This window comes from Hevea brasiliensis, chromosome 17 (genome assembly GCF_030052815.1).
Source record: "Hevea brasiliensis isolate MT/VB/25A 57/8 chromosome 17, ASM3005281v1, whole genome shotgun sequence".
In the NCBI taxonomy this organism is placed as follows: domain Eukaryota; kingdom Viridiplantae; phylum Streptophyta; class Magnoliopsida; order Malpighiales; family Euphorbiaceae; genus Hevea; species Hevea brasiliensis.
Window position 1 is genome coordinate 1548962 of NC_079509.1, and position 138864 is coordinate 1687825.

General features: G+C 34.6%; 11 protein-coding genes and 1 long non-coding RNA gene across 16 annotated transcripts in view; 4 read left to right on the forward strand and 8 right to left on the reverse strand.

Annotated features, from left to right (window-relative positions):
* Positions 1–7855: 7855 nt before the first annotated feature.
* Positions 7856–12292, reverse strand: LOC110662712 (zinc finger CCCH domain-containing protein 55). The gene is given in 9 exon segments (XM_058139605.1): positions 7856–7905; positions 8035–8244; positions 8392–8545; positions 8632–8892; positions 9011–9099; positions 9206–9385; positions 10175–10357; positions 11090–11570; positions 11573–12292. Coding segments are annotated over 8 exon segments (1998 nt in total). The 5' UTR covers positions 12030–12292; the 3' UTR covers positions 7856–7905; positions 8035–8051.
* A 4021-nt stretch (positions 12293–16313) lies between these two features.
* LOC110662683 (zinc finger CCCH domain-containing protein 53) lies at positions 16314–20440 on the reverse strand. Its single transcript, XM_021821752.2, has 9 exons — positions 18960–20440; positions 18571–18756; positions 18294–18473; positions 18100–18206; positions 17752–18012; positions 17489–17654; positions 17101–17286; positions 16941–17022; positions 16314–16800 (listed from the first exon to the last, which is right to left on the reverse strand). Exons 1-8 carry the CDS (start codon positions 19925–19927, stop codon positions 16989–16991), a joined length of 2088 nt encoding a protein of 695 aa, XP_021677444.2. The 5' UTR covers positions 19928–20440; the 3' UTR covers positions 16314–16800; positions 16941–16988.
* A 34771-nt stretch (positions 20441–55211) lies between these two features.
* LOC131175556 (uncharacterized) lies at positions 55212–56124 on the reverse strand. Its single transcript, XR_009145739.1, has 3 exons — positions 55994–56124; positions 55497–55774; positions 55212–55405 (listed from the first exon to the last, which is right to left on the reverse strand). It is a non-coding gene; the product is annotated as an uncharacterized LOC131175556 (long non-coding RNA).
* Positions 56125–57179: 1055 nt separating this feature from the next.
* LOC110666671 (RNA-binding protein Y14) lies at positions 57180–61374 on the forward strand. Of its 2 annotated transcripts, XR_002497189.2 has the most exons (5): positions 57180–57566; positions 58440–58576; positions 60243–60382; positions 60943–61090; positions 61187–61374. XR_002497189.2 is itself a non-coding variant. In XM_021827245.2 (4 exons), the coding sequence occupies exons 1-4, from the start codon at positions 57296–57298 to the stop codon at positions 60986–60988; spliced, it is 594 nt and encodes a 197-aa protein (XP_021682937.1). In that variant the 5' UTR covers positions 57180–57295; the 3' UTR covers positions 60989–61374. The 2 variants fall into 2 exon arrangements, 1 of the variants encoding a protein (XP_021682937.1); XM_021827245.2 differs by having other exon boundaries at positions 60943–61374.
* A 1341-nt stretch (positions 61375–62715) lies between these two features.
* Positions 62716–68560, reverse strand: LOC110666672 (uncharacterized). Its single transcript, XM_058139947.1, has 10 exons — positions 67678–68560; positions 66992–67122; positions 66806–66868; positions 66575–66664; positions 66063–66228; positions 65637–65823; positions 64422–65254; positions 63700–64314; positions 63560–63625; positions 62716–63190 (listed from the first exon to the last, which is right to left on the reverse strand). Exons 1-10 carry the CDS (start codon positions 68284–68286, stop codon positions 63083–63085), a joined length of 2868 nt encoding a protein of 955 aa, XP_057995930.1. The 5' UTR covers positions 68287–68560; the 3' UTR covers positions 62716–63082.
* Positions 68561–74478: 5918 nt separating this feature from the next.
* Positions 74479–76419, reverse strand: LOC110666673 (transcription initiation factor IIB). The gene is made up of 7 exons (XM_021827247.2): positions 75990–76419; positions 75817–75841; positions 75580–75709; positions 75349–75479; positions 75176–75264; positions 74845–74921; positions 74479–74760 (listed from the first exon to the last, which is right to left on the reverse strand). The coding sequence occupies exons 1-7, from the start codon at positions 76340–76342 to the stop codon at positions 74627–74629; spliced, it is 939 nt and encodes a 312-aa protein (XP_021682939.2). The 5' UTR covers positions 76343–76419; the 3' UTR covers positions 74479–74626.
* A 1242-nt stretch (positions 76420–77661) lies between these two features.
* LOC131175343 (ABC transporter G family member 15-like) lies at positions 77662–83198 on the forward strand. 2 transcript variants are annotated; one of them, XM_058139183.1, is made up of 10 exons: positions 77662–78199; positions 79324–79400; positions 79835–80296; positions 80378–80500; positions 80588–80653; positions 80741–80872; positions 81224–81508; positions 81620–81892; positions 81991–82098; positions 82530–83198. In XM_058139183.1, exons 1-10 carry the CDS (start codon positions 77914–77916, stop codon positions 82884–82886), a joined length of 2169 nt encoding a protein of 722 aa, XP_057995166.1. In that variant the 5' UTR covers positions 77662–77913; the 3' UTR covers positions 82887–83198. The 2 variants fall into 2 exon arrangements, with proteins under 2 accessions (XP_057995166.1, XP_057995167.1); XM_058139184.1 differs by lacking the exon at positions 80588–80653 and having other exon boundaries at positions 77668–78199.
* A 158-nt stretch (positions 83199–83356) lies between these two features.
* LOC110666675 (protein TRAUCO) lies at positions 83357–86843 on the reverse strand. Of its 2 annotated transcripts, XM_021827251.2 has the most exons (3): positions 85605–86843; positions 84204–84495; positions 83357–83583 (listed from the first exon to the last, which is right to left on the reverse strand). In XM_021827251.2, exons 1-2 carry the CDS (start codon positions 86665–86667, stop codon positions 84230–84232), a joined length of 1329 nt encoding a protein of 442 aa, XP_021682943.1. In that variant the 5' UTR covers positions 86668–86843; the 3' UTR covers positions 83357–83583; positions 84204–84229. The 2 variants fall into 2 exon arrangements, with proteins under 2 accessions (XP_021682943.1, XP_021682942.1); XM_021827250.2 differs by lacking the exon at positions 83357–83583 and having other exon boundaries at positions 84018–84495.
* Positions 86844–89980: 3137 nt separating this feature from the next.
* LOC110666677 (NAD(H) kinase 1-like) lies at positions 89981–99588 on the forward strand. Of its 2 annotated transcripts, none has more exons than XM_021827252.2 (11): positions 89981–90164; positions 91156–91324; positions 91416–91535; positions 94992–95188; positions 95613–95726; positions 95910–96004; positions 97026–97132; positions 97589–97662; positions 97764–97842; positions 98005–98312; positions 99010–99588. In XM_021827252.2, the coding sequence occupies exons 1-11, from the start codon at positions 90138–90140 to the stop codon at positions 99316–99318; spliced, it is 1599 nt and encodes a 532-aa protein (XP_021682944.2). In that variant the 5' UTR covers positions 89981–90137; the 3' UTR covers positions 99319–99588. The 2 variants fall into 2 exon arrangements, with proteins under 2 accessions (XP_021682944.2, XP_057995296.1); XM_058139313.1 differs by having other exon boundaries at positions 98990–99225.
* An 892-nt stretch (positions 99589–100480) lies between these two features.
* On the reverse strand, positions 100481–105560 carry LOC110666678 (protein RETICULATA-RELATED 4, chloroplastic). Its single transcript, XM_058139876.1, has 9 exons — positions 105535–105560; positions 105337–105392; positions 103572–104224; positions 102900–102968; positions 102592–102723; positions 102307–102417; positions 101316–101455; positions 100860–100985; positions 100481–100777 (listed from the first exon to the last, which is right to left on the reverse strand). Exons 1-9 carry the CDS (start codon positions 105558–105560, stop codon positions 100711–100713), a joined length of 1380 nt encoding a protein of 459 aa, XP_057995859.1. The 3' UTR covers positions 100481–100710.
* Positions 105561–114151: 8591 nt separating this feature from the next.
* LOC110666703 (phospholipase A1-Igamma3, chloroplastic) lies at positions 114152–115998 on the reverse strand. Its single transcript, XM_021827292.2, has one exon. It carries the CDS (start codon positions 115778–115780, stop codon positions 114257–114259), a length of 1524 nt encoding a protein of 507 aa, XP_021682984.2. The 5' UTR covers positions 115781–115998; the 3' UTR covers positions 114152–114256.
* Positions 115999–138436: 22438 nt separating this feature from the next.
* LOC110666683 (phenylacetaldehyde reductase-like) overlaps positions 138437–138864 on the forward strand; it is a 4923-nt gene continuing 4495 nt past the window's right edge. Inside the window, exon 1 of the mRNA XM_021827261.2 lies at positions 138437–138789. Within this exon, the coding sequence (XP_021682953.2) occupies positions 138669–138789 (121 nt within the window). The 5' untranslated portion in view covers positions 138437–138668. The remainder of the gene's footprint in view (positions 138790–138864) is intronic.

The following is a 138864-nucleotide window of genomic DNA, read 5'->3' on the forward strand; positions in this document are numbered from 1 at the left end:
GACTTTGAAACATCCTGTTCAGCGGGGCCGGAAACAGGTCGAAACGGATTAAAACCGGGACAAGCAAAGGTGTCAGCTGGGGATTTGAAATTCTGGGAATTGGATTGCCTTCTCAATTTCATCAATCTCGGCCTCGAGAGAGGCTTTCCTGATGATCTCAAATTCTGGGCATTTCCGCTTGAATTTGAAAACCCAGAATTTAAATCAGCAAAATTTGATGGGTTCATAGAGCTTTGTAGCGGTGGTGATGGTGGTTGTTCTGATTGAGAATCCGAATATAAACAAGAGGGAATTAAAGATTGACAAAAGAGGAAGAGAAATCTGACCGTTAAGATTAGGGTTTTGAATCGGAGCTCCGGCGTCTAGCAACGCCGGCAACATGTCAATGCAGGAGTCATGAAATCAGAAATCAGAAATCAGCGGAGTAAGAAAGTGATGATCAAAGGGTTGTTAATGGGACTATGATTGGGATTGAATGATACGTGCTTTTGCTCTGATCCTTGATCCTTTCTTGCCCTCCTTTCCCTTAAACTTCTACATTTTCTTATTAAATTCCTTGCCCTTTTTTTTTTTTTTTTAAATTTCTGAGGAATATCAAAACATAAAGTTTTGTTTTTGTTTTTATTTCTCAAATTAATTATTTGATTTATAAATTTTTTTTTAATAACACTATAAATTTTAAGAATTTACTTAATACTTTAAATTAAATCATATTTAACACCTCAAATTTCTTATTTAAGAAAATGTATATATCCATTGATAGTAATATTATTATAGGAGCTAAAAAAAATAATAAAAAAATTAATATATAACAAATATTAATGTCCATTCTAATTTATCTTGAATTTAAAGGATGATAGTTTTGCATTGTTCCAACGTATTATATAATATTCAATAAAAACATTATGGCGCAAAAATTATTATTATTATAGATATTCTTAAAACTGTAATTACTCTGGTATAAATTCACAGTTATGCTCTAGAATCTAATGAAACTTCTGGTAGTAAGAAGACAGGTCGCCTAATCGAATATTACAATTTGGTAAAAAGATATTTTGTTTGTGGTAGGAAGTAGCCAAATTGCTAAAAGCAACTTGACATGGTAATCCTTAGATGGGTTGTGTAGTCTTGCAAGCCGCTTGACTTGTAGAGAGAAGCCGTAGCAGTCTTGCCTGCTGAATTCTTGTTCACGTAATCCTTGAATTTGGAATCATAGCGTCAGGTTAGGCAGGTCAACATGTTCCACGCTCCGCTATTCCATCCGTTAATGCAGAAATGGCATTGACTGTTGACGTCTTAAAGCCCTTCCAATTCATTTTATCTAGAACGGGAGATGGAAGATACAAGTGCAGAGAATTCCATATCAAACACCTTCAATGGCTCCAATATTACTGCTTCTAGCTCTTCTGATTTCTTCCCTTGGAATAACAGGTATTGCATATGCTTATTTCCTTGCGATGTCTTCATATATGTCAAGTCATATACAATTTTCTGTGGTGTCGAAGTGCCTTACTTATCATCACCTCTTGCCTTGGCTCAATTTTTTGCAGAAGCACAATCCACAGGTGTCTGCTATGGAAAGAATGGGAATAACTTACCTTCTGAGCAAGAAGTTGTAAGCCTCTGTGAGACAAACGGTATTGGAAGGATGAGAATTTATAACCCAGATCAACAAACACTCCATGCTATTAGAGGATCAAGCACAGAACTCATCCTTGGTGTTTCCAATGACAAATTTCAAGACCTTGCTGATGCCTCAGCTGCAACAACTTGGGTCCAAAACACGTTGTAGCCTATGCATCTGATGTCAAATTCCGCCACATTGCTGTAGGAAATGAAGTGCATCCTGGAGATGCAAATGCAAAGTATGTTTTACCAGCGATGCAGAATGTTCATAATGCAATAGTAGCAGCCAATTTACAAGACCAAATTAAGGTTTCCACAGCAATAGACACAACTTTGTTGGGCATATCATACCCTCCATCAAATGACTCATTTAGTGAAACTGCAAATCAACTTCATAGCCACAAATGGAGCACCACTTCTTGCAAATATATACCCTTATTTTAGCTATACTAATGACCCACAAAGTATCAGTCTTGAATATGCCTTGTTTACTGAAGCAGGAATTGTGGTTACGGATGGTCAATATGGATATCAAAATCTGTTTGATGCATTGTTGGATTCTCTTTATTCTGCTCTTGAGAAAGCAGGCAGCCCCAATTTGCAAATTGTTGTATCAGAGAGTGGTTGGCCATCTGAAGGTGGCGATGTAGCAACAGTTAATAATGCAGGCACCTACTATAGAAACTTGATCAATCATGTAAAGCAAGGGACTCCCAAGAAGTCAGGACAGGCCGTGGAGACATTCTTGTTCTCAATGTTCGATGAGAACCTAAAAGAAGCAGAAATTGAGCAACATTTTGGTCTCTTTCTCCCAAATAAACAGCCCAAATATCAAATTACTTTTGGCTGAAAGTACATAAATTAGCTAGATTTTATTATTATGGCTAAGGTTTATAATCAAATAAAAGTGTCTTATGTCCATATGGATTAATATCTATCATGTTACACAAGACTTACTCATACAATAAAACTTTATCTATAGAGATAAAAATTTCTCTCTTTTTCTTCCTTGTAGAACGGAACAAGCTTTCTTTTTTTATTAAACATGAATAGTTCTACTAGTAAGGGAAATTAATGCAGAATATAAAAATATCTAGATTTTACGAGAAAATCATAATATTACCAAGACTATTCTATTCCCTTGACTTTTCATCCAGCAAAGCACTGCATTCTTCTCTCAGGGTATTGTATTTCATGCTCAAGTTCTTGAAAGATTCTTTCATCTCCTCTGAAACTTCCTTCCTCCTCCTCTCCAAGTGAAGCTTCACAGATTCAATTTGGTCTTTCAGTTCTTGAATCTTTTTTGTCTTTTCCTCATGCAGTTTCTGTAGTGTTTCCAACTCTGATGCCTTCTTGCCTGTATTTCCAAACGGTCAAAATTTTAACTACCCTACTAAAATAAAGGGAATAATTAAGAAGACAATCCTTGTTGAAAATGTAAATTTATATAAAATGAAATTTGACTGCTAATTATTTTATACCATTAGAACAGTAGTTTTTCCTTGAAAGGAAAAGGTTACAGGAAGTGAAGAACAAGAACAAAAAAATTATATGGTACCTGATGAACTGTAAGAACTACCACAGCTATCTTCCATGCTCTACTTCCTGAAAGAACAGAAAATTGGAAGAGTTATAATAATAATACTAAATGTAAATTTTTTTTATTGAGTGATTTTCTGAAATTTTTTTCTGCATTTCCTACAATTTGATCATTATGTATTATTAACTGGTAATTAATGGTGTGTGATTTGTTTAATTAATTATCTATTACCTAATTCTACAACATATGTGAATTAACCAATAAATGTTTCCTTCTTCTGATACTAAAGATTTCAACAATTAATTGCTTTAGCATGGAAAAGTTGCTTCCTTTTTGTGATGGAAATGTACATAAATATATGCATGATCAAGAAACCAAGTAGAAAGAATTCCAAGAAGTGAAAGAGAAAGGTTGAGATGTCTCAGAATCAGACAAGGTACAAAACCTGATCCCCCTTTCCTACCTTCCAATATCTGTTTCTGATTTAGCTACTTGCTTGACATTATATATATCTTGTTCTTCATTTCTTGCATCCATCAATTAACTTCATATATAGATCATTTCAAGAAACTTTCAACTGTATTTCTTTAAATTACAACACAAGTTAAAATATAATTGATCTTTCTAATTAATTTAAGTATTTTAGTCATAAAAAGAAGGAAACAATGATAAGCACTGATAATTAAGAGATGGAAGTCATGAAATTACCTGTTAATAAATGAACTCGATGTGTTTGTGTTAATGAAAAAAAAATGACTGGAGATCTCATGGCTTTTAAGACTGGCATGATGCTATAGCCTATCTAGGGCATGTCCCCAACGTGTTGAAATGGGAACCCTTTAAAGGACACATAGCCTACATGTCAATCCAGAGGCCTCCATTTGGAAGTTGGAAACTATAGTACTAATACACAACAAATGAAGAATAAGACAACTAGCTACGGAATTAAGAAAATGCATCCATTAATTAACTTCATACAGCTTCAAGAAACTCACAACACAAAAACAGACTAACCTTGAAGGTGTGTTTATCCAAGCAAAAGTAACAACTCTCTTTCCTTGTGGTTGCCCCCTTCTTCCAATGTGAAAATGAAAAAGAGAGAGAGAGAACAGAACAGAACGACATTATATAAAAATAAAAAAATAAATAAATAAATAAATAAAAAACATGCAAGGAATATATAGAAGAACATAGAAAAAGCATGCAATTACCAAAGAAGCATGATAAGGGAGCATCTTCCTTTGATGGAAACAAAATCCCAAGATTCAGGTACAGAGATTTGCTGGGCCATTGATGTCAAAGCCTCTGCCCTTTTGGGCTTGTACTTCTGTCAAGAATCAGAATATTACAGTGCTTGTTTGGAAGGGACACAAGCATGCGTTTTGATGAGGCTCATGTTTAATCCATTATGGTTAACAGTCAAAAATAAAATCATATGTGTATTTAACCCAATTCTACCAGTTAGCGAAGAGTTGGCAGAGCAGCTCCAAGTGGTGAGATGGGGCCCAGATTGGTTTGGGTTGACAATTGTGAGGAATGGGCTTACTTTTCAGGGTGGCTCTTTCATTGGGCCGGACCTTGAAGAACAATGATGAGAAGTGGAACTGCTTTCTAAAATGGGACCATCAGGCATCAGCTAACAATCTGATTTTGGTGTCAAAGATTGACTGGAAATGGAAAGAAATCAATGTATAATAATGTATTATGCAGGGTGTCAGGTGGGCTAGAGCTTGGTTCCTGAATTCTTCAAGCTCATCATCACTGCCTAACTTGGATGGAACCAAAATTGAGCACCGCCCTGAAGCATTTGTCACCATTATTGATGAATTAATGCATGAAGCATGATTGATAAATTGGAGTATAGAATACAAATCCTATAGAAATCAATTCATGTAAGAACATGGTATGTTGCAAAATTATTTTTGTACGACCAACCAGGTTTGAATGCTGAAGAAGCATTCAAAGTCATGCATAAGGGATATTGGGCTGCTCTTTTATTTATTTAATTATGATTGAAATTTTAATTTGATGCTTCTAATAATGACTAAATAAACCTTCCCTGATTGCCAATGCCATGTCTCACATTGACTTAAAATTCTGAATTAAAGCTATTGACTGCTTAACAAAAATGTTTCATACTCTGATGCTAAAGGTTGGACTAAATGGGAGGTTAACTTCAACTTCGCTTTTCTCAGGTTTATTTGGCTTGGCAGTTGGATAAATTCTTATAGCTAATAGCAGATTTATACATTAATATTTTTAAGTTAAAAGCTGGCCGTAGTTTGATTTCGATTAGAATTAGAATTGGATTAACAATTTCAATTATGGGTTGATGTCGATTTGAGTGAAACTCAAATAGAAATACATTCCAACTGCTGAATTTTTGTTAATACTAACCTTTCTCCCAAATTACATATAAATAAGGATATTTATAGATATAAATCTCCTAAACTTAATAGGAATGTCAATATACTAAATAGGAATTTTAGATAAACTAAAATACAATAAGAAGATATAAACTAAATAGGAAAACTAAATCCTAGATAAAGTGAAAAAAATATTAATAAATCCTAAATAAAGTAGGAAACTTCTTAATTAATTTTAATATATAATTTTTACAGCTGCTTGAAATATATCTTCACAAGACTTCCTAGATAAATTAGGACTGTTAAAAATTAAAATTATGTTCAAGCCCCGCATCATTCCAATTTCAATTTCAATCTCAATTAAGATTTTGGTTTGATTTATTTCAAATCAATTTAATTTTTATCATATCTAAAGATTAAGCTAAGGAAAAATTTTAGTTTTAGTCCAAAATTGAATGGAACGGTTTTACTCCAATTAAAATTCAAATTTTATTAATTCAAGTGTAATTATACTAATCAATTTCAATTTGAATTGAATTAATCTGATTTCGGAACACTGTAGAAACCTCTATTTTGAGTATTTTTTATGCTGCGCCATTGCTCAGCGGGTTGGGTTTAGCCCTCAATTACATGGGCTAAAGCCTGATTTGCTTAAGTTTTGATTCTCTTGGATATACCAATTCATCCAATGAAAATCACTTTTTCAAAAAAGGGGTAAAATTACGATTACAACATTACTGAGGTCCCCGTCAGAGTTATGTTTGGAGTAAAAGCAAAACCAAATAAATTTTGACCGAAGATTTAACATGATGAAGTACATAATAAAAAAAGAAAATAAATTAGGATTGTACCAAATTGACCTTACACGTCAGCAGACATGTTAACGTCTCAAGCGCAGTAAGAGACAATGCATTATTAGAAGACAAGAAATCTGTGTAAAAAATATAACATAGACAAAGACCAGTCCATTGTCAACTATGGTGGTCCATGTGCTTCTCTAAAGCGGGAGAAATACTTGCAGACAAAATCCAAGAATGATCTTATCAGGAAAATGACTGGGATTAGTCGAGACAAATATGCAATCATGGAGAATTAATTAGCTTCATACTCTGATGCTACAGGGTGGACGAAATGAAGAAAACCCTAAATGAAACATTCCTTAAACAAATTCTAATAGAACTAAAACATGTCTTGAAAACAGTACATGATTATTTGCACCGACAAAGAAAGATAATCTCTCAGGTTTATTTATACCTTTCACGATTTAAATTTCCATGAACTCCCAAGTTATTGTTTACATATGGTGGAACTCAGAAACGTCAGAAGTTAAAAAGAATAGAAGTGTTCCCAGCAACAAATGCAGCACATGCAGAACTACCAGAAATTGAAAACCGTGCGTTTAGCATCAATATACCAAAGATTCAAAAAATACATTTCAATATGCTGAAAGAGAAAGCAGTGCCTGGTACCATCTTTATATGGTGTCAGCACCCATGTGACAAGAGTGGCCCTTCCTCACATGTCGACCTAAAAAAATAACATGAGACAAAAGAGTCCCCTAAAAGTATGCCCTGATCATATAAAAAAAATAGCCCATTTCACCCTCCCAACATTTTCTTATCTAACTTTTTACTCTACCTGTATGATGATTCATAGTGGATGATTAATCTTGCTAATGACAAGTATACAGAATTGATGTTCTTCTAATGAAAAGGAGAAAAAAACTGCTTTAGTGATCCACCCATTTTCTTTCATCTTTCATTCAGTATGGTAATACTTTTCATTTTGTTGGGGGGCGGGGGTGGGGCTCGAAACCGGGGCACTGCCCAAGGTGAGCGATGTCTTGGCCACTAGGCTAAGCCTGAGCCGACCAGTATGGTAATACTTGACTTCTACTAAAGTGTAATACGATATCTTATAAGAGAAGGATGGTAAATATTGCAAAGATGTACACTTGACATTGTAATAAGAGTCCTATTCTTTAGTTCCATTTCAGTCTGTGGTCCACAACACAACCTAAAAATGAGCAAAAAGTAACAAAGAGAAAACCCTACTCAAATTAGTTCATCTGTCCATCATGTATGTAATATGCTTTTGCTGTTAGTAGTATCGTATTGATGATCATGATGATGATGGCAATCTTGCTGAGATATTCTCTACAGATCTACCATTTGGTGCAGGTATAATTTTGCTATACATCTACAGGACCACCTTTGTATGTCCTCTATTTTTCTGCAACAGCCCAACACCATAACAAAATTATTTGATTTGACAATTGTAGGTCTACTCCAATTAAAGATCAAGAAGAGCAATGATCTCTTACCCCAGCAAAGCTGATCTGTTCATGCTAATCTTTATTACCGAAATGACTAGCTTCATGTCCAACAAAGAGAGAATAATATATCAGAAACAAAGTACTGTCGAATCAGAGTTAACAACCTAGCACTGGATGTGTAAGAGGATAGAACTATAGAAAAACAGCAAATTAAGGCAAGAATGCACCTTAGCATTTCACATTATCAATGAGAAGCCACATCACTAGTAGAAGTTGTGGGCACTGATGCAGTAATTTCGGAAGATGAAGTGCCAGTGAACTCGATGCTTTCTTTAACTTCTGTCAAAGGAGGGGAGAATTCATCTTGATTCCCCAATGATTTTGCAGTTGAAGCAAAGGGGCTATCAGGAAGACCATGCTCTATAACAGTCCCACAACTATAAATAATTAACCAGAAAAAGAGAAAAATTAAAAAGAGAAATAAATAGGGGAAAACATCCAGAAAGCCTACAGAATTTTACAACAGCAATAATGTAAGAATCAATCAAGGCATCTTATGTAGCACAGGAAATAAAAGTCCATACCATTCATTGGTATCACATCCTTCAGGATTGAGTCTCTCCTCACCATTGGCAGTATCTTTCTTCTGAACGCATGCTGTACTTACTTCATCCTGAAGGTGCTGTTCAGCAACAACAATAGTACAGCCAATGTCAGTGGCTGAGCTATCACCCTTGTCTGCCACAAAAGAAAGTGAATTAGCCAAAGTAAAGATTCTCTATACATGACATGCTCTAAATACTATCATAATATCAAGTGACTACCATTGATTAGCCCACCATCTAAGACGTCCTGATTTTTGACATCGGAAGTAAGATTATTAACAGACGCATGAGGGGGTAGAGTAATTAGTGCACCAGCAGACAGGCTTCTCTGTTGATGGTGAATATAATCCCCCCTCACGCCTGGAAGTTGCAGATTAATCAACCGTCTCTCTTGGAGTTCAATTGCTTGTTGAAGCTGAGCCTGCTGCTCCAGCTTTCTTCTCAGCTTCATCTCCTGTGTATTGTAGAGCATTCTCGCTCCTGCAGACAAAAAAAGGAGATTTAATAAATAAAATTGCATTGTTATATATGCTTTTGAAGAGAAAAATTCAAAACATTTTCCCAGTTTCTGGTAACAAATGTATGCTTCTTTACTTACCAAGGTGAAGATCACATAGCTCTCTAGAGTCAAGCCCAGAAGGGCTAGAACAGGGTGAAAAATCCCCCCTATCCATTAGCTGTTGCCTCCTGTTGTTTTTCCATTAACAAGTAAAATATCAATCCCAGAAAGGGTGAGGTAAGAAGTTAAAAAATAATAATAATAATAATAATAAATAAAGAAAAGATGCCATACTTGTTTGCAATTTTTCCTTTTTCCTTATATGGCTTAACAAGCACACGTGAATAACAAATAAAATGAGGGTTCCCCCTAGACAATATAAGCTTCACCGTCTCTGGATGGACAAATGTAACAAATCCAAACATTCGCTTCTGCTGATATGGAATCCTGACATCTTGAACTGTTCCAAATGCACTTCAAAACACATTGTAATTGTCTTAATTATATTACTCAAACAGTGAACTCTGTGCATAAGAATGATATAAGATATGACATCATATTTCTATGGCCCTTCCCAAAGTCAAGCTTTCAAGGATTCCTAAAGCAGAGAGCCCTTTAACAGATCAAACAATAATATTCTCACTATGTTCAGTCTTTTCTTTCTCAAAAACAGTTAAACTCACTGAATATCCCATTCCTCCATACTCCAAAGGCCCACAGCTTAGGTTAATATCTGCAATATTCATATAAAATTATTGCAATCGGCAGCATGAGATGTGGATTTAATTTTCTCTCTTCCATAAGATTAATAGTTTTGTTTTTCAGACAAACCAGCCACCAGAACACATCTAAAGTCCCCCGTGCCAATGCCCACCAGGTCAACTGACAGAAGTTCCTTGAAACCACTATTTTAAACTTTTGCGAGCAAAAACCTAATTTCAGTGGAAATGGCCAAAATTGCAGGTTAAAGTTCCATTGGCCTCCAGCCTTTCACTATCGGTAGTCAAAGGAATGCAGAGATGCCATGAAGGCAATGAAGGACATTCAAACCCTTCTTCAAGACAACTGGCAGCATACAAGCTGCCAATATTCTAAACTTCAATTGCACAAATTTTCACAACAGTCACACTATATTTGTACAGAAACCTATTTTAAACATTTTACTTCATTACATGTAGCCTAATCAGCATCTAACCTTAATCTCTCAGCACCAATTGTGCAGCCAAATAAATGAACCAAAAATTTAAAACTGCAGTAGTTTACCTAAAATAATTTGATACATCTTCATCTTTGAAAGTGCTGTCAGCTGGGAATGTCAAGTAGATCTGCCTAGAAGCCGAGTTTGCCTTTTCCTCCATTGCCATGGCCAAAAGGTCATTCCTTTCAGAACAGAACTGTCCAAACTTGTGAAATTCATCACCCATCATCACTGATGCTGCCTCCATTCTGGAATGGGCAAACCACCACAACGCCGCCACCCACCCCAAAAAAAAAAAAAAAAAAAAAATCAGCTGATCGAAAAAACAAAATTTCAATAGCAAGGCAAAACTAAGATGAAAGGCCTTTGAATATTATCTAGACAAACATATGTCGATTCATATATTGTATATCATTCCTTCAGAATGGAATGACTTCCAAATAACATCAACAAGCAGCCCAAAACAAAACGCCCTAAAAGCCAACAAAAAAAAGTATTTAATCATACATAAAAAAGATATACCCAGGCTAATTTTGTTTCCACAAGAGAGAATTTATGGTGGAAATCACCACTTTAAATTAATGTCATTAATACAACACCAACAGCTAACCCAGAACAAGCTAATATTAAGAGCCAGAGAGGGGAAAATATGCACTTCAAGCAACAAGAATGTAAAAGACAAACATGTACTATAAACTTTAATGCAACATTAAGACCTTAATAACATCTAAATAACAAGATTTACCATTCCACAACAAAAAACACAATACCAAAACAAATTCAAACTCAAATGAAAAAAATATATCAATTAACATAGAACAAATGCATGCCAAAATCAAAATGTGAAATACAATAATATATAGCATATAAGAGAGCATTGCAAGGGATGCTTCATCAAAATACAATGCTGACAACTTGACAAAAATGCTAAAAGTCTAAGCGGGTAAGGAAAAGGTAAAATGGGTAATCTCAAAAAATACCTATGGGGATCACTCTGTTGCTGCAACAGGAAATTCATGTACTTGCTGTAAGACAAACTTTGGTGTTGTTGTGCAGCCTTGATTCTCATCATTTCTTCATATTGTTGCAAATAAAGGCCATTCGTTTCCCCAAGTGAACTCCCAATGGCTCCGCCATCACTAAACTCAGAAATATTATCACCATCAAAGCTAGCATGAACAAACTTGCAATTATCCCCATTCTTACAGAACCCTTTAGCAAAATACATACATGGTCTATGGCCAATTCCAAAAACGCCATCTTCAATACCAAAGCACACATCACTCTCTGAGAATCTCCTCCTACGCAAATGGTTATCCACATTATTCATAGTTAAACCACACAACTGAAACCTTGGGTCCACAAATTCCTCATTTTGCGGAGAGAAATCATCAAGGAACGAAAAATATTCATCTGATTGATTCTCATTAAGTAAATTGGTACTGTTACTACTAGTGTCCCGCTCCCATTACCCACCAAATCAAAACCAGCACGTATACTATCGTAAGACAAAAAGGGGCTTGACTTTGGGCTAATAGAGGCGGCGGCACACTGGTTTGTCAAGCTTGAAGCATGCCATGCATGTGGAGATGGGTTTTTTGCAAAATCAATAAAAGAATTAGCTTTAGCAGAATATTGTGAAAATGGGTTATGGTTGTTGCTAGGCCTTGATATAGGATTGAGATGCAAAGGAGATGATGGCGCTGACAGTGTGGATAAGGCGTTCGTCGGAAGTCCCAAGTGAGTTTTGGCTTTGACAATAACATTTTGCAAAAGGGTTTGCGAGGCAAAAGCTAAAGATAACAAATCTTTGTCAGTAAGGTCTTGTAAGAGAATGTAACCCATGATTTTGGAAGCGTTTTCTGGGTCTATATTGTTGATCTTTGACAACAGTATGCTTGTTGCTTCATAGGTGTCCATGGGAGGGATTTGGTTCTTGTTTTTCAAAAAAGAAAGCAAGAAAGAAAGAGGAGAGACAGTGAACAGAGGTTCTGTTGTTTACGATTCTTTGTGTACAAATAAAGCCCAAGATGAAATTTTTGGAGTACGGTTTTGAAGAGAAACAAGCCGGGTTAGAGAGTGAAGTGGTTGCTCTCCCTGTCCTTGATTTATCGGTACTTTCTGTCTGGAGTCTATCATAAGTCCTGCTCCTCCTTTCTATTCATCACCAGTGGCGGTTGGTCCAAACTCTATAATCCCACGCTGCCTCTCCAGCTGATATATAAAATATATTTTTTTTAATTTAATAATTAAAAATATATCTGATGGATTTAAATTTGAGCTTCACTCTCTTCATCTTTTATCTATAAAAAACAATTTTTCATAATTAATTTTTTATATTTATTTATAAAAGTAGGTGTCAAACGGCTGAAATGATAATAATTTGGATTGAATTCATTTAAATGGTTAGTTACTGCGTCTCATTTTTCAATTTATTAATCAATTTCAATTTAATAGGTTATTTTTTAAGACAATAATATTTTTATTATATTTTAAATCAAATTATAATTGATTGAATTAATTTAAATTTTCAATTTTAGGTCGAATCATCATATCTACCTTTAATTAAAATTTTAATTTCACAAATTATTTAATTTCAATTATTATAAATTTTATTAGATTATAAAATATTTGTCAAAATTTTTAAAATTGTTTTGAACCACATGTTACTAATTTATTTAATTACTTGTTAAAAAATCTAAATGGCCGGTGAGAAGAGATGAGATAAAATAATAATTTCATTATTTTTTAATTTAAAAATTATTATAGTATTTTAAAAGAAATTTTGTCAAATAGAATCAAAATTTAAAAATTTTTTATTAATAAATTAAAATTAAGATAAAAAAATAAATTTAAGATAAAATTAGATAATGAATTATAAAAATTTCCCAAATGAGACTGCACGTTTTCTCTTGTAACTTAAAAAATAAAATAAAATAAAAAGAAAAAATTGTGTGCGCAATCTACACCGTTGGATTGGTATGAATCTGTAGGGGTTCAATGGATGAGATTTATCTTGGGTATGCACCTTAATTACAAGGTATCATTGAGCCTCATTCAATTTTCAATTTTGGGTCAAAGTCCATGCATCTCATCACCCATCAGCTTCATTGCAGTTGCCACAGAGGCTTTATATCAGTAATTTTAAATCATTAACTTTAACTTATAATTTACTAAAAATATATGATTGTAGGTAAGATTCTGAAAATTGTAAAAATAGATATTCAATCATTTTATTATTAACTCAAATTTTTTTTTTTTTTTATAAATAAGATCAGATAAAGAAAAAGACTTCCTTCTTCTTCCCCTAAATTAGATAAGATCAGATAAAGAAGAAATACTCCTTTTCTTTCTATTTTTTTTTAATTTCAATATCAAAAAGTCTTCACCAAAAATTTCAGACTCATTTATTTGCTTAGCTTAGAGTATGATCTATTTTAATGAAGCAACAGTTACAAGTAAATAAGTTTGATATATATATATATATATATATATATATTTTTTTTTTTTTTTTTTTTTTACGAATCCACCAAAGTAACCAAAACACAAAATAATGATTACCCAGATGATTCTATATAATCATTACACACACACATAAGAAATTCTCCAGCCAACAAAAACGCAAAAGCCCCTGTTGGCATTTAAGTTATTTGGATAAAAAAGAGTTTTTTTTTTTAAATATTATTTTTAATAATAAAATATAAATTTACATTAATTTTTAATATTTTTTTAAAAATATAATTATCTATCGAATATACCCATAAACAACACAAATCCTTTTCTCCGTGTTGAACTCCCTAGAGATGCAGTTCTACAGTAGCTCTAATCGTTGTGTAGATACGCAGGCAATTGTCTAGAGATAAATTAATAAAGCTTATTTTCAATCTTAAATAAGCATTAGATAAATTTTTTATAAGCATATTGATAGACAAATCATAATATTTTTATCTCTCTATTTTTAATCACAAATTTTATAAAAAAAAATTATTTTATTATCAGGATATCTCCAATAACTTTAAAAATATTAAGAACATATATATGTTATTAAATTTTTTTATTTAAATTTAATTTATTATAAATTAAAAATATATAATAAATTTATTTATTAAATATATAAATTTTATATAATTATATTTTAAATTTATAATAAATTAAATTAAATAATAATTTCTCTAACTATTAAAGCATAGATTCCATTGGCATGGAGTTTCCAACTTAATATAAAACATTCCATAATGATTAAAGGAGGGTCCTATCATAACAGAGAAAGAAAAATCATGGCTTAATTAAGAATCCTTTGTGTCATTATTATTGTTGTTGATGAAGCCAAATTCATTTGTATCTTTTTTTCTATCATTTTTCTTTATGATTTTTCTTTTCCATTTTAATGTTTAACAACTAACATGACCCATCATCATGCCTTTCATTAAGCTGCTACAATTATCTCTATCTCTCTCTCTCTCTCTAAAATAAACTCATAAATAATTGATGGGCTCACAAAAATTCTATCTGCACTTGTTATTTATTTATTTCAATTTAAACTCAAAATTTTATTATCATTAAATTTAAATTATTTTATATTATATAATTATAATTTTTTAATAAAAAAATAAGAAAATAAAATTTTAAATTTAAGTATTCTAAATTAGTGATTTATTTTAGCTATTAGTTTATTTTTAAATAAAATCGAATATTTAATTTTTATATAAAAAAAATTAAATAAAAACGCTTTACCTCCTATTAAGTTACACAAATAAATAAATAAATTTAATTTTAATCCATTGAAAAGATAGCCATGAAATATTCAAAATGTAAAAATTATACATAATTTATTTCTTGTTACGTGACAACTCCCGACAATAAAATATGGCACGTCTTGAAACTATAATATATCGCCTAAAGAAAGGGATTCTAATAAATTAATAAATTATTATTATTATATATATTAATTTTTTTTTACCATTCATTTCAAATAATATAATAAACAAGAGAAGAAGAGAGGGACTAAAAAGGACAAACTCACTTGTTTATAAAACTCCCCAGAGAATCCCAAGTGCTTGAAATTGATAGGGCGCTATTGGTACCTAGAACCCATCCACTAGCAACCCCATTAATCAATATTTCAGTAGAACCAACAATGAAACTGCCGGAAATTAGAGACAAAGTGTAATTGTCATTAATAGAAATGATTCTCTAATGCATCACTAATCCATCCTTAGAATGTCTATTTTATGCACACAGAGAGAGGGGGAATGCCCAAATACTGTGATTTGGACATCTTACTTGACATGATATAATAAATAATTGAGGAGGCTACTCAAACAAAGCAACCAAATTAGAGACAAAAAGAGAGCCTAAAACTTTGATTGAAGTAGCCAGCTATTTCCCATGAGGCATGGGATGCTAGATTTTGACATCTTAACCTCCCACAGGAGCTAAAGTGAATAGCATGAGAGAATAGACATTGGTTATCCACCACATAGAGAACTGCCATGGTGGTCCTGGTACAACTCTTGCTTGCTGGCCAAAACATGGGCAACAGTCATGTACCCTAAGTAGAACAAGCACCTAACAAGATGGACATTATGTAAAATTTTTTGGCATGCTAAATCTTCTGAATAATCCCCACAACCACCAACAGAAGCTAACAACGTCCCAATTTTCTTTTCTGTTTGAACCCCTAAGTTGTGCGGTGAGGGGCCAATTCTTCAGGCAGCAAGACTAGCAATCTATAGCAAATGTGGAACTGGCAAAATTTAAAGATTTGCAAAACAAAGGAAGAAATGTTTAAATCTTGACGAGGTTAAAGCGTGAAAGGGAGAGGAGTGAGTGGTACCCAGATACCATTCATACATGTTGTCAGAAACCATGTGACAGTGTGGACCTCACCCATTCATGTCCACCTAAAAGAAACAACAGAACGAGACAAAAAAGTCCCTAAAGTAACCTTTAATCACATGAAAGAACAATCTTTACTTTACCCTTCCTTTTATTTTTATTATTATTATTTTTTAAATGTAGTTTTCCTAAACACCTTTTCTGTTCTGCCTGTTTCTTAATCTAATGGATGACAGATACTGTGACAACAAGGGTAATAAAACTTGAAAAGTGGCAGTGAGACAGCTTTTACCCCCCACTTCACTCATTGCACTGCTTTACCCTTTTGGGCTCCATATCCATATGGTTGTTATACCCCTCCTACAGTTCTTTAAACTTCTGGGTCTATTCTGTACACATAATGACATAGAAGTATCCTTCTACTTGTCCATACAGATACAAGAACCTCATTTCTATATAGGGTTCAATCTTTTCTTTTCAATAACAACAAGAAATTAAGGATGGTAAAACAAAGTAAAAGAAAAAGACTAAATTACAGATGATAAGAGAGTGAGTTACTGCTAGCCTTTTGATTCTTCTGCTATTTGCTGTGTAGTCCAGCACACACACACACTCACCCACAGAGAAGAGGGTACACTACACAGTGAGGAAAAACAGAAAGACCCCACTCCCATATATCAGTTCATCTTTCCTTTTATGTATGCATTATCTATTCATTGTAAGTAGTATGTATTGATGATGATGGTGATCTTGCTGAGATCTTGTCCACAGATCTTTTTCTTTGTTGTATGGTTTTTGGCTATACAGCTAGAGGATTTCTTTTTCTTCCTTGTATAATGCTTTTCCAATATTTCTGCAAAGATGAACAAAACAGCCCAAAACATTATAAAGGAAATCCCATTTGACTAGAAAAGTAAACAAATTGTATGCATGTGCCTACAAGGTACAATCATTAAAAAAAAAAAAAATTGATATGTTCATAATCTCTCTTACCCTAGCAAAGTCAATCTCCCCATTGCTGGCCATGCTCACCTCTGCCAACTACATGCCAATGGTTCCATGCCCGGAAGAAATCCTGAATAAAACAAATAAAAATTTATTAACTTTCTTCCTCTATTTGGTGTTACACTACTAAAATATTTTTGTTTCTCACCTGGGCATTTGGAGAAAACACGAATCAAGTGAAGTCATGCTGAGAGTGGAATTGGTGGGCATTATGGGGTTGTTTGAAGATGTACTCGTTTCATCGACCTCCAAAGCAGCAGCGGAGAAGATTGTGTGGTCGCCAGCTGATTTCTTAGGAGAAGTAAAAAGGTTCTCTGGCAGGATATGCTCCAGACTGCTCACATGACAAAAGGAAAAAGTTTGAAAATGTAAAAATTGTGCTAAAGTGAAAAATTTAAAGAATAAGAGATATACTTAAATGGAGAGCAGAACTCCCAAAGCAGAATATAGCAGGGTCTATACAGAATCTGAGTATAAATGCGGTGTTTGCTCCGTGAGTAACTTTCTTTATATATTAAAGATTTCAGGTATCTTACCTTTCATGGAGATCACTTTCTTCAGGGTTGGTCTTCTCCTCCATGCTACTAATACTATTGCTTTTGCTATTGCCGTTACTGTCATGCCCATCTGGATTCACTTCCTGTTCAGCTTCAGGAACCGCATTTCTAGAAGCTGCTGCAGCATCTGGGTTACCACTATTCTCTGAAGATATACAATGCACACTATCTATTATAAACCTCATTTTCTTGAACACCAAAAAAATAAACCAAATCATTTTTAATTGTTATCATTAATCAACCTTCGGGAAGTTCTTGATCGATGCCATCAGGTGGAAAAATGAGGTTGTGGCTATTGTTAGTGTTGCGAGAGAGAGTTGGTGAGAGAATGGGAGATCCAGTAGACAAACCATGAAATTGCTGATTATTACGGTTTTTGAAGTCAAGAAGTTGCAGATTCATTAGCCTTCTCCCGTGGAGTTCAATGACTTGCTGCAATTCAGCTTGTTCTTCTAATTTCCTCCTCAATAACATCTCCTGAGTATTTTGAAACATTCTAGCTCCTACAATGTGTACTAATATTAATTTTGCTTGGAAATACTAGTATTGATTTTGAATTGAAGGAGGCCAATTCTTGCCATTTTGCTTACCAAGGTGGAGGTCAAATGGCTCTCTGGAATCAAGCCCAGAAGGGCTTGAACAAGCTGAATACTCTCCTCTCTCCATCTGCTGTTGATGCTGCTGCTGCTGCTGCTTCCTGAGATGGGTAAAACAAGAAACACAATAAATCACTGTAAAAAAAAGGGCAACACAAAGAAATCGAAAAAGATCAATAGGCCTATACTTGTCTGGGACTTTTCCCTTCTCCTTATAAGGCTTAACAAGCACACGCGAATCACAGACGAAATGAGGATTCCCTTTAGCCAATATAAGCTTTACTGTCTCTGGATACACAAAGGTAACAAAACCAAACATTCTCTTCTGCTGGTAAGGAATCCTCACATCTTGAACTGGCCCATAAATGCTTCAAAACCACACAAAGAAACTACTTTTAGCCAAACGTCGTTCAATTATTCACTTTATGGAGAAAAAGGGAACAGAAACCATGGAACATTAATTACCTGAAGTAATTTGAAACATCTTCTTCTCTAAATGTGCTATCAGCCGGAAATGTTAAATAGATCTGTCTGGAACCTGGATTCATTGCCCCTCCCAGCCCCAATGGCGAGAAATCGTTCCTTTCAGGGCGGCATCTCCCAAACTTGTGAAGCTCATCTCCCATCATCAATGCAGCTGCCGCAGCCGATCTAAAACAGCGCATTGAAAATGGCAGTCAAAAATAACTAAACCATTCCTAAAGAATTACCAACATCCCATTGTCAATAGCCACTCAGAATACCAGCATGCAACTTCTAAATGGTAACATAACAAGTCTGAGTCGAAAGGGCTCTCTCAACTCCAAGACTTGCATATACAAGTTATGGGTATGCATATATATAGATATATATACCTTTGGCTGTCATTTTGTTGTTGGACGAGGAAATTCATGCACTTGTTGTAAGGAAAAGAAGCTCCGGCCATAAACTGTGAGGCTGCAGCTAGCTTTTGCTGCTGGGTAGCGGCAGCTTTTGATCTAAGAAGTTCTTGGCACTGTTCAAACTCGCTGAGTTTACTTGGTGAGCCAACAATGGCAGCACCATCAGCTGACTCCCCATGAAGAAACCTGCAACTGGTACCATTCTTGCAAAACCCTCTCGCAAAATACAAGCATGGCTTCCATCCAAGCCCGGAATTAGCATCTTCGCACTCATAACACATGCCTGGAACCGAAAAACTTCTTCTATGCAAATGGGTATCACCGTATGCCGTTGGGCTCACAGCTAACTCAAGCCGGGGATCAAACAAATCATCGGTCTTTGAATCATTGAGGAAGGAGAAGTGGCCTTGAAGTTGATACTCATCAATGAGATCACTACTGCTGTGATTGTTAGTGTTGCTGCTGTTGTAGTATGGAAATGCATTAGATAACGACATAGTAGATGATAGAGATGAGGAACCGGTGTGATTATTACTGGTTCCATTAACAACACTAGCATAAGAGAGTGAGGAACTAGAGCTAGGACTCAGAATAGGCCAAGAATTTGATGATGGTGAAGATGGGTTTGTGATGTCAAAGCCATTATTGAAAGTGATTCTTGAGGAAGAAATGGACAAGGGGTTGGGTCTAGAAGTGGGATTAAAAGGTGAAGGAGAAGAGGGTGTGGAAGGTGTTGAAGGTGTATTAGAGGTAAGACCCAAGTGGGTTTTGGCCTGGAGGATAATATTATGCAACAGGGTTTCTGGTCCAAAGGCTAAGCGTATCATCTCCTTGTCTCCATGGTCCCGTAAAAGAAGGTAACCCATGATTTTTGAGGCATTTTCAGGGTCCAAGACTTGGATCCTTGAAAACACCATCTTGGTAGCTTCATAAGAATCCATGGAGGAAAAAACACAATAAAAGCACACACGCACACACACACCTCGCAAACCTCACACAGTTCGTAGAAAGAGAAAGAACAAAATGATAAAGAGAGGAAGGGTGAGAAGTAAAAGTGTGGACTTTGTTGAAAAGGGCAAACAATAATGGAATGGGATTTTGTTGTTTTAGAGTATACAATGATTTTGAAGTTAAAAGGAAAGAGAAGCTATTATAAGGTTAGAGACGATAAAGATGAGAGCTTTTCTCCCCCTACTCCTGAACCCAATATTCCGACCTTCTCAAAGATAAGGCCTTTCAAGAAGATAGAGAGAGAGAGAGAGAGAGAGAGAATCAAAGGTAAGCTTTCATTAGGTGCCAAGGTAAGCTTTCATGGTGGAGCTTCTCTCACTCATTAAAACTCGGAAGAACCACAAATTTTTTTTATGGCAGCTGAGTAGCAGCAGCAGCAGCAGCAGCCCCCCTGAGAGAGGGTAAACTCACTCTCACTTTCTCTCGGTTGGTTTTTTGGGTTTCTCTCTCTTTCTGCTTTATTTTATAGGGATTTTGTCTTCACAGAAATGGACAAAACAAGGCGGGGAGAGAGACAGTAGATTCAGATCTACTTCTAAATTTAAACCCGTTTATCATTAAGATTTTGGAGTAAAAAAATTATTATTTCAAAAAAAATTAAATATAATTTTAAATTATTTTTAATTAACATGTTTTTCAAAAAAATAATTTTTTTAAAAACAAATTTCATTAATAATCCTAATATGGATAAATTTAGTTTGAAATTTATTTTTATTTTTTAATTATATATATATATATATATAATCCAAATATGGATAAAGTTAGTTGAGGCCCTTGGCCATTGGGGGGGTACGACTAGAGGAAAGCTAAAGCTAATGAAATCATGAAGGAGAGAAGGGCTGGATGAGTACACGCGCAGAAGCAGAGCGCGTGGGAAAGTTTGCTGAATGTGTTTGAAATAGTGCACGTTCACTTGCCATCATTCTGACAAACTCCTCCTTTGGTAGTTTGAGATGTAAAATTTAAAATGGATTTGAATCCTCAGAAATGACATTTTGGTAATGTTTCTGTACATCAACTCCCATGGATGTTTAATCTTCCTCCAACTCCCAAAAATCACACGTTGTATACTCCGCAGCCAAATACACTTGAAGTCTGTTTGACAGGGTTATTGAAATTATTATTAAAAAAATTATTTTTTTAAATATATTAATTATAAAATATTAAAAAATAATTAAAAATTAAATTTAATAATTTTTAATTATAAAAATATTAAAATAATAAAATAATTTTTTAAATTATTTTTTAATAATATTTAAAATATTATTTTTATTTAAAAAAATAATTTCAATTTTTAAAACTCAATGTTAAATAATCCAATTCATCTCATCTAATCATCGTCATTCAAATGTGGGTCATTTAAATGTGGGTCATACCTGAGTTCCTCTCTAATCACTATTTTTTTAAAATAAATAAATTTCCTATCCTTGTTTGGGTAACTTTTTAAGAAGGAAAGGAAAATAAATGATATTTTCTATTTTTTTTTGTTTAAACAAGTAAAAAATAAGGAAGAGGAAAGAAAAATATAAATATTTTTTCTTATTTAGAAAAATATGAAATAAAAAATAATAATGATACTTTCATAAATTTACTATTATATCTTTTTTTTTTTAAAATAATTTATTATTTTTTTTAAATATGCATTGCACGTTATTATACTGATTATAAAAATTTATAATTTATTTTTTTGTATAATTTTTTATTATATTTTTATATATTATATAATATTATCATAATTAATACTGTCACAGAAATCTTCACGGGTATGGATTTGCAAAACGAGAAAGCACCAGATGTGTTAGTTGATCACTGCTCTAATGCCTAGCCAGTATTAGGATTTTGGAGAATGAGAATACAGTTGAGTGAATAGAGATTAGACCCTGTGTACTTATCAATCTCCATATATGTGTGTGTGTGTGTGTGTCTGTCAGTTAAACTCTCATTGGGATTAGGAGTGTTGAGTTGTGATAGAGGTTAATCCCCGAATATATCGGATTATCCTGTTAATAGAGTTCTTATTGATCTAGGAGTCATCCTCTTATTAGGATTCTAACTTGTCATGCGAGTATCTCGGAATCCTCTCTTGGGAGAGGGAGATCTGCCATGTTCGAGCATTCCTTATGCTTGTTAGGCTAGCATGATTTGTGAGTGAACGTCCTTATACCAGCCAGACGGGCGAACATCCCATGGGCGAGTGGGTGAACATCCTTATACCAGTTAGACAAGCGAACGTCCCATGAGCTAGTGGGTGAACGTCCTTATACTAGCTGGACTGACGAATGTCCCATGAGCAAGTGGGCGAATGTCCTATGGGCGAGTGGGCAGACGTCCTTATACCAGCTGGACAGGCGAACGTCCCATAGGTGAGTGGGTGAACATCCTTATACTAACTAGACAGGTGAACATCCTATGGGCGAGTGGGTGAACATCCTTATACCAGCTAGACGGGCAAACAATATTATTCCTACTGAGTGGGTGAACATCCCATAAATGAGTGGGATTCGAGCGAGTAACATAATTAGTCCCCCCCATCTTATCCAAATCTTTAGGTTTGGTTCTTCTATCTTTTTCTTTTCATGTGTTTTAATAGCCTAGACTAATGTTCATCACTTAGTAGATTTATAAACTCTTCACCTAGACGAGTGAACTTTTCCTTATATGTCGAGTGTCAATAATTACCTTTAGCTTAGGCGGTGAGCAAATGCTTTAATGGGATGGGCGAGCAAACACTTTAGTAGAATGGGCGACTGAATGCCTTATGGCGGGTGGGCAATTGGACACCTTGGCAGACGGGCGACTGAATGCCTTAAGAATAATGAGCGAGTGTTTGGTCACGATTGAATGCCTTAAGAATAATGGGCGAGTGTTTGGTCCTTTTAGACTGGCGAATGAATGCCTTAGCTAATTTGGTAGACTAATATACGCCTTAGGTCTGACGAGTAAAATCAGCCTAGTAGGCAGATAGATAAACATCTTAGTTATACCAGGCGAGTTAATTTGGCTCAGTAGGTAGGTAGATAAATGTTTTAATTAGGACAGACAAGTAAAATCAGCCCCGTATGTAGGCGAATAACGTCTTTCTTTTGGCAGGCGAGTAAATTTAGTCTGGTAGGTAGGCAGATAAATGTCTTTGTTATGACAAGTGAGAAAATTCATCCTAGTAGGTAGGTGGATAAACGCCTTAGTTAGGACAGACGAGTAAATTCAACCCGATAGGCAGGCAGATAAATGCCTTTATTATGTGAGGCGAGTAAAATTAGCCCGGTAGGCAGGCAGATAAACACCTTTGTTAAGACAAATGAGTAAATTCAGCTCAGTAGGCAGGCGAATAAATGCCTTTGTTACCACAAGTGAGTAAATTTATCCCGATAGGCAAGCAGATAAACGTCTTAATTAGGACAGGCGAGTAAATTCAACCAGGTGGGCAGGTGGATAAACGCCTTAGTTATGACGAATAAGTAAATTCGGTCCAATAAGTAGGCGAATAAATGCCTTTGTTATGGCAAATGAGTAAATTTGGCCTATTAGGCTGGCAGATAAACGCCTTAGTTAGGATGAGCGAGTAAAGTCATCCCGATAGGCAAGCAGATAAATGCCTTTGTTATGGTGGGCAAGTAAATTTGGCTTGGTAGGCAGGCAGATAAATGCCTTTGTTATGGTGGGCGAGTAAATTGGCGACTAAAGTCGGCTCAGGAAACAAGCGGATTAACGCCTTTATTATAGCGAGTTAGTAAAGTTGGTGCGGTAGAAAGGCGAATAAAAGCCTTTGTTATGGCGGGCGAGTAAATTCGACTCAGAAAGTGGATAAACGCCTTTGTTAAGACAGATGAGTAAATTCAACTCAGTAGGCAGGAGGGTAAACACCTTAATTAAGATGGGCAAGTAAAATCGACCAGGTAAATAGGTGGATAAACGCCTTTGTTATGGCAAGCAAGTAAATTCAACCCTGTAGGCAAATGGATATGTAACGTCCTCACTTTAGGTAGTTCGTATATTCTACTATTTCGGTGACCAACGTCTGTCCGAATAGCTAGAATGTCTGGAACTATATTTAGATTAAAATAAGAAGTCATAAATAGACCAAATAATGGTAAGAAAAATTAAGAAAAAATTTTAGAAATGAAATACAACAAAGTTAAATGAGCTGGTGCCCCGATGATGGGTGACCTTAACGGGAAGTTGCTGTCTTCACAGCTAGTAGCCCTAAACTCAAGAGAAATTCTGTGAAATAATTTTTGGGACTCCAGAGAAGAGTCATTGAGGTTTTGATAGTATTAGAATGCCAATAAAATATTTAAAAAAATTTTTAAATCAGTACAAAAAATTTTAATCCGTTAAGAAAAATGAAGGGCATTTTGGTTATTTCGCATTCAAAGACGATTTTTCACCAACTTGTTCAATTAAGTAAATAAATTATATGATATAAAATATGAATAAAAATTGATGATAATTAAATTAAAAATGAGTAGAAAAGAAAAGAAAATGAAATAAAATAAAAATCACATTTATGACATAAGCATGATGTCATAAATGAATAAAATTAAAATCCTAACCTTTAGAAAATTGCCAAGCCTTTTAAAATGATAAAAACTAAATAAAATGAGATAAAAAAAAAAAAAGAAAAGAAATTCTGCTCATCTCCTCAACTAAATTTGGCAGCCACTCCCATCTCTCTCAACCTCCATTAAAACTCTCTAATCTCTCTCTTCTAAGCCTTAATTTCTCACCACAAAAACCCTAAGTTTCTTTTATTAAAACTTGTCTACATCACTTGGGAAGGTGTTTGGCAGCCTAGAAAAAGAAAAAAAGTGAAATAAAATTAAAGATTAACCAATAAAAAATTTTGCTCACACAAGATTAGTGCTAGTTATACTCCACTTTTCTTTTATAAACTTGAAATTAAGGTTAAGTATGCATGAATTACAAGGGAAAAGTTGATATTTATGCATGAAATTAAAGACACAAATTTCGGCCAGCTTATATAGGGGTAGGATTTGAAGTGTTTGATGCCAAATGAATTTGATATTGTGCCTGAATTTGATGCTAGGTATGTTAGTATACTTAAATGGTAGATATTGTGTGAAGATTTAGTTGGGAGCTAGGGTTTTGAGAAGAAATTTGGAGATATGTTCAATTGATAGTAAATTGGTGCTCCAATGGTCAATTAGTGACCATTTAGAGTGAATTAACCCTAAATTAGAATGAATTGTAGCATTAAACATTGACTTGGTATGCTGCCCTAATTGTGCCAGAATTAGTGGACTTGAGTCTAGTGTGGTTAGGTTGCAATAATTTGACTTGTGTGACTCCAATTGGTACAAGGCCAATTGGAGGTTAAACTAGACACATAATGCAACATTTTTTGTGAAGGAACCCTGCCTAGAAAACTAACCCAAGTTGACCTAAAAACTACTCTAATCCGAGTGACCAACATGATGTCTCTGGAAATTGACTAAATGAATAGTATTTGTTCATTTGGTCATAACTCAGTGTAGACATGTCCAATTGACCTAAAATTTATATCAATGGAAAGCTTAGATAATTTAGGACAACTTTTATGAAGAACACAACTCCAAATTTTGACTAAAACTTAATGAAATTGTCCACCAAAGTCAGGACACCAAAACTGTCAGAATGAGATTCTGCCTATAAATTCTGGAAAACTTGTAATTCGGCCAGTTATGGTATTTAGGCCATAACTTGAGCTATAATAAAATTTTGACCATAACTTAATAAAATTGTCCACCAAAGTCTGGATACCAAAACTATCAGAGTGGGATTCTGCCTAGAAATTCTGAAAAACTTGTAATCCGGCCAATTATGGTATTTAGGCCATAACTTGAGCTATAAAACTCCAAATGGGGTGATTCAAAAAGAGAATTAAACTATACACATAGAGGAACAAATTTTATACAGAAAATTTTGTCAAATTGTCACTGTAGCAAGGTCCAATAGAACAGTGAACATGGACCTTAAAATCTGAAAATTTGAAATAAAACCTAGAAGGCTAGGAATTGAGTTTGGCATTCAATTCTAACAAAAATAAAATGCAAAATGTGGTATATTTGTGAACTTAGGCTTAACAAATCTATTATAAATTATAAAGTCAACCTTTGATTTGAAATGGTCAAGTAAATAGTAACTTATAGGACATAAGAAAAAATAAAATAAATTAGAGAATACATTATGAACGATAATATATAATGTAATTAGTGAATTTAAATTCTTGAATTTGAGTAACTCTAGGACATAAGGGAATAACCCACATAGAGGGCCTTGGGAAAAATTGTGACTGATAATACATATAATTATTATAATGAATAAAAGAATCATATGAATGTATGACTTTGACATTAGTTCTCCTCCTGAGATAAAGGAAAATATTTTAATGTACAAATGGTATATGAAAATTTATTGATGTGACTGATAAATTGCAGCAATTGTATAGGAATTAAGGCCATAAATTTAAAATCTATGAAATATTTATGAATTGCTTAAAATATTAAAAGTAAGTCACCTAATTCATGTGAATAGGTAGTTAGGGCATATAAGCCCATCACAAATAGAATTCATAACACATTAGTAATTCAATTTGAAATATGAAATTGTAATTAACATAAATAAATTGTCAAATGTATAAATGAGATGAAGTCAACATGAGGAATTATGTTTCATGGTAATTAGAACAATAATAATATCCTACCTAATAAGTGGTACATGAGAGGAATTAAGGTGAATTATAAATACTTGTTCTCATCACGAGGAAAAAGAAAAATGTTTAAGTACAATGGTACATGAAAACAATTAATGTAAATTGTGATCAATGTGGATGATAAAATGAATTTATAAATTACGATGAACTCATAAATTATGTAAAAAATAGATTTGGGGATTTATGTTCTATTATAAATAAAATTAAAATATTATAAATTATAATTAGAACATATAATTAAATAATGATACTTATGAACCCTTAATGGTACTATGTGCCCATGTATTGCCTAGACACGTGTGTCAGATTGAATAGACTGGCATGTCAATAGGGTATTATTTAAGTAGTATTACGTAAGGCTTTATGCTTGCATTTATGGCTTGTATGCTCGATTATCTGTTATCATGGCTTTTAGCCATACTGATTTGTTATCATAGCTTTTAGCCATACTGACTGCATACGTGGTTGACGTTCCGTATTTCACGTCCTATAGTATGACGGCCCGAGACACCACGGTGTCCAGTGCCCAGTTACCCGCTTATCAAATTTAGTCAGTCTATCATAGGTTACTTGAGCAGTAAAATTTATTGAAATAAATTAAGAATATTAGCAATTAAAAATATTAAAAATTAAATAAATGAGTAAGAAGACTTCAAATCAATTAGATTAGTTATTTAGTAGAAAGAATTGAAATGAACTAAACTGATATTAAAAATTTATCTATTATGAAATTACTCTGAGAACTTTAATTATTATGAAATAATCTAAGATAACCTAAAAAGTATTGAATTAAATGATACAAAAAGATTAATAATAAAAATAAAATTTGAATAAATGTTACAAATGTACCTTTCATAATAATTTAAAAATTAAGAATATTATTATTAAAATATTTATATATTGTATATTATTACTGTAACTTGATATATTATTACTACAACTTTATGAATTAAGCACCGCCAAAGATGACTAAATTATGATAAAATATATTAAATTTTAGAAATCCCATATAAAGTATAATTAAATTTTAATTATCCGAATTATGTTTTATTTATTCCTTTATTGTATATTATTTATTTGTTATATTATTACACCACTAAGCAGCAATGCTTAGCGCGATGGATTTATTTTATCACGCAGGTACTGAAGATAAGGTCAAGTGGACATTAGACTGAAATTTTGGGAGTCCAGATCTGCAAAGTGTCCAAGGTTGTCACCTCCTTAGCAATGCATGTAGATAGGACCCATATAGATTATATTATGTATTTTGTATGTTATAAATATTTCGTATGTCGTAATGTAAACTAAGAATTTGTAATTAATATGTATGTGATGTAAATGAATAAATTGGTTATTTCATATGTAATTAATTAGTATATCTTGTAAATTATGAATTTATGTAATTAGTTTATAAATAATATAAATTAACGAAATTTGAGAATTTTTATATTTGAATTAAGCATAAATGAATATGTATGGAAATAAATAAATTTGTACAAATAAGTATGTGAGTTGCAAGAATTGTATGTAAGATGACTATGATGAGTATGAATGATATTTTTATTATAAAATACTATTGAAAATTTTCAAGTAGATGAATAGTGAAATACGCCAAACGGTAATATAATAGGGGAAACTCTATCAGTTTCTCCTTAGAAAAATAATTAATATTAAAATAAAATACGTTCACAATTAATTGGGAATAAAGTAAGATAAGATAGGGTGCTCCGACGCCGAGTATGACATACCTTGCTCAGCTACACTGTAGACAAGTTAGGGGTGTTACAGGATAAATGCCTTAGTTAGGACATACGAGTAAATTTGACCTGGTAGGTGGGCAGATAAACGCATTTGTTATGGTGGGCGAGTAAATTTGGCTCAATAGGCAGCAAATAAATGCCTTAATTAGGACAGACGACTAAAGTTGGCCTGATAGGTGGGCAGATAAACGCCTTTGTTAAGATGGATAAGTAAATTCGACCCAGTAGGTAAGCAAATAAACGCTTTTGTCTACAAACATAATAAAAAGAAAATCAAATATGATGTTTTAATAGACAAATAAAAAGACTACAAGGTTTATGATGCCCTTGTTTAAATAATCAAAGTAATTGTACTAATAAAATTTAAGTTTTTGATGTTCCATGATCTGGGCACTATTGTTCTCTATCCAAGTAGCTTAATCACCTAGATGAGACACCATTCTTCTCATCACTTACTGTTGTCCATCTTCAACTTTCTTTATTTGTAGCTCATCATGCTTTCATCATCTAATTGAATGTACTCATGTGCTCCATCAATTGGTAGTATGTTTGTGCAGGGTTTTTTTTGGCCAAAGAATTGACAAACTTGACATTGGTAGAACCTTTTTTCAGGGCTTCATAAGCTATCTCGTGATTTAGTTGTTTCACCTGTATGGCTTCTGAATTGAACCGGTTTATATAACTCTGGAGGCTTTCCCCTTATTTTTATCAGATATTTTGTAGGTTCGATGATATTTTTTGGGTGGGATGTAAGTAATAAATTTTTATTTGAAGTCACTAGCCAGTTGGCTGAAGTTTTAGATGAAATTTATTGGGAGGTGTTGATACCACATTTTGTGCTGTACTGGTTAAGGTAGACGGGAAGACTTTGCAGAGGATAAAGTCATTGATATTATGAAGTTGCATGGTAGTGCAGAAGTTAACAAGGTGACTGCGGGGGTTAGACTTTCTAATTATTTGTTCAAATTTGGCAGCTTGAATTTTGTAGGAAATGGCTTAGCCAAAATCTCATTCGACGAAGGAAAATAGTCTCTCACACCAAAATCATCTTTTAATGTTATATTTTTCTGTACCTTTTCACTACTTGAACCAATATCTAATTAATACCTCTTTTAGCAGAGTCAACTTCTAGGTCTTTCTTCTCTCTCTTTTTTGAGTTAGACTTCTGTCCCTCATTTGTAACACCCCTATTGGTATAGCCTGGTACATTTCATTGTTCCGGTGACCGGTGTCGGTCCGGACAATTAAAGAGATTAGAGCCATACTTAAGACAACTTGAGAAGCCATAAACACAAATAATTAGTAATGTTTAATTAGTTAACTATAAATAAAAAAAAAACAGAACATAAGAGGTTAAACGAGCCGAGAGTCACAAATGATGAGTGACTTCCTGAACGATCACAAGTCGTTTTAAACTCAAATTTCAACCGTAAAAAGTGACGCTACGGTCCTTAGGACCCTTATGAACACAAAGTGGAAAAGAGAAAATCACGAAAAAGAACTTTTAAGCTACCAAATAATTAGGTTAGAGAGCCTAAGAAATATTGGATTATTTGCAAACCGGATGAACCTACGAGGGCAATTTGGTCAATTGACCCCGAGAGCTGACTCCTGACCTAACTGTCCAATAAAATCGGAGAAAAAAAAAATCGAAAACGAGAATTAAATTAAAGAACTAATAGAAAAAAAAAGAAAAAGAGATGAAAATGAAAAAGTCAAAAGTTATGACATCATGCATGATACCATAACTAAATTAATAAATTGAATTATTTAATTAGGATTTTTTTTTGTGGTCTTCCATAAATTAAATTAGATAAAGGAAAAGAAAAAAAAAAGAAACAAAAAGGTCTTCTTCTTCCCTTGGTTGCCGCCCACCTTCTCCCTCTCATCTCCATGAAATTTTCTTCCTTAAGCTTACAATTAAGCTTGATTCTCTCCACTTAATCAACATAACTCCCTTAAATACCTCACTAGAACTTGTGATCTCAACTTGAGAAGAGGATTTCAAGAAGAAAGAGGAGTTAAAGATAGTGATTTGAAGCTTTAAGTGAGGTTAGCATATCAAACTCCTTATTTTTCCATTTACATGCATAACTAGTGGTTGAAATGAGCTTAAAACTTGATTTAAATGAAATAAAAATGGGGGAAGAACCAAACTGAATTTTTGGGCAGCTTGAGAGGAATATGATTTGCATGAATATGATACATTTGAATGAGTTTAGAAACCTTCCTTAGTTGAATGATTAGTATTAATACCATTAAGTGTGATTAATTGCAACAAAGTAGTGAAATTGATGAGTTAGGGTTTTGAATGCTAGGGTGGTGAACCAAATTTTGGAAAAATGCATAAATGGCATGTTGGACCTATTGTGAAGTGAAATCATGGTCAATTATGACCAAATAACTTGTGTGGGAATGATAGGAAACTAAGTTAAATTCGGAGGTAGATGGTCATGTCTGGCAAAGATGACCAAACCCACTTTGAAGGATCAAAACTCAAATTTTACAAGTCTAATTGATATGCCACCAATTGGGGATAAAAATAGACATAAAATAGCACAATTTTCATTAAGGAACCATGGCCAAAAACTGACTAAAACTTGGTGAAACAATTGACCAAAGTGAAATGAGAGCAGACTACCACTGCACCAAACTGACCAAATGAACATCATAACTCGAGTTAGGAGGGTCAAAATGAACTGAAATTTTACCAGCAATTAGATAAGACATAGATCTAAAACTGTCATGAAGAACTGGTTTCTCAAAATACAGATGGAACTCTGTCAAAATTTTTATAAAAATTACGGTAAAATTTAAAATGGACAAAATTTTTACTAGTATTTAAGCTTGAATAAATTACCTTTTAATTCTCACTAAAATGCTCACCACTTCCAAAATGTAAGAAAATCGTTTTAAAATCCCTTGTAGGGTACTTAATGAGTTATCGGTAGGTGAAGTTCGGTAGTTTATTAAGTATTATACGGGATCATGTTATACCTTACGGAGGGGTAAGGTGTGACATGTTTTAGTGGTATCAGAGCATGGTTTTTCAATAAATTTTGACTATGTGTATGAACATTTTATTGATAAGTACAACTGTTCAAGTGTCTTAAATTGATACATATGACGTATTTACATCATGAATATGCACTAACGGAGGTCAACCTCCTTGTGTTTAATCTCAGGAAGTAGAAAATTTGAGAAAACGGAATGGAAGGAGGAGATCATTCCGAAGAACAATCTGTTGAGGCTGAGGTTCAAGAGGAAGCCCTAGCACTCCAGAACGTGAGTGGGTCAGCCACTCCAGCTCCTGCTCCAGCACCGCAGTTTCCTGCTCAATTTATGCAGCAGATTGCCGCCTTCTTCCAGCAAATGGCGGGTAATGTGCCACCCCAAGCTCAGATGCCAATACTTGTAGCCCAACCACAGCCCTCAGCTCGGCAGTATGAAAAATTGATGAAATTTGGGGCCACTGAGTTTAAATTCACTGTGGATCCACTGGAGGCAGAACAGTGGTTGGAAAGAATGGAACGAGTTTTCAGGAAGCTACAGTGTACAGAGGAATTGAAGTTTGAGTATTCTGTTTCCTTGTTGCAAGGGGATGCGTTTGAATGGTGGAAGACCATCCCCCACAGCCTGGTTGAGCCACCTGTGCTGACATGGACAGACTTCCTGAGGGAATTCAAGCAGAAATGGGTTCCCGATGCATATGTGGATATGAAGTTGCAAGAATTTTTGAGTTTGAAACAAGGGAACCGAACTGTAGCAGAATATGAGAGAGATTTCTCAAGGCTAAGCCACTATGCTGGAAGCTTAGTCTCCACCCCCAGAGACAGATGCAAGAGGTTTGAATTCGGGCTAAGGCAGAGTCTGAGGATGCAAGTTGTGGGTTTCAGACATCAGAATTTTGCTGAATTGATCTCACAAGCCTTGGAATTAGAAAGGATAGAATCCGAAGGGGCAGTGAAGAAGGGTTCACAAGAGAAAGAGAAAACTGAAAAGACTACTGAACAAGCATCTGGAAGTGGTTCTGGGAAGAGGAAACAGTTTGGGGGATCTAGCTCCCGTAGAGGCAAAGGCAGATTTTCTGGCCAAAGACCACCCCGGTCTGGTCAGCAGACCCAGCAGGCACCCCGAGGATCTCTATCGGTCCGGCAGTGTGAAACGTGTGGTAGAACTCATGGTGGGGTTTGTTTCAAGGCTACTGGTGCATGCTTTAATTGTGGAGGAAGCGGACATTTCGCTAAGGATTGCACTAGTCCGCGTGCCCGATCTTTTGCCACACCAAGAATCAACTCAAATCTGCACCCAGAGGGTCACGCCACCGCTAGAGGCAGCAGAGGTAGGGGTTCCGTAACACCCCTAAGTCAAAGCAATCGTTAACCACCCGACCTAGTGGCACACCAATGAGTGTATACCATGCGCCGAGGGAAGAGGTCAAACATCGATGTTGTAGCTGGTATTTTCTCCATCCTTGACCAAGATGTGTATGTGTTATTTGATTCTGGCTCCACACATTCATATGTTAGTGCTAGTGTGATGTGCTCTACTGCTATTCAGTGTGTAGCAATGGACTATGATGTGCTAGTAACTAGTCCATTAGGCCAGGAGGTCAGGGTAAATATGCTATATAGGGACTGTTCTTTGGTGATCCAAGGACATACTTTTCTGTCTGATTTAATTGAAATGCCCTTCAGAGATTATAACATTATCTTGGGCATGGATTGGTTAGCCAGGCATCACGCCATGATTGGATCAGTAGATCAAGATACCACTTTTGGTCTCCCTCAGTATGGTGATGTAGTAATATAGGGGGAGAGGTAGTTATTGCCTTCAAACATCATTTCAGCTGCACTGGCCAGAAAAATGATTAGAAAAGGGTGTGAGATGTATTTGGCACATGTGATAGACACCCAAGTGGGGAGTCCAAAGACCGAGGACATCCCTATCAGATGTGACTTTCCTGATGTGTTTCGATGAATTGCCGGATTACCTCCGAAAGAGAAGTGCGATTTGAAATTGATGTTATGCTCAGTGTGGACCCAATCTCCATAACACCATACGTAATGGCACCCGCACTGAAAGAGTTGAAAGTGCAGTTGTAAGAACTACTTGACAAGGGCTTTATCCGCCCTAGTGTGTCACCTTGGGGAGCGCCAGTGTTGTTTGTAAAGAAGAAAGATGGCACTCTCCGTTTGTGTATTGATTATCGGCAGTTGAATAAGGTGACAATAAAGAATAGATATCCATTGCCCGTATTGATGACTTGTTTGATCGGTTGAGGGGTGCAAATTGTTCTCTCCAAAATTGACCTGAGATCAGGTTATTATCAGCTGAAAGTACAAGAGCAGAATATTTCTAAAACTGCCTTCAGAACCCGTTATGGCCATTATGAGTTATTGGTTATGCCATTCGGGTTAACTAATGCTCCGGCTGCTTTTATGGATCTGATAAATACTATCTTCAGACCATACCTCAACCAGTTTGTTGTGGTATTTATTGATGATATATTGGTCTATTCGAGGAATGCAGAAGAGCATGATAGACATCTGCGGATTGTACTGCAGACTTTGAGAGAGAAACAGCTATATGCCAAATTGTCGAAGTGTGAATTTTGGCTGAAGGAAATATCTTTCTTGGGGCATGTAGTATCAGAAGAGGGTATTAAGGTAGATTCTAGCAAGATTGAAGCTGTCCTTAATTGGAAACCACCCAAAAATGTCACAGAGATTCGCATTTTTCTGGGTTTAGCTGGATACTACCGTCGGTTTGTGAAGGGATTCTCGATGTTGGCATCTCCATTGACCAAGCTACTTAGAAAGGACGTGAAATTTCAGTGGACGGACAAATGCCAGCAAAGTTTTGATGAACTGAAAAGATGTTTGACAGAGGCTCCATCCGACTTTACCCACACCGTAAAGAATATACGCTTTCTGATGCTTCACAACGGGTTAGGTTGTGTGTTGATGCAAGATCGAAATGTCATCGCCTATGCATCACGCCATTGAAACCGCATGAGAGGAATTATCCGACACATGATTTGGAGCTTGACCATTGTATTTGCTCTTAAGATCCGAGACATTATTTGTATGGGGAGAAGTGTTATATCTACAGATCATAAGAGTTTGAAGTATTTGGGCATCCGTAAAGAGTTGAATTTGAGACAGAGGAGGTGGTTAGAGTTGATAAAGACTATGATTGTCGATAGACTATCACCGTGGAAAGCTAATGTTGTGGTCGACGCCTAAGTCGCAAGACTATGGCAAGTCTACGAGTTACTCCTTTGTCTTTGGTACATGAGTTGAGGTTATTACATGCCAGTTTAGAGATTAATGATGATGGGCAGGCAGCAGTTGCATGTGATGTACAGCCAGTGTTGAATGATCAGATCGTAATGGTCGCTCGATCGATGAAAGGTATCGTCGCTGGAAGAAGTCCTACAGGCAAGAAACCGAGTTCTCAATCGAGATGATGGTTTCATTGCTACACCAAGGCGTAATGTGTGTTCCTAATGATGTTGATTTGAGGCGCATCATTTTGAAGGAAGCACATGAGTCTCCTTTTGCCATGCACCCTAGTGGTACAAAAATGTATAGAGGGCTAAAGGAGCATTACTGGTGGATGGGTATGAAGAGAGATGTGGCAGAGTTTGTGTCCAAATACCTAACTTGTCAGCAAGTAAAGGCAGAGCATCAAGTACCCACTGGGTTGTTACATCCACTACCAGTGCCGGAATGGAAATGGGAAAGAATAACAATGGATTTTGTAATGGGACTTCCGCGGACACAGAAGAGTCATGATGCAGATGGGTCATTGTCGCATGACCGACTAAGTCCGCTCATTTTTCGCCGCGGATGGACTACAGTTTGGACAGATTGGCCAGGTTGTACATTGATGAGATTGTGAGACTGCATGGAGTGCCAGTATCTATTGTATCAGACAGAGATCCTAGGTTCACTTCTAGATTCTGGGGTAGTCTTTAGAGAGCCCTAGGAACTAGATTGAACTTCAAGATCGCATTCCACCCACGCATGCATGGCCACCCGGCGGGTAATTCAGATCTTGGAGGACATGCTACGGGCTTGTGTAATTGAGTTTGAGGGTAGTTGGGATACACACTTGCCTTTAATTGAGTTTGCTTACAACAACAGCTACCAATCAAGCATTGGGATGCCTCCATATGAAGCTTTGTATGGCAGAAAATGTAGAACCCCGTTGTGTTGGGATGACGTGGGTGAAAGAAAAATGATTGGACCCGAAATTGTTCAACAGACTGAAGAGAAAATCAAGGTGATCAGGGGTCGACTTAAAACTGCATCAGACCGTCAAAAGTCCTACATTGATTTGAAAAGAAGGGATATTGAGTATGCAGTGGGTGAGAAAGTTTTCCTCAAGGTTTCTCCTTGGAAGAGAATTATGAGATTCGGCAGGAAGGGGAAACTAAGTCCTCGTTTTATTGGGCCATATGAGGTATTGGAAAGAGTGGGTCCTTTGGCATATCGTTTGGCACTACCTCTAGAGTTAGATAAGATACATAATGTCTTCCATGTGTCTATGTTGAGGAGGTATCGATCAGACCCATCTCATGTACTACCAGTAGAAGAAATTGAAGTAAATCCAGACCTCACATATGAAGAAGAACCCATAAAGATTCTGGCTTATGAGGTGAAGCGACTTTAACAAGCGATACCATTGGTAAAAGTGTGGAACCATCATTCGGGCCAGAGGCTACTTGGGAACGAGAGGAGGACATGAGGAGACAACACCCACAAATGCTCGTAGATTGATACCAGGTAAAATTTCGAGACGAAATTTATTTAAGGGGGGGAGAATTGTAACACCCCTATTGGTATAGCCTGGTATATTTCATTGTTCCGGTGACCGGTGTCGGTCCGGACAATTAAGGAGATTAGAGCCACACTTAAGACAACTTGAGAAGCCATAAACACAAATAATTAGTAATGTTTAATTAGTTAACTATAAATAAGAAAAACAGAACATAAGAGGTTAAACGAGCCGAGAGTCACAGCGATGAGTGACTCTCTGAACGATCACTAAGTCGCTTTAAACTCAAATTTCAATCGTAAAGTGACGCCATGTCCTTAGGACCCTTATGAACACAAAGTGGAAAAGAGAAAATCACAAAAAGAATCATTAAGCTACCAAATAATTAAGTTAGAGAGCCGGAAGAAATATTGGATTATTTGCAAACCGGGATGAACCGGCGAGGGGCAATTTGGTCAATTGACCCCGAGAGCTGACTCCTGACCTAACTGTCCAATAAAATCGAAGAAAAAAAAATTTCGGAATCGAGAATTAAATTAAAGAACTAATAGAAAAAAAAAGAAAAAGAGATGAAAATGAAAAAGTCAAAAGTTATGGCATCATGCATGATGCCATAACTAAATTAATAAATTGAATTATTTAATTGGGATTTTTTTTTGTGGTCTTCCATAAATTAAATTAGATAAAGGAAAAGAAAAAAAAAAAGAAACAAAAAGGTCTTATTCTTCCCTTGGTTGCCACCCACCTTCTCCCTCTCATCTCCATGAAATTTTCTTCCTTAAGCTTACAATTAAGCTTGATTCTCTCCACTTAATCAACATAACTCCCTTAAATACCTCACTAGAACTTGTGATCTCAACTTGAGAAGAGGATTTTAAGAAGAAAGAGGAGTTAAAGATAGTGATTTGAAGCTTTAAGTGAGGTTAGCATATCAAACTCCTTATTTTTCCATTTACATGCATAACTAGTGGTTGAAATGAGCTTAGAACTTGATTTAAATGAAATAAAAATGGGGGAAGAACCAAACTGAATTTTTGGGCAGCTTGAGAGGAATATGATTTGCATGAATATGATACATTTGAATGAGTTTAGAAACCTTCCTTAGTTGAATGATTAGTATTAATACCATTAAGTGTGATTAATTGCAACAAAGTAGTGAAATTGATGAGTTAGGGTTTTGAATGCTAGGGTGGTGAACCAAATTTTGGAAAAATGCATAAATGGCATGTTGGACCTATTGTGAAGTGAAATCATGGTCAATTATGACCAAATAACTTGTGTGGGAATGATAGGAAACTAAGTTAAATTCGGAGGTAAATGGTCATGCTGCTGGCAGCATGACCAAACCCACTTTGAAGGACCAAAACTCAAATTTTACAAGTCCAATTGATATGCCACCAATTGGAGATGAAAATAGACATAAAATAGCACAATTTTCATTAAGGAACCATGGCCAAAAACTGACTGAAACTTGGTGAAACAATTGACCAAAGTGAAATGAGAGCAGACTACCACTGCACCAAACTGACCAAATGAACATCATAACTCGAGTTAGGAGGGTCAAAATGACCTGAAATTTTACCAGCAATTAGATAAGACATAGATCTAAAACTGTCATGAAGAACTGGTTTCTCAAAATACAGAGGGAACTCTGTCAAAATTTTTATAAAAATTGCGGTAAAATTTAAAATGGACAAAATTTTTACTAGTATTTAAGCTTGAATAAATGACTTTTTAATTCTCACTAAAATGCTCACCACTTCCAAAATGTAAGAAAATCGTTTTAAAATCCCTTGTAGGATACTTAATGAGTTATCGGTAGGTGAAGTTCGGTAGTTTATTAAGTATTCTATGGGATCATGTTATGCCTTACGGAGGGGTAAGGTGTGACATCATTGGCACGAATTGCAGTACTGTTTTCTAAAGCTCTAAAATTATCCAGTTGTATGGCCTGATTTTTTAGGCCCAAATTTTCAGCTTTCAATTATTTGATTCACGCAAAGATTCGCTCCGTGTACGTTGCATAAGGGCATTATTTGCAATTGTGACACCATTGGTAGTGCCATTACCGGTGGGTGGTGTTTTAATAATTGGTCGTTCAGCTGATAGATTTGAGCCCATGGTTTGGTGGAGATGATAGCGGTCACAAGAGAATTATTTGGTGGTTTCCCATAGATGGCACCAATGGTGCTGTCACAAAAATCTCCACAAGTATGGATCTGCAAAACAAGAAAGTATCGAGCGTGTTAGTTGACCGCTAGTTAAATAGATATTAGACCCCGTTAATCTTCATATATATATATATATATATATATATATATATATATATATATATATATATATATAGAGAGAGAGAGAGAGAGAGAGAGAGAGAGAGAGAGAGAGAGAGACTCCCATTGGGATTAGAAGTGTAACACCCCTGATTTTTATATATTATTATTGGGCTTCGTGTAGGTATCCTCAATTCATGAATTGACAGCTTGTCCGGATTCGTGAATTTCCTACGACATGCACTACCACCGAAAAGTCTCCGAATTAGATCGAGATTTTGGCTACCCCACCATTGTTAGGCATCCCGAGCACGTTCCCGAAGTCGAAATCGGCAAAGGTAAACCCGAACCTTGCTTTTTCGTAATTTTCTAGTGCTTAAATAGGATTAAAAATCCATAAAATATTCGTGGTAGCTTAGAAAATTACGATTCTTTTTGCAATAGCTTAGTAATATTTCTAAGGACCGCGGGGCAAAGTTTTATAATTTTTAGAGCTTATTTGAGCAGTTTTTGCAAAAATGATCAATTATAAGGACTAAATTGAAATTTTACATATTATGATGGATGATTGATTTGATGGGCCCAGGAGGGGCTGTGTGATGTGATTGAGTTGTGGATATATGGATTGTGGATATAGAAGTGTGTTTTGAGCCCTTTTACAGGTTGGGTAGGTCCTAGGTATAGGGGAGACTCTGCCGGATTTTCGGCATGACTTAGGACGTATTGGGTATTTTCTTGATTTGTATTGAGTCATTTGTATTAAATGATTGTAATAAAATTGTCGTGTGAGCCGACACCTTCTTCCTCCGCCTACCGCCTCTGACCACCACAAGTCTGTGAGTAAAATATTAATTTTAATTGTAATTCGATATTATTATATATTCAGATGCCCATGCATCACTTATATGCATATATTTATGTAGTTAAACTCTAGGCACGATTTATGATGCATTGATAACTGTTAAAGTGCCATGATGTTGTTGTGGTAATTTGGAGCAGTGTGCGTGCGTTGGTGTGCGTGTGATGTGGTGTGGACTATGGATAGGACGGGTAGTCACGGCTTGAGTTCTTCGCTGGGACCCGATCCTTCGAGGGGTAGTCACGGCTTGAGTTCTTCGCTGGGACCCTCGATTTGGTTTATTAAGCGAAAGTCCGGCTTGAGTTCTTCACGACACTGTGTTGGATTTAAGAGAGTCAGATAGGATCAGCTCCCATATGTTATGATTGATGCTACAGGGTGCGTGAGTGCTCCAAATTACCTTTTTGATGTTATGATGTGAAAATGATGTTGATGTTGCATTTCACTCTACAGGGTGCATTAGTTTTAGATAGTTATAGAGATTATGGTTAAAATTGATATTTTACTATCATAGTCGAACGCACACACATGATCAATATTTTTTTCAGGCTACATGAGGATTTTATTTTTGGTTAACCTGCTTTTCTCCTTCGCAGGTTCTTTATCAATATTTGTGTAATTTTATTTACTCCTAGAATTTCCGCATGTGTTAGAAGTATTTATTTGATTATGGTATGTAATATTATTATCATGTTGGACCTGTAAACGTATAATGATATGTATGTTTGATGGATTGGATGAGGGAGCTGAGCTCCCATTTATTTTTATGAGGATATGAGTATGTGGAGGGTGAGCTGAGCTCCCCAATTGAGTATTTATTATGTTTACAGGTCGGGTGAGTCGAAAACTCCCCGTTGGAAAGTCCATTTTATGGCCGGATTCTGTCCATTTGGTTTCTTGAAATTGGGCCCAAATGGGCCTTAGAGTTGGGTTAATGAACAGTTAGGCTTACTACGGGCCTCGGGGCTTTAGGTGGCCAGTCCTAGTCTTGGTCCGGCCCTTAGGTTGGGTGGTTTCATATGTGGTATCTGAGCTTAGGCTCCAGATTCTTCGGGAATGTTCATCTATAGTGTTGGGAAGAGTGTTCTAGGAGTAACATGCGTAGTATAGGATTACATTTCGTCTTTTCTGTAATTCTTTGTTTCTAGATTCTACGTTATACCTCGGAAATATAAGATTACCTCGGTTAGTGTCGTGATTTTCGTGGAGTACATATAAACATGAAATAGATTTAGCAAACTTATTGAGATCTACCTTGGAAACTCGTACTCCAATAAATACTATATTTTCGTCAGTATGGGTTAAATGGTGTGCCCATTTCGTGCAAGGCACGAGTACATAAAAGTGAGTCTTGAAAGTACAGTTGCCTAGATAAGGATGAGGATACCATTGCTGGCGATCATCGCTGGATGACCCGCATGAATAATTTTATGATAATAGAATCTTCAAGAGAGATAAGAGATTAAGAGACCTAGTCTGCCAGGACGTATAGTAGTAACTATACAATATTCTCGATGTCTGTTCTGTAAGCTGCAGATTACAGGACCGACATGAGATTATTGTGTAGAGCTGCGTACTTCCCTGTAGTGCTTATGATGAGGATGTTGCGCATACTGCTTTGGTACAAGAATGCCGCAATGCAGTTCTATATCCGCAAAGGAGTTGGGAACTCTTGGTTAGGGATCTAGAGCTAGAATATCGAAGGTCACGGTTGGGTGGTAACTAGAGTCAAGGATCTGGCTACTCCTAGCATGAGCTAGAGTTACAGTAAGATTTGCTATCAGACCAGAGGTTTCGGACTAGTTGCAAAGTAAAGGTGACACCTATAGAGTGAGACCATCTAGTCTTCGGTATGGAATTTTTGGATGGTTTTTGCAGTATGACAAACATTTTGCTTAGAGCTTAGTGAGAATAGTATACCTTGTGTGTATCAGTATGGAATAAAAGTACAACCCTACTACCTAGAGAAGGTCGAAACTATGAATATATGATTTACAGAGCTATGATATGATAAGAGAGACATTAGTTTGACATGGTTTTGGGCAAGGTGGTAAATGTTGTACCTTTGTTGCAGCAAGTTAGGGTATAGTCCTATCTTTTCAGAAGGGATCGAAAGTTATTACTAATAATGGTGACCCACAAAGTAGTACCCGGATGGGGTGTAGAGTGTGGTAGAGAGTAGTTGGCTCGGGTATCCTGGAGAGGATACAAGTTCCATTATAGGAATCATATATAATCAGATCACGATGGATGTAAATCCTTTGAATTGGATGACGGGTTTGGGTGCCCGGAACCTTAAGTTTTGGCTAATTGAGTAAACATGGATAATAATAATAATAACAAATAAATAAAATTACTACAGAATCAGTTCTCGAGGTGGTAAGGGTATTATGTAAGCTAAAGGATAAGAATAGAGATCATACAATAAAAGTATGACTGTAATTTGCTGAGTTCCTTTCTAATTTCAAATTATTCAAAACAATAGTATAATCTAATTATAATAGTGTTAAGAGTAATAAATTAGCGAAGATAAATCACAGAAGGCCAATGGATAAAGAAAGTGCAGAATGAAAGTTTGGACAATTGATTGCAGATGCAATATAATCTAAATGCTAGTGGAAGTACTAGCTAGAGTGGTCAAATGACCAAATCACATATATGACATATGATAACGATATAGAGACTCTGAAAGATATAGTTAGCAAGTACAGCTATTATGTTAGGAAAAAGAATGGAACCAGGGATAGAATAGTCAAGTTCTATTTTGGGTAAGACAAAGGAAATAAATGAAAGGACAACCTAAAGAGCGCATAATAAAAGGAACAAAGTTAAGATATAGGATAGGCTAAGTGTTATTCTTGGCAAGGAGAATGACAAGGATGGAAAACCCAAAATGGGACCACATTAGTGAGAAAAGTGATGGAGATATGGAATACAATAATAATGAGTAAATGTTAGAAGGTGTGCGATGGTATTGCGGACTACCTAAATAGGTAGAGAAAGAGAAGTTAGTAAGCAGTAAGTTGAATAAAAGTCAGTCTAAGGGATCAAATAGGTATGATGAGAGGAAAAGAATGATAGATAATGACACATAGGTTTTAGGGTAGACTTTTGAGATAGTGAGAAGGTAGTTAGAGGTTCGTTATGAATGTCAGGCAAACATTTTTAGTGTGATCAACAGAATCACTTTGCAGTGAAGCAATAACAACAGAGCAACAGTAGGGGTAGAATAAAAAGTAACAAGTATGGATGGTAATAAATCACTAGAAAGTTTAAGGATCAAATTAATGACCATAGATAAGGGTGGAATTAGTGTTGAAAGAATCTATTAGCGAGAGAAATCTTTCAGGATTTAACAAGGGTTAAGGGCACAATATAAATGATGATAGATATGAATCATAGGTCGAGTATAAGTAAAGTTAATAAATTATAAAATATTATGTCAGGAAGGACGATGGTACAGTAAAGGGTTCATGCAGATGATACCTTATAGGTAGAGCACAATTGTGCTAGGAGATGATGAAATTTGAAGAGAGACTAAGAAACATAGGTTAAACGTTATTATATGGACAATCAAGGTAGTTGAATATAGAGGATATTTTTCTTTCTTTTCAAGTTTAGCTCGTGTTTTTGATTCCAGAGCGTTATATAAGGAGCAGAGACTGAGGCAAGGAGACCTAGTTATTTGAGATTTTGATAGGCACCAATTCATATACAATTTCCTGATATGAGAATGACAGTAAGTACATACCTAGTGTTAAGTATGAAAGGACGATCAGAGTAATGACAGGAGTTAAATTGAGTTAGCTACTAAGGCTTGCGACTGTTTTAAACTATGAGCTAGATGAAGTATTATTTATGGATGAGTTTCAATAGATGAAATTGTTGTTGATGGGTAATTTGAGGTTGAAGTTTAGAAAGCTATGGGCAGTATATATGATTATATTAAGGAGAATGAACACGTGAAGTATCTTGTTTGGAATTAAGGCATGACACATTTCCTACAGCCGTGTTAGTTCAGATGGAACTTATTGAGCAATTTCCTACTAAGGCTGGTAGGGAATGATAATGTTCTGATAGTTAAGTTGGGAAAGGGGTTACAAAAACGAATTTTCTATGGTTAATTATAAGTGTTACAAAAGGTGAAGAATGTGCTGGCAGGAGTAAGCCGTAAGGTTAGAATTTTCGAAGTAACGGAACTAGTAATCAAGATAAGACTAAGAAATAAAAAGAAAGTTAAAGTTGATGATGTGATAGACGTCTTTGAAGGAAAAGGTGTAAGGATGAGATATGACTAAAATTAAGGAATAAGTACAGCAGGTTGAAAAGATACCAACAATACCAAAAATAGGAAAAGGGAAGTGGATAAGATGCAAAGGACAGGAAGAGAGCTCGATAGAGTCAGTTATAATGACGAGGATAAGGAGTGTCTAACCACTGCCCCTGTGTTAACACTACCTATGAGCGGTGAAGGATACACCGTATACTGTGACGCCTCCAAAGTTGGCCTAGGGTGTGTTTTGATGCGGAATGGAAAAGTAGTGGCTTATGCTTCAAGGCAGCTGAAGAGGCATGAGCAGAACTATCCCACCCATGATTTGGAAATGGCGGTTGTAGTCTTTGCACTAAAAATCTGGAGACACTACCTGTATGGTGAAGTGTGCGAGATATACACCGACCATAAGAGTTTGAAGTACATCTTCCAACAGAGGGATTTAAACTTGAGACAGAGGAGATGGATGGAGCTTCTGGAAAACTATGATTGCACCATCTAGTACCACCATGGGAAGGCCAATGTAGTAGCAGATGCTTTAAGCAGAAAATCTTCTGGCAGTTTGGCGCACATTTCAGCAGAGAAGAGACCGTTGATTCAGAAAGTACATGAGTTGATGGATCAAGGTTTAATCCTAGATCTTTCAGATGAGGGGGTCTTGTTGGCTCATTTTTCAGTGAGGCCAGACTTGCGAGATAGAGTTAGAGTTTCCCAACACAGAGACCAATAATTAATGAAGATCATAGAAAGAGTACAGCAGGGTGAAGGTGGTGAGTTTGGATTTGCCAATGATGGCGCCCTAGTGCAAGGTTCTAGGATATGTGTGCCCAATGTGGACAACCTCAGGAATGAAATCATGCGAGAGGCACACTATACACTGTACAGTGTCCACCCAGGTTCCACCAAGATGTACCATGATGTGAGAGATAGCTATTGGTGGAATGGCATGAAGAGAGGCATAGCAGACTTTGTGTCCAAGTGCTTGACTTGTCAGAAGGTGAAGTTTGAACACAGAGACCGTCGTGAAGTTGTAAGAGCTCCCTATCCCAGAATGGAAGTGGGAAATGATTTCTATGGATTTTGTGACTGGGTTGCCTCGTACCACGCGAGGATATGATTCGATATGGGTAATTGTAGACCGCCTAACCAAATCAGCTCACTTCTTGCTTGTGAAGACTACATATTCTGTGGCACAGTACGCCCGGCTCTACATTCGAGAAATAGTCAGATTGCATGGAGTTTCGGCTTCCATAATATCTGATAGAGGGCCCCAGTTCACTCCTCGGTTTTGGAGAAAGTTGCAGGAGGCACTTGGCACATAGTTGAACTTCAGTACGGCCTTCCACCCTCAGACAGACGGACAGTCCGAAAGGACAATCCAGACACTGGAAGACATGCTTCGCATGAGTGTCTTGGATTTTGGAGGTCAATGGGATGAGCAGCTAGCTTTGGTGGAGTTTGCCTACAACAACAGTTACCATTCCAGCATAGGGATGGTACCCTATGAGGCACTATATGGAAGAAAGTGTAGGTCTCCTCTGTGTTGGACAGAAATGGGAGAAGCGAAGGTGCATGATGTAGACCTAGTGCAGTACACTTCAGAGATAGTTCCTTTAATCAGGGAACGATTGAAAACAGCTTTCAGTAGGCAGAAGAGTTATGCAGACCCCAGACGGAGGGATATGGAGTTTGCAGTAGGCGACTATGTATTCCTGAAGGTTTCTCCGATGAAGGGAGTCATGAGATTTGGAAAGAAGGGCAAGTTGGCACCTCCGTATATTGGACCTTTTGAGGTTACTGATAGAGTTGGAGCAGTTGCCTACCGGTTGGAGCTACCACCCAACCTTTCTCACGTTCATCCCGTGTTTCACATCTCCATGCTCAGAAATACATTCCGATCCTTGTCATGTACTACAAACCGGATGTAATAGAGCTAAAAGAGAACTTGACATTTGAGGAGCAACTGTAGCCATAGTGGACTACCAAGTGAGATAGCTAAGATCAAAAGCAGATCCCTATGGTTAAGGTTTTGTAGAGGAGCCAAGGAAGAGTGCACTGGAGTCAGAACGGGACATGCGTAGCAAGTACCCTTATCTGTTCAATGTGTAATCATGTACTTTATTCTGCCTTGTGTAAAATTCGAGGACGAATTTTCTGTAAGGGGGGAAGAATGCAAAACAAGAAAGTATCGAGTGTGTTAGTTGACCGCTAGTTAAATAGATATTAGACCCCGTTAATCTTCATATATATATATATATATATATATATATATATATATATATATATAGAGAGAGAGAGAGAGAGAGAGAGACTCCCATTGGGATTAGAAGTGTAACACTCCTGATTTTTATATATTATTATTGGGCTTCGTGTAGGTATCCTCAATTCGCGAAAATTCGACGGCTTGTCCGATGTGAATTTCCGGCGAACAGACCCTAGGAAAAGTCTCCGAATTGGATCGAGATTTTGGCTACCCCACCATTGTTAGGCATCCCGAGCACGTTCCCGAAGTCGGAATCGGCAAAGGTAAACCCGAACCTTGCTTTTTCGTAATTTTCTAGTGCTTAAATAGGATTAAAAATTCATAAAATATTCGTGGTAGCTTAGAAAATTACGATTCTTTTTGCAATAGCTTAGTAATATTTCTAAGGACCGCGGGGCAAAGTTTTATAATTTTTAGAGCTTATTTGAGCAGTTTTTGCAAAAATGATCAACTATAAGGACTAAATTGAAATTTTACATATTATGATGGATGATTGATTTGATGGGCCCAGGAGGGGCTGTGTGATGTGATTGAGTTGTGGATATATGGATTGTGGATATAGAAGTGTGTTTTGAGCCCTTTTACAGGTTGGGTAGGTCATAGGTATAGAGGAGACTCTGCCGGATTTTCGGCATGACTTAGGACGTATTGGGTATTTTCTTGATTTGTATTGAGTCATTTGTATTAAATGATTGTAATAAAATTGTCAGGTGAGCCGATGACCTTCTTCCTCCGCCTACCACCTCGGTGACCACCGTCAGTGAGTAAAATATTAATTTTAATTGTAATTTCGATATTATTATATATTCAGCATGCCCATGCATCACTTATATGCATATATTTATGTAGTTAAACTCTAGGCATGATTTATGATGCGTTGATAACTGTTAAAGTGCCATGATGTTATTGTGGTAATTTGGAGCAGTGTGCGTGCGTTGGCGTGCGTGTGATGTGGTGTGGACTATGGATAGGACGGGTAGTCACGGCTTGAGTTCTTCGCTGGGACCCGATCCTTCTAGGGTTAGTCACGGATTGAGTTCTTAGATGGGACCCTCGAATTAGTTTATTAAGAGAAAGTCCGCTTGAGTTCTTCGGCACGAGTTGGATTTAAGAGAGTCAGATAGGGATCAGCTCCCATATGTTATGATTGATGCTACAGGGTGCGTGAGTGCTCCAAATTACCTTTTTGATGTTATGATGTGAAAATGATGTTGATGTTGCATTTCACTCTACAGGGTGCATTAGTTTTAGATAGTTATAGAGATTATGGTTAAAATTGATATTTTACTCTCTGAGTCGAACGCTCACTCCTGTTCAATATTTTTTTCAGGCTATAGGAGGATTTTATTTTTGGTTAACCTGCTTTTCTCCTTCGCAGGTTGTTTATCAATATTTGTGTAATTTTATTTACTCCTAGAATTTCCGCATGTGTTAGAAGTATTTATTTGATTATGGTCTGTAATATTATTATCATGTTGGACCTGTAAACGTATAATGATATGTATGTTTGATGGATTGGATGAGGGAGCTGAGCTCCCATTTATTTTTATGAGGATATGAGTATGTGGAGGGTGAGCTGAGCTCCCCAATTGAGTATTTATTATGTTTACAGGTCGGGTGAGTCGAAAACTCCCCGTTGGAAAGTCCATTTTATGGCCGGATTCTGTCCGTTTGGTTTCTTGAAATTGGGCCCAAATGGGCCTTAGAGTTGGGTTAATGAACAGTTAGGCTTACTACGGGCCTCGGGGGCTTTAGGCTAGCCCAGGTCCTAGTGCCGGTCCGGCCCATAGGTTGGGTCGTGACAAGAAGTGTTAAGTCGTGATAGGAATTAATCCCCGAATATCTCGGACTATCCTGTTGATAGAGTTCCTATTTGTCTATGAATCATCCTCTTGTTAGGATTCTAACTCGTCATACGACTATCTCGGAATTCTCTCCTGGGGGAGGGAGATTTGCCATGAGAGGGAGATCTCCTATGACAAGGAGATCTCCTAGCATCCCTTATGCCTGTTAGGCGAGCATGATCCGTGGGTGAAGATCCTTATACTAGCTGGACAGGCGAACGTCTAATGGGCGAGTGGGCGAACATTCTTATACTAGCTGGATGGGGCAAATAATATTATTCCTACTAAGCAGGCAAACATCCCACGAATGAGTGGGATTTGGGTGAGTAGCATCAATAATATTATAAATATTATATTTAATTATTTAAATTAAAATATTACTTTTAATGTAATTTTAATTAATTATAAAAATAAAATATTTATCAATTTAAATTTATTTATTTCATTCGATCATATTTTTATGAAAGTTATGTATTATGTTATTAATATATAATATTAACTTAATTATAAATTTAAAAATAATATAATAAAAAATATAATAATAAGTTTTAAATATATAAATAGAGGAAATGTTTAAAATTAAAATAAATTAATAATAAATGTAAATTAGCTCATTGAATTTAATTCATTTAAATTCTATTATTTTCCTTTTTTTTTTTAAGTTTGATTTACACATATTTATTTTAATTTTTCATAATTTAAAATAATGTTACAATATCTTTTTTATTTCAATTTTTATAAAAAAATTTTCATTAAAAAATAAGAACCATAAACAATATTTTTTTAATGCTAAAAGGGATAAAAATAAAAATAAAAATAAAAATTTAATTAATTAATATATTATTAATATTAGTCATTTATTTATTATTAATGTAAGAGATAAAATTTTATAAGTGATTTAATGTTAGCTTTGTAATAACAATTTTTGAGAAATCATACTTGCAATAATATAGATATACATGATAATAAATTAATTAGGTTTAAATTTAATTGTCTTTAATAATTTTTTTTTAATATTGATCTTTAATTAGAATTAAATAAAATTCCTTTTAAGTTGTCCACTTAAGAAATTTTAAAATTAATAATAATCTTTGGATGATTTATATTATTTTTATTTTTATAAATTATAGTCATTAAAATATTTAATTTTAATTAATATTTATAATTTTATAAATATTAATATATTGTTTCATTGAAATAAAAAAAATTCTTAAATGAAAATTAGCTTGAAAAATAATATATGACTAGTAAAATATTTTAAATATATATAATAGAAAACTAATTGTAAATATAAATTTGAAAAAGTAAATACTAATAAAGCATTTTATATAATATGGTTAAATTATATTTTTTATTTTTTATTTTTTATTTTAATTAATTATTTCTTAAAAAATTTTATATTTAAGTAAAGTTAAATATAAATAAAAATAAGAAATTTAAATTTATATTAACTTTAAAATTAATAATTTTAAATTTATATAAAATTTAAAATTAATTTTCACAATAAAAATATAATTATAATTAATTTTATAAATAAATAATAATTTTAGCAAAATCAATATTTTTCCTCTTTCACATACGCGCACACATACACAAATTTCAAAATAAAAGTACTCTTTTTATAGAATTTTTTTTTATTTTCTTTTTAATTTAAAGAAAAATATCTAAAAAAAAAATAAAAGTTATTTTTCCTCTCCATTTTATTTTTTCCCCTCTTTTTAAATAAAGAAAAGTAAAATTCCTTCTTTGTTTTCCTTCCTCTTATTTTTTCACGTATCCAAACAAAGGGCGGGGTTATCACTGCTCCTTGGGCCTTTCCGCTGTTTGTGGGAGAAATTGGTAAATTTCTGCATGCTCATTTGAATAAGCATAATTTATATTTAATTTATTTATTAAATTTATAAATTTAAATTTGAATTGAAATTATTAAATTTGACTAATTAAATTGTTGAAAATTATAAAGTTATTCATTATTATTTAAAATTTATTTAACGATAAATTTCAATAAATTATAACAATATTTTTAATTAAAAAATATATGCTTAGTTATATTTTTAAATTTATAGCTATATTTTAAATAATTTAATTATTCTATAATTTTAAATAATAATTATTAAAATATTATTTTTTAAAATAATCATAAATAAAATTAATTTATTTATATTATTATAAAATATAATATTTAAAATAATTCAAATTTTAGTATAACCGTAAAACTAACAAATTTATAAATAAATTAATAAAAGGGTCAATTTAATGAATTAGTTAACGAGTTTATTTAATGAACTCACTTATATGACTATTTAATAAATAAATTCACTCGCATATTTAATGAATATGTTCATAAACTTATAAATAAATATATTCATTAATTTTAATAAATTAAATATTAATAAATTTAAAATCAGCTCAATTAATTTGTTCATTAAAAAAAATAAATTGAAATAAATTAAATTTTTATTAAGTTGAATCTTAAATAGTGGCTAAACACTAAATAATGGATAAATTTTTTTCAATACCCACTCAACTTTTTTAATTATTCAATTAAGTCATTATACTTTAATATGTTTAAATAAAATTACTCATTTTTTATTTTTTATTCACTAACAGTCACCCATAATAGAATTTAGTAAAATTTTTTATGAAGCTCTTATATGGTGTATCATATGTAGCTTTATATAGTATTTTTATTGGAAATTCTATTAAATTCTGATTTTTTAATAAAAAAATAATATTTTTTTTAAATAAATTAAAATATAATAACTAATAACTAAAATAAAACAATTAGTTAGTAAAATTAAGTAATTGTGAGTAAAATTTATCCCCCAAATAATTGAGTCTGGCTTGTCCCTATCAAGTGGGTATATACCCTTCCGTCTATGTGGTATCCAATTTAGGGTGAAAACTAGCAACTAGCCCAACCCATGAAAAAATTTTATTTAGTTTGGGCTACAAATTAAACAAGATTGAGAGTTTTGGTGCTTTTTTTTTTTTTTTTTAATTTAGCTATTAGAGTCGGCTTTTAATTTTAATTTTTTAACAGAATGTTTAATAAATGTAGGAATTAAATTTTTTAAAAGCTAAAAATTTAAAATTATAATTATATTGCAGAAATCTAAAAAATTTTCAAAATCAATTGCCTTCTTCTTTTCGTAATTGCAAATACAAAAATTATATATACATCTTAAGCATTATTTTATTGTCATTGGAAGTGAAAATTTCATGGAAGGAGTGACAATTTATTGTTTGGTATTCAAAAAATATAACCATAACATACGGATTCTGTAGTAGTATATTATTGTATTCAAGTATTGGCAAATGTGTCAACCCATTACCTAGAATGGCTTATAACGCATACTTCTTCAGGGAAATTAAAAACTATCAAACAATATCAACATGTTGTGTTTTGTTCATATCCTCCTTAATATTTTATTTTTCTTTTGTTGTTTTTCTCTACATCTTCAGTCTTTATTTTCCTTCCAGTCTTGGACTCTAGCCATGTGCAATACATAAAATTGTCCCAAAATGGCCTTACCTTTACCAGTAGAGCCCAAAAGCTTAAAAACTAACAGGGCACGCAGTCGTCAATCCTTTCTTCACCATATGTCTGCATGGTTATGCGTGTAAAGAAAATAGAATAGCCTAACTTCACTCCAAAAATTAGCTTAAAAAGTATAGATTTGCATGAGTCATATATAACAACTCAAATTTTTAAATTATAAATAAAATAAAAAAAAATTATACTATTAATATTATAAGATTTATTTGAATTGATTTTAAAATAAACGAAGATAATTAGAATAAATAAATAAAAATAAAAATGAAAAAATATATATATATATATAGTTATATTATATTGTATTGCGGGCTATAATATTTTAATGTTAAATATTTTAAAAGTTTAATTTAATAATAATAATAATAATAAAAAAAATTGATTTCTCTCTCTCTCCCCCTCCACCACCACCACTATCCCTCTCATCTCTCTCCCTCTCTTCCTTTTCTTGCTCGGTGACCCCCATCGGTGGCGATACCTAGGCCCACCAAAGAATCACCGCGACTTCCGGTGACGTCCGCGAGCCTCGGTAGCGGCGACAATGGCAGCAAGGCATGAGACAGAAAAACGGATCCCAAACTTTGAACGCTCGTATCCGGCGATTCCGATGTCTGATTGGAGTGATTCCCGCGGTTATGGACTCCTAATAGAGAGCTCTTTCAGATGAGACTAGCCTTGTTGGATTTGATGGCCGTTTCCGATGCCTACGAGGAGAAAGAAAATTAAATTTTTTTTACTTTCTGATGAGATTTCCAACAATCTGATCGTTGAATCGATGGACTTAGAAGGAGGAGAGGAATATTTTGGTGTGACCAGTTCCGACAGATATCGCCGGTGATCGACGGTTGGCTACCGTGCACGGTGGTTCCGATGGTGGCTCTGGTGTGCTTTGGGGATGATTCAACTTTCAAAGGCTTTCGCATAAATTTTTAGAATTTTTGAGATACATATAAGTTTTTGGTAAGATTATTAACATTATTTCTCAATATTTGGTGCTTAAATACAGTGTTTCTTAAACAGAAAAATTCTAAAAAAAATATATGATGAAAGTAAAATTATTTGGAGATATTTATGGTATTTGTTAAATTTTTAAGTGATTGTGAAATATTTTTAAAAAATATATATGGGTTTTAGTTAGATTTTTAGCGTCTGAGCATATAAGATCATCTAAAAATATGATATTTAAATTTTATAGGATTGGTTGCAGCTTGAGGATGGAGAGTTAAATATGTGCATGTTGATTTGGGTTGAATTGGGAACATGTTAGCTGTTGGAAACTTATAGAATTTAGTAATATTCTTGAATAAAAATTTATAAAATATTCATGGGTTCTAAAATTTTTAGAGCTTGTTTGAATGAATTTTTACAAAATGTCAATTATAGGGATTAAAATATAAATTTTCAAGTTTATGACTATTGTCTGGTTTGGAGGGTCCAGGATGGGCCATATGATATTGATGAGATGTGATTATGGAAATTGAGATTTAGAAATGTTATTTGAATCTTTTTGCAGGTTGGGTAGATCCTAGGTATAGGAGAAATTCTGTTAAATTTTCGACATAAATTAGAATGTGCTTGACTCTTTAAATTTATTTTTATTTGAATTAGCACTACTAAGTTTATAATAAAATTATGTACGTGATCAGAGTCAACCATCTTTCTTCACCCAACCTTTACAGTAGTATCTGGTGTACTGTGAGTAAAATATTAATTTTAATTATAATTTCAATATTATTATTTGTTCAGGCATGCCCATGCATCACTTATAAATATGTATCTATGTAGTTAAACACTAGGCACGTTTTATATTGCATTCTTAATTGATGAAGTGTCATAGATATTGTTTATGGTAATTTGAAGCAGTGTGCTTGTGTTAGCATGCATGTTGTGTGAGGTATTGGATATGGATAGGACAGGTAGATGTGGCTTGAGAGACACTTGGTGAGACCCAGTCCTTTATAGATAAGACGGGGTAGGCACGACTCGAGATAATCTCGCTGGCCCTCGCATTCGGTTTATCAAGCGAAAGTCCGGCTTGAGAGACATTCGCTGGCAGAGATTGGATTAAGAGAGCTGTATAGGAGATCAACTCCTATATATGTACTGTTTGAATATTATTGGGTGTGTGAGTGTTCCAAATTACCTTTTTGTTATTATGATGTGATTTGTATAAATTTAAGTTTTTGTATTAATAAATAAAATTTTTTTTATGATTTTTTTAAAATAGTTTATAAATGATGTAATAGGATTGAGCTAGACTCTCCTAATTTTAATTTCTAATTGGGTTAAGTTGACCCGAAATAAAATTATAATAGTTTAATTTAAATTATTTTATATGCATGTTGGGCCTAAATTATGAGCTTTGTCATGGGTTTGGAAATAGTAAGATTTACTACGGGTCTCGGAGTTTTTATGCCGGTCAGGTTATAGTGCTGGTCTGGCCCATAGGTTTAGATTGTGATATCATATGTGTAGCACAAACACTTATCCCAAGTATGAACATTTACAAATAAACACATTTGTGGATGGCCCAACATTAAAGCAGGATAAACTTTAATTACTAACTTCACCCCAAAAGTTAACTTAAGAAAGAGGTTTGCCTAAGTCTTGTATGTAGCATAAACACCTTATTTTTAACCAATTTATGACAACAATATGAATTTGCATGCTAATATGTGATTAGCAGGACCAGCTGCACAGCCTATTTTTGGTCCCATGGCCAGGATGTAAAATGACACTTCTTTCAGGAGTTTTTAATGAAAATATCAAAGGAGGAAAAGAAAAAATAGGAATTTCAGAGCACATTGCCAAGAAAACAAATGATATCCAATTATATCATGTGAAAAATAAGCATAATTTTGCTGGATAATAGGGTGATTTTATTTCAACCTCTAGTATCCATAGCGTGTGATGTGTATGATTGACCAGAATGCACATAGCTGCAATTCTCTACTTTGTCACATGATGGATGACTGCCTGGGAAAGGGTTAAAGGCTAAATTATTGATGGTGTACCTCATAAACAGTCATGATAAGTAGATTTTATTCAGCAAATAGTATTTTGCCCTTGGCAATTAAATGCATAATAAAGATTGCCTACCTTATAGCACCATATGTAATTAGCAAGTTCAATTTAAAATTTTATTTCAAATGGAAGAAAAGACAAGGCGAAAAGCAAACATATCAAGCAAGGAAAGTCAGCCTATGTTTGAAAATTGAAAAAAAGTGCACCCATTAATGACTTTAGGCACAAAATCACCACATTGACTAAACTTTATCTCGGCTTCTTCAGATTGCATTCTGCAGTGATTGAATAATGGCCTCCCATACACCATGCTTGGTAGGAAAACTAGTGACTACTAGGCTAGCAATTCCATAAACATTAACTTAAAAGTTGCAGGCTTAATTCTTTTAGGTAATAGTTAGTCCAAATTCATTCTTACAAGAAAAGAAAAAGTCCAAATAAACATATATAGCTATAAAACAAAAAACATAGAAACTAGAATCAAAGCATGACGCCATTGATGTCCTGATATTAATGGTGATTAGAGCATCCACATTTGATAATCAATCCATAGCAGTAGCTTGCTTCTCATGCCAAGTAGAAAATAGAATATTATAAATAATAAAAACCTTTTTTAGGTCCCTTTCAACGAATCAACAAGAAATAAAGTAGACATTAGATTCCCCAATTGCAGCATTCAAAATATGTAAACTTCTAAATCAACAAAACTTCACGCCATTAATTAATCATTCTGATCTTTCTCATTGAAATTGCTAGTCAAGATACAACTCATATACCAAAAAGGAAAGGTAGAACTAATATCAAAGTAATAACAAACTTCATAGCTACTTGACTAATTGATATAGATTTCTATTCACAATGTTTGCAATTTACCCGGGTGGGTTAAAGGAATACCTGGCAATTGTTTGTCCTCTTATTCTTCTTTTCTTCTTCTTCCATTGTTCCGCTGCTTCAAGCTTGTGCTAAGAATGTCATGCATGCTTAAAAAGCGTCATGCTAAGCCAATGGAAGTATACAGCAACAAGTATAGGGAGAGTAAAGGGTGCCAGGAAGTAGTAATATCTGCCACACAGAGGAATGAAAATCAGGAAAACCAGAACAAAAGATCTTATTTGTAAACCCTGACTTGCATCATTAGGGAAATGAAAAGTACATCCAGAATTCACAATGCAAAATTTGGCATAAAAGTATTGTCTTCAGGGATCTCATATTCACTGGATTGGCTCCCATCAAACTTAATTCATAACTTGCATCTCTCTTTCACTTGCTCTGGCTTGGTAGTGGAGAACTTGTCATTTGATGACCCGTTAATACACACAGAAGACTACTGTTAGCCACAGCAATTAACTAAAAGTGAACCACTCAAAACCATTCTCCCAATTTTTGCTTCTCACTCCAAGTGTATGTTTGATATTGCTGTTTGATTTACAACTGAGAAAAAAAAATATGCAAAAAAAAAGTATGTTAATTATGTTAATCAGAGGTTATTCAAAAATAAGTTTATATTAAATTCAATACATTTTAAATAGAAATACTACAAAACAGCTAAAGCCTAAACAAGTACCAAACAGGGTACAAGGCTAGAACACATATATGTAAATTTATGAAATTGAAGCAATGTTGTGTTGTTTCTTGGCATGATGAGTTAACCTTAACCATTCACCCCTCAAATATCGCTTGTGTTCACCACAGTATTGAAGAGAACTCAGAATCTGCATTGCCTTCAAAGCTCCACCATCAAAGCCTCAATACCACAAGAAGATACCAATTTAATACAAGATTGAAGACAAACTTTCTCATAAAATACTATTTCTTTGAGCAATGTGTGGAAGAGGAGAACCCGGTATTACCGGTTATTTTAAATGGCTGAGGTGATACTATAGTTAAATGCAGCGAAGAGAAATCCCACAAAAGAAACCGACTGACCGAGCCAATTCCGGCTGATAACCATCCCCAATACGTCGTCGTTCCTTTGGGCAAATCATTTCTATATGAGTATTACTAAACTTACCATTTCATAAATAGTCCCTCAACTTTATACAGCCAATCTTCATTTATTTTTACTTTATATAAATTAAAATTATACTTTTAAAACGATCTAATATTTTTATGAATATTTATAATTAATTATTTAATTTATTATATAAAATATTATTTTTACATATATTATTTTTAATTTAATTTTAAATTAATATCTAAAAAATTTATGTTTAATTTATTTTAATTCTTTTAATTTTATTTTAATATAAAAAATTTAATAATATATAATTGTTTTAATTTATTTTAAAATATTTAAACTCTAACTAAATATGAATAATTTTATTTTTTAATATAAATTAATATTATATATAGTTTTATCTTTATTTTTTAAATTAATAAATAATATATTTAATTTTAATTATTATTTAATATATTTCATATTAAAATTATTTATATATTAAATTAAAATTTAAAAAATTTTGTTAGATTTATAATATATTTATTAAAGTTGAAAATGAAAAGTGAAATTTAATTATAAGTTACCTTAAAAATGTTAACGGATAATAATAGATTATAAAAATTTTAGTAATATTCAAATTAAAATTAGAAAAGTTTTTTATATAAATTAAAATTAATGGTTATTACTAATACGATGAATTAAGTTGAATAAATGAAATTAATCTGGATGTTAACGGCACAAAACCCCATTGTAAGAAAGGGAAGCTTCTTTGATTTGCAGGGAGTGAAATAAAGAAAACGGTGCGTTTTATTTGTCAGGCTGAACCAAACCCGAGACTCGACCCGTTAATGAAGAGAATGTCCAAACCAAACCCTTGCTATAAATACAAGTCTTGAAATCGCCCTAATTTTTCTGGCAGTGCACTTTACCAAAGCCCCCGTTCCTTCGCCCAGAGTCGTGAAGTCGAACTTGAACCCTGCTTACGCATATACATCGAGCGTAACATAGAGAGAATGGCTAACGCAGATGCGGAAGCGGTGGACTTCGAGCCGGAGGAGGACGATCTGATGGACGAGGATGGAGCAGTCGACGTTGACGCCTCACCTCGGGCACCGCTCCCCAAGCTGAAGTCTGCAATAACCGGAGGTTCTTCCTCTCTTTCCGCTGCCAGAAAGACTAAAGGCCGTGGCTTCAGAGAGGAGGCTGATGCCGACCGCCAGACCCGCCTTGCCTCTCGTGACTTCGATTCCCTCGGCTCCGATGGCGGTCCTGGCCCTCAGCGATGTTAGTATTCTTATCCCTTTCTAATACGTTTGCATATTGTTCATCTGTTTTTTTTTTTCGATGTATTTTGAGTTCTGTGGTAGGTAAATTTATGAAGAGCCTAGTTGAACAATGAGTTTCATAAAAACCAATTGATCTCGGTTAGATACCTAACTATTCTAATTCGTTATTGGGCTTTAGGTTATAATCTGAGTGATAATGATGATATAGGGTTTTGATGGGGTTTACTATGCATTCACTTCTGATTAAGTAAAAATTAGGAGACTAGCCTAGGAGATTTAGGTAACTGTAAGTGGAAATGACTAGAATGAAGTGGAAGTCAGATTTTCTGTTAGAGAAATGTAATGCAGCAGATGTGCTACAGACCAGCAATACTAAGTTTGCTTAGTCATATACATGATCCACCAGAAACCTAGTACCCCCTTGCATATACAAAGATGCGTTGCTTGAATTTTAGGATCTGTCCTCCCACCTTGCAAAGTCGAGAATGGAGGTATGTTGCCTGTCTTCAAGACAAGGAAACTCTTTAGTTAAAGCTTTAGAAACTACTGCGACCTCAAAGTTAGTTGAGCATAAACCTACCAAATTTGCTCCTCTAATTGGAAGTTTTTAAAAACATCCATGTATTCTGGATGATTCATAAATCTATTTACTGTGAAGTCTGAATCCTAATACCCTAATACTCATATTAGAAGTCCTCATTCTGTTGGAAAAAAATAAGGCTTTGTTGTTGGCCAAAGATTTCTTACTTGTTACTCTAACTGTTCTTTCCCTCCAAACTGGTGATAGCAATTCCATAATCTATTCAATTGAATTTGTCTATTCACATTTGTAGTAAGCAAAAAACTTTCTGTTTCCTGTAAAACTTTGTAGCTATTGAAGGATGGATTATTTTAGTCACTGGAGTGCATGAAGAGGCACAAGAGGATGATTTGCAAAATGCTTTTGGTGATTTTGGTGAGATAAAAAATTTGCATTTAAATCTTGATCGCCGAACTGGGTTCGTTAAGGTAAGTGATACATTTTTTTTCTTCCTTCTATTTTCTTTCTAATGTCTAAATAACATATTGTAGGTTGTTTATTTCAGATGGGCTCCTTTTTAGGTTGAAATGCAAAGTGCGAAGTGAACTATTAAAATGCTAATTTTGAATACTGGAACCTTTGTTGAATTGTTTGCCTTTACAGTCCTGGAGAGTTTTAATTCGAACAAAAAAAAAAAAAAAAATTCCAAACTGGGAATAGTTTTTTGATATAGAATGAAGATCTTAATAACTTGGCTTGTTCGAGCTGGTAAAACAGAATAGTTGTACCCTTTGACTATAAATCATGCATCAATCAAACTAATGTAAAAAAAGAGACCATTAGAGCTTGAAGTTATATAGTTATCATAGGTCGTGATTATATTCTTAATCATCTACAATAAGCTCCCAAATAGTAGTTAATTTGTATGTGTCTTGTAACCAAAAGGGAAAATTACTATGTAGTTCATGTATTTAGCGAAACTAACTACTTGATGCCTTTATTTTGAAAAATACACTATTTAATCTTTGTATTTTACTTCCTCTAAATTACTTAGTCCCTCCGTTAAATTTTTTGTAAGTTAATACCAGTCAAACTATTATTTAGTCTTTCTATTTTAATGAAACTAATTAGTTAGTCCTTGAATTTTGAAGAACACTACTATTTAGTTCCTTTATTTTAGTGAAACTAATTAGTTGGTCCCAATATGTTGAAAAACATATTCCTATATGAAAAATATAAATTTTGCTGTATAGAAAATAAATGTGAATTTACATTTTTTTAAATTGTGCAAGTATAATTTCATTCAATTCCCTAGGTTTTTTTTTTTGTTTTCTCTATTGGGAATCAATTGTCTTGAATTATTGCCTAGATTACTTGAAGATCTGGATCAAGTATTGTTCCCAATAAAGAAAATACAAAAATGATGCACATGGAATTAAATTAAAATATTTTAATGATTTAAAAAAATATAAATTCAAATTTAGTCTCTACACAACAAAATTTCTATATTTATCTAAAAATATGTTTTTCAAAATAAAGGAATTAATTAATTAGTTTCATTAAAATAGATAGACTAAATAGTATTTTTTTCAAAATATATGGACCAATTAATAAGTTTCAAAATTCTTTAACTAATGGAAAATTTGATAAAGGGATTAAACAGTTTAACGGACTAAATATAGGAGAACAAAATAGTGTATCTTTTCAAATAGAGGGACTAAGTATTTAGTTTTATTAAAATGCAGGGATTAAATAATAATTTTCCCTAACCAAAATAAAGCTTCTTTGCTGAAGTCTTGTGTTAGATTATATAATATTTGTTAGAAGTGGCTACCATGTTAAGGGATTGTGAAGAGATCAAAAAATTAAAACGCTCAACAGAAATATTACATCCTGATTAAAAAATATAAGGTTGTAACAAGTATTGAAGGCATGTTATTCCTGGTAAGCATATGATGCATTGTAATTAATTTGGGTAACTTGAATATTATTAGTTTGATATCCTCATATTTATGTGGTGTTGATTTTATTATTCCTTGTATCTATGTTGATCATGGCAGCCAACTATGTAATTGGCTACTTTTCCTTGTTGAAAGTTTGAAGTACTACTTTTTTTCAGTATGGAATTATTAACCTGACTAATTGTTTCACAAGGGTTATGCACTGATAGAATATGAGAAATTTGAGGAAGCACAGAATGCAATAGCTGCAATGAATGGAACTGAACTTCTGACACAGATCATCAATGTTGATTGGGCATTTATCAATGGACCCATCAGAAGAAAGAACATGAGGTTTGTTTGTATAAATTGTATTTGCTCTGTTATTAAGAGGGAAAATGTCTGTGAAATGGTAAAAAGATCTCTCCAGTAATGATTATACTAACTGTAGAAGTATGATAAACATGTTAAATTTAGGATTTTCCATCTTCATAAACTTTTTTAATAATTTAAATTATGTATAAGCCTGCATATAGTTCTGGAAAGTAGAATTTGCAGAAGGGCCATATAAGCAGTTTTCTCCAAATGATGGGGCTTTTTAGGCCTAAGCGAATCTACATGCTCAAAAATCTTTCAACTTTGTGAATGTGGAAGTTCTTGGATTGGGTGATTATGGCTTAGATTCAGTGCTGGACAATTAAGCAAATCTCTTAGCCTGTGCATGACATGTGGCCCAGAAAGGGGTGGACTGCATAATGGATACAATATGCTTCATTTTTTATGTGTTGATAGGAGTTGTCTTTTGACTATGTATGTACATGACTTTCTTGAGATCCTGAGCACCTCACAGGTTTATCTGTTATTTCTTCATGTTTGGCTGGGAATATAACCCGGTGCTGTTTAAATTTTTGCAGATCAGGACGAGCGCATCGGTCAAGGAGTCCTAGGAGAAGATACTAATGCACTGTGTTGTTTTTGGTTTAGAGGGTGTATGGATTTGCATTGAGGGGTTTGACGTTAATATTTGTCGTGAAGACTACAACGAAGTCATGTTTTGAATGGGTTTATGAATTGGTGATGTGTTTGCTGACAATCCCTCACTTCTCTCCTATCCAATCCTGTGGCAATTCAGCACTGATTTACATTTGTAATAATTTTGTTTATTTGTGATTTGAGGATTATTTTCTCCCATTTAGCGGTGAGACAACTCGACATGGAATGTCCTTGTTAGATCATAGCTTTTGCAGGTTCACTGTAAAATGAGTTATTTGGGCGTTGCAGAGGATGTAAAATGCTCTACTGAAAATTTTTTAAATACGCTACTCCGGCTTTTCCATTTGGACTAACATGCAACATTGTATGGGCCAGCAAACAAAATGAACGAGCCAGCATTGGAGTTTGTTTTGTTTGAATTAAAATTTTACTTGATTCACATTTGGATTTGAAAGAGCTTGCCTTAGAGCAGGTTGAAATTATTATTTTGTAGATGTTGGAAAAAAAAGTTTGAAAATATGTACTTTGAAAATTTTACGTTCAAATCTACATTAAAATTTGAAGATTTTTTAATGGTACTTTTTTTTAATCAAATATGGGTAGAAACAATGAAAATACTAGCGATGTGGAGCTTGTATTAAGCAGAGATTGCTCAAAAGTTAAGCAAATTTATAAAATTTTTCCCGATCATGGGTGTTTGTTCAAGGGTAAATTTTTTAGTTATGCTAAGGTATAATGAGACAAGTGAGGAGCATACTTGTGTTAGAGAAGAACTTAGGAATAGGTATAATAAGGCAAGTGTAGAGCACGCTCGCGTCAAATAAGAACTTGGGAATGATGTAGGCCTTTAAATTTTCAAGAGATGAAATAGTTTTAGAAAGCCATGGACAATTGAAAATTGTTATTGATGTTTTGATGATTTTATAATATTATAGATCTCTTATACAGGAGAAGAAGGTGACAGAAAAAGTCAAATATAAGATGGTAGATAATGAGATTTTATGGTTTTTTATAACTTTCTTATGACTAAAACAAATAAAAATGAATAGATATCATTGTTACAAATATTATACAAATACTGATTAAAATTTAATACAAACAAATTAGTGATGGTCACAGGAAAGCATACGAGGTTAAGACAATCATATAAAATTTTTGCTAGGGCTCAAGTTGTAACCACTATAGTCTGAGTCATTAGACTCAATATCTCCGTATAAATATTTGTACTAAGGACTTTGTCGATATATATATATATATATATATATATATATATATTATTTTTTTAAGTTGAGTGCATACAAAGGGTGTATATGAGAATTACTCGGTCAATTAAACCTTAGGACATTTCTGCTTGATACTTTTGAAGGCAGTAGGGAATTCTTTTAACATTTTAAAGATTCATTCAATCCATCTAAAATTCTCAAATTCAAGATTTCAAGTTGGTGTCTACCAAGTTCTAAGTTCTCCAGATTCGTTGGAGTGGACTCTTGGACTAAAACACAAGCACGCAAGTATTGAGTTGCATGTTCACGGACGATAACCTAGAATTAAAAAAGATAATAACCTCCTTTAATGATTGTGTTATCGTTTCCCCCCGTAATCATAAAAACTTCTCGTAGGTTTAGAAATATTGAAATATAGATTCATTTTTGGTTGATGTCCAAGAATCTTTTCAAATGGATAAAGCATTGAACTTCATAGAATGAACGTTCGACGTATTCAGTTTCTTCTTCATTGATTTATGAAATGTTTCTACATGTCCTCAGCTGAAAGGTTGGGGCTTTTTCACAGAGATTCTCTTCTCCGTAGCATTATTTCACTGTACAATCTGTATGCCTACTAGCTTCTCTTTTCTTGAATGTTTCATTCCTCAATTCCCACCTCCTCCCACAGGAAAGCAGCAAAAAAAAAAAAAAAAAAACACAGGAAAGCAGCCAAAAAAAAAAAAAAAGAAACGGAGTTATGAATCTTGCCGTCTCTCCTTTGTTAGCTGTACAATATTTGCATGTGTTTGTTGCTCTGATAAGTTCATTTGTAATGTCGTATCGTTTTCCCCTCCTTTCATGATGCCACTGTGGTCCAATAATTGGTCATGCAGCAGCTGCTTGGAGTGCCAATAATGCGTGACCATGCCCAACGTGTTTCCTCAACTCGTCGCATTTCTGCCAACTGCCATTAGACTGTAAGGTTAGTGAACTCTCCCTTTGATATTATTCTTTAGGATTCTGACTTCAAATCTTTATTCCAGCTTCATGTTTTTTTTATTTATAAATGAATCGTACTTTTGTGGGTGAAAAAAGAAGAAGAAAATAGCTAGAAAGAGCATGGGATTGACTATTACTCAAATTTTGTTATTTCCTGAATAAAATTGCTATGTGATTTTTATCAACTCTTATATAATATTTTATCCTAGAAAATTATCGCAGATTTATGTAGTCTCTTTTGCTTCAGTTCATCTTTCATTCTCTTAGGTGGTTTGCTATTTTATGAGTTTATTATTTGGGAAGGAATCCACAAGAAGTAAGAATTGTTGCTTACTCTGCCATCTCTTAGCTCAAAGATTACTGAATCCTCCGAAAATGGAATTGGTCTTGTTGATGCCACCTGTGAACATTTGAAGTAGCCATCATTAGTTTCATGTCACTAATGTTCACTAGTTATCACATGATAATGCTAACCTTTAGGTCGCAATTTCCGTTGAGATCACTAAAGTTTTCTGCATCCTTCTCCAAGCCAGCTGAAATATCTTTATCAATACAAAATTCTTCATTCTTATCTTCTGCCCCTACTTGTGTTCGATCTTCATTCTTTATCTGTCTTATACATGGGAAGCCACAGTTTTTCCAACTCCATGTCATTTGGTCCATGTACCTCATGTATACTTTACCGTCTGAACCAATCAGAAAAAGTAGATTGCCTTCAAAGCATGGGCTAGGAGACGTGATCAGGGTCACACCTTTATTAGGCGTGCCATGCTCAACCCATTTCCAGCCTTCACCCGTATTCCAATGATATTCAACTAGTCCACCATCTTCAGAAAGCATAAATAGCGACCCTGTAAGTGATAGAGATGATGAACTCATAGCTGTTCCTGGAAATCTTGATAGAATCAAATGGGGAGACTGGTAATGCTTATGCCACAATTCTGTCACTTTGTTGTATTGATACAGCCGACCATTCCTTCCAACGACAAATACTATGTTTCCCCTGAAAAGCTCCTGGTCTACTATGCTTGCTACTTTGGTATTTGGAGGATTTCGGCAGTCTTTCCATATAAACTTCCTCAGGGCAACCTGTTAGTGATTTGAATCATTAATCAGCATAGACATTGGAAGAATCTGATCTGCAAAAACAAGGGATTGGACAGATATATTTGGTTTAGTTGGTTTTTGCAACTTACTGTAAACTGTAGTAATCTTCCATTTTTGCTCACAAAGAAGAGTGCATCTTCTGCTGTAACTTTCATAGCTTTACCTGGAATTCCATCCCATGGAGGTCCTCCAGTCACTTGCTTTCCTTTCCTCATAGCAGTGCAGTTTAACCATCCAAGATCATTGCCACTCCTTTCTCTGATAAGCAAACTACCATATATGTCAACAAAAAACAAACTTCCGTTGTAGTTTCCCAGTGCACCTTTCATTGGTGTTGAGTGATCATGCCTCAGCCAAAGCCATATATTTTCAGTATTAAGATATTCAAAAGTCAAACCACCATCTGTTATGAGGAAAAATGATCTGCTTCCATGCATCACTCGTAAACGAAAGTTGGTGTTTATCCAATTGTCTGGAAAATTATATCCTTCTGAAGAGTTGATTAGTTCACTAGCACCTGCAAGTAAGTAATCTAGCTGTGCTTGGCTTCCCTTTCGCCTTCTTGTAGCTGCTCTTGTAATTCCGGAATCATTAGGTTCATCTTTTATGCCTGTGATGCAATTTGTGGGTCCTCGTTCTTGTTTGCAATACTCCGCATTCCATCCTTCAGTCTCTGGTGCATCTAATATTGACCACACATATTTATGTGATACTTTTCTTCGGACATTAATTTGATAATTTGGAGCTGTAGTTTCCCCACCTAGTCCTGGCAGATGCAACTCAGCTAGTCTACCATCATCCAGTGTGAATATTATTCTGCCAATTTGAAGTTGTAGCCCAGTAATTCCTTTAGCAGCTTTTGCATGTGGGGGATGCATGTGACTCAACCATGCTTCAGGAATTTGGTTCTCTAAAGCAGTACCTGTCCTTGTATGAGAAAAACTATATATTCAGGATGCCAAATTTTGCTTCGTATTGCAGAAACTCATAACTGACATGTAAAGTTTGCTGTATTCAAAATCACGCTGTTTTATTTCATAGTTATTAACAAGATGCCACCATAAGTTTGGCATGGATTCTAGAAATCAATTTTCAAATCATTCATTCGTTTGTCATAGTGAAATGATTATTAGACTCGATGTTTTGGTATGTAAAAAAATATTTAGCATGTTTGGTAACACAGTTCTCCTTTCTTGAAGCTTATTGAAAAAGCATGTTCAGTACATAATAGAAACTGCCTATCATAATATTCAACTACCAAAACAATTTATTATTAGTTTCCTAAGACCAGCCACTTGACTCACCCGAGTATTTTTGTGTTCGATATTCAAAAATGGATCCAGTGGATGTAGTGAAAAATAACGAAAAATTTTCATTTGATTCATCCTGCAGAACTGGTGTGATGGAAGTCAGTTGACAATCTTTCGGACTTCCATGGATAATCCATTTCCACTTCCTCTGATGTAATCGTCTCTCTACCAATTTCCCACCCTGAATATCAGTGAAATGTTGTGAACAAATGGCATATATGGAATTGCAACAAGTTACACTAGACAATTCCTAGGCTTTTATGATGGAGACACAATGTGTAAAATGTTGTTCCCAAATTGTTTATTGTATTGCTCTCCACATGAAGAGATCACTACTTTTTATATGCTTCAACAACATAAAGTTTCCAAGTCAAAATTTGACATGATTTGTGATAGAAGTCCAAAGTTTTGATATGGTACCTTAGTCAAAAGAAACAGGGAACTGGAGTAATCTCCACTCAAGCCATTAATGGTGTATCCCGTTGATGGTATCCGTAAAACATCTTCTGCCATTCCTGCTGTCCATATATGCTTCTTCCATGATGGCTTTGAGCTCTTGTCATATTCATAGAGATCACCTGTTGAGCTGCAATATTTTAATACATGAGGCTCTCTTGTTCACTCTCATAAATGGAAGCAATGCATATTTCTCAGGTAAATTGAACTATGGTATTCTCCAATACTTTAATTGATAGTTTAACCCAGCATGCTACTTTCTTTTCTTCTGGTAAGATCATTTATTTTCCTATCTTAGGTGATACTTTTCAGTTAGTCAGCCCCCGAGAGATTGAATTATCGATTTGTTTAATTGAATTAAATTTTTTTAGATCAACCAGTTGAATTGATTTTGATAGTACATGTTAATCATATTTGTTTAACATACATTCATGCAGCCCAGTTTGATTCAGAATGGGAGGACAGAGTGAGATCACCTTATGGTATATGCTACTTCTGGTCTAATAGTACCAGCATCAGCAATTGCTGCAACATTTCCGCCTGGTGGTCGCCCATGATCTAACCATCTGTTCTATGTTTATAGTACAAACGTCCAAGTGAAAATTAGAGTCTTCCCATCAGAATCTACACTGTAAATAGTTACTGAAATTCAAAAATAAGGCATGAGTTTATCTCTTTCTTTTACTTGTTTAAATATGAAGTTTTACCTTGGAGGATTAACCTCAGTCAGTTCTAATAATGATCCTTTCTTTGTGCAGAAATAAATTCTCCTGTTAGGCAATGCAGCGAAATAAGTGGAATGTCTTCAGTTTATGCTGCTATAGAATATGATACACTCTTCTGGTATGTAGAATTCACAAAATGAAATTCTAAAACTGAAATGATGCACTCACACCCCATCATGCGAAACAACACCAGAATTAATTAGGATCCCAGAGCTTTCTTCTGCTTCTTTATTTGTGCTTGAATCAAGAGTTGGTGTGAATGCAACCCAAATTGGCTGTGAGCTCTCACTGAGTTGCATCTGAGAACAAAAATAGAGAAGAAAATCAATCAATACAAACAACAATAATATTCATGCAGTTTCAGCATAAGGTGAATCCATTTTTATCCAACAAAACAAAGGTTTTGTAGAAGGGGTTCAAGCCCAAATGTCAGAACAGTCCTGATCGAATTAAAGTCTGACATTTCCAACCACATAAAGTAAAAAAAAGAAAAATTACAATCTAAAGTATATGTAATATAACATAAATTACAAATTAGATGATCAATGATAATAGTGGTAATAATTTTTCTGATCAAAACTACATAAACAGGTGGAACAGGGAAAAGATATACTCCAAAGTCCCAACTATTATTTAATCCCGGTCTTTTGTTTTACATTTATGCTATATCACAGCTCTGCCAATACCAAAATAACAGGAAAGAATTAGAAAATAAAGGGGCAAACCCCAGTCACCATAGATTTCAGAACTATGCTATCAACTCAAATTACATAAGCTGTTTTGGATTAATCTTTGAAAGGTTGTTTCTTTGAAGGTTAATTCAAATTGATGCAACAAGTAAATTAGAGTAGTACCTGATATAGAATTCCTGCTTCTGATAGAGCAAGAATTGTCTGATTGACAATAAAGACACAAATTGCATAACCTGCCGATACCGGCAGGTCATGGGGTGCTATCACCCACTGTACACCATTCCAGAATCTCTCATAGATAGACCCGCTTTCACCAGTAATCCATATAGAAGTGTCAGACATTCTTGTCAAAGAAATTCTCTTTCTCTGAGGCAGAACAATCTCAGAATTCTGCTCTGCTCCCCCTCTATCACTATCCTTATGTTTAAAGCTTCCAGTATGCGTGGAAACATCATTATCCCTTTCAAAGTGATCTTCTTTATTTTCTGTTATTTGATCAATTGAACCCACTTTGGTACAGTTATCATTAACACAAGAGACTAGGTCATAAGGCAGTTCCACTTCAACCCAGGTATTAGATTGCTCTTGGAACTCCCAGAAGCGATCGGTTTTCTGCTCGAATTGTAGATTGCTATGTTGTATATAGTTATTTAAACAAGAAGCAGAACAAATAATCAAAAAGTAACTCCTTGACACGAGGACCCAGAAGAAAAACACAAGATGGGAAAAAGACATAGTCGCATGAGGGAACCTAATGAGAGCGCCAGACATGGCAGAAACCCTTCAAAACTAAGATATGTAGACAGTGTCATGTATAAGTTTGGTTGGTCTTTTTTGTACCTTTACTGGTGTCCCATATAGGACCATATCAGAAAAGAACTTTTATCATTTTTGAGAAGAAAAGAGCTCTTTCATGATCTCCTCATGGCCATATGAGAGAGAGAGGGAGAGAGAGAGAGAGAGAGTTGTGGGGATCAATCCATGGAAAAGGGGTAGTTAGTGCAAATGAAAGTTTCCTCTAGTTTAGTTTCCTCTAGTTTAACTCTCTGCGGTCATAAGTGCTAATAAATAATATTAAGGCAGTGAAAGCTTGGTACCGTAGCTCCACCTCCACTTGCTTTGTAATTTGTGAAAGCTAGTAATTGACTTTTGTGCCAGATTTTCATTTTCTTTTTCTTTTCTGCTATTATGTGCTATATTCAATAACGTTAATCATTATGGCAAATAAATAAATATAATCCATGGAAAAATTGTTGCTTGCTTTTCTAAAGTTGTTCCTTTTATTGAACTTCCTGCACTACAATCCATTAGAGGGAATAAGTTTCACTGCATTATATGTTGCGTTCAGGTGAATCCATTCTGCATGTTGGAAGAAAAGATCAAATGATGATGTGATTATGGCCATCCCATTAACGGTGGAAGTCATTGGTTGCATGATTTTATAAATATGTACATAAATTTTTAAAGTTTTATGGGTAAAACTTTTTTGGGTGTGTTTAATATAATTGTATTTAATTTATTTTGATTTAATTGATTGAAGCTGACGTAAGATGGCACTGATCTTCTGTGGAGTTACAAGACTGGAAATAGACATAGCCCACCAAGTGGGGGTGTTACAACCTCTCTTTATTAAAAAGTTAAATGAAATTCATGTTTATCATCCATGGTGATCTACGTATGTACATCATTCTCTGTTGGCACGTGTTTCTCTTACTTTGATCAAATATTGATAGCATACCATAACCTCAAGTGGGTGCTTAGGAACTGTTTTGTTTATCTGTTAGTTATTATTAATGGTAAATAGTTGATAATTAATAATAATTAATTTATATTAAATATTTGATAAAATTATATTTAGTAATTATTATTAATATGTAAAATGATCAATAAAAATATATATTATATAATTTATTTTATTATTTAAATAAATATAAAATTATAAATTTATTATATTATATTATTTATTTTATTATTAAATTAAATATATAATTATTAAATTAATATATTATATTATTTATTATATTATTAAAATAAATATATAATTATTAATCTATCATATAATATTATTTATTTTATTATTAAAATTAAAAAATAATTATTTAAAAAAAATTAAATAACTTTAAAAATATAAATAAAATAATAAAGTAATTATTATTGTTAATAAAAAATTTTATAATTAATTTTAAGTATTTAGATATAAATAAATATTTTATATTTTATGTTATTAATAAAAAAATATTTTAACAAAATTGAAATACCGTTAATTAAAATGTTAAAATTATAAATAAAAAAAGATAAAAATATTAATAATATTAATTTTTAAGTTAAAAAAAATAATAATATGATCAAAATAAAATATAAAACTAAATTAGTTATCAGCAGATGAGAAATAACTATAAAAATATAATATATAATTGATACAAACTGCAACTGAACATATCAGTTACCCATCAGCTATTAGTTTTATTTTTTTAAATTTATCAAACAATTTAATTTAGCTGTTTGAGTATCTATCAGTTATCAATTACACCCAACAAGTGAACCAAATACCCTCTCAATCATCAATTTGATCAACGGCCCTTGGTTTTGGAATGCTCAGATCACATCATAGGTAGGCTATGTCAATGGCTGTCATTTGCACAATGCCAACGGCAGAGCCCGCACAAGAACGTCTTTACTCAGAGATTGATGTAGTGGATGCCTCAGGTTTTTTTTTTATCGGTGGATCTTTAGTGGAAAGAATCTTATTATTTGTGGCTTTGAAGAATTATATATATATATATATATATATATATATATATATATATATATATATATATATTATTTTATTCACTCATTTTCTTTGATCTTTCAAATATTTAAATAATATAAAAAATATTTTTCATAAAAATATTCTAATCTTCTTTCTTTGCTCTAATCACTTTGTGTTAAGAACTTTCCTTATCACATTTTTTTTTCTCTCTTTGCTAACTTTGGCCTTTCCCTATCTTTTCTATCAAATTACCAGACGTCAGTGTTGAACTTGACTGAGAAAATGCAATATTATTGGCAAACGACACGTCTTCAATGCTCTATTGCTAATCTAATTGGATAAGCAAATTTTCATTTTTACTTGTATTTTTAAATAATTTTTATTTAAATTTAACTTATTATAAATTTAAAATATAAATATATAAAATTTATATATTTAATAATCACATCTTTTCATATTTATTATATCTTATATTCATATGACTACAACACATGACTTAACTTGTGCCAAGTCGTTTGATCACATCTTCATATGTGTGAATGAAAATTAAATATAACACATACAAAGTCTTAGAGTTTTTTTCTCTTTTTTTAAATTTCTCTCTAATTTAATTAAAATTTAAATTTGAAATCTCACTGAAAATGTTAATAATCAGAACTATCACTTTTTAACTTTAAAAGGGAAATTTTTTGTTAAGACCTAAATTATGAGGCATTAAGATTTGGATCAGCATAAAACCTTCAAAGCCCGTAGTAAGCTTAACTACTCATTAGCCCAACCTTGAAGCTCATATATAAGCCCAATTTCAAGAAATTAACTAGACAAAGTCCGATCATATCCATGACCATCAAACGGAGAGTTTTTGATTTACCTGACTTAGAATCACAGTATATAACTATTTAGGGAACTTAGCTTACCCACAATACCCTCAATCAACGCAATGTGATTACTGGGAACCCAGCTCTCTCATCCACATAAACAAATGAATCTACAAGTCCACACATACATAATCAATAAATTAACAAATTTAAATAGTTAATCTTTTACAGACCTAGCTAAATAAAATATCACCAGCACATACAGAGTTATAGATTTCAATTAATAACAACAAATATAAATAAGGCACCAATGGACCTGCGAAGTAGGAGACAGGTCAATCACAAGAAAAACTCTCTTATAACCTGAAAAAATGGGGTGAACAGGAGTGAGCGTTTGATTCAAAGAGAAAGATATTGATTTTTAAAAATAATTTCTATGACTATCTAATTCTAATGCATCCCTATGGATGAAATACAATATCGATCAATAATTTTTACCAAATTCAAATAATATTCGCTCAAAGAATAATTTGAAGCACTCATACATATATATACTATATCAAATAAAATACATATGGGAGCTGATCCCATATACAGCTCTCTTATTTTAAAACCTGCCAGTGAGATCAACTCGAGATGGACTTTCGGTTAATAATTCAATTATGGGAGTCAATGAGATCAACTCAGAGCCGTACTCACCTCGACTTCCTCAAAAAGGACCGGGTCTCAAGTAAGACAAGCTCAAGTCGATTTACCCGTCCTACCTTTATCTATCACACCACACCACACGCACGCCGACACACACATACAGCTCTAAATTACCTTAAGGCCACATCCACATATATTTTTGCAATTAAGAAAATACAACATAAAATGTGCCTAATATTTAGCTATATATATATATTTATATGTAATACATGAGCATGCCTTGAATATATAATAATATTGAAATTGTAATTAAAATTAATATCTACTCATAAATTAACAGTTAATCACTGAGGCGGCTAAACGGAGGAGGAAGGCTGGTTCGGCTCACCTAAATATTATATCAAAAATTTTATCATTATCTATTCAAACAAAACTTCAAAGAGTCAAAGGAAAAATCCTAAATTTTACCGAAAATCCGGCAGAGCTTCTCTTATACCTAAGACCTATCAAACCTGCAAAATGATTCAAATAATACTTCCAATATACAAATCCCACATCCACATCTCATCATTATCATATAGCCTCTCTTGGGCCTTCAAAACAGTCAATATTCACAATTTTGAAAACTTACATTTTAGTCCCTATAACTATCATTTTATTATAAATTATTTAAATGAGCTCTAAAATTTCTAAAATTATGCCCTGCGGTCCTTAACAATATTATGAAGCTAATATAAAAGGATTTATAATTTTCTAGCTATCCACAAATATTTTATAGATTTTTATTTTAAATTCGGCACTAGGTAATTGAAGGAACTTAGGGTTCGGGTTTACCTATACCAATTCTGACTCTTGAAACACGTTCGGGGCATATAAAAATGATGGGGTAAACTATAATTTCGAATCAAATTGAAAGTTATTCAGGCAGCCTATTTGTCCGGCCTGAAAATATAGACTCGAGCAACGATTGAATTTCTGTGAAATGAAAGTACCCACGCGAAGCCCAAAACACAAGAGGTTAGAATAAAATTGTTAGAAAATTAAATAAGCTCATTTGGAGCTTAGATAAGGGACCCACCAAAATTTTAATGTCAGAAAATTTTGAAATTTATATGGTTGCGAAGCACCTGTCGAATAGAGCACGTCAGTACCCTCTGAATCTTTGTGGGGCTCCCAATTTGGGAGAATTTAGCCCAAAAGTCAAAATTAGCTAAAATTTTTCAGACAAAAATTGGACAAATCGCTCAATAAAATTGAGTATTCTTGGTATCTATGGAAAGTTCTTGAGGAGTAGAAGGGGTTTGGGACAAGACCGGGTCCAATTAGTGACCGGATCGGCTGAATTTTGATCGAAAAGTTGAAGAGAGGCGCCGCACGAAGGAGGAAGTTTGGGCACGTTTTCTGGTGCCCTGGGTGGGCAGCGGGTTAGGGGAAGGCGTGGGGGTGTGCGCCGATGACTGGGGAAAGGAGGGAAGGTGATCGGCCGACGGGGGAGGAGGGAGGAGAGAGAATCGAAGGGGAGAAAAAGAGGTGCCACGTGGGGAAAGGGAGGGGGAAAGAAAAAGGAAAGAGATCAGTTCGATTCGATCAATTTGATTCGATCCGGTTCGATTCGACAGGTCCGATTCAAGATACTCAAATTTTAAATTTTACTATGCCTTGTGACCAAAATCGAGGTCCAAAAATTTTGAAAAAAATTTCAGAAAACTTGAAAAAATTTTTAGAGTCCAAATATATTTTTATTTTTGCTACATAGTCTTTAAATTAATTTTTATAAATCAATAAAATTTATTAGTTTAAGAAAATCAAATCTGATTTTTAAAATCTAAAAAATTTCAAATAAATTCTCATAATTTTAATATAATAAAATATTAATATTTATATATAAAATAATTATTTTTAAAATTTAAGAGCGCTACATTTTTTCTAGTGTTCATATTTGCTAGAAACTCCTTTAAGTTTCATTCTTGCAAGTGTGCTCTTCAGTCAAAATATTTAATGCGTTAGCTACAACACTTAGCGGTCTTTCCCGCACCATCCAAGTAGGGACTACTACCTCTAAAAAAAAAAAAAACAACAACAACAACAACACTACGTTGATATCTTTGAGTAATTAGAGAAGCAAATGAAGCCTGTAAAGTGTTTGTTTCGCAGAATAATTTTAGAATTTTTTCTATTAGGTGAATAGCAGTTGAAAGGTTGGTTTGAGTAACTACTAACTACAATGCTCACAAAACTAAAATGAGACCAAGTGGTTACGTGAAACACATTTTTATTGGGTTAATCTATTACTAATAAAGCTAAGTAATCATTAATTAATAAGAAGAAAGATGAGTGATGTAATTTAAAAAATAGCTTCTGTGTTAGAACCAATGAGAAGAAGAAAATACAATTGAATACCCCCTTCATTAATTCTGTTCTTGGCACAACCTAATATCCAAAATTCTTGGATCCTACTCATTTTTGCCAAAAACTTCCCAGAATTCAAAAGCTATAATTATTGTCTCAGGCTTAATTGGTACACTTACAGATAAGTGCAAATGGAAATTTCACTTTTTTATATTGCAAAAAGAAGTCCTTGGGACAATTGCACCAGCTGTTTAAGCACTATCTGCAAATAAGGAGTCACTCTCAGTCCTGATTACCACATTTGACCTTGCCTTCTCATGAATAAAAATTAAGTGTTGCCCTTGATGAAAAAAAAATTGGAGAATGTTGTGTTGGACAAGTTTTATCAGTCACAGATTGGCAAATAATTGCACTATAATTAGAGTTCAGTGGTGCAAAGTTAGAGCTTGTCAAATGTCAAGTAGTGGAAATTAATGAACAGAAGCAGCATCTAACTTAAAAAGAAATGCTGCATGCAGCCTACCCTACCAATGTCCTTGGTTATTCAAGGACTGCATAGGTTCTTGAGGTCATCCTCCTTTGCATACCAGCTTGGTATAATCCTTGCAGCATAGGGATAGAGGTCCTTGTAGGAATTCCTAATGGTCCCTTCTGCTACTCCTGTAGACAGTGATATATCTGCACACACAGCAGGGTTCTGCCATAGCCATTACAAAGAAAAAGAAAGAGAACAAAACTAGAGGACAGAACTATGTTTCTAACCTTTGAGAAGTTTCTTGTCCTCGGAGAGCTGAGTTATAATGTAAATAATGGCTGCTGCTATTGATATGGGGCTTCGCCTGTAATAGTAAAAACGAACAAGAGGTTTCTTAAGCTTATTGGAATGGACTCTGTTTTTAGACCAAAAATGCCTTCATATAGCATAGAAGAAATTAAATTCAGGCTATGAATAAAAGCATTGGCATTCTGCAATATCCCGAGAAAGAGGAATGCTAGTGTCAGCTGCAGGTGACAAGACTGATGCATCTGGACTACTGATTCATATGCAGATGCACTAGCACTCCTCACCTGAGAAACTAACCTGGAGTTTTACCTTATATCGAGCTCTTCAGATTTCTGTACAGCTTCCTGAGCTGCTTTAACCGCTTGATTGTTCATCCCAAGATGAGAACAAAAACGTCTCTGAAATTTTGAAGGCAACGCTGATGTTAATTGCTGCTAAGATAATTTAACAGGAGAGATTCGAAAATCAAGAATTTAACTAACCAGAAAGTCTCCAGCATGTATTGTTCCCATTTCCATGGACTGACCCAGCTCCACCTCCAGTTGCTTCACAATATACTCCTTTGCACGGCCAATCTCCTTCTTTGTGGCTCCATTAGCTACTGAACAAATTTCTAGCAGGAATTGACAGGTCCAGAGAGTTACAGCAACAAAAATATGTAATTTTCCAAGGATTTTTGCATTTGCCAAGGAATTTAATAAATCTAGCTATACCTTTTACGGTCCGGGGTTTGTCTTCTTGTCTACAAGCAATGTAAAGGCAGGCAGCCAAAATTGCATCCTGATTTCGTCCTCTGAGAGGTTTTTGATCTTCTACTTTCTTATAAATTTCATTAGCTCTATCCTTGAATAACCAAAAGAAAAGAAATTTTCATTGAAAATCTTTAACAAACACCCAAATACAAATTAAATTAAGATAAATATAAGAAATTGGCATATGTATATATATACCTTTATGGTTGCAACAAGGCCCAACCTGCAATATTATAAACATGTGCAAGCCCCTTTAATTAGACAGGAAAAAGAAGAATTATCAACTTCTTAATTGCAAGTTGAAAGTCCTCTACTTTCTCAAGAACCAAACAGAAAATACAAAAAAAAAAGCTTCAAGGAAAGAAAAGAACCTGTCAGACATGGTAGCAATGGTCTTAAACGCTTGGATAAGAGAACGATCGGGGTTGGAGCCACGGTTCTGCCAGCGGCCCAAAGAAGTGGTCAAGAAATCCCCAGAAGCCCCAGTTGGTTTAGAAATGACGGTAGAAAGGCCACCGTCGGCAAGAAGAGGATTAGAGGGACCACCAACACGAACAGGGTCATTATCAGTAGACTCGTTGGCAAAGGTTCGCCACTCGGAGGTCTCATCAATGGAATGGGCCTCCAAGACGAGGCCACACTCAGAGCAGACGGTGTCACCGGCGGAGTGGTCGAAGACTACTTCGGTAGGACGCTTACAGTCCGGGCAGTAGGTGTCAGCCATAGGAGATGTTGAGTGGTGGTTCTGATCATTATCTATTTGGGTAAGTAATTTTTTTTTTCTTTTTAGGATATTTTGTTTTCAAGGTTTCGTTTAGTTCTGGGTTTGTTTGTCCTGTTTTTTGTATGTGGGCCCCAGTTTAGTAATTTTTGTCCTTTGTTCATAGGATGGAGCCAATGTGGGTCCGTTCCATTTCCTGTCCGTTAGAATTTGAACGGCGTCTTTCTTTTTTTGTTTTTTTCTTTTCGCCTTTTTCCTTTTTTAAATAAACTGAATTATTTTAAATTGTAAACTAATTTAAAATTTTTATTTAATTTTATTAAAATAATAAAAATAAATTTCAAAATATAGTTATGCGTTGGGTGTGTGGGTCGGTTTGATCAATATAGAGGTTGACTATTCGAGAGAGCCAACAGTGACGCATTCAAATTTGTTGGGGACGCTTTAATGCGTCTGAATACAATTGGCGACGGAAGTCATTCCATGATTTAGCAACGCAATTATTCGACGCCAATAGCTTTGCGCAGGCAAACTAGAGAAGGCGACGCATACAGTTTTGCATGTTACTGCACTGATTACAGATGGCGACGGACCATTGGTCATTCGGTCAACAAGTACTTGTTTAGCGACATTTTCAAAGGTGCGTCGCCAAAAGTAATGCACAGGAAAAATTAAAAAAGGCAACCCCTAAAAGTATTTTTTAAGTATTTGATTCCCAACTTAATATAAATAAATAAATATATATATATATATATATTTATTGTTTAGTATATTTCAATTTTGTATGAATATGTGAAATTTTAGTGTGCGTATTATATCATAAAAAAAAAGATTTTAACATAAAATTTTGCTCATATATTTAAAATAATAAAAGAATTTTTTTATAGTATTAATAATTAAAATTTCAATCCCGGTAGGAGTCAATTGCATTAAAAAATAATTATAATTAATTTTTATTTTAAAATTATAAAATTACTTTCCTCATGAAGTTTCTTTAATAACACCATTTGAATGAACCCTATGGAAGGAAGAATTATAACCAGAAAAGGGCCAACCATGGACTTTGAGGCAATAGACCATAGACCTTTCTTCAAATCATCAACTTTTTAATTTAAATATTGACTTTTTTACTCTAAAATTTTGTTTGGTATAGTTAATTATAGTCTAAAAGATTGAATTATGGAGCTAATGATGATGTTTTGCATGGATCCCAGAAAATTGCTTGGAGTTATGGAAGTTGAGAAGAAACAATCCATTAATAAAAGCCATATGAATGAAAGAAAATGGTACCACCATTTCATATCATTCAAATGCATTAATTCCTTCACGTGCCAACTACACATGTCCATCTGTATGAGACACCCACACCGTTAACTCTCTTTCTTCTCTCTGTATCTCTTTACCATACTTATTTTATGATCTTTCATTAATTGTTAGTTGTTTGGTGTTTGTTGTCATCTCTATTCCCCAGCTCAACTAGTGCCCAATAGACTTCCTTCCCTTTCTTTTTATTTAATATATAATTCTTCTCATTCTGATAACGCCTCTGAATTCATTTCTTTCTGGTTCGGAGAATGGAGATTGAGGTGGAAAGTAGTAGTAATAGCAACAATGGTGGCGGTGCTGGTGATACTAGCAGCTATAGCACTTGCCAAAGTAATGCAGTCTCCTCAGTCGGTGGAGAGGAGAGAGGTACATATGTGGTGTGGGAGAATCTGACTGTGGTGTTGCCAAATTTTGGGCATGGTCCAACCAAAAGGTTGCTTCAAGGGCTTAGTGGGTGTGCTGAGCCTGGAAGAATCATGGCTATTATGGGTCCTTCTGGGTCTGGAAAATCCACACTTCTTGATTCGCTAGCAGGTATATATGGTTTCCTTTTGTCTCTTCCACGCAAAAATGTTTGAGTTTTTGGAAAAAAATTGGTTGCTCATTCAATGAGTAAATAATTTTTAAGTTTCTCTTGGATCATGTTCTTGCAATCTATTACTGATTATGGGCATTTTTAAAAAAAATTCAGGTTTGAAAGTTTAATTTGGCCTCAAATTTGTACTACTTAGCCTGTTTTTATCAACAAAATTAGCTCAACCCAGAATAAATCCAATTGAATCCCACTAACATTTGAAATGGAAAAGTTCAGGAACAGAGAGAGGATCCCTCATGGTGTGTTTAGGTAATTTGATTTTATACTGCATCATTTTGAAGGACAGGTATGGTGATATGTGATATTGCCAGTTAGAATTATATTCGACAACCAGTAGGTCATTACCAGTTGATATTATCCCAAATGGCCCACTAAATTTATGATGCAACTTTTTTTGGCATATTCAGCAGAAATTGACCAGGATAGCAAAATTTATTTACTTGCAAGATAACTGATTAATGCTATGGGTCAAGCAGGGACCACAGAGATGGCCTCCTCCGATCCCTTTGTAGGAGTGAGGACTTGGAAGTATAGTTTCAATCCCATTTTCCCTTCCCTTTCAGTTTATAATTCTCAAGTTTACAAGGGCATACCATATGTTTTTTTTAGCAGGGGATTGAGGTAGTAGAGACTTAAACTTGGATTTGTCAGCTAAGTTATATGCCTTTAACTATGGGACCAAGCTAAGCTTGACTTTTCAACAAAATTTTGCACCTCTAAATTTAGACAGTTCTGGCTGACTTTTCAATTTATTTTTGTCAAACGTTGTTGCTTTCACGAAGTTGGATTGGCATTATGCATCAATTGGTCTTCAGGGAAGGGGGAAAAAAAACTGTAATTGCTAATGGCAGTGCCAAGATTTCTGGTTCTTGAGATGTAATTATCCAGTTCTTTTACTTAGATTTATTAGCCAGTGATATTTTAGAGTAAGATGGTATTATTTTGGTTGTAATTCCTACGTGTTGGGTTTCAAGACTATGCTTTTCTTTTTCTGACGTTGCTAGTTCTATGAATGTTGCCTGGCATACATTTTTCACTAATTGCATTCTTCATTTTTCTACAGGTAGACTCTCAAGAAATGTGATAATGACTGGAAATGTTCTTTTTAATGGGAAGAAGAGGAGGTTGGGGTCTGGCGTCGTAAGTACCATCTAAAGAAAATGCAATTTTAACTGATTCAGAATTTATTCAAATGTGAAATTTTATTGGTTGCAAGCTGAAAAGATTGTAGAAAATTTATCAGTTCTCTTATAGCTCTATCGTTTTCATACGAGTCATGCACATGAAATTAAAATTCAAATGCTGATGGATGATTGAGCTATATTTATGTTCCTATGCATCTGTCAACTTCTGGTTTCCCACTACTTTAAATGAAATATTGGAATCATTGAGTTCTTGTTCATTAAAAATTTTGTGCCCAAAAAAATCTAAATGTAAGTATGAGAATATGGTGAAAACCTTTCAGCAAAATGAATCCAATAACAATGAAATCAAGGTCTCTTACTGATATCAGAAGTGTGACTTGAGCTCAACTGAACGTATTTATCACATATTTTTCTTCTGTTGAATTTCAGGCTTATGTGACACAAGAGGACGTATTATTAGGAACTCTTACAGTAAGAGAAACCATTACTTATTCAGCAAATTTGAGGTTTCCAACTACCATGACCAAAGAAGAGATTTCTGATGTTGTAGAAGGAACAATCATGGAAATGGGTCTCCAAGACTGTGCTGATAGGCTGATTGGAAACTGGCATTTAAGAGGCATTAGTGGTGGTGAAAAGAAGAGACTAAGTATTGCCCTAGAAATCCTCACAAGGCCACGTCTATTGTTTCTTGATGAACCTACAAGTGGCCTTGACAGTGCATCAGCTTTCTTTGTCATTCAAACTCTTAGAAATATAGCTCGCGATGGAAGGACAGTTATCTCTTCAATTCACCAGCCAAGCAGTGAAGTTTTTGCACTCTTTGATGATCTGTTTTTACTATCTGGAGGTGAAACTGTTTACTTTGGAGAAACAAAGATGGCAGTAGAGGTATGATACAGTTCATGTTTAAAGGCAAACCCTCATTCATTGCAAATTTGCAATATCTAATTCTAGTGTTGATTTTTACAGTTCTTTGCTGAAGCTGGTTTTCCATGTCCAAGGAAAAGAAATCCATCTGATCACTTCCTACGTTGTATAAATTCAGACTTTGATGCTGTAACAACAACACTGAAGGGATCTCAAAGAACTCGTGTATGTATCAGTTCCAAGCAAAGTTTTTTAGTTGATATTTGATTAGCAACTCTTTTCGCTAGTTTCAATTTACCAAATTCAATTTAGATTGGGAGGCTACCACTATTGTGCTCTCACTCGCACTCGCACATGTCCAAGCCTATGGATGCTTTGGTTCGCCACCTAAGCCTTTAAATCACTTTTTGTTTGTTTTTACCATGTACCACTTTTGTAAATATAACCTGTCTGTCTTAATTATAGGATGTCCCAACAACATCGGATCCTTTGATGAATATGGCAACAGCAGAGATCAAAGCAAGGCTAGTTGAGAAGTATAGGCGCTCAAACTACGCAAGAATGGCAAAAGATAGGATCAAAGAAATATCAGCCGTTGTAAGCAAAATCTAAAAATTTTCTGATATTTAAATGCTTCCTGGATGGACGCTATTTTATAATACTGCTGTTCTCTGTCATCTTTTCATGCTTGCTTTTGACACCCAAAAATGTTAGATGTTCTTTAGCCTGCACTGTTTTGCAATAGTAAAAGTTCTGAGAAACATAAGTTTCTCTTCCAACAAGTTTCAGGTTTGTTGGCTTCCTGCAGCATGACAAGTAATACTGAATTTGACCATATTAAATGATACACTCTAAGAGAAACAAAATTCTATAACATTGTTGGTGAGAGAACATGTTAAGCTACAGTCCTTACGAAAAACCATAACACTGGCTTGAAACATCATGCAGGAAGGGCTTGAAATTGAAACAGAAAGTGAGAGTCAGGCAAATAGGTGGAAGCAACTTTCAACATTGACCAGAAGATCGTTTCTGAACATGTCCAGAGATGTGGGATATTACTGGGCAAGGATAGCAATCTACATAATTGTTTCTATTTGTGTTGGTACCATCTACTATGATGTTGGATATGGCTATACTGCAATCTTGGCTAGGGTAGCCTGTGGTGGATTTATAACAGGCTTCATGACATTTATGTCTATTGGAGGCTTTCCCTCCTTCATTGAAGAAATGAAGGTCGTGATCTCATTTATATATAATCTGATTTTGAACAAAATAGAAACTCGTGATTGTGACATAAACCCGTTATTTTTGAGATACTGATCTTGTTCTTTTCTAATAAATCAGATCTTTTATAGAGAAAAGCTTAATGGGTACTATGGAGTTACAGTGTTTATCCTGTCCAACTACTTATCTTCTTTCCCATTCTTGGTTGCCATTGCACTTGCCAGCGGGACTATATGTTTTTACTTGGTGAAATTTCGATCGGGGTTTTCTCATTATGCATTTTTCTGTCTCAATATCTTTGCCTGCATTTCTGTTATAGAGAGCCTGATGATGGTTGTAGCTTCATTGGTTCCCAATTTCTTAATGGGACTTGTTACTGGTGCTGGTATAATTGTAAGATCAAGATACTTCCAAACTTTTTTAAGCTTACTTTATTATTTCATCACCTGATTATATCTAAACATAATCTTAACTTTTTGTCATTCACGCAGGGAATCATGATGATGACCTCTGGCTTCTTTCGGTTGCTGCCTGATCTTCCCAAGCCATTCTGGCGCTACCCGGTTTCGTACATCAATTATGGAGCATGGGGACTGCAGGTAATTCGAATAAGTGCATATCTAGGTGGGGTTGTTGATTAATGTGTTTCCAGATATGGAATTTAGATTAGGACAAAGGAAAATTTTTTCATCCTACATAAGCTCAGATTCATTGATTGAGATAAAAATTGCAAAGTTAGTCTCAAGTTTGAGCGATAACCTGCACATAGTGGTTTAAAAAGTTCAGAAACCTTCTTAAAGCTACTCAGGGTTGCAAGCAAAAGCATTGCAAGAACCACTAACAACAATAAAGATATGATATTTGATGACACAGAAGAGGGATGAGGATGCTTTAGTCTATCTATAGTTGTAAGTGTAGCAAAAGCCTACCGTAGAATAAGTTTAGAAGCAGGATTTAAAATTAAAAAATAAAAAAGGTCACCGATCACATTTAAGTTTTTAAATTAATTGCAATTGCTTTGAAAATGCAGGGTGGCTACAAGAATGATTTCCTTGGCCTTGAGTTTGAACCTCTATTGCCTGGGGAACCTAAACTCTCTGGGGAATTTATTGTGACAAATGTGTTTGGAGTTCCTCTAGATCATTCAAAGTGGTGGGACTTATCTGTTATATTTCTCATTCTCATATGTTATCGAGTTCTATTCTTTGTGGTTCTCAAGTTCAAGGAGAGAGCTTCACCAATTGTGAAGGATCTTTATTCAAAGAGAACTTTGCAAAAACTAGAAAAAAGGCCTTCCTTCAGGAAGATGCCGTCTTCTGCTTCCACGAGGCACGAAACTCTCCATTCTCTAGCTTCTCAAGAGGGTCTAAACTCTCCACTCCACTAGAAGCCCCGAAAAGAAAAGCTATGGTGGTGGTAATGTCATCACAGTGCAATATAACATATGTATATTTAGTAGTTATTGTTCATACAGAAACAGAAATCTTGTTATACTGGGTTTAGAAAGATATTCTTTCTAATTGAGATGATGATAGTACCATAGATGGGACATTAACCAATTTGTACTCACAGTACTAGCCTATGCATGGCTAGCTTTTTCTGTTTTAGTGGATTTACAGGATTCAAAAAAAAAAAAAGACAGACTAGAATGCCTTGTTTCCAACTAAAAATATAGTGATTTTTGCCCTAGTTTCCTTCATATATGATGAGATAACATTACATATCAACTAAAAGTTGAGGTAGTTAACGAAATAATTCAAAAATATAAGTAAAAAGTTAGTTTAATTTAATTTATAATAAGAAAGAAATTTGTCAATATATAGAGACCCTACTTCTATAGGCATAGGACTGAAAATGTATTTTAAATAGGATCCATAAATAAATACAAGAATTTTGCTCCTTGCATGACAAAGGATGTGTAACAATGTGCATACAAACAATTAACTATAGTTCATGAAAAATTTCTCTAAACTAGATTTATGTGAAGCAAACTTTCATATTGAAGTAATAGAACAAACCTGACTGTTTTCCTCAGTCAATCCATCTATTCATCTACCCCTGTTCTCTATCAATTCAAATAAGACCTATCAACAGAAAAAAGGTTCATCAGATAACAAGTACTGAAGGGGAACTATCCTACTCATTTCTCAGAAGGGAGAAAGGAACAAAATGCAAGCAATTAACGCCAAATGTGTGTGAGTTGTGATTACTTTCCACCGTTATGAAACTAGGAAAAAATGAACCTACATTCGGTGCTCTGTTCTGCCAACCAGAATGAAGACAATACAATGGCCATTCTTGAGGTGAGGCGAAGATGAAATGCATTCATCATCTTCTAACAAAAACAAAAGACCGTACTGAAATGGTAATATAAGAACAGCAAGTAAAAGGGAAACTTGTACAATATATCTGGCTCGTAAAGAAGAACTCTGGAAAGGAATTATACTAAAAAGGTTCAGTATAAAAATGGATATCAATTAGCTAAGTGTCTCACACTCTCATCAATAAATACCAGAAATCAAAATCAAGAAATAGTATTGAGAGGTCATCAGGCTCACGCACCAAAGTTACATTGCAAACAGAGAAAATAAGCTTTTTTTTTCTCTTTCAAAGAAAATCTGAGTTCACAAATCAAATTAATTCATCTGTCACTTCTAATTTAACAGTAACTAAAATTACAAATAGAATTTAAGCTTGGATTGACCTTCCACTCCGCTGATAATAAGATTACTAATGTTTGTTCTCATTCATCGTGCTGTTTTCAATTCGGTTGTCAAACCCATGATAAGGAACTTCAAACATGGGCCTAGGAATTGGACGCCCACCAAAATCCTCTGGAAATAATTCAAAATCTGGGCCGAAGTTAAACTTGACCACACAATTTGGTTGATTTGGAAGGGTATACATTGAAGCAGCAGGGTAGTAACGACCACCAAACAAATCCTTGAAAGCAATGCCTTGACAAACCCCATTTTTGAAGAAAGATATCTCACTTCCTGCATGGAAGAACAATATTTTCTTCAAGAAGTAAATCATGACATCCAAATATGAAGCACAAATTACAAAGAAGCTTCCCTAATTTAGAGAAAGGACCAACCATGCTTGCTAATAAAATTCAACAAATATTCATCTACCACACAGAATGTTGAATACATTTCATCAGCATATTGGTGATGGCTGCAACTTTATACTCAAGCAAGATAAGGCTCCTCAGCTACATGCTCCAATATACAAGTGAAATAGAAGCACAACTAGGCTTCATATGCAAAAGTGGCAAAGATCATAAAAAAGTTCTAAAGATGAAAGGGCCCTGATGAAGGTAGAACAGGCCATATTCAAACGAAATTACTTCTTCAAGATTGAAAGATTTAGTGTTCCTGTGCTGCTGAAGCTTATACTGAGTAGAATTCTAGCTATTGGAAAGGGAACAAAAAAAGATTGACTGTAACCACTAAACTTAAAGCAACATAATCATTCAATTAAGATTAGCTCCAACACCCTTGTGAAAGGATCAAAGGACTGATCGCCTTCACTAGCTAGTAGCTAAGCAGTAGATAATTTCAGTGTTATGAGCACGGCCAAATTTCACCTAAATAAAAGACAGTGCATGGTCTGAAAAGGCCAAGCCACTGCAAAGCCAAAAGAAAATCTTGATCAAATCATGCCAAGTTCTTGCCTGCCCAACTAGGTGATGAATCTCAGACATTATGAATGTGTTGCATGGAAAATCATGCCAAATTGGAGAACTTTTACAATAATGCCAGCGTCAAAGAGTAAACATCTCAGAAGGCTGTCATCCCTAACTATCCCATGATGAGTAAAAATTATCAGAGTACTACGCTAAGTCCTAGATGTTCCCATTCAACTTTAAAAAAAAAAGTCTGCAATACCATCAACCCACTTAAAGTACTCAATGACAGCATCATCAACGACATTAATGAGGAATAAGAAAACGGCTCAAGAAAATGATAACATAATCATTTCGCAGCAAAGACTCCAGCTTCAAATGTAAGCACTTGCTTCACAAATTATATAACAAAGTACAGGCAGAACTAAAACAAAACAAATGACAAAATATATGAAACAACAACCAAAAAAAACTCACCAGATATGATTTTAGGAGGATCCTCCTTAGCATCTGGAGCACACACATACCTCTGCCCTTTATACCAAACCAAATGAGGTGGCTTAGGAGCATATAATGAACCCTCTGGCAAATTAATGTAAAACCCAATAACGTCGCCTTCCTTATACCCTTCCTCCCCGTACTTCTCTCTCAATGCCTTGTGCACTTTACTCCCATCAACATCTCTATACCCAAAACTATTACCATCGTACCCAACTGGCGCCTGCAGGTCCCCTTTCTCCGTAGACCACCCAAGACGAGTGTGCCCCGTCTCTCCCAAGCTCGCCAGTTTAATCTCAAAGTACCAAGCGCCTTCACAAACACCTCTGGTAGCTCTCACCATTCTATACCCTTTCGTACTTCCAGCACTCAATCTATCTTCACTCAACTCTACTTTCTCAGCTTTGTATACTTTGGACAAGCAAATTTTCATATCTGGAGTATCGTCACTTTTATCTGGGAACCTGGGGACCGGGGTAATCAACACTGTATCTTCAGCAGGAGCATTTTGGGGATTAGGCTTGGTTTTCTTCTTGCCTTTGCGAGTAGATCTCGTTACCCACACATTGTTGTTGCTTTTTTTCTTGGATTTCTTTTTCGCCGTGGCTTGTGCCGCCGTCGGAGTCTTCGTTCCGTTGGATACATTATTGCCGTTGCTGTTATCGTCAATTGTTGCGGGTTCTTCTTCTCGTTGCTGCAGTGTCAAAGACGAGAGTTGTTTTTGCTTTTTGGGAGGTGGGTCTTCATCTTCATCGTCATCCTCATCTTCTTCTTCCTCAATGTCTTCATGTTTGGGGGATTTGAGGGTGGGTTTCTCGGTGTCGTTAGAAGTGGTTGGGTCCGACTCAGATAGGCCAGATACAAATGGCTCTTGCTGTTTAGTGGAGTCCCCGTTTTGAGAGGTTTCGGTGTCGTTAAGTGGTTGTTCTGCATCGTTGGGGTGATCAGCATCGGCAAGTTCAATGGTGGGGCGGTCGAGGTGATTGGTGGGTTCTTCTTCGTCATCTTCTTCTTCCTTGTAGGCGGCTTGAAGGGAGTCCATGAGAAGGCGTTTAGTTATGGGTTTTGAATCTTTTGATTGATAAAGATGCGAAATTGCAAGTATATCCGAGGTTTAGAAGAGATTGAGACTGATAGATTACAGAGAGAGAGAGAGAGAGATGGGGAGAAGTAATTCCCAATTTCTCAGGAAGAAGAATAGAAATAAACATTGGTTTAGGAATTGGCCTTGGAGAAGATAATGGGCTTGTTTTAGATTTCTAGTTAATAGAGCCTAAGCCCATTAAATTTCTAAATTGCAAATTCTTAATTGCCACTAAACCAACTTGCAGCCCATTGGGAAGTTTGATAGAGCCCATTGGGAATTAATTTTAACCTATTTAGAATTATATTTTTAAAGAATTTAAATTTTTTATTTAATTGTTTTAAATTTTCATAATTAAAATATGTCAAAATTTTAACTTAATATCAGTTTTTTAATACTCTCTACTCTAAGAAGTATCTATAAAAATCATGTAATTTAACATCAATTTAACGTTGTGGGTAGAGATGTTATTGAGAAAAATGTTTTTTTAAAATATATTAATTTAATAATATTAAAAAATAATTTAAAATTAAAATTAATAAATTTTAATTATAAAACTATTAAAGTAATTTTTTAATTTTTTTGATGTTATTTAAAAAAAAAAAATTTAACGCTCCAATTACACTACGAAATTACAATATCAAATGGTCACGTAGTTCATAAATTTCTTGATTGACCAGCAAGCAAAATGTGCAAGACAACACAGCCTGCCATTGCCAAAGTCTAAGGTCTTTAAAAAGTTAAAAAGAAAGTCAAGTCTCCTTGGTCTTTCTTTATTCTCATCGCATAAACGCGTTTACTTCTCTCTTTTCTTTTTTTCTTCATCTTCTTATTCTACTTCTACATAAGACTTTCCATTTTCTAACTTAAAATCACAAAAAAAAACTCTAATAATAATTTCAAATCTTGCCAATTTTGAAAATTTTTTTAATGATAATTATCATTGAAACTAATTAATGGGAAAAATAAAATTATAAAGGTTAGGTGTTGGAGTTAAGCATTACATTTTTTTAAAGCTTATTCAATATTAAGTTGTGACATAATAATATCCAAAAGTATTAGATTCTCACTTTTAAAAGCTGTGAAATAGTCAATGTCACATATCAAATTACCAACTCACCTCCCCCACTAAAGCCTAGTGATGACCACTGGTTTGATTCGAGTTGATTTTGGATTGTAATCTACAATTTTATTTCAAGGGTCAATAGATTTGAAAACACCCCAACCCCATATGGGTTTTCTCAATTTCGATTTTAATAAAATTTAATAATTGAATATTTTTAAAAAAATTTAATTATTTCTCAATTCAATTTAATTTCAAATTAATTTTATTTTTTATTTTAAATTAAATTAATCTAATTTTAATTCTAAATTAGATTGTAGCTGGGTCTTCTAGTGTGCCATCCAAAATAATTGGAAACACTTTTACTCAAACTTTTACACATTAATAGCTCTTTGGTATCCCCAATTAGATTGTGAAACATGTCTTAGAAAAGTGTAGCTCCAAAAAGTTTGTCAATATTTCATTTTCATCAACAACCCACTTTTGAGTCTCTCTCAAAATTTTTAGAAGGTCAAGCAAAAGAAGATAACTAGTGGGAAAATGTTTAATTTTTCCTCAACATCAATTTTTTTTAATTTCTTGTATTAATAATAATTTTGATGTAATTTCAAAGTACAATAAAATGACAAAAATTTTGCAATGTTACTTTCATTGAGGAAAAAGAAAATAATGATTGAGATATTTTTGAACACATTAGTGGTTGAGATTGAACCCAAGCTTAGAAGAAAACTAATCAGAATTATGTTTATGTATTGCATGATTAATATTTTTTCTTATTGATAAGTTGATTGAATTCATGCTTTATAATATTAACAAAAAATTAAGAACTCTAATTAAATATTAAAAAAACTAAGAACTCAACTTCAATATAAGTTTTTTTAATAAAATTGTATATAAAACGCTTTCAATGAATTTATTATTTTAATTTACAATAATCGAATACTCGATATTAATTATTTATCATTATATTAATTTTATTGATATAAATATTAATTATTAATAATATAAAATATATAAAAATAAATTAAATATTTATATATAATTAAAAAATATTTTAATTTAATAATATTAAAATTATTTTCTTCATCGCAAAGTTTGGAAATTTTGTCTCAAGTGGAGATAATTATATAAAAAAAAAAATCGAAAATCGAATGGTGGATCTTTCTTCCCATTGGACTGTTACCGGCCACATATGACGGCTAAAATCAAAAAGCAAGTATGAATGGTCAAAGTCCACGAAAAGCCTCCAAATTTGCCCGACTCTTTTGAATGCGGCAGAAAGTCAACTTGCAGTTGGCACCAATCATTTTCAATTTATTTGAATGCTCACTTGTCGTCCCATCCCATAGTCAGCAACCAATGTTTGATAAACACGTAAGAATCCCAACGCAGGAGCATCCTCCCATGTGTATGCATCCGACATATTAATATTTTCCCATTCCAATTAAAGTAATTGATGTTTTTTTCCTTTTTAGTAATAAAATGTCTTTTTCCTTTCTTATTTTTAAAACAAATTCACATTAATAAAGATTTCGATTGATATTGTAATAAAAGGCAATTATTTTTAAATATTATTCTAAAAATATTTTAAAATTTTTATAATTAAAATATATTAAATTTAATTTTAAACAAATCTTTTTCATTATCATAATCTTTTTAATATTTTTAGAAATACCAAAAATACAGAAAGCGATTTTTAGGTATTCAATGCTTTGTTTAATCATCAAGTGTGCCTCTTGATTATTAGTCATGAAATTAGTTGTATAGATTAAAAGAAACATTTTTTTCAAGTCTCAAATTATGAATTTGGAAAAACATGTTGTCTACATTAAGTATGACTAATTATATTGAATTTAATAGCCAATTGAAATTTTTTTTTTAATTAATTTAAAGTGATACTAAAGTATACAATGTACTTTGGACATATTTTTACAAGGACATAAATGGAATTTAAGAAAAAAAAGAAATAATCTGCAATAAATTAATGATATTATTTGTACACAATCTTCAAAAGTTTATTCATTAAAACCTTTATTGGTGATTCTATTTTAATATTAAATTAAAATTAATATCAATAAATATTTTAGTACGATAGAAAATTACAAAAAGAGACAGTAGCCTTACGACGCGCCACGCGTTATGTGGGGCCTACCCAAATCTCTCTTTGCTTCTGAATCCTCATATATTTATGAGCGAATAATCTTATAAATCCATCTCTCCAACTCTCCTTCCCTCTCTCTCTAGATATGACTTTCAACTTCCAACTACTCTGATGCCCTTCTTATTTCATGTGCATCATCTGTATCGCCTTATGAGATAATCTGCTTCTCTCTGTATCGTCTTCTTCAATTACTCACTTTCACTCATGGCTCCTAGCAAGCTCAATTCCACTGTATTCAATCATTCTCTTTCTATATATGTTTGCATGCGAGCTTTTCTGCTTTTTCTTTTTATTCTTCTCATTTATGTCTCAGGTCTCGATTTTTATGGTTTCTTGGCTTTTAATGTTACTGATCATGAGTTTTGGATCTGTTTTGTAATTTTATGATTGTTTTCACTACCTCAGAATTGTTGCTACTAGTGTCAGTTGGGCATTTTCTGCGTTTTGAATGATTTATGCACTTGGGTTATTCAATTCAGTTTCATTTATGCAATTTAGAGATAGTGCCACCTGGGAAGTCCAATGCGATGGTTTTTGTGTGACTTGGAATCTCTGTTTGTTGAAGTATTTGCTGGGAAACTTTCAAAAGTTGTGATGGATCAAAATTGTTAGAATGGTGAAGTGGGAAAGTTATATCCTTTATAGAATTTTAGGCTCAGATTTTGGTTGATAAGCGGATTTTGTTTATGAAACATGTTACTTCTTTCCTTGGTGATCATGATGGAGAGAAATTGTTGTTTTTATCTTGTTGATTCAATGCTTTTATATTTATTCCTCAAATGCTATGGGTCTTCCTTGAGTTCCACAAGTCCACCATCTCAATTGCAAAAATGATTGAAAGCCTAGTAGGTGACCTTTTTGAGCTTCAGGTTCTGAATTTGGTATGATTTTGAAGGTTTATTTTTTTACTGTTATAAGTTTATTCAGAAATTCCCGTGTATTTAATACTATGAATCATGAATATTTAAGTGATTGAATGTAATGGGTAAATGATGAACTAGGACATTGTTTGTTTAGCATAGTTTTTCTTTTTAGTGCTTCTCAATCTTGCATGAATAGTATGCATTTTTATTTTCTTTTCCCTACCCCCACCGTCTTTCCCTCTTCCCAGTAACTTTATTTAGCCTTCTTCTTCCTCCATTTCCTGATGGCCAGTCATGTATTCGTTCTCCTTGGTTAAATGACTAGTATATTATGATAATTTATACTTTCTGTTTGATAGGATTCTTATGGAAATGGGGATGTGAGTTTTTCATGCTCACAACCAGATAATGGATTTAATGATTCACTTTCCTTCTTCCATTCTGAGAAGGCAGTTCAGGAGCTTCTTCAACAGACCCCTATTCAGGGTACTGATGACCATCTTATAGAGTTCTCAGAGGCACTAAGAAGTATGTTCGCATTTAATTCTCGAACCTACATATTCATTTACTGAAACTGCATGCTATAGGTAGAAATCTGACATCCAATTTTACACATTAGCTGTTGCAAAGGCATTAAGACGAGCTGCTGAGGGAAAAGCTTCTGCTCAAACTGAGGCTGCTGAATGGAAGCGTAGATATGAACTGGAGAGGCAACGAAACCAGCGGCTGCAGCGTAAAGGTTTCTAAGGATTGAATAAATGTTTATGAATAATAGCATATGAATTTCATGCAGTAGGTATCTCATACGTGACTACAGTGGTGCAAATTAGATATTTGAACTTCTATGATAAAAATGAAAATCTTGCTATGATTATTTATTCAACTAGTTGGAGTTTCCTGCACAAATAATTTTCATATATAGAGTTATTTTTAATCTTGTTTTGTCCTTTAATACCTTCACTGCACATTCATTTGACTTGCAGAATTATTTGGCAACTTTCTATTAATACTGACATCTTCATACTGATAGTCATAGAGGTGTTAGTGTTTTATTGCATGTGGCTGATACGTTTTACAAATTTTTGGCTTCTTATAATTTGATCTATACTTGTCATATCCTCTTATGTTCTCGATGGCTTTATTTGGAAAATGAAAAAGGGACAGTTTTGAATTCTGACACTTAAATGTGTGATTGGGATTCATTTCTCACATTAATTGTTATCATGATTTTATTGTACAAAAGTCTATGTTCTTTGCAAAGGAATTTATTTGAGCATAATTCTCTATATTTATACTTGTTTGGAAAAGAAAAGGGAAAAAGGAGAACTTTTGGAGGAAAGAGAATCATGAGGAAAGATAAGAAATCCTCCAAGGGAAAAAGAACGAGATAATCTCAAGACTAACAGAATAAGAAAAGTTGAAAACCAGTAACTCAAAATTGAAAGGGTTTCAAAAATAGCAATTCAAATTTATTCGGTAATGATGTTGAGTCATAGTTGTAGAAATGTTTGCTGTTTTGTCATGTGCCCCCCACAAGCTCAGATCTCAGTACCATTTTTCATTTCTAAATGTTGTTGGGCATACTCATTTATAATCTTCAATGGGAAACTGAATTTTTTTATCTTTCATTTAATTTAGGTTTGAAATATGCCTTATAAAAGTTGGGACATTGAAGATATTTCTTCAAATTGTTCTCCTTTGCTACTTGTTTTGCTTTATTTATTTTGACACAGATAATTCTCAACTTTTGGCCTCATATTTACTTCTCAGATCCAAAATATTTACCCCTTGTTCAAAATAAGGGGGAGATAATGGAATTGGTTTTGTAGAATTGGTTTTGTAGTCTAAGAACAAGTTTTATGCTTTTAGGCAAATGTTAGTTTTGTTTCCCTTATTTAAGTAGTGAAAAGTTGGAATTTTTTGGTTTGGTAAGCTTTCTAATCAAATTTAGACTCAGTATCATCAGATTATGGTGATTCCACCATCACGCAACAATATAGGTGAAATGCTTTGCAGTTGGTGGTTCAATTAACCCACTTTTTAAAATTAACCTTTTGAAGAAATTTAATTAGTTTAGTTAACCCACTTTTTAGGGCTTAATTGCACAAACCATCCCTGAATTTAGGGGGTCGTCCTTAAACCTTAATTTGTTAAAATAAAATCATTGAACTTAACATTTACTGTAGATAAAGTCCTCCTTACTGGAATTTGATGTGAACTCCGGTTAAATGCATACGTGGCTTTTCCAGCATGGCTTTTTTAAATAATAAAAATCCGCATGACTAATCTTCAACCATAAGTGCAACTCTACGCTCACGAAGACACAACCCAACACACCATAAGCAGAACCAGCTCCTTCATGCCTCTGCCATCTCCATTTTCTTTTTGATTATCACTTAAACACCACAAATACAAACCATGGTAAACCTAGCTTCAGTGTCATTTCTCGCAATTAAATACTAAAAACCTCATAGTACCATGCTGGATATACCCTCACCATTTCACAGCTCCCATTCCATCGCCACCATCTACTTTCGAATCCCTTGTTATAGACACTAACCCACACTATCTCTTTCTCAATCATTTGGCAACAAACCCATTTCATTTATACTTTGCTTCCCCAACAAACCCCCATACCCACAATCACTGTTGCAGCGTCGCCCCTTTTCGTCTCAGCTAGCAAGGTTGGAGCTTGAAGTCAGGGAAATCTTAACAACTATTGACAAATTTTTGGAGAAATTTCTATTCGCATGTTCTCAACTAACCCATTATCCTTGTCCCTCACAATGTCTCTCTTCAATCTGACTCACAATACGCTAACTGTTCCCTTCTATCGATACATTGCCACCACCACAGAATGCAAGCTCTACCATCGACCTCAATTTAAAGCTTTCTATTTTACGGCTTCCTCTTGGTGCTTCTACCTCTGCTTTCTATTCAAGCTATTGTAATCCTCTTGGAGATCCTTAATCTGTCAATTATACAACTACTGATTTTGTTATTTCATTCCCTTTTTGAGGTTTTCTAGGGTTAGATCTCTCTGGGTTTTTTCACTTTGGTTTGGATGTTTAGTGCCTACAAATGGAAATTTTATAAGCAGAGGAAACGTCAATGAGGGAGTTGATGACTGTAGAAGGGAGGATATCTTAAGAGAAGAGGAAGAAGAGAAATGGTGAAAGAGAGAGAAAGAGATGGAGAAGAATTTTAGATAGATAATCACCCTTGCTATCTCGGATGAAAGGGAGAAACGCGACACAATTTTTTTTATTTTTATTATTTAAAAAAGCCATGTTGGAAAGCCACATATTCATTTAACCAGATTTTACACCAGATTCCGGCAAGAAGGACTTTTTCTGCAATAAAAGTGAGGTTTAATGATTTTATTTTAACAAATTAAAGTTCAAGGACGAAAATGAAAATACTACCAAAGTTCAAGGACGGTTCGTGCAATTAACCCCACTTTTTGGTTTTATTTTTACTGTTTCCCATTGGTGGTTTGGTTTTGCAGTTTCTCTTGTCCACCCCTAATTGCTGTGCCTTTTACAAGATACAGCGCAAGGAGCAGTTTGGGGGGAGGTTGGGTTGGTTGGGGGGGGGGGGTGTGTGGGGGTATTTGGTGTGGGTGTGTGGTGGAGTGTGTAAGTTACCATATTATAATTGGCATTTGAGGAGAAACCCATCAGATTGGGTGACCCTTCTAAGCTGAAACCTCTTTAAGATGGCATTTTCCTTTCATATTTATTTCAATTCTTTGCTTTGTCCTGCAAGTTTGTTGGATAAGAATGCCTGGGCATTTGTGTAGCACTTTGGCTTTACATCAATGGGAATTTCAAGGAGATTTTGTGGAAAAGCTGAGTCCTATACTGTTCTAGAGACATAGCCTTATTTGATAATCACAACCAAGTCAAAATATCAAAACATTCCATTAAGGAATGGGAAAAAACTCTGGATTTTTAAAAAATGGTGGTTATCAAGCCTCATTTTGTCACAGTTATAGCTGTAGAAACAAAATGAAATCTGATGAATTCATTTTATGATGTAATGTCTGAATATTTGGTTTGCCTTGTGTCCTATGGTAATGATTTTTAATCTCTCTTATTTAACATTTTTGTATGCCCTGACTTCTTCATGTTCTTAAGATTTTTCAATCTGTTTTCCCCTTTTCTAAGTAGGAATTTGATGGCTTGTGCTGCAGAATATTCACCTGAGAAGCACAATGATGACTTTGATGAAAAGAGGACAGAGAACTCAACCAACCATTCTGTGCTGAGTAATCAAACAACCAAGCAATCTGAAAATTGTTGTACCAATGGGATTTGCTCTCATGAAATTCTTCAAGATGGAGAGACTAACCCTGATTCCAAGATGATCCAGAATAGGATGATGAGAAAGGTAATTTTCATATATGCCTCTCAGTTAATGAGCTACTTTGCATATGGACAATGTTTTTTGTTTAATTGCATGTATCTATATTTTTCTAGGTTCAAAGCATTACATGTTTGGATGGTTACCCACTAGTCTTGGTAATATTTATTAACATTTCTTCGGGTTCTTTATGTCCTATTTGGAACCTACAGCACATTTTTAAAAAAAAAAACTTTATTGCTTTTGTTTTTATTCGTAGCTATGTTGCTATTTTTTTTTTCTGATTATTTTAATGATGATTGTAGAAATTCATTCTTACAAATTTATAGCAAGGAACTTTGTCAATGTTTTCTCATTATGAATTAATGTAATGAATTGAGACCATCTTCATGTAGTGACAAATTAGTGACTAAAAATGCCTAATTGGATTCCATTTTGTATCCTGAGACAGGCATCTTTTAAACTTTCATGGTATTGCAAAGGTGAAAATAGTGATCAGCACAAACATGATGTTGTCTCTTTTGAAAGAGGAAACATAACAACTGCAGAGCGCAGCAGTAAACAGGTATTGCTTCTGCAAGGCTACATGTTAATTTCTTTTGTGTCTGGTTATGGTTACATATAAATACACAGAAATTTATCCAATTTATGTTGTACTGCCATCGAGAACTTCTATAATTCTGTTAGGATCAGTTCACATGGGACTCCCTCACACACGTCTGATCAAATACTACTTTTTTTGCCCCAGATTTCTTTGACGTGGGAGTCTAATCCACAGACGGTGCTTATTATGACTAAACCTAATTCAATTTCTGTTCGAATTCTGTGTGCAGATATGGTCAGGTGTGCATACTATGATTTTCTCTGTTTTTCATTTTGCAATTCTGAAATTATTTTCTCCCTTAAGCTGCTTTCTTCATTGTGCCAGATTTAATCTCTGTGACAGTTTTCAAGGCATGAAAGTTGTGGAGTGCCTTGATATAGACAATTTACTGTTGTGTCTTAACTGTTCTAAGATAATACCTTGCAATGTAGCCCATATATAGTTGTATTGTTTTCAGTTCCTTAACTAGTAGTCATTCATGCAAAATTGGTGCTGTTGACCAAAAGCTATCCTCATTTCATTCATAGGAAAGCAAACATCAAGTATTCCCCTGGCCAAAACTTGGACGCATTCATGTTGTCCTATATTACTTTTGTTCTGCTACAATCAAATAAACTTGTAGCTCTGGCAATTGTCCTTAAGGTATTCATCTGCTCCAACTTTGAGATCTAACCAAGTATTCACCAAATCAAAAGGGTCTTGTGGGGTTGGGAAGGTGGGTTGGGATACCAAATTTTGGGTGTTCATTACTGTCTTTATGGCTGGCTAAAATCTAGATGGATGAATACAATGAATTTTCAGTTTAATGGATTGCAGTTTGTATGTATACAAGATGCTATGTTTTTTTTTTTTTTTTTTTCTCTTCTAAATGATTTCCTATTGTATACTATACAAGTCAGAGATTTTAATATTATTTATCTCTTATTAGAAAATAAAAAGGAAATTACTTATGAACAGGACACTTATTGTGGAAATTTTGAATTTCTTTCCATCAAGTTTGGTAGCTGTAGAATTGTGGGTATTGGTATGCGATTTTGCTGACTATCAAACTTATCTATTGAGAATGTATACTTCTGTATTAAGTTCCTTACACTGGGAAACTATTCCGTGAATTGAATTTCAAATGTGGCTTCCTCTGTTGCATTATTGATTATCTAAATTTGGTTGGAGCTTGTTGTTTGAATTTTTGATACTACTATTTTGTCTATAAAATGTTTGCAAATTTTGATATATGCTTGATTGTTCAATGTCTATTACCAGATGGTTGAAAGAGCATAAAAGGTTAAACATTTATGTGGAACCACGTGTGAGGGGTGAACTTCTAACAGAATCATCTTACTTCAATTTTGTACAAACGTGGAAAGACGGTAGGCTGTTAATGCCCTCTTATTTTCATAAAGTTCACTGATATATGGTTGATTCAATTCAATCCATGATAACACCTTCATATTGTTGTTAATATTCTTCTATCTATCCTCAAATGTATATTGTGCAGAACATACTTCACATCCTAGACTCTTCACTCTCATTGTCACTCCTAATACTGTGTTCATTGTTTTACTTCATTTTCGTCTTTAATTTTGTTTGGTTCTGGAGGTTCAAATGTTTGATATGCTAGCTCTTTTGATAAAACTCTTCTTTGTGGAAAGATGTGAGAAGAAATTGAGATTTCTATAATTAATAATAGTGTCATTAATAACATTCTTTGGTGCGGAAAAATAAGAAGAAAAGGAAAACTATTGTTTGGGAATAGTGTATCTCTGTTAGATTTCTTGATAATGGATGTGGTTTCAGTATGTGAGGATGTAACTATTGCTTTGCAGACAAGGAAATTTCACTACTGCACACTAAAGTTGACCTTGTGGTAACTCTTGGTGGGGATGGTACTGTTCTTTGGGTATGTGCTTTCAATTTGATCGCGACTGCATTATTTTTATTATCGGTTTCTCCTGTTTTCATGCCATCAGACATGTTTTTATCTATCTTTTTTATTTACAGGCAGCATCAATGTTCAAAGGACCAGTTCCTCCCATTGTTCCTTTTTCCTTAGGTTCCCTTGGCTTTATGACACCATTTTGTATCCTTCAAGTTTTCTAATGAAGTTTCCTCAACGAAAAAGCAATTGGGAAATTGCCCATTGCTAATGTTGGCTTCTCTTTCACAGGAGTTATAATTTAATTTAAATAATTGTTACCTTTCCCATATCTGACTCCAAATTATTCTTTAACATTTTATTTAGATAGTGAGCATTACAGAGATTCCCTTGATACAATTCTTAGGGGCCCAATTAGCATAACATTGCGACACCGGTTGCAATGCCACGTTATTAGAGATGCAGCAACAAATGAGGTTGAAACTGAGGAGCCTATACTCGTTCTAAATGAGGTTACTATTGACCGTGGAATATCGTCTTTCCTCACAAATTTGGAATGCTATTGTGACAACTCATTTGTCACATGTGTGCAAGGTGATGGTTTAATTTTATCAACAACATCTGGTAGCACTGCATATTCATTGGCAGCTGGAGGATCAATGGTCCATCCACAGGTACATTGTAATAAATATAATTTCTTTGAATATCCATGTTCTGTTACATCACATAGTCCACAGATGAAGACAACAATGCTTTCTTCAGATTTAGTAGTTTGCCTCTGCTAAGATGCATGAATTATTTACATTCCTCATATAAGCTGACACCACTAACCTACCACTTTGTCAGTGGGTTAATGTGATATATAAACAAGAAACCTGCTAATAAAATTGCAGTCTAAATAGGGCATCAGGGTGGGTGAGTAGCAAAAAAATAAAAAATAAAAAATAAAATAAATAAAATAAATTTCGGATCACTATGCTAACAAGATGTGGGAAATAGCCAACTAAATGCAACTTCATCTGTTTTGGCATAGTCAGCGAAGAGTCAAATCCCTCGCATGCTGTGGACAACCTTATACTTGTATTATTGCACCATAAAATAATGAATGGTAGTATACTTTGAATCAGAGTCTCACACTTGCATCTTCTTATAGAAAGTTGAGCTATAGTAGCTTGGTCTGTTCTTTGATATCTGAACACGCAATTTTTAGCACATTCTGCAACCACAATTATTGATGCACTTTTGAAGAAGTTGTATTAATCTTTTTTAAGTTATATGCCATTATTGATTTTCTTTTACATTAGTATCAGTCATAACCTTAATATGGATATCAAATGTTGAAATTGTTCAGCGTATTTGCTGTAATTCTAGGTTCCTGGCATCCTTTTTACACCAATTTGTCCACATTCCTTATCCTTTCGGCCTCTGATATTACCTGAACATGTAACCATACGAGTGCAAGTTCCTTTCAACAGCAGAAGCTCTGCTTGGGTATCATTTGATGGCAAGGACAGGAAAAAGTTAACACCGGGTGATGCACTTGTATGCAGCATGGCGCCTTGGCCTGTGCCTACAGCATGCCAAGTTGATTCTACCAATGACTTCTTGCACAGCATCCATGAGGGCCTACACTGGAATCTGAGGAAGACCCAATCTTTTGATGGCCCTCATGATCAATAATGTTATTTCAGATAAAAGCAAGCAAATCTAACTGTAATCTGAAATATTGCATCCTAGTAGAGGGAAATATGTAAAGTTCCAAATCCAACTTATTGACTATTATCTGCAGATGATCATGAAAATTAGAGGAGGGGATGAAGTGTATGTTGTAATAACAAAATGCCTCTGAAATATATAGAACTTGATATAGCTGTTAAATGAGTAGATGCAAGAAAAGCTGCTCGTTGAATGTGTAAGTTATTCGTGGTGCCTCTTTGGCTCTTTCTAGCATTAGCAACTATCTAACTTTTTAACTTGTTTCTTTCAATGGCTGGTTAATGCAGAAGCCAAAATATTTTTGGTGACATTAAAAATTGAAGCTAAAATGACTGTCGTGGGAGACTGCATGACAATCCATTGCATTGAACATGGTCCAGTCGCTAGGCCATTATTACAATGTTTTCAGTTTTTTCACAAAAATGCAAAATACCACCCAGGTGAACTAACCTCTCCTTTCTGGCTTGTAACCTGAAAGGCAGATATACTAAATACTACTATGTTAATGGAGTTCATAATATTTCATCTGTTGAATAATGAGAGATTTTATGTATAACCCATATGGATCAATTATTTAAACTCTAAAGCTTTTCTCTTTCTTTTTGTCATTTAATAAAAATTCAGAGATCAAAAGGTAAAGTTAAAATTTCTTTACATAATTTCTCTTTGAAGATCAGCCACTGCCTAAAGGCATTGAATTATTAAATTTATGTATCAAATCATAATAAAATTTTCATATATTTTTCATTTTCAAAGTTTTATTATTTATTATGAAATACCTTATAATATTAATTTTCTTTTTTGTTTGCAAATTCAAAATATTATAATTAAAAAGAAAAAAAAAACTAGTAATTAAGTATATAGATAAGAAAGTCGAATTTAAAGTTTTCTCATCCATTTATTTATTAATTATGAAATTTATTATCTGTATGTTAATCCCATTTTATCCTGGTTTTTGAGCTTTATTCGTCTTCTATGTTGTCTTATTGTCTGCCATACATGCATAGATAGATTTACTTGAAAGAGAATAAGTAAAGGGTGCAGCCGAAATTCTGCTTTGTTTTCACAACAAATGACCATTATTCAAATTATATATATATATATATATATTCCTTACTACTTGCTCTACATGTTCAATGTTGAAATTTATAGCTGATTGTGTCTCAATCTGGTCGAAACCAACAAAACAAATTTTGGAATGATACAAAAAAAACAAACAACAAAATGTCAGCTTTGTTGACTAATTCTTCTGAGGTTTCAATTTTCAAAGGTCAAAATCTGAATCCCATTCCCACTAAATTCAACTGACATACCCTGCTTCATGCTACTGCCACAATGCAAAACAATACTCATACATCAAGCCAATTCTTTCTGCTCCTCCTTAGCTTTTTGAATTCCTATCAACCGAGCATGATCCACCCACCTATCGAAGCAAGTTGTGAATATAGGGTGCTATACATAGAAAATTATCAAGTTCACAGAATTCAGTAAGTATGAAATCTTACAACAATGAACCCAAGTATGTGTTGCCCGTTCGAACAGCAAAACAAATTGCGCTAAGCATGAGCTTGTGCTGGTGTAATAAAGGTTCCAAAATTCGCTGTTCGATAACACCTGCCAGCACTTGATACCTGTTCAACAGAGCTATTCTCTCAGTAATATATTCCCCAAAAAATTATATATAAATCTGTTGTCTTCAGCTGGAAAATAATTCAGTTTCCATGATAAAATAGGTTACCCGCCCAGTGCAGTCTAGCCTTGACAAGAAGCAGTAGGTTGCCATTCAAAAACCAGCCCTCAACCCTCCTCACCTCTTGTGTTGAGGAGGGATGAATTAGAAATTAAAGGGCATGGGACCTTGTGTTCTCTCTAGATCATTAGTGCTATACTGACTTATCACCTAGAAAATTTGGAGATTAAAACCACACAAGCAAAGACAAAAGAAAAAGCCAACATCATACCTGAGGTTGCTAGAAACTGCCATATAGACACCATAGGCAACACTGGTGGACAATATAGGCACATTTTCAACTTCACCAGCTGAAGACTTATCCACAGCCTTTCGTGCGTTGATCAATGCATTTGTCAGAACTGTGCCAACCTATAACCAAAATAAGGTGCATGAAATATTTGCAGGCTCAAGATTAAGCACCTTTTACTAAATGACATACTAAAAAAATAGACCTGACTTTGCAACAAAAGTAAGAAAATGGAATAAAATTATAACGAGCCTGACTTTGCAACAAACGTAAGAAAATGGAATAAAATTATAACGAGAAGGACATAAACACACGCACAAAAATGGCTCATATTGGTGCCTGAAAGAACGAAATGCCATAAACTAGTCTCATAAAATGATAAGAGAGATAGAAAATGTTTACAATGCACAGCATCATATAGTGCTCAAACTGAGCTTAGATTTATTCAACAGTAAAACCCTGAGTATCAGAGGAGTTTCTTCCCTGCAAAATGTATCAACATGGACGGTTTCCATTGGCACAATGCCTAAGAAAGCAATAGCATAAGGCATGGTAATGGGCTAGTTAAGATGGTTGAGGTAAACATTATCAGAATGAATTTCATTAAGGTAACATTTAATAGTAAGTGCACTAGAAGATTCATTGAAGGATTTGTCTTGGTGGAAAAATAAGTATACTTTTCTGTTTACTGTCAATTTTTTTCTTATAGAAAAAAAAAAAAAAAAAAAAAAACTTTAATTAATTTCTTACACCTAGTAAGTTGTATGTTTAAAGGGAAACAATGCAATTAATGAAAGTATTTCAAGCCATTTAGCATTAGGGTGAGCTGTTGTTATTACAATTAAGTCACATCCTTTCCCCCTGGTCAGAGGGCAATCCCAGAAGCACAACTTACGGTCACAGAATGAGATGGATGTACACATATGCACACAAATCCTACATCTAGTCAAGCAACTTAGCAGTAAGAACTTACCAGTGATGAAGTGGTGCCAGCAGCAAAAAGTTTTGCCCCATTACGCTGCATGATAGATGAACTAACGGTTACCCTAAGCATATAACTTGAGAAATTTGAATTGATCAGGTGCTGCACCAAAAACAATTCCTTACCACAATAGCACCTATTCTCTGTAAAAATTAATAGGGAGTTCCAGCAAGAGCAACCTAAAAACAGGATTTGAAAAAACTATCTCTGAGTTTTTCTTTTCTATGAAGTCAGAAACAAGCTGTGGAGCTTGCAAAGCTAATGCAAAATAAAAACCTGAAATGCATTATCAGGGCAATTGTAGAAGAACTTTGCAATAGGTCCCGTGCTGCTTGTAAGAGGTGGTCGTAGGGATACTGTTGGAGCAGGAAGATAAACAAGCATGAAATCTGCAATTATGGCCATCACCTAAGAGAAAAAATAAATTCAAAATGAAATGCTCAGAAAACCCACAATTGATAAATTATAATATTTTGGTTCATGCTGATATAATCAAAATGTACATTCCAAATGCAATGAGGATTACAAACTGAACAAAAGATAAACAATTTGACTTGACATAATCCTAATAATAGCAACCATACCACGTCTGCAAAAACAATTTCCAGCTCCTTGAAAAAATTCTCTCTGCGACGTTCATATTCTGCAGCAGTCTAAAAAAAAGGATCAAATTATGACTGATGCTAGAATAACCCATAAACAATGGAGAGAAAGGGAGATTAAAGCAAAAAAAAAAAATTTAAAACAAAATATTTAATTTGCAATCTTTTCAAAAGAATGCATTTTTTCCCTCATTTTCTTTTCAAATAGCACGTTATAATAACATGTACAGCAAAAAAAAAAAACTATTCTAGTTTGGTTTTCTGCTAGTCACAACAAGAGGAGATTATGCATGCTAAGTTGATCAGAACCTGGGGCCTCCTGTAAAGGTGAGAGCTTGGGATTAGATAAATTCCAATGTATATTCCAAAATACTTTTCGTACTCTCATAGTCATCCTCCTTGAAATTTCAGAATAAAAATAAACAAAACTACAAGGTGACTAATGCCAGTCAATTCTGAATACTAGTTTAGCAATTGAAGAATCGCTATGAAAAATTTTCCAAAGTAGGAAAGCTCTATTCCACTAACCATCTTCCCTTTTCCTACTCTGCTAGCTAAAGCATCTTCTCAATCTCCACCACTATTAGTAATTTTATTCATTGATAAAGAAAAATGAACTGCATTTCCTTTCCAGTAGCATATAAAGAATCATACCTTAGAGAAGATACCGACGCCGCACTCGATGCCAACCTTAGCGAAAAACAGATCATCAGCCAACAGCCTCTCCTTGAACCCACCAAACTGAAGCAACCACCGGAAAATTCCCGACTTCTCCAAGTCTAAAAACCTGGAAACCACAGCACCAGGAATTCTGCCGGCTTGGATCGCAGCTACCAAGTCGTTAGGCAAAGTCTCCATGGTCCGCTTCGATTCCGTTAACACCATCATCGCCTCCTTCCTATTCCTATTCCCCGCATTATCACCATCCTCATCACTGCCACTGTTATTACCATTGTTATCGTCGTTGCCGCCACCACCGCCCCCGGAAGGGGTGCGGTTATTGAAGCCGCCATCTCCGCCAGATAAGGAGGCAGAAGGAACGAAGAGCGGGAAAAAGTTAGTGTGGTGGTGGCGGAGGGAGAGAGAGGAGGGGGAGTGGGAGGAGAGGGAGAGGCGGAGGTGGAGGGGAGATGAGTGAGAGGAAAGAAATGGTAGGTGGATATTGAAGATGGGGTTGGTGTTGTGGAGGGAGGAGGTAAAGAAGCTGGCGGCGATGGCCACGTAAAGGGGTAGAGCTGTAGAGGCGGCCAACTTGGCTTGGTAAGCTGTGTAAGAAGTGCGGTTTCCTTCCCATGTTTTCTTTCTCGCTTTGTCCGTTTCACACCAATTTTTTCAATTGTTTTATATTTTAAAAATCATTAAAAATAATAAAATTATCATAATTTATTTTCTAATTTTTTATACTAACACTGTGTTTAAAATCATTATCATGATTTTATAATGTTTAATATAGTTTTTCTCCTTAATTATTTATTAAAAAAAAGTTTTTTAAGCTATAAAATAATAGTTTCTTAATTATTACTTTATTATATATTTTTTAAACCATTAAATTAATAATTCGGGATGATTTAAAATTTTTTATTCATATTTTATACTTAAAAAATTATTAAATCATCTTATATTGTATTATTTTTTTAAATATATTAATAATTATTAATAAATTATAATACACTCAATCTAAACAGGTGTAAAAAGTAAATATTATTCATTTAATTAAAAAACATTACTATATTTAAATAAATATATTATTTATAAATATAAATTATAAAATTAATCAAAATAGTAGTCAAATTTAATATGTAATTATCTTTTCATATTTAATTCTTGTGACTATTATTTGAAAATAATTTCTTATTACACATAATATATTCAATATAAAATGTTATATCATATTTTTTAAATTCATCGAAGAAATCTATATTATATATATATATATATATATATATATATATATGAATTGAAATTTATATAAATTGAAATCTTAGATAAAAGAACAATAATATTTGTTCATTATTTAAAAATTTTGATTATTGTTGATATTTTTAAATTTTGTTTTAATTTTAATGTTTCAAATTACCCATTTAATATGTAAAAAAAAAATCTGTATTTTTTGAATGCAATTAAGTCATCCTACCAGAAGACGCACAAGTTGGAGAATCTCTCCTACCTCTTCTCAGTCCATACAACATTTATAGATGATCTGGATCTCTAACCAGATCTATCAGATCTCTCGTTTCTTTCATAAGGTCTTTATCAAAAGAATACGTTCAGGCTTCCAGAATGGACCAATGCTCTCTTCAGAGCCCATCCGCTGAACAGTATATGACCTTAGAAATCCCTCCTCAACTCATCCCTAGATGGAGACAAGAAGGATTTTCTCACCTCCACTTTGGAGCTGTAAGGCTTATCCTCAGTCTACATGGAAGGCGCGAGCTTCCAGTAACGGCAAGAGTGTCTCTTCTTGACACAAGATTCCTGCAATATGAACATGCAGTAATAGGGACATGTCTTACCACCTTGCATGCTGGAAGTGTGATACTGACGTTCTTTCCTAATTATAATCCTCACTAAGGGATCCACACCTTAGTATCGCCCTGAAAGTCCAAGTTCAACTTACAGTGCAGCACAAGTCAAATCCTCCATGATGGCTACATTACACCATCAGATCATCTATAGACTGCAAGATCATGCAGTAGATCTGTCCCAGCCATCCGTATCAAATGACGCTTTGCTCGTATTAGCAGACACTGAGACTACCCTGACAATAGTTCGAATACCTAGGCAACTGCCTAGAAATGAGCTGGAGCAGCTCATTCCGAAGGATTGGTTAACCAACTATGAGAGGCTTCATTCAACCTCTCAGCCGATCCAAATTACGGAATCTTCTTTCAGAAGAAATCCTGACGGTACGGTGCAGACCACTTTTCAACCTCCTCGACATTCTACAGGATCTTTGCCTGTATTCCAAACCATGATGGTCCAGCCATTAGAAAAATAGCAGGAAGATTTTCCCATCGGAGCAGTAACTCCTGATAATCACTATATCTGTCCTCAGAAAATAGATGGTCACTGTCCCTGGGATCTCCCAGGATCTGGAATGTGTGATGAAGATTGTGATTGTTGTGATAACTACTGGGAAAACGAATATGATCATCCTTTGTCTGATAAAAACTGGAGGAAACTTACTAAAAGGACACGGAGAACCTCTTGTAGGCCTCAACAAGTGCTCAGAAGAGATTATTCAGATAATAGCCCATGGATTGGCATCCATGAGGAAACCAAACAAAAGAAACCTCTTCCCATCTATGAGCTTGCCCTCGAGATCATCAGAAAAGAAGGAAAGAAACTCCTTCCTCCTTTTAAGCCAGTTTCTTCTCCTCCTCCTCCTGCTATACCAATGGTGCAACCCTGTATAATGTTCTCTCCTGCCTCTTATGAGGTAGACTTTTCTCCATTGGCACAACAAACAGACCAGCAGACCAAAATCTCCACCGGACCTGTCGTTCACTCAACTAAGGTTAATAGTGAAGGTCAGATAACCCCAATCACTCAAGCTGAAGAAGTTCTGAATTGGCACATGAAGAATGTAGCAGTTCAGAATAAGACATTACAACGGATTGACTCCAAGATTGATCAAGTCCTCACCAGGACTCAAAATATTGATCAAAAGGTCGATTCCTTCACTGCATTTGCCCAGAACATGTATAAAGATTTACAAGGGAAGATTGCTCAGCTTGACAAGGATTTGAGATCCTCAATCCAGCAACGGAGATTTGGCGCCGAGTTCAACCAGAAGGAACAAGAAATCAGAAGGCTGAGAAAATAGTTGGCCCAAGTTGAAGTAGATTTGCATAAACCAACAGAAACTCCTGTCTCTTACAGCCCATTTTCTACAGTGCTGTCTCATAACCCTTTCCTTCCTACTCTTGAACCTGCTTACTCTCCTTTCGACCCTTTCAATTATTCATATGAAACACCTTCATACCATCCATCTCCTTTGTTTAAACCAACTACAACACCCACCCGGTATGAACCAAAGAGCCCTTCTTCCTCAGAAGAATGTCATCCTCCAAAAAGGAAGATTGACAAAGGCAAGGACAAAATGTATCCTGATCCTCCTCCTCAACACATGGTATCAATGCCCTCTGAACCAGAAGATGACTCTTCAGATAATTTATCTAATGATAGTGAGGATGGACAGATGGATATCACGACTCATGGCTGATTCGCAGCCAACTGTGTCTCAGACAGGTCCTTCACAAACTACGGATTCTACTAGCGGTACCACAGGCCTTGCCACTGGGCCTCCTTAAGCCCAAGATCCACATGTGAAAATGTCAGAAGATGATCCAATCCTGGATTTTAATCTCCTAGGAGCCCCACATCAATCTAGGCCTAACTCAGGCCCATGGTTCACCCTGGACGATGTTCCTCCTTCAAAATGGAGAGACTGCCTCGCAGAATTCAAAGCCTGGCTTAATATCCAGATGCTTCGAGAAGGTGCTGACTCTCATACAGTTCTTAGAGAATTTGTATCCCGAACTGTTGGCACATTACAGGACTGGTTTGCCTCTATCAGAGAATATCAAAAGGCCTAATTTTGTCACTTAAATACTATATAAGCTGTCAATGCCATTTTTGTTGAATTCCTCGGAGATGCCTCTTTGTACAGTAAGCAGTTACGCCAGGAAGACTTTGACATGCGTTGCTGCTCTCTGAAAAGGACAGATATTGAAAGACATTACTAGCGCATGGCTTAGCGATATTATTTACTGAATGGTTATAATGATGTCAATCTCTGACACACATACATTGCCTCCCTTCCGGAGGCACTACAACCTGAGCTCCACAAAAGCATTGCTGCAATTAGAAGAGCAATGAATACCATTACCATCAGAGAAATCCACCAGATGACGCTGGCTTGTCTAGATAAAATGTGTGAGCAACAGAAGTTATTTAAAGACATCATTGACAACAGCAAAGCCTTAAAGAACATCTGTCAAAAGTCCTACCTTGCTATCAAATGCAAAGAAAAGAACTATGAATGCAAACCAAAGAAAAAGGGACATTACAAGAAGTATTCTTCTGGATCTAAACCCCCTTTCAAGCAGAAAAAGGGAAGAAGAACAGTCAGATATTTTTGAAAGAAAAGAATGGGCACAAAGAAGTCTGATCGATGCTACATTTGTGGCAATCAGGATCACTATGCAAAAAACTGCCCCAAAAACCCTAATAAGGCTATCAAGCTTTTACAACATATTCAACAGGCTTCTCACATTTCCCTAGAGCATGATGATATTGAATCTTTGTTCTCCGAACAAGATGAACCAGATGAAGAAACAGTTTTTGCCCTTGGAGCAGATACTAGTTCAGAACAAGACCACTCCTTCTCTTTAGAAGAGTCAGGTTCAGATACAGAAGCCCATGACCCGTCTTACCTGGCCCAACATATCCAATCCTCTCAATCAACTCACGGCCCAGACACTATTCCAATTCCTTTAGTCCCGCTTCATATTCTTCCCAGCAAATATGAATAGCCCATTAATGTCATTGGTTTCCTAGATACCGGGGCTCACAAAAGCATGATGAACCCAGCTATTTTACCTCCAGAATACTGGGTCCCTCATGAGGAATACTTCAAGGTAGCTGATGGCAATGATTTCAAAACTAGCCTCATCACCAAGCATCCCATTGGGATTCAGTTCTTCTCTACTTGTATCCTCTGGACCAGGGTCATCGGGTCAGATCTTCCTGATAAGGATTTGCTGATAGGCTTTGACTTGTATCAACAAGCAAAGCATTTAAAGATCCTCCCATCAGGATTAAAATATAAATGGAATTTTCAGCCATTCACCTCTATCCCAAGGTTATATTCTTTGGCTGATGCCTCAGCTGAGTTCCAAGAACACAAGGAACTCCTTTTAAGATCCTGTGCTGATTCCCATGCACATTTTCACCATCACCACCCCCTGTGGAAGAACCCAGACTTCTTGGTCAACCTTCCATTCAAACTCAACGAAGACATCGATCCAACAAAAGCATCACACCCGGGGATAAATCCCACAGACTTAGCTCTGGCCCAAGAAGAGTGCAAACAACTTCTCCAACAGGGTCTCATAGAACCCACTTCCTCTTAGTGAGCCTGTCAGGCCTTCTATATTGAAAAAAGATCTGAATGACTAAGAGGAAAGAAAAGACTTGTCATTGATTATAAGCCCCTCAATCATTTCCTTCAAGATGACAAGTTCCCATTACCAAAACCTGAAGCCTTGTTCACTCAACTCCACGAGGCCCATGTTTTCTCCAAGTTTGATCTCAAAGCTGGATTTTGGCAATTGGGTATTAACCCCTCTGATAGGCCCAAAATCGCCTTCTACATTCCTACAACCCAATACCAATGGACAGTCCTTCCATTCGGCCTTAAGACGGCCCCATTAGTTTTCCAAAAGGCCATGATAAGGATATTTGAGCCCATACTTCACAGTGCTCTCATCTACATAGACGATATCCTTCTTTTCTCGAAAGATGTTACGGCCCATAGGACACTTCTCTCTACATTTCAACAATTGGTGGATTCCTATGGAATTATGCTATCAGAAAAAAAGAGCTCATTGGCTCAAACTGATATCGACTTTCTTGGAATGAAGTTCAAAGATGGAAAATACCAACCGGGACCTCACATTGCAGAAGAATTACTGAAGTTCCCTGATAAGAACTTGACAGTAAAACAAATACAACAGGTCCTTGGTATTATCAATTACATCAGAAAGTTTATTCCGCATGTGGCCACCTACACATGCCAACTGTAAAAAATGCTTAAGAAGAATGCTCCATCTTGGAAGGAATAACAAACATGTGCAGTCAAAGCATTAAAAGAATTGGCTCTAAACCCGCCACCTCTAAAGATTCCCAGCATTGGATACCGAATCCTTCAGATTGATGCTAGTGACACCCACTGGGGTGCAGTCCTCATTGGAGAAATACAAGGAGAAAAGCATATCTGCGGACATGCTATTGGAGAATTTCTAGAGCCTCAGAAACATTATCATTCGATCTATAAAGAAATATTAGCTGTCAAAAATGGGATAAAGAGATTCGAATTCCATCTCATTGGCCACCATTTTACTGTGGTCATGGACAGCTCATCTTCAAAAATAAGTCTCTTCCTGAACCACAATTACTGAGGCTAAAGGACTAGTTTGCCAAGTATAAATTCATAGTCCAACACATCAAAGGGAAACATAACTTGGTTTCTAATCTTCTATCCAGGCCCAAGAACCTCCACCTCGTTCAATCTTCCTCTACACTCCCTTTGATCCTTATGGCATCATCATCATCGCCCTCTCCACATACTCCTTCTCCAATGCACAATTTTCTGGTTCCTACTTCAGACAGTTTTCCTCCAGGATGCTCACCTAACCAGCCCATCACAAAAATGGCTAAGTTTGCAAGGGGTTACCTATTCCACTATCTAAGTGCCAGGAATACTCTGAAAGGATTACTCCCATCCTCATCTATATTTATCCCTGATAACCCTTTCCTCACCTGTTTCAGTATCCATCCTGACAGAGAACTCATCCTGGAAGAATTATGGCTCCTCTGGTGCATGGTTACCCTCTATTCCACAGGGATAGAATTCCCATTCATGGCCCTATACCAATATGTTATGTGCAACACCAACAGGACTCTCTTGTCCAGATTTCTGGAGTGGTTCAAGCCCATTTCAGTATGGCCGTACAGTCTGAAGGGCATCATAGACACACATGAGATTGAAGACAGGCCCACCGGAACTCAGCCAAATATCAGGACAATGTTCATCATGCATAAGCCTTTCTCCAGGAGGCTCGATGGACTACTCTGGACTCAAAATACTGAGTACGAATGGAGAACCTACGAAGGATCAGTCACTGAAAAGGACACCATGGGGCCCTTAAGGAAACAGCTAGCAGAATATCTCTGTGAAATCAATGGCTATCAGTATCTGACGCTCCCCCATGTGAAATGTACATCTTTGGGTCCCATTCAGACTCTCGCTGATGAGCACATTGACTGAACCCATCCCATGTGACAAGATTCCCAGGATCCAATGGACACTGAGTCACGAGATGCCATTCAGAGTACTAACCCACCATCACCTGTGCATCGACAGTGGCCAAAGGACTTTTTTGTAATTGACTCTGACGACTCTGACTTTGATACTCTCAATCTGTCCACAACCCCATGATAAAAGTTAAAGTTTGTCGATTAATAATGTAATAAGTGTCTTTCTTTATTTTGTTTTATTTAAGAGTGTCGGTAGCCAGTTTCTAGCCGGTTGCTTGTAATCCTAAGAGCCTCCAAGTCTATATAAGGAGTTGCTCTATTCAGTTGTAATCAGACTCAGTTTCCCTTTCAATAATATTCTCTGAAGTTTTCTTCTATGGCTTTCTAAACCTTTCTCTTTCTCTCCGAAAACCTTTGAACGTGTATCATACTCTTATAATCAGAGATACGTATGCTCTACACTTGCCTCTTTGAGAGGATCCTGTGTATCAGAAATATCTTTATTTTAATGTTAGGTGTGACGGTCCCGTTATCATATGTGTAATGTATAAAAGGACACAGCCAGAGAGTACCTATGGAGAGAGAATAGGCATAGCATGAGTACATTATGTATATGGTAAGGGCTCCCGGCTCATTCTGCTCTAAACCAAAATACTTCACTTCAATCCAAGACAAAGAAACTAGAGTTCATTTGAGCTCATAATATCACAAATACTTGCAATTTTTTCTTTCATTACAATAGAGTAAATTAAAGGAATTATTTAATCAATATTTAAATAATTGAGTGTTAATCTTATAATATAAAAAATTATGAAGCTGCACCACAAAATTCTTATATTTTGACCTTATCTTTAAGATCATAAAAATAAATATTTAAATTTAACTGAATTTAAAAAAAAAATAACATTATTGAGTAATTTTGTTGATTTTTCAGCAATAGCCTTAGGAAAGATAATTTTCTGCATTGGGCTGACCAATAAGAAAAAAACAAAGAGATCTGAAATTATGCACTACATCCCCATGTCATGGTCAAATCCATTATTTTAATTTTCCAAATTTAACCCTTAAATAGACCGTCAATCTCTTATCTCTTCCAGAAAGTCCTTATCAAAAGAATATATTCAATCTTCCAGAATAGATAAGTGCTCTCTGCAATCCAAGCATGCTGCACCAGGCTACCCACTAAACATGTTTGGCTAAATAACACAAGCAATCACTTAACTTCAATTTAATTTAATAAATCATTAGTTACCCTATTGCTGTTAAATTTCTTTTTCTTTTTATTTTTTTTATATTATTTATAAAATAATTACTAGGTAAGTAAATTAATTTAAAAATTTTTAATTTTTTATCATAATAATTTTTATAAAATTAAATTAAAATTTAATAATTTTTATAAAAATATAAAAAAATTAAATTATCACATGTGATAATTACTTACATAATAAAATTAAAATTATAATATTTTTAATAAATTATAAAATTTATTTTTAATTTTTTATCTATAGTTGTAAAATTATTTTCGAACGTGCGTGTGTGTATAAAATTAAAATAAAAAAAAAAACAGATTATAAGAATTGGATTATATTTTATGAAGACAATTTTAATATTATTGCATTAAATTTTACTCATGAATAAGGGCAGAATTCAAAATTAATCTTTGGAGGGTCAAAAATGATATTAGAAGGAAACAAAATAAAATATTGATAAAAATATAAAAATTAAAATAATAAGAGATTTAAAATGTAAAGATTAAAAAAAAAGAAATATTAAGAAATTTAAATTAAATAATATAAATAAAATTTACATAAAAGTGTAAAGGCTAAAACAAAAATAAAAATATTAAAAGAATGAATAGTAATATTTAAAAAAAATTTAATTTTATAGTCAAAATTTTAAATTTAAAAATTTTAAGAAAATAAATAGTGATTTAAAAAAAATCATTAAAATATGTAGATAATATTATAATTTTGAAATTTTGGAAGGGCCACAGCGATGTTGCCTCTTTAAGGATAATTCCAATGCCACCGAGTGGTAATATTTTTATTTTTTATTTAATTGAAAGCCAAATTAAGCAATTGGCAAATTAATCTGGTCTGCTGGGCCCAGTGTCCATAAACATGTCCTTTGAGCCCATAACCAATTTTGTCTCCTAGGTCTAGATATTGGGCCAGATTGTCCCTGCCACCAGGCAATTAACTTCCATAGGGCCCAGGACCAGATATTATTAATCCAATAATTATTTAATTTATTTAAAATACTAAATAATACCAATAATATATTTTTTTAATATAAAGGAAGCTCAACAGATCGAGTAATATTTAATAAATTATGCAATGGAAGATAATTTTTTTCTTTTTAATAAATTTCAGTAATAAAAATAAAATAAATAAATAAATAAATAGTTTAAATTAAAGATTTCATATTTTTCTTTGTATTTTTGAATTAAAATAAAATAAGACCAATCAATAAAAAGACCTTCAAGAAAATAAATAAGAATGTTTTTTTTCTTCCAGAGAAAAGGTGGCAAGTTGTGGAAGACGTGTAAAGTATTGCTAAGTTGTTTATTTGTTTAAGGGTCAATTATTTGAAAATACATTTAATATCATTACATGTAAATTGATATAAAAATATAGCGAGTAAAATAGTTAATAATTATTAAAATAATTAATAAATATTAAAACAGTTAATATTATCAAATAAAATTCTTTAATAAGGTATGTAATTAGCCACTAACATGGAAGATAGGGGGAAACGCAATTAATACATAATTTGGGACCATTTTGTTCACAGTGGTGGACAACACTCGTTTCAAACATTCATAATTAATGAGGATGTCAATTGAGGGAGCAATACAACCAGTCAATCACACCATTAACTATTTGGTCACTAATCCATGATTAAAGTTTCATTAGGCAAGTGGTAGTTATAATTAATCATATTGACTAAATAACTATACTATATCTACTAGTATCCACCTCAACTACCATATTTATTTCCTCATTATCCCAAGCTATGACTACGCTCATGTCATCTTTTTTCTTGCTTTGGTTGTGACCACAGTATATTTTTTTTTCTATAGTGGTATAGCTAGCATTCATTTGCACGCCATTCGTCCTATCTTTTTCATTTTGGCGAATATGATAAAATTTATTTAAAAAATGTTTCAATATATAGACACACTCTTCAAATTATATCACAAAGGATTCGCACGTTTATATATATGTAGGACAATGAAAAGATAAGACCCACGACCGAGACATGGGTTAGTGGGTAGATGTTGTACCACATCAAATTCAAAGTGCTTCCACTTGATGGGAACTCGCAATTTTGAGCACTTGTTCAAGGTGGTGGGCCGTGTCGTCTGGATGGGCCTCCACTCTAGGCCTCTCTGGCACCACCCACCGCCCCTCGTTGTTTCTCACCATCCCTTTGTTCTCGTCTTGCCGCCAGTGCGGTGGCACACCGTACTCGCTTCTCAAGAAGTCACAACTCTTGTTGACGAGGGCAATGTCTCTCTTGGTTGCCAAGAAGAATCGCTTCCCTTTGCCCTGGTAGCCATCCACCAAGTGTAAATGAACCTCCAGATTATGTGCACAACCAAGATCATTTGTTGGCTTTAGAAATGGGCTGTGGGTGTGATCCAATGCAAGTTCCACTCCCACATGTGCATAGCTCCAAGGAAATGAAATGGTGTCCTCCACGTATTTTTGATACTGGAATTTCTCATTAGCAAAAATCCCTGGAACTGTTGGTACCTTGTCATGCACATTAATCACTCTTAGTACTTTAACTCCAAGCTCTTCGCATCGTTCTTTAAACTTGAGATTTCCCACTCGAGGGCCAGCGAAAGAGTAGACGGTGATAGGAATTTTATTCCTTAATTCTTCATGATCCATATAATTAAGCCTCATCTCTGCAATATCGTAAGCACTTAATATAGCCAAAGCTGCCCCTAGGCTGTGACCTGTGATTGTTATACTAATTTCTTCACCTCTATAATAATCAAGAAGTCGCTTAATCTCTGCTAAAACTTGTTCACGAGCTGAAAATGTGCAGTACTTGCAGGAGTTTTCTTTCTTAGTGTATAAATCATAAAACCCTAACTCGATTTTGATGGATGGATCGCTGGTGAAGTTAGCAGAGCAAAGGATATCTTTAAGATCATATATCCATTCAAGATAAGTGACTGTGCCTCTCCATGCTATGACTATATCGCGGCGGCCCAGACGTTTGATCTCCTTTTCATCAGTGGTGACAGCGACGTAACCCATCCAATTTGCATGGATGCTCCAAATGCTGCTCAGCTTAGATTTCTGGAAGAAATTTGGAAGGTTAATATTTGAAGTGGCGTAGAGATACCTGCTTATTTTGTAACCATGGCCTTGCATATCTAGCTTATCGAAGAAATTAGCTCCTTGGTACTTGCATGTGCCACAGTACTTAGAGTGAGGATCGAAATCGAAAGAATCATAGCATGCTTGGGAGAATTCTCCATAGCGGATTATTTCTTTGCGAAGATGAGAATTCATGGGATCTAGGAGTCCTTCCCAGTCATCGGAGCCTTGGATTTCCTTCCATATTTCGCTTAGAGTCCTCTCATCTTCTCGGTAAACTAAGGTTTCGTCTAGTTGTGGAGTTAGACTTGAGATGGACGATGAACATTTGATAAGACCAGTGTTTCCAATATTTGGTGAAAAGGGTTTTCTTGCAATAGCGAGGAAAGTTTTAGATTTGTTTAGGTTGCTGTATCTTGGGAACACATCTTCGGAGACATGTGGCAGAGTGGTTTTGAGCGTAGTCATAATCAGAGAAGCCATGAGAGGGTCTCTAGGTGTTCCCTCTCCCCCTTGACTTGAAAAGAAAGAGAGTGTGAGGGAGAGAAGAGAGTGATTGTACTAACAATTATTAACCACTCTATGTTGAATTGAGGAGGATGGCTCAGCGATCAATTAAGAAGTGCAGGTGATAGTTGAATTTTGAAGTACATAGCTACTACCTAGATTAAAAAATGGAGGCGGGCATACGGTAATTAACTTTGGGCAGGTGAAGGATTAAATAGATAATGACAAGTGATATCCGACTTATTTAACAATCCCCAACATATCAACAATTGCTTTGATTTAATTTGGATATTCCCTGAAGATATACATCTGCGTGGATAAGTGTGAAATATTTATATGTCGATGAAGTCCGCAATAAGTGATATCAATAAATTTAATATATGAAATTTATTGTGCATTTTATATCTTAAACACATAACAGATGAATTAAAAAAAATATTCATGTATTTTATTCAACAAAGAATCACTGATTTACTCATTTTATTTCAAATAAAAAAAATCACATATTAATAACATAAAGCTGGAAATGGATGCTTGCTTTTATATATATACGTGTGTGTGCGTTGGGTGGGGGGTGTGGGTTAGCTTCAAATAGTAGTGGGTGGGGCGCCACCTTTCCACAAAGCTATGAAATAATTTTAATAAAAATTGAAATAATAAAATTAGTATTTTCTCAAATAGTATTTCATATTTAAATTTGAATCAAATATATATAAATATAATTATTTAATATAAAATATAAATATAAATTATTATTACTATATATTAAAGGAGAGCAATCTTTTACTGTTCCTAAGAACAGTGAAAGGTTCTCTCTATCCCTACTTTTTTTTTATTCAGCTAATACAATATTACATAATTGATATTATGTTTTTCAATTTCTTTATTTTTGGTGTCTTATTTATTAAAATTTTTTTATTTTATTACCAAAATAAATACTTCCTTTTTAAATTTTGCATGACACAACATGAATATTTTGACACTCTACAGTTTTTTTTTAATTAATTGAATATTTTGAACCATAATGAATATTTAATCTCTTTTAAAATTTTATTTAAATGTTTTATTTTATTAATTAAATTTTTAAATTTTTATTTATTTATTTTAATATTTAAACCTCTTATATGTCCAGAAATAAATTATCTTTTTAATAATTTTTACTTTTTACTTTTATTTTAATTGTTTTTAATTTATTTAATTTGTATTTATTATTATTTTTTTCTTAAAATGGTTTTAAAATTATTTTATTATATGATAAAATGAATTTTACTTTGCACACCAACATTGAATATCATACTTTCATTTTATCATAAAGAAAATATAGTAATAACAAATTATTAATGTATTTGAGCATTATTTCTTATACTTTCTTTGTTATAAACACAACTTTAAAATGATAAGATTTTGATTAAAATTATTATTTTTATAATAATAATAATAATAATTATTATTATTATTATTTTAAACAAAAAAATAAAAAATAATATATATATTTAGAGTTTTTAGTAATTATAAATAATAAATAATTAAATTTGCTTTGCTTTTAAATTACAATGTAGTCTATAATATTTTTAATTTATTTTTTAATAATTAAAAAATATTTTAAAACTATGTGCATATACTTTATTGTTATTTATTTTTTAATAATTAAAAAATATTTTAAAACTATGTGCATATACTTTATTGTTATATGCTAAGCCTATTACTATAAGAATAATACTACGCACATTTTTAAAAATGGATTAAAAAATTTACTGTAACACCCCTAATTTTAAATAATTATTTTATATGTAAATATAAATATTTTAGTCTAACTCCTAGTGTTGTGAGCTTTGCATAGGTACTTTCATTTCGTGGCAATTCAATTGTCGTCCGAATCTATAATTTCGGACTAAGCAGATAAGCTGTCGGAATCACTTTGAAATTGGGTTAAAGTTATAGGCTACCTCATAATTTTCAGATGCCCCGGACGCGTTTCAAGCGTCAGAATTGGCATAGATAAACTCAAACCCTGAGTTTCTTCAATTTTATAGTGCTAGGTTTATAATAAAATTCCATAAATATTCGTCAGTAGCTAAAAAATTATAATTCCTTTTGCGTTAGCTCTATAATATTGCTAATGACCGCGGGATAAAATTTTAAAATTTTTAGAGCTAGCTAAAATGACTTTTGCAAAATATCCGATTTAAACCTTATAATTGAATTGTTAGATTATGTGAGATTTGCCTGAGTTGGAGGGCCCAAGAGGGGCCATGTGTTGTTGTTGAGATTATGTGTGGCTTTAGAAGTGTGATTTGAACTACTTTGCAGGTTGGGTAGGTCCTAAATATAGGGAGAACTCTGCCGGATTTTTGGCATAACTTAGGGTGTATTTGGTTCATTTTAAAACTTGTATTAAGTCAGTTTTATTAAATAATTGTAATATAATTGTCAGGTAAGCTGGGACAGCCTTCGTCCTTTGCCCAGCCACCACATTGACCTCGATTTACGTCTGTAAGTAAAATATTGATTTTAATTATAATTTTATTATTATTATATATTTAGGCATGCCCATGCATCACTTATAAATATATATTTATGTAGTTAAATACTATACACATTTTATATTGCATCTTTATTTGATGAAATGTTATGGATGTTGTTTTATGGTAATTTGGAGCAGTGTGCGTGTGTTGTCGTGCATGTGGTGTATGATATCGGATATGGACAGGACGGGTAGACGCGGCTAGAGTTTGACTTGTTGGGACTCGATCATTTTATGGATAAGTCGGGGTAGGCACGGCTCGAGATAATCTCGCTGGCCCTCGCATTTGGACTATTAAGAGAAAGTCTAGCTTGAGATATACTCGCTGGTAGAGGTTAGATTAAGAGGGCTGTATAAAGGATCAACTCCCATATATGTACTGTTTGAATTTTATGTAAGTGTGTGAGTACTCCAAATTACCTTTTAATTGTTTACGATATGATTTGCATGAAAACTATGAAAAGTGTTGCATTCCACTCTTTAGGATGCTTTAGCTTTAGATAGTTATAGAAATTGTACTTAAAATAGGTATTTTACTCTATGAGTCAAATACTCACTCCTGTTCATCTAGTTTTTTAGGATACAGGAAGTCCTTTATTGAGTTTAACCTGCTCTCTTCTTCACATGTCTACTATTGGCATTTAATTATATTTTGTACCTTTACTCTGTTCTAGAACTCCGCATGTATTATTATTATTAGTAATGTATTCATTTGGATATGTTATGTATGTATTAACTAGAATTATAAGCATGATATATCAGTATGTATGGATGATTATTGGGTTGAATGAGGGAGCTGAGCTTCCATTTGAAATAGTATTATTATGAGTATGTGGAGGGTGAGCTGAGCTCCCCAAATTGTTATATATATATTGTGTTTACAGGTCTGGTGAGTCAAAAACTCCCCGTTAGATGGTCCATGTTATGGCCGGACTCTGTCCGATTAATTTCTTGAAATTGAGTTCAACATGTGTTTTAGGATTGGGTTAAGGAATAGTTAGGTTTAAAACAGGCCTCAGAGACTTTAGGCTGGCATAGGTCCTAGTGCCGATCCAGCCCATAGATTGGGTCATGACATTACTTTTCTTACTCTACAATTAAATATTTTTTTCTTGTGAAATTATATTTTTTAATCTATGTATTATAATAAGTAAATGATAAATATTATATTATTAATATTAGGTTACATTTGGTAGAACGTAATACAATCCAATATAATCACCTATGTAATAAAATTAAAATTATAATGTAATTTAATAAAATTATCATTATAATTTTATATTTGGTTGCAGAATAAAAATATAAGTAATATAATGATAAATTTTGTTTTAATATTTAATTTATTTATGATATTAATCATAAATAAATTAAATATTAAAACAAAATTTATCATTAAATATTAATGTTAAGGTAAGTGTTGGGCACTGAATGAGTCGTATGTGTCTAAACTAAGAGATGCAGATATGAGAATGTTAAGGTAGATGAGTGGCTATATTATACTAGATAAAGTTCATAATGAGAATATTAGAGAAAATGTAGGAGTAGTGCCAATTGAGGATAAGTTGAGAGAAGAAAGATTGAGGTGATTTGGTTATGTGAAATGTAGACATACGGAGGCTCCAGTTAGACAAGTAGAACACATTATGTTAGAGGATAGAAAGAAAAGAAGGGATAGGCCTAAATTGACTTTGAGAAAAGTAGTACAATATAACCTATAAGCATTACACATTTCCGATGATTTAACCCAAAATCGTTTAGAGTGGAGAAAGAGAATTCATATATCTGATCCTAAATTTTTTGAATAAACGCTTAGTTAAGTTGAGTTGAGTATTTATGATATTAATATTAAGTGATAATAATTGTAATGATTGATAGTTGAATAGTAGTTGTAACTAGTACCTGTTTGGTGTTGTGTTTGAAGGCTTAAAATTATTTTTTTAAATAAAAATACTATTTTAGATACTATTGAAAAAAGTAATTTAAAAAAATTATTTTATTATTTTAATTTTATTATAATTAAAATTTATTAAATTTTATTTTAAATTATTTTTTAATACTTTTTAAATAATATATATAAGAAAATAATTTTCTTAAAAGCGATTTCAATTAAAATAGTTTTAAGCGGTGGTAGAGAGCTTGTATAAGCTTATGTGTATGGCGGCCCAGAGGCAAACGGGCTTTAGAGGTAACACTACAACCAATCCTTTCTGGCTAAAACATGGCCCAATTTGTTTGGGTTTTATTAATATTACCCCAAAATTGATCCATGGGATTTGATTTAAGCCTCGTTTAGGATTTGCAATTAAAAAATAACTTTAAAAATGTATTATTATTTTCATAATTTTGTTGTTAAAATTTAATTCTAGCTTTTAATTTTATGCATGGACATTAAGAACGTAATAAAAAAAAAACGCTTTTAACAACAATAATATTTTAAATGTTATCAAAAAATAATTTAAAAATTATTTCTTTTTTTAACATTTTATATGAAAATATATTTAATTTAAATTTTATAATTTTCAAATAATAATTTTAAAAAATTTTAAAAAAAATATTTGTATAATATATAAATGTGGGGAAGAAGACGGGGAATATTGGATTTGCCAAAATACCCTTTTTATTTATATTATTTACAAATTACAATAATATAATTTTTATTATTTTAATTATTTTTAATATTATTATAAATTTAAAAAATTTAACTTGTATTTAACTTCTGTTTAATTCAAAATAAAATTTTATAAGAAAAATTAAGTAAAATGAAATTTATTTTTAAAAAATAATTTGCATGGAATTTTTTTTTAAAATATAACAATCTTACGAAAAATAATTAATTAAAAAATCATAATTCATTTTTTTAAATTATATATATATATATTAGTTTTTGAAGTAAGTGCAACGTACATCAAAAGAATTTATAATATGTAATTATTTTATTTATATATAAAAATTAAATATAAAAATTAATTATTGAAATAAAATACTAAGATTTTATAATAATTATGTAACACCCCGAAATTTTAATTTTTATGAGTATTTTGGTATTTTAATTTTATTTAAATTTTAGGAATTTTTTTGAGATTTTTCGGATTTTAAAAATCGGGTTCGATTTTCCGAAAATATAAACTTTGATGATTTTTAAAAATTAATTTAAAGACCACGTGGCAAAACTAAAAATATATTTGGAGTCTACGTATTTTTCTGAATTTTCTGAAATTTTTTCGGAATTTTTGGACCTCGTTTTCGGTCCCGAGGCAGAGTAAAAATTCAAAATTTTCTATTCTGAATCGAACCGAATCGAACCGACCCGACGGATCGGGTCGAATCGGACCTACTTTTCCTTTTTCTTCTTCCTTCCGCTGCCGTCCCTCTCCCTTTTCTCTCTCGCTTTCTCCTTCCACCCCACCGCCGCCACCAGCCAGAGATCGGCGCCGCCACCAATGACCCATGGCCACGCCCGAACTGGTTTGAAACGCGCGAACGCCTCACAGACGCTGCGTGCCGCTTCAGCTTCCCGCCAACCGGCCGATCCGCCACCAATTGGACCGGTCTTGTGTCCAAAATCATCTAGTCGGCGAGCTTTCCATAGACACCAAGAACGCCAAATCCATCTAGCGATTGTCCGATTTTTGCTCGGGAAGATTTTAGCCCATTTCGCTTGGGCTAGATTTCTAAAACCGTGAATCCCACGAGAAAACCTAGGCCACCAAAGACGCTCCATTCGTCGAGAGCTTCGCAACGACATAAATTTCAAAATTTTCCGACACCGCTTTTGGTGGGTCCCACGGAACCGCGGTTTTTCCGAGCATTTAATGAGCTTAGAAAATTCTGAAAATTTATGTACTAACCCCGTGTTATGGGCTTCGTGTAGGTATCCTCGATTCGCGGAAATTCGGCTTGACCTGGCTCGCAAATTTCGCCGCATGCACTGCACTGGAAAAGTCTCGAATTGGATCGAGGTTTTGGCTAGCCCCATTGTCGACGTCCCGAGCTGCCTCAAGTCGGAATCGCAAAGGTAAACCCGAACCTTGCTTTTTCATAATTTTCTAGTGCTTAAATAGGATTAAAAATCCATAAAATATTCGTGGTAGCTTAGAAAATTACGATTCTTTTGCAATAGCTTAGTAATATTGCTAAGGACATGAGGCAAAGTTTTATAATTTTTAGAGTTTGTTTGGGCGTTTTGCAAAAATGAACAATAATAAGGACTAAATTGAAATTTTGCGAATTGTGATGGATGATTGATTTGATGGGCCTATGAGGGGCTGTGTGATATGATTGAACTGTTGATATATGGATTGTGAAAATAGAAGTGCGTTTTTAGCCCTTTGCAAAGTTGGGTAGGTCCTAGGTATAGGGAGACTCACGATTTTCGCACGACTTAGGACGAATTGGTCTTTTCTTTGTTTGTATTGAGTCGATTGTATTAAATAATTGTAATATAATTGTCGTGAGTCGATAGCCTTCTTCCTCCGCCCACCACACGTGATTGTCGTCAAGTCTGTGAGTAAAATATTAATTTTATTTGTAATTTCACTATTATTATATGTTCAATTATGCCGTTGCATGACTTATATGCATTTATTTATGTAGTTAAACTCTAGGCACGTTTTATGATGAAGTGATTAATGTTAAAAGTGGCATAATGTTGTTGTGGTAATTTGGAGCGGTGCAGCGTGCGTTGGCGTGCGTGTGATGTGGTGTGGACTATGGATAGGACTGTAGTCACGGCTTGAGTTCTTCATTTGGGACCCGATCCTTCGAGGGGTAGTCACGGCTTGAGTTCTTCGGGACCCTCGATTTGGTTTATTGCGAAAGTCCGCTTGAGTTCTTCACTGCACCAGTTGGATTTAAGAGAGTCAGATAGGGATCACTCCCATATGTTATGATTGATGCTACAGGGTGCGTGAGTGCTCCAAATTACCTTTTTGATGCTATGATGTGAATTTATTGCTGATGTTGCATTTCATTCCACAGGTTGCATGAGTTTTAGATAGTTATAGAGATTATGGTTAAAATTGATATTTTACTCTCTGAGTCGAACGCTCACTCCTGTTCAAAAATTTTTACAGGCCACAGGAGGATATTTTTGAGGTTAACCTGCTTTCTCCCTCGCAGGTCAATTATTACTGTTTGTATAAACTTGTTAAATCTTAGAATTTCCGCATGTGTTAGAAATGTTTATTTGATTTGGGTCTGTAAACTAAATTATTATTTTGGGACTCAGAAACTTAATATGCTATGCATGTTTGATGGATTGGATGAGGAGCCGAGCTCCCATTTATTATTATGTTGATGAGTATGTGGAGGGTGAGCCGAGCTCCCAATTGACTATATATTGCGCTTACATGTCGGGTGAGTCTTAAACTCATCTTTGGTAAGTCCATTTTATGGCCGGACTCTGTCCGTTTGTTTTCTTGATATTGGGCCCAAATGGGCCTTAGAGTTGGGTTAATGAATAGTTAAGGCTTACTACGGGCCTCGGGGGCTTTAGGCTGGCCTAGGTCCTAGTGCCGGTCCGGCCCATAGGTTGGGTCGTGACTAATATTAAAATTTAATTAGTGTAATACAATATATAAATATTTAAAATTTTTCATACCTATTATTTTATTATTCTTGTTAAATTCTTATATAAGATAACATTTCTTAAAATATGATAATTTCATTACTTTTGATAATTATATTTTGTGAGAGTAATAACTCAAGATTTTTATACATATGAATATATTTAGTATAAAATAATTTAATTATATGTAACATTAGTGATGATATAGGTTTTAAAAAATTATTATATTAGTATATATTACAACTAATATTTTAATTCTCTAAGATGATAGCAAAATAAAATTATGAAAAAATAAAAATTTATTATACTATTTATTTCTGTTATCAATCATTTTTCACCTACTACTGTGGGTATAATGCTTTATATAATTTTTTTTGAAAATATCATGATTTTCATCCTTCATTCTTTTTAATATTTTAAGTGATTTTTAATATTTTTCTTTATATTAACAAATAATATAATTATTACATAAATAAAATTTTTGAAATTTACTAAGTTAAATAAAAGTATATAGTGTCATAGTCTTATCTATATTAATTGATCCAAATTTTATGAAGAGAACAAAATTTTTCCAATTAGGATGATCATGGATCTAATTTTAAGATCGAATCATTGGTTTTCATTTATAAAATTAAAGACTTGATATCGCATCATAAGATTTCGTAATCTTAATTTCAATTATTTTTTTGGCATTTGAAAATTATTTTAATTTTTCAATAAAAAAGTCAAATTGATCTTAAATTGAATAATTTACTTTTAATTTAAAACAAAAGCTAAAAATGCTCTATTTAAATTGATTCCAATGTTTTTTAAAATCTCAAATTAAAATGATTAATTTTAGTATGATTTTGAATTTTAAACATATTATGGATACATGTAATTTGGCTTTATAGGTGACCATAAGATATAAGAATAAAATTTAGGGGTGGCCACGATTCGGTTTCGAATCGAAACCGAACAGGAATCGGTTCGGTCAAAACCATACCTGTCACGACCCAACCTATGGGCGGACTCCAAGACTAGGACACAGGCCACCTAAAGCCCCGAGGCCCGTAGTAAGCCTAACTGCTCATTTACCCAATGCCGAGGCCCATTTGGGCCCAATTTCAAGAAAACAAACGGACAGAGTCCGCCATAAATGGACTTACCAACGGGAGTTTTTGACTCACCCGACTGTAAACACAATAAACAATCCATTGGGAGCTCTCACCCTCCACATACTCATCAACATAATAATAAATGGGAGCTCACCTCATCCAATCCATCAAACAGACTTAAAATATTAAGTTTACAGTCCAACATGATAATAATATTACGCACCAAATTCAAATAATTATCGCTAACACATGCGGAAATTCTAGGAGTAAATAAAATTACACAAATATCGATAAACAACTCGCAAGTATAAAAGCAGTTAACCTGCAATAAAATATCCTCCTCGGCTCAGAAAAATTTTTGAACAGAGTGAGCGTTCGACTCAGAGTAAAATATCAATTTTAACCATAATCTCTATAACTATCTCAGAATTAATGCACCTGTAGAGTGAAATGCAACATCAACATCATATTCACATCATAGCATCAAAAGGTAATTTGGAGCACTCACACACCTCAGAGCATCAATCATAATATATTGGGAGCCGATCCTATACACTCTCTCTTAAATCCAACTCGTGCCAAGAACTCAAGCTTCGACTTTCGCTTAATAAACCAAATCGAGGGTCCCAAATAAGAACTCAAGCCGTGACTACCCTCAAGGAATGGGTCCCAGCCAAGAACTCAAGCCGTGACTACCCTGGCCCTATCCATAGTCCACACCACATCACACGCACGACGCCAACGCACGCACACCGCCTCCAAATTACCACAACAACACTCATGGCACATTAACAGCTATGAATGCAACATAATTCGTGCCTAGAGTTTAACTACATAAATATATGCATATAAGTGATGCATGGGCATGTCAACATATAATAATATCGAAATTACAATTAAAATTAATATTTTACTCACAAACTTGACGAAAAATTATCGTGGCCGGGCGGAGGAAGAAGGTCATTCCGCTCACCGACAATTACATTACATCTATTTAATAATTTGACTCAATACAAACAAAGAAAATATCAAGCACGCCCTAAGTCGTAAAATCCGCAGTCTCCCCATACCTAGGACCTACCCAACCCGCAAAAAGGGCTAAAAACGCACTTCTATACTCACAATCCATACATCAACAGCTCAATCATATCACACAGCCCCTCCCGCCCATCAAATCACTATTCATCACAATACGCAAAATTTCAATTTTGTCCTTATTATAGATCATTTTTGCAAAAATTGCTCAAACAAGCTCTAAAAATTATAAAACTTTGCCTCATGTCCTTAGCAATATTACTAAGCTATTGCAAAAGAATCGTAATTTTCTAAGCTACCACGAATATTTTATGGATTTTTAATCCTATTTAAGCACTAGAAAATTACATAAAAACAAGGTTCGGTTTACCTTGCCGATTCCGACTTCGAACGCGCCGACGCTCGACAATGGGGCTAGCCAAAACCTCGCCCACCCGGAGACTTTTCCAGAACGTCCGTTCGCCTAATTTTGCGACTGATCAATCGCCGAATTTCCGCGAATCGAGGATACCTACACGAAGCCCATAACACGGGTTAGTACATAAAATTTTCAGAATTTTCTAAGCTCATTTAATGCTCGAAAATACACCGCAAGTTCCGTGGGACCCATCGAAAACGGTCGAAAAATTAAATTTATGTCGTTGCGAAGCTCTCGACGAATGGAGCGTGGTGGCCTTGGTTTCTCGTGATTCACTGCCGAGAAATCTAGCCCAAAAGTCGAATGGGCTAAAATCTTCCCGAGCAAAAATCTGACAATCCGCTCGATGGATTTCGGCGTTCTTGGTGTCTATGGAAAGCTCTCACCGAGTAGATGATTTTGGACACAAGACCCGATCCAATCGGTGGCCGGATCGGCCGGATTTGGCCGAGGAAGTCGGCGCGCGCGCGCAAGGGACGCCGCACGCGCTTTCGGCCGTTGGGAGGCGCCACTACGGCTGGTCAACGCTACCGGCTGGTCGGCTGGCTGGTCAATGGCGGCGCTAGGCGAGAGGAGAGAGAAACGAGAGAGAAAAGAGAGAGGGACGACGCGCGCGGGAGAAGAAAAAGGAAGAAGGAAAAGGGCCGGTCCGATTCGACAGGTTCGATCCGGTCCGGTTCGATTCGGCCGGTTCGATTCGAAATACAAAATTTTGAATTTTTATCGCCGGACCAAAACGAGGTCCAAAATTCAAAAATTCCATAAAACTCGTAAAAATACGTAGACTCCAAATATCTTTTTAGTTTTGGCACGTGGTCTTTAAATTAATTTTCATAATCATCACAGTTTATATTTTCGGAAAATCGAACCCGATTTTTAAAATCCGAAAAATCTCAAAAAAATTCCTAAAATACAAATAAAATTAAAATACCAAAAATACTCATAAATAATAAAATTTTGGGGTGTTACATTCTTCCTCTTACGTAAAATTCGTCCTCGAATTTTTACACAAGCGTAATAAAGCACATGATTATACATTGAACAAATAAGGTACTTGCTACGCATGTCCCGCTCGACTCCCAGTGCACTCTTCCATCGATCGACTCTCCACAAAACCTTAACCATAGGGATCTGCTTTGATCTCACTGCCTCACTTGGTAGTCCACTATGGCTACAGTGTGCTCTTCAAATGTCAAATTTTCTTTTAGCTCTATCACATCCTACATGCAGACATGAGAAGGATCGGGAATGTATTTCTGAGCATGGAGATGTGAAACACGGATGAATGTGAGAAATGTTGGGTGGTAGCTCCAACCGGTAGGCAATCGCTCAACTCTATCAGAACCTCAAAAGGTCCGATATACCGAGGTGCCAACTTGCCCTTCTTTCCAATCTCATGACTCCCTTCATTGGAGATACCTTCAGAATACATAGTCGCCATCGCAAACTCCACATCCTCCGTCTGGGTGCATAACTCTTACGTCTCTTGAAAAGCCGCCCTCGCGTTCCTCGATTAAAGGAACTACCTCTGCGATTATCGCACTAGGTCTACATCATGCACCCTTGCTTCCCCATTTCTGTCCAACACAGAGAGACCTACACTTTCTTCCATATAGTGCCTCATAGGTACCATCCCTATCTTTGGAGTGATAATCGTTGTTGTAGGCAAACTCCACCAAAGCTAATCGCTCATCCCATTGACCTCCAAAATCCAAGACACTCATGCGAAGCATGTCTTCCAAATGTTTGGATTGTCCTTTCTGATCGTCTGCATGCGAGGTGGAAAGTCGCATCAAGTTCAATTGTGTGCCAAGTGCCTCCTGCAACTTTCTCCAAAACCGAGAAGTGAATCAGCCCTCTGTCGGATATTATGGAAGTTTAACTCCATGCAATCGACTATTTCTCGAATGTAGAGCCGCATCGTGCCACGTAGTATGTAGTCTTTACAGTAAGAAGTGAGTCGATTTGGTCAAGCGGTCTACAATTACCCATATCGAATCATATCCTCGCGTGGTATGAGGCAACCTACCACAAAATCCATAGTAATCATTTCCCACTTCCATTCAGGATAGGGAGCTCTTGCAGCTTCCCCGACGGTCTCTGGTGTTCAAACTTCACCTTCTGACAAGTCAAGCACTTGGACACAAAGTCTGCTATGTCTCTCTTCATGCCATTCCACCAATAGCTATCTTTCACATCATGGTACATCTTGGTGGAACCTGGATGGACACTATAAAGTGTGTAGTGTGCCTCTTGCATGATTTCATTTCTGAGATTGTCCACATCGGGCACACATATCCTAGAACCTTGCACTAGGGCGCCATCATTGGCAAATCCAAACTCACCACCTTCACCTTGCTGTACTCTTTCTATGATCTTCATCAATTGTTGGTCTCTGTGCTGGGAAACTCTAACTCTGTCTCTCAAGTCTGGCCTCACTGAAAAATGAGCTAGCAATACCCCCTCATCTGAAAGATCTAGGATTAAACCTTGATCTATCAACTCATGTACTTCCTGAATCAACGGTCTCTTCTCTGCTGAAATGTGCGCCAAACTACCAGAAGATTTTCTGCTCAAAGCATCTGTGTCACAACATTGGCCTTTCCAGGGTGGTACTGGATGGTGCAATCATAGTCTTTCAGAAGCTCCATCCATCTTCTCTGTCTCAAGTTCAAGTCCCTCTGTTGGAAGATGTACTTTAAACTCTTGTGGTCGGTGTATATCTCGCACACTTCACCATACAGGTAGTGTCTCCAGATTTTTAGTGCAAAGATTACAACGCCATTTCCAAATCATGGGTGGGGTAGTTCTGCTCATGCCTCTTGGTGCCTTGAAGCATAAGCCACTACCTTTCCATTCTGCATCAAAACACACCCTAGGCCAACTCGAGGCGTCACAATACACGGTGTATCCTTCACCATTCACGGTGTAGTGTCAACACAGGGCGTGGTTAGACACTCCTTGAGTTTCTGAAACTCACCTCACGATCATCTGTCCAAATGAATGGAACATTCTTCCTGGTCAACTTAGTTAGGAGCCGCTATCACGGAGAAATCTTGTACAAAACGCCTATAGTAGCCACTAAACCCGTAAAACTTCGCACCTCGGTGGATTTGTAGGCCTAAGCCAATCGATTCTGACTTCAATTTTCTTGGGATCCACTTGAATGCCGTCACTAGAAACCACGTGTCCCAAGAATGAGATGCTTTCTAGCCAAAATTCACATTTTGAAAATTTGGCATATACCGTGCTCCTCAACGCGTCGCAACACCATCCTCAAGTGCTACACGTGTTCTTCCTCGGTAAGAGAGTATACCAGAATGTCATCTATGAATATGATGACAAAACGGTCCAAAAATGGCTTGAACACTCTGTTCATCAAGTCCATGAAGGCTGCTAGTGCATTAGTGAGTCCAAAAGACATCACCAAGAACTCATAATGACCATAACTTGTCCTAAAAGCCATTTTGGACACGTCCTCATCCCTGATTCTCAACTGATGGTAGCCTGATCGCAGGTCTATCTTGGAAAAGAATCTAGCCCCTTGGAGCTGATCAAACAGGTCATCGATCCGAGGAAGTGGATACTTGTTCTTCACAAATACCTTGTTCACTGCGTAGTCAATGCACAACCTCAATGACCCATCCTTCTTTCTCACAAATAGAACAGAGCACCCGGGGTGAAGTGCTCGGACGTATGAAACCCTTGTCCAAAAGCTCTGTAGTTGCTCCTTCACTCTTTCAATTCACTGGTGCCATCCTCGTAGGTGGCATGGATATGGGGTTTGTACCGCACAACATCAATGCAAAACTCTATTTCCCTTACTGGTGGCAACCCTGGAAGCTCCTCAGGGAAGACATCCATGAATTCTCTGACAACAGGAATATTTTCCATGCTGACATCTTCTACAGATGTATCTCTCACCAATGCCAAATACCCTTGGCATCCACGCCTCAACATTTTTCTAGCACTAATTGCTGACACCAAATTATATGGAGCCACGCTCCTGTCACCATCAAAGCTAAACTCTTCCACACCAGGTATGTGGAAGTATACCTTTTTGTTCCTGCAGTCTAAGGTGGCATAATGAGTTGCCAACCAGTCCATCCCGTGATTACATCAAATCCATTCACCGTAGAGGAACCAAGTCTGCTGGGAGGATCTTTCCATCCACTACCACTGGGCTACCCGGAAATACCATGTCTACATCTATGTTGTCACTAAGTGGGGTAGCTACTGACAAAGGGCACTCTAAAGTTGTAGGGTTTCTACCCAACCTCATGGCAAACACAGGGGAGACAAAGGAGTGCGTAGCACCCGGATCTATCAAAACATGAGCCTCATAAGAATGCACTGGAAGAATACCGCCACAACTGCATTTGAAGCATGAGCATCCTGGAGGGTCGTGGTGAAAACCCGAGCTTGACCCTAGCCGAGTGGCGTAACTCGACATCGACTTCTACCTCTGACCGCCTCCAAATCCACGCCCCTTGTCCTCGCCCGTTGGCCATCGAATCGATCACCGCCATGTTGGAAGCGCCGGATACAATCAAGCCGAGGAATATTCGCAATGTAACCTCGTGACCCCATCTGTGGCTCGCTGAACATGGGGCATTCTCTAGCAAAGTGACCCGGTTGGCCACACCTGAAGCATACTCCTGATCCCATCAAACAAGGTCCTGAATGTCCTCTTCCACACTGTGCACAAGGTGCCAAGGAGGATCTGAGCGGACCTAATCACTGCACTTAATCGTGACCACCGCCGGATCCGCACTGGTTCAATCCTCGTGGTTTGTGTCTAAAACCACTTTTCTTGTTCCTACTCTTTCCTCTGTAATTACTCTGGCCACCACTATCCGGAGTACCCATGGACGGGACACCGAGGAACCCTCCGCTCGCTTTTCTTTGCTCTTCCGTCATCTACGATAACCGATCTCAATCTGCCTAACTCGGTCAACCACCACATCAAAAGATCGACGACATCATGGCCAGTTCGCATATCTCTGTCAAGCCCCTTTAGGAATCTTTTCACCTTCATAGTCTCTCTAGATATCTTTGTAGGGGCATATCGCTCAATTCCGTAAATTCTGTAGCATATTCATCTACAGACCTGCCATTCTGTCTTAAGGCCTCAAAGGCCCACTGCTTCTGATCTCTGAAACTTTCTGGCACAAACCGGTTGATAAAAAGTTCCACAAACTGAGCCCATGTCAAACCCTCCATCCGGGGTAACACGTAGTCATTCATCCATTGTCAGGCATGGGCCCCATGACGCGTCGCATACACTCTATCAATCTTCTATCACCAATCAGACTCGCTCTCGCTGTCATAGGAATCCAAAACCGATATGCATCGCTCGACACATCATAGGTACCGTGCACCAACTTCTTGAAATTTATGATCTGTTTGTAAGATTCCTCTCTTGGTGCGTGGATCGCTGCCGTAGAGGGTGGACCATATATCGCGCCATCATGTCGATGGTTCTCTGCATCAGAGAGAAGTCGCCATGGGGTCCATAGGACCACTGTGCCATGAAAGATCGTTTGAACGTGGGTAGCCGCTTCTACTTGAGCGCTCTAGGCCTCCTACCCCGCCTCCTGGGCGGCGCCTCATCTGTCCGACACCTCATCGTGCACATCCGCTCGTGCGTGGCGCTCTCTTGCTTCTACGCATTTTCTGAAATTCAGCGACATTAGCCCACAAAATTCAAAAGCGCACATTGCACACTCTATAGACTCATATTTACATACAATATATGAAGCGAAAACTAGAAGCAAAGACAATGCAAGACGAATATGGACCCTATTTTTCGCATGTGACTCCTATTAGACTTTTCCCAACACTTTAGACAACATTCCCTAAGAACTGGAGCCTAAGCTCGATACCACATTTGTCACGACCCAACCTATGGGCCGGACCCAAGACTAGGACTGGCCACCTAAAGCCCCCGAGGCCCGTAGTAAGCCTAACTGCTCATTTACCCAATGCCGAGGCCCATTTGGGCCCAATTTCAAGAAAACAAACGACAGAGTCCGCCATAAAATGGACTTACCAACGGGAGTTTTGACTCACCCGACCAGTAAACACAATAAACAATCCATTGGGAGCTCACCACCCTCCACATACTCATCAACATAATAATAAATGGGAGCTCGGCTCCTCATCCAATCCATCAAACAGACTTAAAATATTAAGTTTACAGTCCAACATGATAATAATATTACAGACCAAATTCAAATAATTCACTAACACATGCGGAAATTCTAGGAGTAAATAAAATTACACAAATATCGATAAACAACTGCAAGTATAAAAGCGAGTTAACCTGAATAAAATATCCTCCTGCTGTAAAAATTTTTGAACAGGAGTGAGCGTTCGACTCGAGAGTAAAATATCAATTTTAACCATAATCTCTATAACTATCTCAGAACTAATGCACTGTAGAGTGAAATGCAACATCAACATCATATTCACATCATAGCATCAAAAGGTAATTTGGAGCACTCACACACCTGTAGCATCAATCATAATATATTGGGAGCCGATCCCCTATACGACTCTCTTAAATCCAACTCGTGCCAAGAACTCAAGCCGGACTTTCGCAATAAACCAAATCGAGGGTCTCGTGAAGAACTCAAGCCGTGACTACCCTCGAAGGAACGGGTCCCATGAAGAACTCAAGCCGTGACTACCCCGCCCCTATCTATAGTCCACACCACATCACACGCACGCCAACGCACGCACACCGCTGCTCCAAATTACCACAACAACACTCATGGCACATTAATTATGAATGCAACATAATTCGTGCCTAGAGTTTAACTACATAAATATATGCATATAAGTGATGCATGGGCATCTGAACATATAATAATATCGAAATTACAATTAAAATTAATATTTTACTCACAAACTTGACGACAAATTACTGTGGCGGCTGGGCGGAGGAAGAAGGCTGTCCCGGCTCACCTGACAATTACATTACATCTATTTAATAAATTTGACTCAATACAAACAAAGAAAAATATCAAGTACGTCCTAAGTCGTGCCGAAAATCCGGCAGAGTCTCCCCTATACCTAGGACCTACCCAACCTGCAAAAGGGCTAAAAACGCACTTCTATACTCACAATCCATACATCAACAGTTCAATCATATCACACAGCCCCTCCTGGGCCCATCAAATCAGTCATCCATCACAATACGCAAAATTTCAATTTAGTCCTTATAATACATCATATTTGCAAAAATTGCTCAAACAAGCTCTAAAAATTATAAAACTTTGCCCCGTGGTCCTTAGCAATATTACTAAGCTATTGCAAAAAGAATCGTAATTTTCTAAGCTACCACGAATATTTTATGGATTTTTAATCCTATTTAAGCACTAGAAAATTACGTAAAAACAAGGTTCGGGTTTACCTTTGCCGATTCCGACTTCGGGAACGCGCTCGGGGCGTCTGACAATGGGGGGCTAGCCAAAACCTCGGCCCAATTCGGAGACTTTTCCCAGCAGTGCATCAGCGGAATTTTGCGGGCAGATCAATCGTCGAATTTACGCGAATCGAGGATACCTACACGAAGCCCATAACACGGGGTTAGTACATAAATTTTTCAGAATTTTCTAAGCTCATTTAATGCTCGAAAATACACTGCGAAGTTCCGTGGGACCCACCGAAAAACGGTGTCGGAAAAATTCGAAATTTATGTCGTTGCGAAGCTCTCGACGAATGGAGCGTGCTGGTGGCCTTGGTTTCCTCGTGAGATTCACGGTTTTCGAGAAATCTAGCCCAAAAGTCGAAATTGGCTAAAATCTTCCCGAGCAAAAATCGGACAATCCGCTCGATGGATTTCGGCGTTCTTGGTGTCTATGGAAAGCTCTCGCCGAGTAGATGATTTTGGACACAAGACCAGGTCCAATTGGTGGCCGGATCGGCCGGATTTGGCCGGGGAAGTCAGCTGGCCTTGTGCGCAGGGACGTTCGCGCGCGTTCCGGCCGTTGGGAGGCGGCCCGGCCGGTGGCTGGCGCCGCTGGCTGGTCAATGGCCGGGTGAGCGGCTAGGGGCGGAGAGGAGAGAGAAACGAGAGAGAAAAGAGAGAGGGACGACGCGCGCGGGAGAAGAAAAAGGAAGAAGGAAAAGGGCCGGTCCGATTCGACCGGTCCGATCCGGTCCGGTTCGATTCGAAATACAAAATTTTGAATTTTTACTCGCTCGTGACCGAAAACTAGGTACAAAAATTCCTAAAAATTTCCAGAAAACTCAGAAAAATACGTAGACTCCAAATATATTTTTAGTTTTGCCACGTGGTCTTTAAATTAATTTTTAAAAATCATCAAAGTTTATATTTTCGGAAAATCGAACCCGATTTTTAAAATCCGAAAAATCTCAAAAAAATTCCTAAAATCCAAATAAAATTAAAATACCAAAAATGCTCATAAATAATAAAATTTTGGGGTGTTACAATACCGAAACCAGTCAAAATCGGAATCGACTTTAAACTGGACCGAAACCGTCATTCCACGGTTTGGTTCAGGTTCATATTTTTTAGAAACTGTGAACCGGCGGTTTCGAACCAGATTGAATTGACTATTTGGAACCAAACTAAACCGGCGATTTAAATACAAAAAAATTCAATAAATACCTCACTCCACTCCTAATATATATATATATATCATTAATTCTCAATACAATTAATCTCTACACTCTCTTTAATTCTTAATACTCTTTCAATTTCTCTCAAATTTTCTAAATAATTATTTTCTACACTCCTTTTAATTATCAGTACTCTCACAATTTCCCTACTTTATTGTTTTATATGCTCACTGAAATTTTTAATACTATCTCAATTACTCTGTTATTATTTTATATCTTCAATAAAATTTTCAATACCCTCTATTTTAATATTTTTTCCTTTTATACCTTTTTAATTATCGATTATCATATAAGTTTTTAAAAAATGGCAAGTAATACTCAACTCAACTAAACTTTTATCCCAAAAATTTATTGGGGTCGGGTATATGGTTTTTCTTTCTCCACTCTAAACGATTTTGGATTAAATCATCGGAAATGTGTAATGCTTCTATGTCATATTGTACTACTCTCTTCCAAGTCAGTTTAGACTTACTTCTTCTTTTCTTTATATCATTTAACCCAATGTGTTCTACTCGTCTAACTGGAACTTTCGTATGACTATGCTTCATATGATCAAACCACCACAATCTCCGTTCTCTCAACTTATAACTGAAAATTTTGATTCTTCTAAATCCTAAAGGAATACATAGGCAAAATTAAGTTCATGCACATTTTTCTATTTTTTTTTTAAATTAATTTTATCTCTAGTTTTTTTAATAAGTTCAAGTCTTTGCTTATTAAATTTTTCTTAAAAATAAGTCATTTTCATTCTTTTTTTCTTATTTTATTTTGATTGAAATATTTCTAAGAAAAATTAAAATATTTTTACAAATATAACTTAAATTCTAAATTAATAAAATTTTTCTCTAATTTTTTCCTTTAAGTCGCTCTTAAATTGCCCTTAAACCGCTTTCAAATTGTCCTCCAAACCATCTTGAACCATTATTTTTCGAACGGTCCTTTAAATCGGGGCTCGAACCGAAACCGGCGGTTCAGGAACCGTCTTCCAAACCGTCCCATGATGGTTTAGTTCAGATTAATGATTTCATTAAACCTGAATCAGTGGTTCAGGAACCGTAACCGTCGGTTCTAGAACCATGGCCACTAAAAGAATTAAATATATTATATATATATATATATATATTAAAATATTTAAAATTAAAAATTATAATGTAATTTAATGTATTTATAATTAAATCTTAAAAAAAAAGAATGTAATTTAATATTGATCCTATAATTACAATATATAATCTTAATTATAAATAAATATAATCATATTAAAAGTAAGTAATATATTTAGAAAATAAAAAAATGCATATATAAAATCAGTTTTTATTTTAGTCAATAAAATTGTTAAGTAATTTTTGAATTGGGCTAATTTACATATAAATAATGATTAAACATTAAGACGGTGCAATTTTTAATAGTAAAAAATTCAGTCATCATTTTAATTTTGTTAACAAATTTTACGAATTTAACATTATCTAAGAAAAATTTATGGTTGCATAATAAATTTTATGTCAAATAGAATAATAAGTTAAAGTTATATTGTCTATGCCATTATGAAGCGGAATCCAAATTCTAATTCCATTTGGACTCTAATTATCATTGACAATTAATTATATAAAATTGATTTTCGAATAAATTAATTATATTTAATAAATTTTATATTAATTATTTAAGTTAATAGCATTTTAAAAAGAAGGGGAATGTTTGAAATTTTTTTTTATTATCAAGAATTTTAATTTAATTACAATTTTTATAGCATTAAAAATTTAATACTTTAAGATTTTTTTATTTATTTAAATAGTGATAGTATTTTATAAATAATAATTTTATAAGTATAATAAGGATATATTTATCCATTCAAAAGTTGGTCCCTCATTCGTATGTGAGTGTATATTATATATATATATATATATATATATATATATATATATATATAAGATATAAGGGTTTTTTTTTTTTAAATTAGTTAAAATATATAAAATATATAAATTTAAGTTTTAATCTAGAATTTTATTATAAAAGGAATTTCATATGTGTGAAAAATCCTATTAGTACTAGCTATACACACTTATTCATGAGTCTTGATTGTAATATATTATAATATTTTACTTAATTTAAAATAAAATTTTACAAGAAATAGTTAATTATAGTAAAATAAAAATTAATGTTTCCAAAAGAATTTTTATGAAATTATTTTAAATTATTAATTTTATGAAAAAGGTTAACTAAAAAATAATAAATTTATGTTTTTTTTTTAAAAAAAATCATAAATTTATGCTTTAAAAAAAAATTATCTAATTTAGATTGAAACTCAAAGTGTTATAAAGGCCTTTTTAATTACAAGGTTTAATGTACCCATCTAAATATAGTTACATAAGTTATTCGTTAAATAATATATTTATTCATATTAATATTAAATTTTAATGAAAATTTATGAATGTTTAATTATATTATTTATAATTATATTATTTTTTATTATTTAAATTAAGTTTATAATTTATATAAATTTAAATTTCTTAATTCTATTTGTTTTTGTCCTTCAAATTTTTTTAAAATCTAATTTTATCTATAATAGATACTCTAAGAGTCATATAATAATTAGAGTAAAATATTTAATAATAATAGTTATAAAAGGCAAGTTACAGTAGATATTCATCAAGTGAGGTAGGTTATAGTTAAAAATAATTTAACTTGTATTTTAATTTTAAAAATTCAAGTATTTATTTTGAAAATAACAATTAATTTTAATAAATTTAATTTGATTGTTTAGATTAATTTTTTATTTAAATCTAAATTTTATTTTATTAACAATTTTTAGTTGAGTTGATAAGTGAATTTTCTTAAAATTTAATTTAAGGTTAAAAGTTATAAATTTAATTGTAAAATAGTTATCTCATCAATAATGAAAAATTAAATTTATATAAATAAAAATATATAATAAAATTTACTTTATTATATATTAATTTTTTTAGTAATTACATTACTATGTTATTATTTAGTTAATTTAAACTTAATTAAATTAAATTCTTAAAATTTTTTAATAATTTTATACTTAATAATATATATATATATAATTCAATTGTTCATTGATTAGCAAATTCATTTAATTTTTTTTATTTTTTTAATTAAATCGTGTATGTATAAAATTTTTTATAATTTATAAATACATGTACTTTTTTTAAAAATAATATTATTAAATAGCCGCTTGCAGTTAGGCGGGCTATTTGACTTCCTGACCACTGAATGGGAAAAAAACGGCATATAAACTTGTCGTATTTGACAATTTAGAATTTTTTTATCAGATGATAAAAGGAATGAATTGAAGGAATGCTTGTCATTGATTAGTTGATTCTATGTGACGTGGCAGCACCTTCAACTGCATCACCGGCTAAGTCATCGCTGTTGAAAAATTATTGCCTACGTCCCTGCACGCGAAAGCACAGCGTGATACGTCCCTGCACACGAAACCACAGCGTGATTATGAGGCACCGTTACCACTTTTGTAATGGCCAAAAATGGCTATAAAACGAGGATAGATATTGGGTGAACTGAGCAGCCAGAACGTGGAGGAAACAGAGACAACGAAAATGAGCAGTGGAGTAGGGAAGATCGTTTGCGTCACCGGGGCCTCCGGTTACATTGCTTCCTGGCTTGTGAAGCTCCTTCTCCTCCGTGGCTACACCGTCAAGGCCTCTATTCGTGATCCAAGTTCGTACTCATCTCTTTCTTCATCCGATTCCCTTTTCTTTTTTGCTTCTCATTTCTGTATATGTAGATGTACAT

What these genes read in the sequence shown, in the direction of transcription:
- LOC110662683 (XM_021821752.2), bottom strand. Translation starts at nt 19,927, where the DNA reads ATGGATTCTTATGAAGCTACCAAGATGGTGTTTTCAAGGATCCAAGTC. An exon ending in GATGTTTCAAATTACTTCAG is followed by an intron (nt 18,474 to 18,570) that starts GTAATTAATGTT and finishes GTGGTTTTGAAG; the next exon opens with CATTTATGGGCCAGTTCAAG. An exon ending in GCCATTTGACCTCCACCTTG is followed by an intron (nt 18,013 to 18,099) that starts GTAAGCAAAATG and finishes TACACATTGTAG; the next exon opens with GAGCTAGAATGTTTCAAAAT.
- LOC110666671 (XM_021827245.2), top strand. Translation starts at nt 57,296, where the DNA reads ATGGCTAACGCAGATGCGGAAGCGGTGGACTTCGAGCCGGAGGAGGAC. An exon ending in CGGTCCTGGCCCTCAGCGAT is followed by an intron (nt 57,567 to 58,439) that starts GTTAGTATTCTT and finishes AAAACTTTGTAG; the next exon opens with CTATTGAAGGATGGATTATT. An exon ending in GCCGAACTGGGTTCGTTAAG is followed by an intron (nt 58,577 to 60,242) that starts GTAAGTGATACA and finishes TTGTTTCACAAG; the next exon opens with GGTTATGCACTGATAGAATA.
- LOC110666672 (XM_058139947.1), bottom strand. Translation starts at nt 68,286, where the DNA reads ATGTCTGGCGCTCTCATTAGGTTCCCTCATGCGACTATGTCTTTTTCC. An exon ending in GAAGTAGCATATACCATAAG is followed by an intron (nt 66,229 to 66,574) that starts GTGATCTCACTC and finishes AAAATATTGCAG; the next exon opens with CTCAACAGGTGATCTCTATG. An exon ending in CCCTGTTTCTTTTGACTAAG is followed by an intron (nt 65,824 to 66,062) that starts GTACCATATCAA and finishes ACTGATATTCAG; the next exon opens with GGTGGGAAATTGGTAGAGAG.
- LOC110666673 (XM_021827247.2), bottom strand. Translation starts at nt 76,342, where the DNA reads ATGGCTGACACCTACTGCCCGGACTGTAAGCGTCCTACCGAAGTAGTC. An exon ending in ATTGCTACCATGTCTGACAG is followed by an intron (nt 75,842 to 75,989) that starts GTTCTTTTCTTT and finishes ATAATATTGCAG; the next exon opens with GTTGGGCCTTGTTGCAACCA. An exon ending in TACATGCTGGAGACTTTCTG is followed by an intron (nt 75,265 to 75,348) that starts GTTAGTTAAATT and finishes TCAAAATTTCAG; the next exon opens with AGACGTTTTTGTTCTCATCT.
- LOC131175343 (XM_058139183.1), top strand. Translation starts at nt 77,914, where the DNA reads ATGGAGATTGAGGTGGAAAGTAGTAGTAATAGCAACAATGGTGGCGGT. An exon ending in ACTTCTTGATTCGCTAGCAG is followed by an intron (nt 78,200 to 79,323) that starts GTATATATGGTT and finishes ATTTTTCTACAG; the next exon opens with GTAGACTCTCAAGAAATGTG. An exon ending in AAACAAAGATGGCAGTAGAG is followed by an intron (nt 80,297 to 80,377) that starts GTATGATACAGT and finishes TGATTTTTACAG; the next exon opens with TTCTTTGCTGAAGCTGGTTT.
- LOC110666675 (XM_021827251.2), bottom strand. Translation starts at nt 86,667, where the DNA reads ATGGACTCCCTTCAAGCCGCCTACAAGGAAGAAGAAGATGACGAAGAA. An exon ending in TCCTCCTAAAATCATATCTG is followed by an intron (nt 84,496 to 85,604) that starts GTGAGTTTTTTT and finishes TCTTCCATGCAG; the next exon opens with GAAGTGAGATATCTTTCTTC.
- LOC110666677 (XM_021827252.2), top strand. Translation starts at nt 90,138, where the DNA reads ATGGCTCCTAGCAAGCTCAATTCCACT. An exon ending in GGGATGGTACTGTTCTTTGG is followed by an intron (nt 97,663 to 97,763) that starts GTATGTGCTTTC and finishes TTTTATTTACAG; the next exon opens with GCAGCATCAATGTTCAAAGG. An exon ending in GATCAATGGTCCATCCACAG is followed by an intron (nt 98,313 to 99,009) that starts GTACATTGTAAT and finishes CTGTAATTCTAG; the next exon opens with GTTCCTGGCATCCTTTTTAC.
- LOC110666678 (XM_058139876.1), bottom strand. Translation starts at nt 105,560, where the DNA reads ATGGAGGATTTGACTTGTGCTGCACT. An exon ending in AAATTGTTTTTGCAGACGTG is followed by an intron (nt 102,724 to 102,899) that starts GTATGGTTGCTA and finishes TTTTTCTCTTAG; the next exon opens with GTGATGGCCATAATTGCAGA. An exon ending in GCAGTTTCTAGCAACCTCAG is followed by an intron (nt 100,986 to 101,315) that starts GTATGATGTTGG and finishes TCTGTTGAACAG; the next exon opens with GTATCAAGTGCTGGCAGGTG.
- LOC110666703 (XM_021827292.2), bottom strand. Translation starts at nt 115,780, where the DNA reads ATGGCTTCTCTGATTATGACTACGCTCAAAACCACTCTGCCACATGTC.